The following is a 144,179-nucleotide window of genomic DNA, read 5'->3' on the forward strand; positions in this document are numbered from 1 at the left end:
CTGAAACCACCCTTTAAGATTCCTTATCAAAACATTACCAGAGACAATTGGGTGTATCAGGCCATTAAACACTACACAACAACCACATTTCAGGTTTTGTTTGTTTTGCAATCAGACTTTTTGTGATATGCCCTAAGAGAAAACTGTGAATAATGAGCTGGGAAGACATACGTGTACAACTAATCCCACCAAGAATCCATGGCTTCATGAGCTCAGAGTCCCAGCCAGCAGCTGACTCTTGAAGTTACTCAGCTCATCTTAACTAGTACTTGGAAGAAATGCTCTTTAAGACAACCATTGCCTTGGCAATTTCAAATCTGCAACATTACAAGAAATATCATTATATACAGAGCCAACAACATCCTATGCATTAAATGCTTGGAAACATGGAATAAAGAGACTGTATACAGGAGTGTTATTAGTATTCACTCATCCTGTAACAGCTTATGAAAAAAAGAAATCTGAGAAAACTGAACTTGAAATTTTTTAATGCTGGTTAAACAGTCAAGGCCTGCCCCTCCTTCTCCCTCCCCTGCTTCCAAAAGAAATAGGACAACAGAATGAACCAAATTGCAGCAAGGTTTTTTTCATGAGGACCATCTTGATTAGAATGATTTGCAAATAACTGCTGAGAAATGGAAACTCGCTGCCTGACTAGTAACAGAGGAGCAGAGATACAAAAGATAATTATCATATTCTGTTTTTAGCCAGAAAATGAAAAATGTATTTCTATCTCCTTTGCAGACAAGCAGCCTAGTGTGAAACGTTAACAAAAGGAAAGCTATTACAGAAGAGTGCTAGAGAGTGACAGAAAGAAACAGGAATCTGGTTGAACCTAGGATCAATGGTTGTTTCAGAACATTTTTGTCAGTTGTTCTTAATCAAAAAAGAAATGTAATGAAAATTTTCCTAAAATCTCTTTGGTTCTGAAATGATGCATGAGAAAAGTCAGGGATGGGGGACTGGGAAGAGCTTCTCCAGAAGCCTTGTTTTAATCATCTCTTTTTTCTGCGAGAAGAGTCATCATCTTTCAGCATCTATAGCCCCAAAGCTTTTCTAGCACCATGAAAATATATGATACAATTAGACAGAAGGAAAAATGCATTTATACTGAAGAATAACTAGAGTCTTGTACATAATGAAGTCCTTGATTTGGTTTGGGTTATGCTGAAAAGGCCTACTTTGAGGCACAGAATTCTTGCAGCCTCAGGTTTGTCTAGATGAAAGGAACATTTTCTGGCAGCTATGTGAGCAAATGAGTACCTAGCAATCCACCCTAATTTAGGTTATGTAAAACTTAGTGGGTGTAAGTGTGCCTTCCAAAGGCAATGCCTGGTTTGCACTCCTGATGATTGGCCTGGCTGCCAGCACTCTTCTCCCTCCCATGCACCTGTTCTGGTAAAGCTCTGTTGAAGAAAAATTACTTCATGTCACAGAGTGTGACAACATATAAATGCTGCGCAATGATCTAAGGTGCCTCAAGCAACCATGGCATTCATTCAGCTGTAGTCAAAATGTAGACATTTCAGGCACTTTTTCTGGTGTCATTAACACCAAAATTGTGTTTGCAAATATGGGGCAGTGTTTGATGTAGAAAATAATATGAACACAGAATTTTGAAACAGATGGGAGACTAGTAAGGGCCATGTTACACAGAGCAACCATTGTGCTGGAGGTGCCTAAGCAGGCTCTAAGAGAACAGGCTGGGCTGTTCGGGGAAGAGCAGTGGCATGCACAGACACCCAAACAAGCCCTGACGAGCCCAGCCCCAGAAACAGCAGCAGTGTAGATGTGAAACCTGAGCTGTGCGTTGGGGAGCACAAGGGTAGGGCTGCTCTTTAGGGGACACTGAGCCAGGGGCTGAGGGTGACAGGCAGGCAAAGGGAACAACTTACCAACAAGGGGCATGTCCCATAATACCCAAAAAACACATGCAAGGCAGGTCAACAGATCACCAGCCAAGGCTGAGCTCAAGCAGGAAAGCCAAGCCCATAGGTCAGGATCAACAACCAGATGCAGGTGCAGCTGCAACATAGCTCAGGCAAGGAGCAAGCACAAGAAACACAGTTTAAATGAAACCCCTAAAGGATGGTGGCGGTGTGGGAGCACCTGGCTTCTTCCAGCTTTCTGTAGGATGGTTGCAAGGTCAGCAAGCATTGAGGCCCTAAGGTGCTGGAGGCCTGAAGTGCCTCTAAGACAGATGTCTGCATTATCTAACTAAGCAGCCAAATCTCCAGGAGAGAGGAGAATGCAATGAGGGCACTGACCGTATCCCACCTGACTTGGCTAAGAAGTGGTATGCTCTGCCATTTTGACATACCAGGCTGTTTTATTACAGTGGAACTGTAGTGGGCTTGAAGCAAAAACAAACAAACAAACAAACAAACAAACAAACAAACAAACAGAAAACCCAAAAAACAAAACCCCCAAAAAACTGGATTCAGTTCCTTGCTCCACTGAATGATGGTGTAAGATCCCAAAGGAGAAAAAAAATGAGCTGTGCTGTCTTCTTTGCCATGCAGAGACTACCACCCTTCATTCAGAATCCTACTAGCTGTAGTTTTGTGACTTAGTCCTAAACAAGACAATTCCTATCATATTATTATGTTTGAAAAAAAATCCCAAGGATATTGATTGACTGGTATACTACAGTCCTTGCTGCTCAGGATTGCTGGCAGTGCCTCCACTCTAGCATGTGTGAAGCAAGAGCTGGTGGGTGCTGGGTACCTGCAGAGGAGGTACCTGGCAAGGACACAACATGTTTTAGTGGGACTGAGGGAGTTACTTTTGGGAGGGAGAAATAGCTGTGAGTAAAGGACAAGGTTCCAGTGGCTGCATTTCCCACTTTACATTGTTTCAGCAGAGCATTGCCTGATGTACCAAGTACATGTTACAGACCTTCTGGAACAATCTTTCAGAAAACCAGTAAGACAGTTTGACACGACTTAGAACATCTGGACTGCACTGGATGCCAGCAACCAGTGAGAAATTGAAGTATTTCGTGCAAGTCATCGCACTTTTTTGTGACTCAATTCTCACTTGCAACAAGAGAATTTCTGCCTCTATGAAAGTGCTTTGATCTTCCCACGATAGGCACTGTATCATTTCTCAGATTCTGTATTAAATAATGATCTCTGGAAATAGACAACAGGGCAAGAAGAAGTACATCAAGCAGTCAAAACCATGGGGACTCCCGGCTACCTACCACAATTACTTGTACTAGATGGAAGAAAACCAAACCAGAACTGGTGACCACAACACACTACAGCTGGTCCTCTATCCATGCAATGCTGTTCACTGCAAAGGTTTCAGAGATCCTGTCCTTTTTCTTGTTGTACATGTCAGTGTTAATTCTTTCCATATTTCAGGCTAATCTCTCTCTGGACTACTGCATCCATGCAATTCACTAGCATGCTTACACTGCACCGCTTGCTGCCTTTGTCATGCACCTTTAGAAGCCTTGACAATGAATTAATTTTTTTCCTTCTTCACTGCTTTTTCTTTTCTTCAAAGGCATCACTGCTGGGGATTTTTATCTGTAGAAGTGATATGGAGAAAATGTTGATTATTTCAACTTTCATTTTCCTGGAGTGGTTCATTTGCTATTTCTGCTGAGGCATTCAGTCTATGGATTTGCAGGTGGCTTTAAAAAAGTAATTCTCTGAATCAGAAACTACTGTTCATACAGAAGACAGTATGTGATGACAATTTCTGGTATTCAGAGAATAGGAGACCTAATTTTACACATTCTTAAGGATGATCAGCTACAGCATAGTTGGAGTATCAAGTATCTGGGACTAGCTCTGGGCTCTATTACTTCTTTTTCATACTTGTGGAGGGAAAAGCCCCAAGCTTTTACAAAGTCAGGAACTTGGTAAGTGGTATTACTTCTCTTCAACTTCCAGTCCAAAGCCTTTTACTGAGAATTTGTGTAAGTCCATTACTAAGTGCACTTAGATGAGAACTAGAGTCACTGTTCTCAAAAAGCATGACTAGTAAATAGGTAACAAGCAACTCTATGCTTTTCTAACTATAAAGAAGCAACTGTTTCACTGTACAAGGGAGCTGAATGGAAATGAACAACCACTGTAGACAGTATCGTACTTCCAGGGGAAGTCTCGTTTTAGGTGGTTCTGAACTGGCACTCCACCAACTGTGGTTTTGTTTTCAATGTCAAAAAATGTAACAACATAGATGTAGGCATAGATTATTATTTTTATTGCTCTTGTTAAAAAGTCAGTGTATGAACTATGGCACTATGCCGTAAAAACGCAACATTACTGAGTGATCTAACAATATGAGGTCCATTATAACAAGATTTTGGACATGAAGCGTAAGCTTCACTGTGGATTTCCAAACAAAAAAAAACAAGCTTAAGAGGTAAATGGATTAATAGTAACTGATGAATGTGGAATTTCAATACTAAGTGAATACAGAGTGGACTTGCAAAAACCAAACATATAAAAATCATGTCCTGGATGAAACCCCACTGTAATAAAACATGGTGCCTATTAACTCAGTGCTTAGGGGACTGAAAAAAAACTATGGCAATATTCCTAATTCTGAAGTAAACCCAAACGACAGCATATCCATGGGGTATTATTGCACTGTGTTGCTTCAACTGACTTGCAAAATATTTTTGCATTGAGACTTACTTTTTTAGATATGCAATCTTATTTGAAAGATGCATTGCAAAAAGAATGGTGGTGTCCTAATTAGAACTTCTATACCCTTTATGAAACGGTTTAAGCTTATCTGGCACACCATGAAGCTCTTGAAATGACTCCACTTCTTCAGAAAAGGTCTTTACATTTCTCAGAGGATGGGTGGACACAGAGTAGCAAATAAAGGGGAAAAATGACAGTGGACATTAGTTTCCCAGTAAAAAGATGTCTTATATCACACAGCAGACCAGAAATAAATAAGATGAAATTTGAGGAGTCTGAACATAAGTCTTTGAATCACAGAGTCACAGGCTTCACCAAATTAATGTCAGTATATTTTGTTAAGAATAATGCAGTTACTATATACAGTATGTTTAGCAGATAATGCTAACAAACAATACACTAAATTAATGGTAGTTAAACAAGAAATATACTAAACCAACATATTTGATAAAAAAGGAAGGCAACCCCCAGTTATGCATAGTTACATATGATAATGTCCAGCTCCCTGGAGTCCAATGGATTGACACTCTCAAGCATCAGGAAGCCGTTTTCTGAGGTGTAAACAACATAATTAACAGAATCCAGCCAAACTATAGGGGAATTACACTGTCAAAAATCTCAAGTCCAACCACTAATCACCTCTAAATGTTACCAATGCATAGCTGCAATGGGGCAGTCATCCATTCAAAGGTTTTACACTGACATTTTTCTTCAAAAGACCTTCTAAAGAATGTGCTCTTTAACGTGGTGGTGATCCAGACACAAAAATGTGACAAACCCAAAGCACTTAGGTTTAGAAGCACTTATTGAAGAATCCATACTGTATTTACAGTGTATTGTGTATGACTGCACACACTAGTAAGCTTCTCCTGTTTACTATTTCTTATGTGGTATCTTACTCTTCATAGTATTTCTACATACTAAGAAGAGAAGAGTTTTTTCCCCAAGAAACCAGCTTTTCTGATATGGAAAGCCACCATGCCCTTATCCTGCTTTGCCACAGTAAGGTGTGTACAATGAACATGACAACATCAAATTCCCATGGATGACAAAATGACTCAGTTCTTCCCTTTGTTTCTTGCTCAGCTTCTCTGCTCCCTTACAACTGTGCAGTCATCCTCCAGTTCTTGTCCAGTAAGTAGAGGCTTCCCATCTATATCACCCATCTTTTTTTGCATCTCTTCCACAGTTTTCAGTAGAGCTGCTCGCTCCTGCTCAAGAGTGAGAATGGACTGCTTCAGTTTGCCTTCATTGGTCAATAAAAGCTCTACTGTAGCTTCAAGGTTTTGGATTTTTCCATTAGCCACCTATTAAAGTAAAAAGATAGCAGGGGAGAAAGGATGGGAAGGGAAAAAAGGTAAATTCATTAATGACTGAAACCATCTTTAAACTATTTTTTGAGATACATGAATACATATAAAATACTTTAGAAATTATGAAAAATTTATCTGACAATATAATGCAAAGTAATGAAATTAGAAAGTTACTGAATCTGCAAATTTTATACTACAGAACAGCAGGTTAAGATAAGCTTCTGTATGGGTCAATTGGGAGATATTTTTGGCCAGTCACACTTGTTGCTTTGCAAAACAAAGACAACTCAACATATTAGTTGCATCCTTATTTCATCTCAACATTGAGTCCAACAAATACCAGGTTTGAAGGAAAAGGAGAAGAAGAGGATTTAGAGCAATATGCAAATGGAAAACACATTGTGAAAAATTTCAAAAATTCTCCCTCAAAAGGCTGCATATACTGGCATTCTACTTCATGGTAAAACAAAGTATTAGATTGTTCAAACTCATTTGAGACCTGTAGGTACTTTGACAACATCAGGTGTCTGTTTGGGAGTTTGAGCACTGGGTAACATCAGGAGACATGAGTATAGGGTGGTCTTTGCCTTCAGGAAAGTGTTTGCCTTTTTGATGAGCCCACTACCCATCATGTAATTATGATGGGTTAAAAAGTTCAGCCTTTGGGGACAAAATATCGACCCACATTATCTGGTGATGCACTTTCCTCCTATCAGCAATGTGTCACCTTCCACCCTATAAAATAAAGTCTGATGAAGTCCACCTCCAAGACAAAGGGATTGCTCCAACACTACAATGTTGGATAGTTAAGTTCCCTGCTGTGATACTAGTTGCTGACTTGCCAGCACTCAAGCAGAGATGAACTTAACAAACTGCTTAAGGCTGTCAAGGCTGTAGGGACAGGAGTGGGTGGAAGATCACAGAATCACAGAGTGGATAGGGTTGGAAGGGATCACTGGATGTCATCTAGTTGCAACCTCCCTGCTCAACCATGGTGCCCTAGAGCATGTCACTCAGGACTGTGTCCTGACTGCTTTTGATTATCTCCAGTGAGGGAAGACTCTACAGCCTCTCCGGGCCATCTGTGCCAGTGCTCAGTCAAGCACATTGTAAAGTTTTTTGTGTTCAGGTGGAACTTCCTATGCATCAGTTTCTGCTTGTTCCCTCTTTTCCTACTGCTCTGCACCTCCAAGTGCACCCCACTTCACACCTTCTCTTCATATACTGATGACCTGCTCCAGGAGCTTCACCTCTCGTCTCAGGAGCCCAGAGCTGGACACAGCACTCCAGATGTGGCCTCACCAGGGCTGAGCAGAGGGGCAGGATCACCTCCCTCAACCTGCTGGCAATGTTCTCCCTAATGCCCCCAGGATCCCATTGGATTTCTTGGCCACAGGGACACATTGCTGGCCCATGGACAGCTTGTTATCCACCAGGAGCCCCAGGTCCTCCTCCACAGAGCTGCTCCCCAGCAGGTCAGCCCAGCCTGTGCTGGTGCCCGGGGTTATCCCTCTCCAGCTGCAGGACCCTGCACTTGCCCTTGCTGAATTTCAAACACTTCTTTTCTGCCAGTCTCTCCAGTCTGTCAAGGCCCTTCTGAAGGGCTCACAGCACTCTGGGGTATTGGCTGCTCCTCCCAGCTTTTGTGTCAGCAGTGAACAGAAGGCACCTGCCCCTTCATCCAAGTCACTGATGAGTAAGATAAATAATACTGGGCCCAGTGTTGAACCTTGTGCAACACTGCTAGTCACAGGCCTCCAATTACTGATCAGAACCCTTTGAGACCTGTAATTCAGCCAGTTTTCAATCCACCACACAGCCCACTGTCCAGTCCACACTACCCGAGCTTAAGATCCTTGATACAGGTATTTACAGGACATTAAATCTTGAATATCATCCCAGAAATCCATCTTCCTCTTATTATAGTCAGCAATTTCCTCATCCATTTTCCAAAAGCTTTATGAAAATATCTTGCAGAGGAGTGCCACTCCTTCTGACTTCTCTAAGGCTAAACCTAGAACCTAAAACAGGATCAGAATGTACAGCTGAAGCAAATTTTTTTAGGAGGTGCAATCTAAATCTGCATGATTAACTAGCTTTAGGCAGGATTAAGAACCAATGTCTGAGAAAACTAAATTTCCCTCCCCAATTATCTTACAATGTTTATGTCTTCAACAATAATCAAGAAGTTTGAAATGTCTGCTTCTTACATTTGAAGTCCCTTTCTCCATCAAATTAAATGCACAGTCAAAAGTTTTATAGCAAACATCCTGTTATAAAGCATCCAGAAAGCTGACTTGTTGCTCAGATAAGCAAAGAATAACCCCTTACACAGAACAGATGCATGACCTCTGAAAAAACTGCAGACTGAACAGGCATTTAGAAATTATTTCACATAATGTTCAAACAATCTGGATAACAATTTAAAAAATTGTAATAGAAAGTACGTCCTTATAGACAACATATCTTTCTCTAATGTATCCTTAAATTGTCACATAGCAATTAGTTTACCCATTTTTGACAGAGTAGTATCCCTGCTGTAATAAAGCAGTGACTGAAAATGTAAAATGAAGTTGAAAAAGCATTTTATTTTTAGTTATCTTCTACAGATATGATTTTAATTACAAGAGAAGAGGCCATGTGTTGAATCAGCTCTTCACTAACTAGAGGTATATGCTCTAACCACCCTCTCTTAGAATTTCTTCTGCATGTAAACTTTGAGGGCTAAACTAAATACAGCTTTTAAGTGGCTACATTTTAAATTCACTAGACCAAACATCAATCCCTCCTGTGATGTGATGTAGGACAGTCTCTTCTGAAAAGGTATACAAATTAAAAAATTAGAATGCTAATCATAAATTGTACCTGCAGTTCTTCCAGGAGATCAAAGTTTTGTTTGCGCAAGCTACTGTTTGCCTTTTCTAATTTATCCAGTCTCTGATTGTCATTTAAAGATGAATCTATAAGCTCATCTTGAAGCACATGATATTCAACCTCATAAGCTTGCAACTGTTTGGCAATGTCCATTTCAAACACCTGTGGGATATAAAAATATTTATTAGATGCTGTGCAGATCAAAAATGTTTCTCTTTCAAGGCTTAAAAATCTATTGATCTAGATTTAGATATTTAATCAATGCATACAAAAAAGGACTTATATTTTGGCATTCACATTTCCTATTGAGGAAATGGCAAGCCTGAGGCACTAGAGTGAAATACATTGGCATTGGATCTACTTAAAAACTTTGCTACTGATTTGCAGCCTGACTTCAGTAGCAAAGCAAAGGATGTGGACTGTGTAGGGTATTCCTCTTTTCAAACTTAATATATCTCAGTTTGGCATAAACCCTTCTAGTCATAATCAGAATTAGTTGTCAGTTCAGAAAAAGTGTGGTCCAAATTTACCTACTACATGTACAAATGTAAGGCTAAGAAAAATAAAAGCACTAAATGGAAAACTGCAAACTTGGCTATCTTTATTTATGATTCTAAAGTATTTTTACAGATGGAAAGAAAATGAAATAATCTATCCTTACACTAACACACTTAACAAAACCATTATGCAACATCAAAATAGATTTCTATTATTGTTAACTACAAATCACTGAGGCAAATGCTCAGTCTTGTCCATGAACATTAAGAAAACCTTTTATTTTAAAAGCAGATAAATAAATTGAGATGAGAGTCACCCAAAGGAAAAAAACTACTATTTTCTTTTCCTTTTTCTAGGTTTTGGTAGCCATCAGCCTTCAAATTATTCATAATTATTACTCCAATCTCCTCTGCAATCAGGGAAGAAGGTAGTAAATTAAAAGGACAAGTGTGCCAATCACAGCACACAGAAGAAATAAAAGTTGATTTAAAAATGCATTTGAAAAATAGCCTAAGAAAGGAAGTTCCTGGGTCATTCTTTATTTTTAAACCTCTTGTACTTTATTCATTTAGAAAATGAGTCGAATGTCAAATCCCATCTTAAATACCTGTTAAAAATAACAGGAACATTTGTCGATTTTATCTGCTCTATCTACAAGACTTCAACTGTTGGTTAAAGAAAACATCAGTTTATGAAATGTTTCTGTCAGATGTCCAAAAAAAAAAATCATCTCATAGTTAAATAGCAGCAGAAACTTATATACTGAGCATCTAAGCACAGAAGGCTAAAATACAATTTTAATTCAAGTTTGATTACATGTAGGGAATTTTCATTTTCTGTGAATCTGAGCATCTCTAGAGAAGACACTGCTGAAATTTCAATAAAATAAGAAGTGCAATTCAGGAGGGTAGAATGTTAGTTCCTCTCATAACCTCTGCCACTTCTAGCCTCTGTGCTCCTGAGGAGGGAGGGAAATCCCTGGTGTCATAACCAGAGTATCAAATCTGAAAGAAGGGAAACATGAGGCAATAAAAAGTTTGATTTGAAACCTAGCCAACTGAGGGCATGTTAAGGCACAAAACCAAAGGCCATGCTGCAGCAGAAGGATGATGGGGATTAACCCAGGAGCTGTGTGTGGACTGTGGGCTGGTCAAACAGCTGCTCTCTTCAAAGGCAGCCCTGATCAAAAGTGGAGGAACTGCTCGTCCTTCTACCCACTTCTACCTACCCACTTCAAATTTAGAGCAGTCAGGGCTGCCTAAACAAAGCATCCCTCCCTCCTTCCACTAAAGCACATGGTTTTGTGCAGCTCACCTAAGCACTGCAAGTCTTTCAGCCTGGTAGGTAACACACAACCCCCTTTGTGCCTTGCAAATTCCTTGCTTTCCTTCCCCTTGCACAGACTTGCTAGTTCTCATCTCCTTCCTCTGATAAGCACTAGGAGCCATTTTTCTGACCCTAATGTGGGCTGTGTCCCCCAGAAGCTTCGCTGCCAGGGCTTAGAGGGAGCCCCTGGCCAGTCCTCTGTAGAGCACTGTGCTGCTGCTGCAGCTTTCTGTATCAACCCATGGGCTTTGATCCCTGGCAGCCCTTGGAGGATTGTCAGCATCTGCAGTTCTGCACAGCACAGTACTGCTCCCATGTTCTGGACCACAAAAGGCCTTCAGAAAAACGAGCTAAAGCCCATCTTCTATTTGCCTGCTGCAGTTTAGATGTCAAGTGTAAAAACATTTAGGGTCTTTAAACAGGCAAGCCTTAACTGAGATAATCTCCGATTTTTTTTTATTCTGTAAGTATCATCTGGAGTATTCTATCTTAGCAATATTGCATCCTTTTCCTTGTCTGCTGTTTAAAAGAACTGTATCAAGGATTCCAAGTTTTGCTGTCTAGAGTCACTACTCACTTCATGAGTCTGCCCTGCCCCATGTACAGCTGACAGAATTACAAAGGTGCTGTGGTTACATACTGGGTCAGTACCATAAAAGCCAGTAGAGACAGTCAATGTAGGGAGGCTTCTAATTTCATTAAGTAAGGTTAACTTTGTAACTCTTGTAAGTCAATTTTTCCTTCTGATGTGAGTCTTGGAAGGCAAGATTCATTGTGAAAAAGAATTAATTTTGACTAAAGGCTTCATAAAGTGACAATAACTACAATACCACACAAAGCTACTAAGTAATCTTAGTTTACAAGTCATCTGCTTCCAAAAGTTTTTAATATCTTCCAAATTACAAGAGAGTTCTCAGCTTGAAGTAGCTGTTCTGGTTTTCCTGTCAAGAACTTAACAGGAGCATTTCTTTGCATACCTCTCATGTGTTCAGTTTATTTCATACCTGACTAATGGTCTTTTCCATCTGTACCAAACCCAAGTTGGGGAGAGTGTTTTTAATAAAATCAACAATAGTTTCTAGATGCTCATGCTGCAGAATTAAGGGCTTGTGGCTTCCCAAAAGGCTTAAAGCCACTTTAAATATAGCCTCTGATCCTTGAAGAAAGAGCATATCTGTGAAAACAAGGAAAACCAGGTTATATAAAGCAAGCACATCTTTTGACAAGAATATCAAAACAATAAATTGTCCAAAGTCAGCAACTTCTGGTAGGAGTGACCTGGAGGTGACACTGTGCTGGACATGTGTTTTTGGCTACAGCTTTAGAAGTTTTATAGGATCAAGATTATTAAGATTATTACTGTGAATAACACACTTGACTAACACAATCACTTACTGATTTGTTTAGTGAGTTTTCACAAAAAAAAGGCAATTCAAGTTTAAGCTAAGTCTACAATAAACTAGGTAGTCAAGTTTATCAATGTTGCCATTTTTTATGCACATAATAGTTTAGTGGGCTGATTTCATGTTTGCAGGAATATAAATTTGAATAGAACTCTAATCTCAATGCCCTTTAAAAATCATAGTACAACAGGAAAAAACCCTATACCTGAAGACACAACTGAAGATCTGAAATTCTGTTTTTCTCTCATGTGGTGCAAAAAGCCACAAAACCACAATACAACATTGAGCAAATGAGCCTACATGCACACTTTCCAGTAGCCTCAAGTTTCAGGTGCATGTGTTTAATTTTAGTATGTGTCTCAACCACTTCTGTTAATATGCTAATAATGATATTAATAAGTACGCTGAAATCTTAGTCATACAGTTTAAGTGTAAATATTGCAGGTGACCCTGCAATGACAGCAGCTGGCATACCAAGCACAGTGAAACCACAGTACACAGTGACCTTTCAATGTAATGTCCTTTCATGTCTTTTCTTTTACAAAGTGCCTATGTATTTATAGAGTAAAGAAATATAAGTCTGCAGTAAAGGTATCAAACAAGAAACCCAGTTTGTAGAAACAGCACTGCCCTGCATTTGACTTTCCTGCTACTGTAACTCAAGAATCTGCTCCTGGCTTCATTGAAGGACTTGCCTTGCTACAGGCAGAAGCATCTAACAAATGAAACAATACTGATGGAGGTGATAAACGAATAGAAGATACTGTGGCATTTTTATCTACTTCCTAAATATAAATCTACTGTGAAAGGGCTTCTCTAGGGCTTCTCTCTTGCTCTTTCCCTGCATTGTATTTGAAACTGTGAATGCAGCCACAATCAACCACATACAAAGTAGCACAGTGGCAGAAAAAAAAAAATAAAATAAAAAGAAGAGTAAAGCAAAGAGAGAGAAAAAAGAGAAAAAACCCTCTATGCTGTAAGAGAAACAACTACTAGCACAACTACAATTATCCGTGATGTAAAGAAGAACCTATGAAAGCACTGGCTAACGGCCTTTCTTAGAAAAAACAAACTCTATTTCCAAATTTGTATCATAATGAAATTCCCCTCTTTCACTCTTTAGCTTGCAATGTTGAAGCCATATAACTCATTTCACTCTCTCTCTCCAAGAAAGAAAAGCACAAGTAAAAGGTAGCCACAAATCTCACACTTTCTTGCCGTTTGTCCTAAAAGGGGTGCAACATTTTTCAGCTGTGTTGAGCTGAATGTGAACTGCAGTGGCAGAAATGATTAAAAAGTGATAACAGAGCAGGCATCTACCTCAATTCTCTATTGAAACTCAAAACTATGGGAAAAATCATTCATAGGGAAAGCTCTATATTAGGACAGGAAATACTGAAGAACAGCTAGAAATACAAAGTGAAAAAAGCAGAGCTAAAAAGAATGTGTTTTTATGATTCAGCACCTGCCCCATAACGACATGCAGATTAACTCAAGGTGACCTAAAAGTTGTTAATGAATGTCTGTATGACTAAGCTGGTAATACACAGCTGAAATCCCTTTCTCATTTAAAACAGCAAGCACTTAACAAAGACCTGTTTGTTATCCATTCCCCATGCTTCATATTAAGTGGGCTCCCAGCCAACAACAATACAGTGAAGGTACCCAAATTAATGTCAGCGTGACTGGCAGCCTACAGGATTAAAAATAAATATAAAGTTTTATCTACAATCTTGAAACAAAATAAACATTATTCTATCAAATCTCCTTTAATAACAAGTAAGCAGGGGTACTAAAGAACATATCTTAACACTGTACTTTCATCAGCTCCTGCTCAGAAGTGTTGAAAGTTTGGACAGATAAATAAAAACTTAGAAGGATTTTCACTATTTGATTCATAAAACAGTCTAAACCACTTCTTTTACATATTGCCTGTTAGATGCCTGCAAAAAGCACACTCTATGGAAATACAAAGGAATGGTCTGTAACAATTGTATCATTAAATAGGAGTGAGCTATTTTCAAATACTAGGTTAGAAAATTGAAGTGCAATCTCAGACTGTCAGTAACCTATAAATCAGTTACAGTAATTTCACGATTACAAGCCGCACTGACTATAAGCCGCATCTCCACGTGTTGGCAACATTTCGTTCTTTGTCCATAAATAAGCCGCACCCAATTATAAGCCGCTCTGTCGTTTGCAGCAAGGACCTGTGTGCAACAAAGTTGCCAAATAGTAACAGAATCGCCGGATGGCGGGGTTTACTGGCTTGGCTCGGGCCATGAGGGCTGGGGGCTGCCGATGGGGCCAGGTGGCCCAGCTCGGCGCTGCCACTCGGCGGGGCTGCTCGGGGCCAGCCGCCACTGCCGCTGGGCTTGTTCGCCTCAGCCTGGTGCTGCGCCGCGGTGGCAGGGGGGCACGGAGCCTGCCGGCACCTGCAGCGGTAGTGGGAGGCGGGGATGGAGCCCACTGGCACCCACGGCAGCGGCAGGTGGGGACGGAGCCCCCTGCCTCCCCCCGAGCCGCGGGGCCAGCAGGAGGGAGCCCCCGCCTCTCCCCTACGCGCTACCTGCACAGAGCCCGGCTCCACCTGCTGTACAACAGAGTAACCAATTTGTAACAACCACGTAAAGACGGGTTTTACTGGCAGGTTGCTCGACTCGGCACCTCAGTTTGCACTTCCGGGGTTGGAAATGTCAGAAAATTATTCACATATAAGCCACTCCTGAGTGTAAGCCGCATTTCCGGTGTGGGAGCAAAATTTTAGTCAAAACGGTGCGGCTTGTAATTGTGAAATTACTGTACTTCAGCATCAACATTCTTTCCTCCCAAGGGTTCTAACAAGTGAGCAATGAAAATCTATGTATATATGCTCCACGAAAGTGTGTGAAGACATAAGTAAAAAATGATTGAATTTTAACTCGTCATGCTGCTAATGACAGCCACTGGCAGAATGACAGCTCTACCCATTTTTGTTTAAAGTTGTGTTTCAGAGTCTTTAGTATGGATAAGGATGAGATTTTACTTTCTAATGTAAGAGAATGTCCAATGTTCCTAACCTACATAGCTTCAGTAAATACTGTTTTGAGGAAATTACTAAATACAAAGGAAATACTGGGTTGAAGGAAAATACTAAATACAAAACTGCATGTGCTGGTCACATTGAACTTTCTCTCTAAAAACATCAGAGGTTTTAAAGAGGCAATAGTTTCTGTCATACATGCTTTTATCTTCTTGACCTAAAATCAGGTATGTGAAGATCATGCATCTGAGCCTTCTATTCTAATGCAAAGTCTTTGTTTTCTAAAGCCCTACAATCCTTCAATGACAGAGAAAATACTAATCTGTATATGAAGGCAGAAATCCAAATATACTGGATATACAAGGCACTTTTATAATCTCACTGCAGTCAATTGCCCCATTCAAATGCTTCTACCATGTACAAGACTATGAAAGATTAACAAAAAGATGAGCAGATTATAAACTGGGTATATGACACTTGCATCCAGCACTTCATTTGATTCCTACAGATTATTACTGTTAGCTACATACTTGTTGACGTACATTAACCTGCTTTCAACTCTTCCAGGAGAAAAACACGCTGTTTTCCCTGGAATTTGGATGCTAATCATGGGACATATAGTTCTACCCTATGCACCATCCTTTTCTAGCACTTTTCCTAGCACTACTTTTAGTATGCCCTTAAACAGAAACCAGAAGAATTGTTGCTGATTCTTCTTGAGCTCTATATTACTATTTGTGGTAGACAGAACCATATTGTTTTCAAGTCAGGCAAGTGTCAATATTAATCTTAAATGAGACTGACTAAGGAAAATCAAACTAGCTTCTCACTATAAGAGGAGAACTTGGAAGAAAGTTCCAATTCACCCCACTCATTATGGACAACCTGGTAGGCCAAAATGAATTTTTAAATTAATTGAATTCACTGAATTACTTTATTAATTAAATTCATTAATTAATTGAATTTTAATAATTGTTTGGTTTTTGTTGAAAAACAAATAACTGAAAAGGAAACAAAGCATCTTTTCAAACACCAAACAATCGAAATACACATCCAGAAGACAGCACCAAGGTAAATTCTTAATTGGAATTTAATTTAAAAAGAGAGCTTCTGCAGATTCTAAAAATAGGCAACAGAAGTGACTTTAGAAACTAAGCCCCAGATGATTCCAAACATTTTTGGAACTAAAATTGTCAGGATTTAAACCAGAAACATTAGTTTAAATGTCTTGTATTTCTGCAGAGTAAATCAATTATTACACTGCAAGGGCCATCGTTGTGTGTATTTTCAAACATGACCCTGAAGCTAATTTTCTGCTGACACTGCTGATGGACATATTTCTCAGATGATGCCTTTGTTTCTTTTCAGCTTGAAATTAAATGATTGTTGGTGTTGAAGCGTCATTGTCAAGATACAATGGCTGCCTTCATTGCATCAAATTTTACATCTTCTCTAGAAGTGGTAACAAGGCAGGAAAAGGTAACAATGAGGATGAAAAGACATTAGGGACTGTAGTTTACTTTCCTCCTCTCTCTTCCAGTTTTATTGATATACTGCACACTCTATAGGATGACCTCTATTGTTTTTCTTCTGTTCACAGTAAGAAAAGTATTTCTCCTGAGTGTCTGAAACAGGTTGGATAGTAATGCTGTTGTTCCTAATAATGAAATTCCAAATGTAAGACTTCAGAAAGAACAGAGAGAAGTTTTATAAAGAATTACCAAACACTCTGGATACGAATCCAAGGGGAAACTGGGAGGCAAACATGGTGAGAAACCAAGGAGCAGCATAGAGGCTGGGGCCAATCTCATGCTCCTCTAGGTGGTTATAGAGATCTCGATGGTAGTCATGAAGAAGTCGAGACAATTGGTACATCTGGATCTGCACAGAATAAGAACAAGTGAGTAAAGATCAATTAGTTTTAACATTCATAATAGCGAAGTCCATGCTTCATACTTATCAGAAACAGAGAAATGGCAATAGATGTTTGGATGAAATTGTGTGGAAACAAAAAATACTTGGAAGCCACCTAAAAGACACAGGATGGGTCACCTGTGAGCCTACTACAGGTTCATTTACAGGGCCATTTGACATTTGAACACAACAGAAGTCTTCTACGGCTTCAACAGTTTCTCCAGAAGTATTTTGATTTGAAAATCATGCATTTAAGATGATGCATTCTTTTCCTAGATTATCCTTCCCTATTTTTAAGAACTCAATCTAAGTTCAGGTTTTGACAGTGCTAGCTGTATTGCATTATTATTATTATTTAAGATTAGCATCCTTTACTTTAAAAAAAATGAAATCATACCTGTAAAATTGTCATGTCAGGACGATATTGTTTTCTCAGGCCCATGTCAAACATAAGAAACTTCAGCATTTTAAAAGCATCTTCTTCACTCATATGGAGTAATAAAACACCTGCTACAAAACTAAGGCCCTGGCAATATCCTACTTCCTGGTCCAGAAGTGAATAAGCTTTTAAAATATTGTAGAGTGACAGCTGCCCAGCTCCCAGCTGTGCTGAGAAGTATGGATGTGTTGGAAATGTGCGCCCTGTGAAAAGAGCTGAAGTTAGCGACTTCAATTAAAAAATAAACAACAAAACCCCCAAAACCTTGTCATGTAGTCAAACTAAACAGCCTTTCAAAAATGTAGATTCTTTTAAGAAGCAGATTTTTAACCAACCCACAGGAAGACCATAAGAAAGTTAATACAGAACAATTAACTCTTATACTGTACCACTGTTTTGTTACAATCGCTGCAAAGTTAATTTAGAAACTGTCAGGGGGTGGGGAAAACATGTTGTTTGGAACAGCTGAATACCTAATTCTTAAGACTGGCCCCTGCAAAGCTTATTAAAGGATAATAAACTATTATAAGGACTATTATAAGTTGTCCTAATAAGGACAACTATTAGGCACAGACTTGGAACATCTGTTCTACGTGAGCTAAGGCCCCTTCTGTTTTCTTTTCTCTTTTGTCTTTCAATGTAAATGTGTCTCATGTCACAACCCTCCTTGCCTTGGTCCCCTCCAGTCTCCATTTGCCTTTTTCTTTTTTCCTGCAGCCTATACAATAAAAAAGAATGTGTAGCCATATATAAGCTATGATATATGCTATACACATGTTATGTAAGAGCACAGCTAATGGAGGCAGCCAACAGATACAGCAGTTTGTGCAGCCATTTCTGGGCTTTGTTTCCTTGAGCTTTGAGCATACAGAGACTATGTCCAGGATCAGCAGAGGACTCCTGGAAATGTGAGGGTATTTCTGCTGGCTGGTAAGATTGATGCTGCAAAAGCTGATGCTAACCAACCCTTGTCAGTGGCCCTTGATGACAGGACGCCTGAAACCTTTGTTCCAGCTTATCTTTTATAAGGGAGGGTAACTAATGACCTGGGCAATGAGGCAGAGCACACCCTCAGCAAGCTTGAAGGTAATACAAAACTAGGAGGAGTGACAGCTACAACTATTACCATACAGAGGGATCTCAACAGGCTAGCCAAATGAGCTGCCAGGAACTTTATAAAGTTCAACAAAGTTAAGTGGAAAATTCTTGCAGTTGGAGGGAACAAACCCATGCACCAGTATTTGCCACCCATCTGGAAAAGGACCTGAAAAGGACCTGACTGTTCTGGTGGTCAGTAGGTTGAACATGAGCCAGCAATTTGCCCTTGCAGCAAAGAAGGCAGCTGGAATCCTGGGCTGCATTAGGAGTGCCACCGGCAGCTGGAGGCAGCTGGTCCTTTCCCTCTACTCAGCACTGGTTAGGCCATATCTGGAGTGCCCAATTCTCTGTTCCCACTACAAAAGAGGTATGGCCTTACTGGAGAGAGTCAGTCCAGCAAAGGGCCACTAGGATCACAGAGGGACTGGAGCATCTCTTCTATGACGAGAGGGTGAAAGAACTGCGACTGTTCAGCCCAGAGGAGAAAAGGCTCAGGAGGATGTTACCAGTGTGCACAAATACCCAGTGAAAGGGAATGAATAATGAACCAGGCTCTTCCCAGTAGTGCTCACTGACAGAACAAGAGGCAATGGGCACACACTGAAAAATGGGAAATTCCACCATTTTTTTTTAAACTGTGTAATATAATTGAATAGACACTGGCACAAGCTGACCAAGGAGGTGAAGTCTGCATCTATGGACATATTCAAAGCCTGAGGAAACATGATCCTAGGCAGCCTAGGCACAGCTTGCTTTGAGCAAGGGGGATTTTGACTAGATGATCTCAAGAGCTCCTTTCCAATCTCAACCACTCTGTGTTCTGTGAACAAAAACATTAAAGACTTTAACCTTTACATATTTTTTTAAAAAATTTCCAAAGGCAAATTTTTCAGTTTTAGGAAAACCCCTCTCCCTATCAAACTTCCTCTGTGAAATACCTCAACAGAGGAGAAATTTGAATACCTCTTTCGTTCTAGTATTAAATGGAGCTTGTTTTCTGGTTGCCCACTTGTTAAATACCACCCCACCCTTTAGGTCCTGGAATGCTGCTGCACTGCCAGATAATATCAGAATTCCTGTTTCAAGACAAAGCCCATGGCAGAGTCCTTCTGCCATCTGGTAGCTGCTCTAGCCTGTCACTTGGGACATGGCATTCAGTTCTGAGTAGGTCTCCCTGGCCAGGGTGTCAGAGTCGAATGTTACAGAATAAATATTTCTAGCTTTCAAAGCAGAAAGAGCTTACATTCTTCTGCTTGAAGGAGAAGTTACTATAGCACAGTCTAAGGCAGACCTGCACTGCCTCACTCAGGCAGCAAAGCTCATTTCACGTAAGTCATGAAAGAGTTACAAGCTTAGCAAGAATAAAAATGCTAAGAAGTTCTAAAAACCAGTAAATGGAAGAGAAGAACTGCTAAACTCACAAGCCGATGTGCTTCTGAGTGCTCTGATGTGGCTCAACTAAGAATTTTAGCCTTTATTTTGGAGCAAAGATATCTGGCCCTGCCAAAAAGAGACTAACTGAACTGTGACACCTCTAGAGCCTCAGAATGTGAAATAAGTACCTACTACTTTATTTTTTAAAATGTAATAAAACAAAACCTAATTTTCCTCTGAGTTCAGCAAACACCCAGTGACAGAGTTTCCTACACTGATAGCACTGTGACACATAAACTGAGTAAGTAAAGCAGCTACTCTACCTTAGCTCAGCAGCCACATGCTTACTCCTGGCCACAGGAAGCATTGTTTACATCTGAGGATGCATTAATTCAACTAAGTGCAAACAATACTATTACAGCTTTGGCTCATACTGTTTTAACAAGACCTATTTAGCCTAATTTGGGCAAGATTTGTAAGTACTACAAGCACTACGTTGCAAGAACATAGTTTTTTTTTCTTCCAAGGTGAAATGCATGCTCTCAGAATGAATCTTAAAGATTTAAGAGAATATGCTTCTGACAGCCTGAAGGAACACAAGTCAGAATATGCAAATCCCTTCTAGCTGCCTATCCAGTTATGCTGTCTGTTACCAAGCAGCACAATTCTATTTCAATGTGAATCACTAGGAAATCTTCAGCTTCCTAACTGACCTTAAGGTTATGACAGGGCCCAATCTCTCTTTCAGCTAGTGGGATGGCAAATAGCACCCTGGCAGAAACAACACTTTGCATGAAAACCACCATGACGACACCAGTTTGCCAACATATGCAGTCATTTGTTTCTACAAGAAGAGCACATGGCTAAGATGAGAAAGTATTTGTGTACAGAACCAGGTAGAAAATATGAATAGCTTGCCAAGCCAGTAAGCCCCAGTCTGCTATGTGAGACACCAAGCTGAGACTGACTGTGCTCCCTACTGTCCAGGAGTCATCCCAGCACCATCCCTCTGCTAAGCTGTTCAATTAACTAACCCAGCACAAAACTGTTTACCTCTTACTGACCCATTTCAGTATCCCACCCTTCACTGCCAGGGCTATCAACACCAGGTATGCTGGACCAATAGGTATCTGCTAGTAAATGATCTCTGGCTGCAAGTAAATGTCTCTCTCAAACACAAAGGATTGTTGTCTGGCCATGCTCATTCCAGGGGAATTCCTAGAGCCGTTGTACAAAGTCTGAAGGGAGACAATTTACACACACTGCCTATTCCCAGCCAGCATTAAAGCTCCTTGGACTATTACTTTCCCAGTGCTAAGTCCAAACCAGACAGGTCTGCCAAGTAGGGAAAAGTGAAGGTGACATCCACCACCACCCTTTCCCACCTCTGATTGTGCCACCTTACACAGAAACACACCTGTTCCTTCACATTCCTATGTATTTTCTATGCATTGCTTTGGTATTTTGATTCACTTTACCAAGTGTTGCAAAAAAGGAGAAAATAGGCTCTTTATCATCTAAAGTGTAGGTCTATTAAACTATTTAAACCTGACAAATCTTCTCAGTTTAGTACCCAATGAAGACAGACAGCACACTGAGTTTTTAATAAAATAATAAATGGGTGCTCCCAGACAGCTCTATAGGTAACCCTTCCTCATCAGGATACAGGTAATAGGTAATATGGGTAATCCTTCCTCATCAGGCAAGAAAGAGGATCATTTGCAGTGAAAAACGCATAAATACTTTTGAGTAGTTATAAAGAGCAGAATTATGAAGGGACAATTCCATACTACTGCCTTACAGAAAAGATGCAAGAAAAAATAATGGGTACTAATCATTCACATCAGTCCAAGTACAACTTTTCCCATAAATTTTTATCAATCTTTTACATGATATTTGGTTACTTGCAGTGCATAATTTCCTTTGATGGAGTTTTTCATTGCAAATTCCCTTAATCAAATGCAGTAATAATGGTCTTCTTAAACTGACCCACACAGCTCCTCAGAACCAAGACCACATCTTGCTAATTGCCACTTTACACACAGAGAACTGAAAGGAAAAGGCAAGTTTGAGAAATCACAAAAACATAACCTATAGCTGAAATGTGACATGACTCAAATGGCAGATAAAATCAAATATAGTACCCATATAATTTGAAGAATAATCTCTAAAGCGCGTTTAACAAAGAAAACACACACCCTTAGCTGCACAAACACAGTGTCAGTACTATGCTCTGGAAGACATTGATTTTTTACCTTTATTAGGGAAAAGCATAATGAATACTGAGTTTAATGTGGATTATCCCACACACAAGAGCTGTGATCCTCTTGGAAAAGTATCAGCTCCTGGTTTCTCACACCAGATTAAAACCAATTCTTACCAACAACACATTATTAAATAGAGAAAGTAATTTTGCGTATTTCCTTCTTTAAGTATCTTACAGAGATTGAAAACTCCTTGTTTTAATTTCAGACCACTACTGTACTTACCTAGGTCAATAAGAATTGCATGCTGTTGGGAAGTTAGTTGTTTTAGGAGTTCTTTATAAGGTGTGTCCTTTGGTTGTTGTTTATTTGGAAACTGATGTTTAAGATGGTATTGCTCAGCTAGAAACTTCCAGATCTCCCCACGGTGGTGACGTGGTACTCCTGAGCAGAGAAAGCAATTAAACCAGAATTTGTACTCCCACTGAGGGTTCTGCTACAGTTGAGCTAACAGGATTGAGGAACTGAAGATGCCACACAGATGCTACACAGGCAGACAGATCCCTACTGGCTACCTCCAGTGGACCATAGAAGTAGATGAAACTACAGTGCTTTTACTTCCTGAACCAGTAAGAGACATCAGCACCTTTAAGCGACTTAAAGCAGAAACAAATACTATGAAGTGCCTAAAGTTAATGTTTACATCCAGTCTGACAAGCACTAGAAGAGGCATCAAGAATTGCTATACTTGTTCCCGAAGAGTTATATGCTTATCTCCCATTTTCCCATGTAAAGTACACAATAAAGCACTGCAATAGAACTAATTCACACTTTTCACTAATATAGCATGGACTCTGATGTCATGAGTACATTTTAGGAAGGTGGGATACACACATACCAAAAATATAAGTAGGTACAAATGAGACATGATCTAGAGACTACAACACAAGGCAGATAATCAGGTAGCAAGTATTGTATTTCTAGTTTTGCTATCAGCTTGCTTAATGACTGGTACACATAAAAATGTTTTAAAGTTTGAATTTATTTCTCTTCAGAAAGGGCAGATACTACTTAACATTTCACATAAGTAATGACAGCCTTCATTTTTAAACTGTATGTAAAACTCTCAGAGTAAAATCAATTCACCACAAGACTATCACTCACTAGTAAACACAAGAAATCAATGCACTTTCCCTTGGGGAAGTGTTCTGCCTAATCTATAGTGCAGTGGAACCAGATATCACAGTTTGAAATAATTTACAGTTTGAAGTTTTTAGAACTGAGTTTTTTTGGTATATATGTAACATATGGAGGACAGTAACAATAGGAGAAATCAAGAATTATTCAAGCATACAAGTTACATAGAAAGATAACAAAACATATTAGGATTTGATATTGTTAGAAATCTATATTTACCCAGTCATTTTAAACGGGCAATTTGGTTTAACTTGTTTGTATAATTGCACATAGTCAGGTGCAATATTTAAAATCTTAAACTTCTGACAGTGGTTAAATCTTGATACTTCCTTTACATGTTGGAAAGCTTTGTAAAGAACTTTCAAAAGTTCCTTGGAGTAGCCATCTTCACTGGTCCATCTAGCACTAAGACCTTTGGGAACAACCATGGTAAATATAACATTGAGTAATAGCTCAGTTTCTTAGAACATTTAAAAAACATCCCTGGGTTATATTACTTTTGCTGCAGTGGAGATAGGGGTGGTTTCTCAGCCCTGAAGTTGTGAGGAAGACTATACGTAGCTGTTTGCAGGGACAAAGTGAACTCAGAGAAAAGGCAGTTCTGCAGAGATACTCATGTCTACTGTTTGTGCACAGACATAGCACACAGGCTGGAACAGAGAATTTCCAGAAAACAGTGCAGAGGTCTTCTTCAGTTATTCCCAGTCAATTATTGCCATCATGCAGGCCTTTTTTCTTCAATTGCAACTTCCAATTTATAAAATCAGATTGTAAAAATTGTAATACATTGAGGTACATCTCTGGTAAGTGCAGATTTTATTCAAAAATGTATGCTGTAGCTCCAGCGATACAACTGCAGCTACCACTGAAAGGGACTTGCATTTGCATAACCACGATGGTACCAAAGCTGGTACTTGTTCAGTCAGCAGCCTGATGAACAGCACTAGAGAGTATATGGTTATAAGGAGTGGTTAAGTGGCCACACTATTCCTTTTCAGATACAATTTACATGCATTTCAACAACTCAAAAACAAACTGTTTACCTTGTCCAACAGCAGAGTGTATTTTTTCCACATCAAATTTAATCTTTGACCTTCCAGGTGTACTCAACATTTTTTCCCAAATCAAAGTTACATCTTTTAAGCATGGTGTGATTTCTTCGTAGTCAAGTTTCAGGCGTCTGTTCTGCAAATTGTTTTCAGATGCTAAAAAGTGATATAAAGAACATAGCAGTTAATATTGTTTACTATTTGTAAAATGGATTAATTTAACTTACAACTCTCTCGTTCTATCCACCTGAAACATTTCATATCTAAGATTTCATGATTCTGCGGTGGACCTGTTTGTTTGATTTTTTGAAGATATTGTATGCAATATTACAGTAATTTCACGAATACAAGCCGCACCAATTTGACTAAGATTTTGCTCCTAAACCAGAAATGCGGCTAATAATCAGGAGCGGCTAATACAACCTCAGAAGTGCCTGCCAGAGTGCTGAGCCGAGCAGCTGCAAAGTCGGCATTTTGCGATTGTTACAAATCGCTACTTTGTTGCACCGCGGGTGGAGCCTGGCTCCGTGTAGGCAGAACGGGGGGCGGGGAGAGAGGCGGGAGAGCTCTCTTTCCTCCTCTGCCACAGCCCAGGGGAGAGACGGGGGGGCCCGGCGCCGCCATTGCCGCGGCCCGGGGAGGAGAGGGGGGACCCGGGCCGCCCCTACCGCGGCCGGGGGAGGGGGGGGGGGGGACCCGGGCCGCCCCTACCGCGGCCCGGGGAGGAGAGGGGGGACCCGGGCCGCCCCTACCGCGGCCCGGGGAGGGGGGGGAAGCCGGCGCCGCCATTGCTGCGGCCCGGGGAGGGGGGGGGGAAGCCGGCGCCGCCATTGCTGCGGTCCGGGGAGGGGGGGGGAAGCCGGCGCCGCCATTGCTGCGGTCCGGGGAGGGGGGGGGAAGCCGGCGCCGCCATTGCTGCGGTCCGGGGAGGGGGGGGGAAGCCCACGCCGCCATTGCTGCGGCCCAGGGAGGGGGGGGGAAGCGCGCGCCGCCATTGCTGTGGCCCGGGGAGCCGACGGGAGCCCCGCGCAGCCATTGCCGCGGCTCGGGGAGCCGACGGGGTGCTTTGTCCCCGCCCGCCGCCGCCGCGGCAGGAGCGGGGAAACTCCGTCCCTGCCCGCCGCCGCTGCCGTAGGAGCAGGGGAAGCTCCGTCCCTGCCTGCCACCGCGGGGCAGCGCCGACCCGGGGTGACCGAGCCCAGGGGCAGCGGCGGCCGGCCCCGAGCTGCAGCACCGTGCTGGACCACCTGGCCCCGTCAGCGGCCCCTAGCGGGCCGAGCCTGCACAGCCTTAGCTCAGCCAGTAAACCCCGCCCTCCCGCCGTTCTGTTAATAATTGCACGCGGGTCCTCGCTGCGAACGACAGAGCGGCTTATATTCGTGTGCGGCTTATCTATGGACAAAAACCAAAATATTTGCCAACACCCAGAGATGCGGCTTATAGTCAGTGCGGCTTGTATTCGTGAATTTACTGTAATTTTGTTTGGCCAGTTAAATTGAATTACCTACTCCTAATCAACTCCTAAATATGAAGAAACATGAGAGATGATGACTACTGAAATAAACATAAGATTTTCATAACAGGAATTTTCATTTTCCCAGCTCTTCAGTGCAGAAGACTTTCAGCAAATAAAAACACAAACGAAATTTAGTCATCTATTTGTTATGCATACATTCCTGTAATAGTAATGACAAAGTAAAAACAAAGCTGGGAAAGCATAAAAAAACTGTAGCAGAAATTAAAATGATTCTGTAGCTGAGTGTAATTCCACAGTTTAGAAGTAAAGTGAGAATTTCAAAGGGAGTTTTGGTAAAGCTTTCAATTTTTTTTTCCTGTGGGGGCTTTTTAGTACTATAATGTGCCTGGAAAACAGGATTTATTAATGTTAATCATGTAAACTAAATAATAAAGCATGTTTTATGACAGTGGATGGATTTGTGCAGGTAATAAGACTGAAAAAACAGAAGAAGAGAAAAAGAGGCATAGTTCATATGAGATACAATATGTCAATTGTCTATTCCTGAAAGGATGAAATGATCCAAGAAAATGCTATAAGGAAACCAAGATGAAGCTACAAAGACAGCACTAAGGAGAGACAAACAGTGGGAAATTTATGGAGAAATTAATAAAATGGGTTTCAATCTTTTAATTAGGTTGTAATGTGGCAGAGTACTCAATGCACCTAGTTCCAGCACAAGAGCAGCTCTCTACTTGCAAAAAAATGAGCAGAACAAAAGTTCAAAATACATAAAAGTCTGGAAAGGTTCTTTAGTATTAAACAAAAATTAAAAGGTAATTCTCATACAAATAACATGATTTGAAACTATGTTTATGAAATAGTGTATCATGAAGTGACCATGTTTTTTAATTAATTTGCCCCGATGTATTTACAGTACTTGGTTGTGATGATGCAATACTGTAATAGTAACAGAATACTCTTATTTTAAGGACGTTCTGCAATATGTCATTAAGCTTGCTGCTATTTTTGAGGATTTCACAGCATGAACTCATAGAATCACTCCTATCCATTTCAGTCTTGAGACAATCTATGTAAAAATGTTATGATATTATCTTTTGGTAATTTAACTCTCCATTATTTGTATTTTCAACTCCTTTATATAAATTTAATAAACAGATAAAGATTGCCCGACATTCACATTGCATAATGACACTATCAACATACTAAACTCAACTAGTTCTGAGAGCTGTATCTGCAATTAAGGTTCTTTTGAATATTAAACTCTGAGAGTCACAAAGAGTTATCTTGTCCTGCACTCCCACTGACAACACAAGCTTCTAGATTTTAAGAACTGGAAAGAAAAGAACTGATAAATCTGGGGACATGTACCTGTAGTTGCTTTCACATGTGAATGACTTTATTCAATGAGGTAATTAATGTGAGTTGTGAGGTTACCTACATGTTTGCAAGATTTGGACCTCAGAATATTTAATTTTTAATTCAGTGATTAGCTACAGATACATGAAATACATGCACTCATAGTTTTGTTATAGCTGTGAGTTCACACTGAAAGTACTTCAGTCTGTCTAAACTATTTGTTCACATTTTCTTCAGGTCCAAACCAACACATTTATAAATCAGAATATTAAAAACCTTAAAACACAGATGGTACTGTATGAATAGAACTAAAAGTTAATGCTTCATCTTCTGCAAATAAATGTTTTCAGGTGCTTGCCAACTTTTCAGACTTTTTTGCTTTATTAAATCTTCTTATGCTATATGCAAAAATGTGACATGTGAGGACTGAGGTGAGAATATGCCTTTATCAATAAGTTTATTAAGATACTGACACTACCCAATTCCCAATATTACACTTAAGCACTCCTAGTAAAGATGCTTTGCTCACTGCAGCCCAGTCACCTACTGTTTTCAACTATTGCCTCACCATCTGAGCTCTTTATGCAGTAGCTACCTAGGACAACTTCCTCACTCCACAGGGCAGACAGCACAGCTGGGCCTTTAGTTCTGTCAACATCTACCTCATTAATTCACTAACTAGCTTTTCAGACACGCTCATCTTAATGTATGTTTGATGGTTTTGCAATTTTTTCTTTTGGGCAGACAAAATGGGAGCATTTAGTTAAACTTGCTAAAATGTGTATGGATATTAACGGCCTGCACTTGGCAAAAATTTGACTTCAGGCTGTAGATTCAGATAATTTGAATACAAGAGAAATGTTCTAAAAAATCAGGAGTATAAATACAGAAAACAGAGAAAATGTATTTCTAAATGCCATTAAAAAGTTACAGGAGCTCTGTACAACAGCACTGCTCTACACTTGAAGAGACTGTATAAATAATTTCTCTAAATACCTCTTCTTCAGATCGTCTCAGCCTCTGGCCAAGGACACTGAATATCTGGTATCCACTGCCATATTTTATTTTACTGAATTAGCTAATACATTGCTGGGAACACGCATGTCACCTGTGGGATTCTTAGGAAACTCGGGTGTCAGGTGTTCTGCAGATAGGATTGAAACAGGAGAGTTGGGAGCAAACAGCCTACAAGTGGGCCAAGTGCTTTGGCAGGCCATATCCAATATCCAAGAGGTGTTTTGTCTTTTCAGCCACGTCTTAACCTGAGTTTAAAGAAAGATTTCATGTTTGGTGTACTGAACTTTTCATACAGTTGGGCCCTTTCTCTACACACTTCTTGCAAGTCAAACCTTCCTCAAGTTTAGATAATAAAAATAAATATTGCCATTTTCATGCCAGGTACCTCCCCTTTTGAGGGTTCAGGTGCTTACTCCCTTCCTGAACGTCTAAAATCACTCAGATAAAAATTTCTGTCCTCATCATTCATATCTTCAAAGGAGCAGCTCTCAAAGGCAATCACTTGTGAGTCTGCATACAGCTGTTCTCTATGTGTAAAAATTGCCACCAAAATAGATTTATTGCAGCTAAGTCATTCACAGAAAAATTTTGGTCAAGAACAATTTCAAATTACAGTTTCTCAAGTTCCTTCTCACCACCCATTGGACTGATGTAAGTCACTACCACTCTACAGAAACACTGCCTGCACAGTGTGGGTACTACTGCAGGAACCCATAGCTTCAAGTCCACAACAACCTATTTAAGAACTTCCTTTGAGCTCAAGACTGGCTAAAAACAATGATGCAATGACCAATACTTAGACAAGGACCTGTGGATGCAAATGTAGAAATAATTCAGTTCATGATACTGATCATGCTGAATTCCTTGTAAGAGCTCCTAGACACCAGCCTAAAAAACCCCAGCCATAGGAGAGTGTCCCTTCAGATCAAGCAAACAAATAATAAGGTAAAGTATAAAAAAATTATCATCCACTGTCACCTACACTAATCAGTGCCGAGGGAGAGGTTGCTAATCTGATTTACCTGTGTGTTCCTAGAATGTTTCATTAAGGTTTGGTGCAGTCCTCTACCAAGGCCACAGAGAAAACCAAAAAGTGAATTTGTATTGCAGTAGGGTGTAGTACTCAAGAAATTCACCAACCTTGTAACTTCTGGTTTTCTTTCTCCATTCTGAGGAGCAGTATCTGCTGGATAATGGCTTTCTTCCACAATTCACGAAGCTCATGGGGTGTCCGTTTCCTTTCCTCTTTCACTGGCCCAAAGGGGCCATCTTCACACACTGGCTCCAATGGGGATCTGGGTGGAAGATCTCCCAGTTCACAGTAATCTTTAAAAAAGAGAAGCTGTTTGTTAACTACTTGGATGTGAAGAACAGGTGAATGAAGGGACACAATTTGAAAGATTGGACATATATAGATACACACATCTACATATATACACTCTAACTCATGTATCCATCTATATCTAGATAGATAGATAGACAGAGAGATAGATAATAGGTAGCAATACCAAGCAAGGTTTTCCAAATGATGGTTTCAAGCAGACTTAAAAGCTGCTTCAGAATAAGAATCATACAGGCTAAAGCTTAGAATATTTTTTTCTATAACCTGTTAAAAACATTGCACCACACACCAAGACCACATCTTGCTAATTACAACCTTACACACAGAGAACTGAAAGGAAAAGGCAAGTTTGAGAAATCACAAAAACATAACCTACAACTGAAATGTGGCATGACTCAAATAGCAGACAAAATCAAATATAGCACCCATATAATTTGAAGAATAATCTCTAAAGCATGTTTAACAAAGAAAACACACGCCCTTAGCTGCACAAACACACCACCACCTAAGGCCATACAATGGGATGATTACCAGTTCTTAAAGTAAATAGGTGGAGAGAGAGACAGGCACTTAAGACATGCTTGTCTCCACTTTTCATTTTTAACCATATCAGAACCTTCTGCAGTTTTTATTTTGTCTTCAGCTGGCCTACCACAAAATATATAATTTTGTCAAGCATGCAAGGCAATTCAAAGGCTGAAAACATTACAAAAGAAAGTGAACATTAAATAAATCTCAGGCAAATTGAAATATCATTTTTTTTAGGGAAAGGGTATATAACAGTTTTAAATCAAGTAATCAATGTAAGAAGCACAAGCTGTTATACTTTATTTTCTTAATACCTGCTGTAGTATCAGTTAATTTTATTGTTTTATACAGCTTCTCTGGAGGCTCAGTCTTTGACACAACCTGTATCTAGAAGAAAAATGACTTAATTCACCAACTTTAAAACGAATGGTCAAAACAACCCATCTCTGCCTACCAAATCTCAAATGGAAGGCCATCCCAACAGCACTTCTTGACCCAAGCAGAATGGCAATGAAATGGCTCCCTGAGCTATACATGCAGGACAGTGCTTTAAAGTTATTGCAACAAAATCCATTCACACACTCGCCAGTCAATGAGAAGTACATCTGTGTGTGCCTTTTTGACCTGCTCCTGCAGAAGCAGCATTCCTGAAGCAATTGTTCTGATGGCAGCTTAGTGGTCCACTTCTTTATCATTGCCTAGCATGGTGGTAAAGACTTTGAATTAAACACACATCTCATCTCATCTCATCTCATCTCATCTCATCTCATCATCTCATCTCACCTCATCTCTTCAAAATGAACAAAATAGGAAGGCTTTCCCCCCTTTCCCCGCTTTAAGTTCTGCTCAGACTGTCACTCTGACTCATGCAGTTCATATGCAACTATTCTTTCCTTGTTTGTTTGAAGCCACTCACACAACTGAGCTCAGATGACTAAGATTGGAAATGTTCACAGCTGTTCACTTCTGCTTTTCTAAGTCTTGCCATCGTCAAACTTCTCCTCTCGAAGAGTCAGAGAGAAACAGAGTGGCTCCAAATACCACTCGTTTCTTTATACAATATTTATTTGCTTGTCACCACAAAGTCTAGGGCTAAAATATACATATTAAAAAGAGTACAACATTTTCAGCTAGCAGAACAATTTACAGTAATTTCACGACTATAAGGCGCACCGGGTTATAAGGCACACTTCCGGGTGTCGGCAAATTTCTAAACTTTTGCCCATATATAAAGGCGCACTGGACTATAAGGGGCACTTTTTTTTTTGCAGCAAGGATCCGCCCCCAGCTCCCCCCGCGTGGTTGCTGGCCGCGGTCCCGCCTCCACCCGGTTGCCACGGCACCACAGCCCTGCAGGTACCCAGAAGCCCCGGCCCTGCCTCCACCCGGCAGCCGCGGCAGCCCCGGCTCCACCTTCACCTGGCAGCCCTGGCCCCGCAGGCATCCGGTAGCCCCGCCTGCCCTCTTCCACCCTGCAGCCGCGGCCCTGTTAGCTCCCACCACAGCTCGCAGCTTGCACTTCCGGGTTGGCAAATTTCCGAATTTTGTCCATATATAAGGCGCACCGGACTATAAGGCACACTTCCGGGTTTGGGCCAAAATTTTAGTCAAAAGGGTGTAAACCTTTACAGCCTTGCACTCTGGATATAGATGTGGATACCCACACTTCTGGTATCTACAGCATTTCAAAGAACAATGAACATCATGAGAATGAGAATTAGGCAAAGGTCAAATATTTGACACTTTAATGGCAATCACCATTTTTTGCAAAGCAAAAAAAAAGAAAACTGATGGGTGCAGTCAGAAATACAGATGGTTATGAGAAGCATCAACAGAATGAAGAGACTGCATTATATTCATTAAAAGATCCATGAAACATTAATCCCTTTTCTTTTCTGGTAAATGGTAAGACTTCAATGGGCTAAGATGATAAGAAATATAGGCAAATGTCAGCACATAGAGAAGATACTCAATAATTTTCATCTTGTATTGAGCATGAAAGGAAAATTATTTTTATTTGATTGCTGGTTTTGATGCAATTGTCGGTTTTAATGCACATGCACTACGTCAACGATGTTGTGTAGATTTTTATGTAGAATTTCTAAATATAGTGGCTTTGATCCCAATTTTCCTTAGTACATATTAAGAAATATTTAAAAGGAAATGCTCTTAAGGATAATGCTGGTAGAATTCACTTCATTTGCTTGAATAAAATAATAAAGAAATAAAAAGACAATCTTCAAGAGAAGTGGTTAATTTCTTCTAAGGCTGCATACAATAATGACACCATAAGAAAGAGGAATCAACAGAAGTGGTCACATACACCAATGCAAAATAGTAAAAGTGATCCAGACAGGAAACCCCTTATCTACTGTACACTGTCTGCAGTCTATTAATATCTTACATTCAGGTTCCATTCTCATAGCATCCAATATGGAATGTAGGCAGATCTTAGGGGAAACAAGTCTCCTCTACACATCCTCCCAATGGTTTACATGTCTCTCAGAATCAGATGTGTATTCTGATTTTATGTATGCATATATGCACTAATATGACAGAAAATAATAGACTATGTCCAGATACAGTTTATGGCCACCTAGTTGCTAAAAGAGCCCTAGACCCAAAAAAACCCAGGCTGCCAAAATACATCCAAGAAAATGGATTAAACACATTGCATTCCTAAAGCAAAAATGAACACGTTCAACATCTAGACTTTTCCTGTTTTTGATGTACACATCCCGCTTTCTCAGGACAAATTTTAGGGACTGGTCTTCAAGCACCAACTTCACAAAATTTATCAGAGACATTACCCACTTGTTGCTCTCCAGTGATCAAACTGTGGCAACATCTGAACTGCTGCAAAGCGTTAATTACTGAAGACCGTGGTCCTGCTTCCATTTAGGCTGAAAATCTCTCATCTGTTATTGACTAATCTGATAAAACCAGTATTCATTAAAAGAAATAATGCTTAAGGCTATAAAAGAAACCCAAAAGGTTACAAAATTCTGTAAGCTGAACAATTATGATTATCAACCCTACCTCTAATGCTTCTGTGAAGAATCCTAGGATTGATTTTGCCTTCCAAACTGCAGCTGCTTTTCAATTTTCTCTTCTGCTTCTCATCACTTGAGGACATTTAACAGAAAGTCTAAAGTCTACTCTGATAAAGTGCAACACATTCAAAAACTGCCTTCCTTCTCGTCTGCATGCTGGCATGAGGCAAGATTTACAGAACGCAAAATGAACCTGTTTAACTGCTCAGGTAGCCTATCAGAAGTTTGCAGAGTTGCATCAGCTGTTAGAGGAGGGAGGAAGGTGGAAAGTGAAGGTATTCCTTCAAAGCAAAATAAAAAACTCAGGTATTAGTCAGCACTAACCCATGTCCATGAACATACAAGGTGATAGAGAGACATACCACCCAGGTTCCAAGATCCAGAATAGACAAGAGCAGAAATACTGAGTACTGCATTGTTACGCACCAGGGATCTGGAGGATAGCAGAGAAAGATCAACAATAGAGCGATCCAAGTGCATGTAACTGGGAGCTCACATTCCGCTGAACCAAACTGCCATGGAGAGCCTTCAGAACTTTTATGAGATTAGTAGGTGCACTTGAACAGGATCTGAATGCTTCAGCACACACTGAAAGACTGCTTCCCTGTTCATCTGCCAACTTAGTCAGCTTTTGTTGACTCCTATTCCACGTTTGACCTGACCCTAACTCCTTGCAAATATATTGCTTCCTTTGCTTCCATATAAAAGTCTACCTTATACATGTTACTCCTACAAACCTATCCCACTTCTATTCTCTAATTTGGCAAGGATTTAGCAAGTTGACTCAATAACTATTAGTATATTTGATCAATGGTAATTTTGTGGTAATTTTCCATTTGAGATTCATACTTCGCCTACCCTTCAGAACTATTCTTCTGCACAATGGAATTTTACAAGTGTGTGGGTCAAACCCAAGGATTCCCTGAGAAACTGCACTTCACTGGGAAAACCACCGTCTTTCCTAGGTCTGTGAGAACTTCCTCAAGGTACTGAATTGCAGATGACACTCCACATGAACCAAATGGAAATGTTGCTCAAATATTCTAGAGTATCCACATGTACCTCAAAAGCACTCCTCTTATGCTTCCACCACTTATAATACCCAACAAAGGACAAGGCCAGCAGTAACAATGGACTGAGATGGAATTTGTACAGCTCATCTATTCATTTATTCTCAGCTGTTGGCTTCACATGGCAGTGCTTCAACCCTAAGGTGCAGAGTATCCCTACACCGCAAAAGGATCAACAAATACATTACAAAAAACTCTTACATGACACAAAAAACAAAGTACAAAAGATTAAGAAGGAAGGATCAGGGACCACACTAAACAAAGTCTGTACATGGAAAGATAGTGAATGACCTCAGACAATACCTGATCAGAAATCATATGAACAGGGATATTTCATTTGTAAATCACTAAGAAAAAAATAGTTTATCAAACATTTTCCTAATCAATCCACCTTAGTATTAAACAAGGTTTAAGTGACAAACCAACCTAAAAACCTAAATTTAAAAAACATTCTTTCTGAAGCACTTAGTCTAACCAACCTGATTTTCCATTCAGGTAGTACATCTTCTTTCACACAAGGTACAGAAAAAAAGAGGAATGCAAACTTCTATAACCAATATAACATTCCTATTATTTTACCCAGCTGCCTGATATTTAACTTCAGAACCAGATGTGGCAAAATGACCAGATGCCTTCTGTAATCAGAAAGCTTCAGATACAGAATCACATTCTTCTAATCAGACATACAAAGCAATGGCTGAATCAGGAATTCTTGAAAAATTGTGTATTTCAACACTCCAGATTAAAATCAGCTCTGAAAGATGCTTTGGACTTTGCTTTTATTTTAAAGCCAAGACTTCCTAAAAGGTACTCACTACCTCCAAATTAATCTAATTTGCTAATATTATCAGTCTCTGAGAAAGGAATGCCCTGACATTTTAATGGCCACAGAGGCCATCAAATGTTAATCGTGTACAGTAATTTCACGATTACAAGCCACACCGTTTTGACTAAAATTTTGCTCCCACCCCGGAAATGCGGCTTACACTCAGAAGCTGCTAATATGTGAATAATTTTCTGACATTTCCAACCTTGGAAGTGCAAACCGAGGTTCCGAGTCGAGCACCTGCCTGTAAAACCCGGCTTTACGCGATTGTTACAAATTGGTTACTCGAGGTGGGGAGCTCCCTCCTTCAGGCAGCACAGCTGGGGGCAGAGACGGGGAGCTCCCTCCTGCTAGCCCTGCGGCTCAAGGGGAGGTAGGGGGCTCCCGTCCCCGCCTGCCGCCACCGCCGTGGGTGCCAGCAGGCTCCATCCCCTCCTGCCGCCGCCATCGTGGGTGCTGGGGGGCTCCGTGCCCCCCTGCCACCGCGGCGCAGTGCCAGGCTGGGGCGAGCGAGCCCAGTGGCAGCGGTGGCTGGCCCCGAGCAGCCCCGCCGAGTGGCAGTGCCGAGCTGGGCCACCTGGCCCCGTCGGCAGCCCCGAGCCCTCACGGCCCGAGCCGAGCCAGTAAACCCGGCCATGCAGCGATTCTGTTAGTATTTGGCAACTTTGTTGCATGCGGGTCCTCGCTGTGAACGACAGAGCGGCTTATAATTGGGTGCGGCTTGTGTATGGACAAAGAACGAAATGTTTGCCAACACCCGGAGATGCGGCTTATAGTCAGTGTGGCTTGTAATCGTGAAATTACTGTACTTAGTGGTCGTAGCCAAACTTCTGTGTGGCAAATGAAGATTGAGCACATATTTGCTCTGAAAGAAGTAGAACTGAGTAATCAATTATAATCAACTGGCTTTCATTAATAATAACTGTGTTGCTAAAAGAGTATTGGCAAACATATTACAAATAATTTACACCCCATAAACACTCTAAGCACAGATTGCTAAAGCAACAGTTAATAGCATTTGCAATGCTACTACAAAATAATTTTTTTTTAAATTGCTTAAATAATCAAGAGATATAGCCCACTCCTATAGATAGGTAGGTGTTAACTACAGCTGGTTTCCAGAATAACAGCTCTTCAAACTTTTCTTCAGCACTTAGGATATAACAGTTTTGGATTTGCTACCTCTATCTGACAGAGGCTGAAACCAAATTAATTTTAATTAATTAATAAAGTTCATTTTCCTGTACAGAGATACTTGTTCTTTCTAAACCATTTTTTATTGCAACTCAAGCTCTAAAATAAAATGTAGTTGATTTTTTTATCTGAATTTATTCACTGAATACTGCTAAATGATACAAGCATCTCATTGTTCTAAATTTCAACTCCTTTCACTGTTAACAGGTAACTTCATCACACATTGCCCACGTTAAAACAAATCACCCATTCTTCAACCTAAAACTGACACAGTTGTTACAAAAATCTTGTTGTCTACTTCCAACACACCTCCCCCAGAAAGAAAGCTTCAACAATCACCACTACTTTCCCACCACTTCTTTCAAAACCTATTCACACCCCCCTTAAATCCAGCAATTGACCTGACTGTGCTGGGAGTTTCTGACAATCTGCAAAACAATTCTTCTACTATGATTAATTCTGAACAGTCAAAATGTGAAAACTGTAGTGAAAATCGTCCACTGCACAGAGATTTGTAGATGCTGAATAAATGTAAGTTAGTATCTTGCTGCAGTGCAAGGTAAACTTTCATCATCAATCTACACAGGTTTAAGGATGTCCTGCTCCTGATCAGAGTAAGGGCACTCACCCTCACCTTCCAGACACCTGTCCCTGCCTGCTCTATTGCTTGTGTAATACTGTGAATGGGACTAGAAAACTGCCTCAACTGAAAATTAGGGCTTTTGAGTGTGTCCATATTTCATCTGGTTTAAAACAATCACTGAGTTGTTGCTCTCTTCACCTTTTTATAGAGAACTAAAGAGTCCTAGACCACTCACATAGCCAAAAAAATGTGGCTCTTGAGTGATGTTACAGAAATATAGACGTCTGCCTGCAAGTAGGGTGGGGAGGTATAAAGGTAAAAATTAAATAACTGAGGAAACACATTTATCACTTAGAATGTTTAAGACAGTGAGTAGGAGAGACAGAGCTTGAGAAAAAGAATAACAAAAACATTCTTTCAAAATAAATATAGCATTGCAAGAGATCAAACTGTGATCCATTTTGTAAGGAGACCCTGCTTCCATTTTTCTGTCTCTCCACTTTGCAGGATTCAACACCCATTACAGTCCCACAAATGAACAACAAAAGCAAAACTCCGTGGATGAGACACTGCATCTGAAGGTGCCAGAGAGAGAAACGCTGCCCCCTGGTGCTCCCCACCACACACAGTATCACAACCAATTCAGGAGAAGCAGATAACAGGAGGAGTTGAGGCTGGGGAATTCAAACTGCAGTTCCATTTGCTACAGTGGAACTAGCATAACTGAACACTTCATCCTCCAACTACCAGCTGTAAAGTATTAGAAGTCTTTACAGATCATTTCACCCATGTAGAAAATCCTTTCTAGGTCTTCAAACTGGAGATCAGCCTTATCTTCAGCCTCACCAGGGATCACCTGGCTGTCCTGTCAGGCAGCAAATTGCACAATAGTTCTCTGATGCGCTTAAATGTAAAGTTATGTACAGAAGCAGGAAAAAATACTGGGGGAAGGGGAAAGTGGAAGCACTGACAAACAGGAAGTGGCTGGAAAAGGGCATGTACATGGGGCTTTGTTCCCACAACAACCGAAAGGAATGGTTCCTCTACAAGGCTTTGTGTTGTCTCAGAGCGCTTGCCTTTCTGACCATGGCAAGGCAGGAATCTCAACCAGCAAGAAAAAATGGCTTTCCAGCATATTTATTTGCAGTATTTTTCATCTACTGATTTAGGACTGAATACCCTCCTTTGTGTATAGTAAATCCTTTCAAGTAATGGTTTCTGCAGAACAAACTGCATTCTCCCTGGTAATTCATGATGCAATCCCCAAAGCACAGCCAGCAACCATTTTGCTCCACCTGAGCTACAGAAAATGAAGTTTTTGCTCAAACTATTTATGAGCACTTCCCAGAGAATTAAAGGATTCAGAGTGCAGGAAGTGGGATTCAGAAGTGTGACTCAGCGCTGTTTAAGCTGTTCAAGCTTCAAGTGGAAACTCAGGATATCAGACTTCTATCAAGTTCTGTACCTCGAAAGAGTAAGATCAAAATTTCAGCAAAAGCTATGTACCAGTTGTCTGGGGTTTCTTTTTTTTTTTTTAAACTTTTAGTAAATACACCTTCATATTGTGCTGTGTTAACCACACAGAGAACAGCAATGAACATGATGCATCTTGAGATTCAGCTCATGACTTGCCTATACAAACGTACCCACAAATGTCAGAGCGTTAAGTTTTTCTCTGAGTATAAAGCTTAAAGCTGTTTCTACTCTCATGACAACTTGTACATTCTTATGTGCAATTTACTCATTAAACCCAGAGAAACCACAGCCAGAGCAGTTTCATTTTGCTGATAATGCCTGCACACATGTGGTCAAAGCAATGCAGAGTTCAGGCGCCCTGGTGGATTTTTACCTTTAATACAAAGTTTAGTAAAGCAGCATAGGCTAAACTTGAAAAACTGTTATCATTTCTGATAACAGAGGTCTGGGTATCTTGGCTGACTGACTTACTAACTTTTAAACACACCCCATTCCCAGCTTTTTTCCTTACTTCTCTCCTGCAGATCACCCTGTAGAGTAGGGTGCTGACCATGGCAGCCAAAGGGAGAAACTTCAGTGGATGTTTCTAGATGTTTATAGATGCAGTGGAGTCTGTGTCTACAAAGGGAAACCCATAAATCACAGATGTTCCCTTATTTTCCTCCCTTCATGCTTGCTTTTGCAGAACACGACAAAGCATGTTAGCTTTAAAACCTTCTTTGCCCTCTGACCAATTTGGCTAAAATTTATGTTTTGGTGATACATCAGCTGTTAGTACAAATAAAAGGAAATCAGTCTAAAAAGAGAGAGAAAGACTTAAAAAAAGACAGAATATGAAAGAAAAACAAGATGATGTATGACAAGTAGTCACATTTACTTTGGAACTAGAGGGGTTTGTTAGTTAACTGTGGTGGTAAGTCCAGTGTAAGACCAGTTGTTCAGCAGCTCTCTTTAAGGCTACAGAGACTGGATAACAAGTGAGTATCCTCCAAGCCAGAAATGTTCCAGGAGATGCATAAAAGTCCAAATAGAAAAAAACAGTATTTACTTTAAATAATTTTAAAAAGTTGCTGACTCTGAGTTTTCTTCTGTTCATAAACTGAGTATGTACAGTGAAACAAAGAAGAAAATGAATGAAGAAAAAAGGCCAAATATTTTAAATTGCTGCTCCTATTAATAGCACATCCTGTTTTCCATTTTGGCTGCACTTGTTTCCCAAACTATTCTGCTTACCCAGCTGTAGGTTGTTAAGATTGTATCTTCAGCTATTATGTCTCAGAGGAAATGCTTGGGTAGGCAATTTAGGTGGATTTTATTTTCCTATTTAATATGGGAAAGTTTTGTGGCTTTTGAAAACAAGTAAGACTATTTCCAGTCACAATGAGATGCATCAAATCTGTAAAAATAGAAGTTTCATATAAAAGTCCTTCACATGCCTTTAAGTATAGCAGAGCCCTTGACATGTATCTTCACACAACATGCTCCTGAGATAACTTCACTTTGAAGTACACTACATTTGAGAGGAATCTGTGCCATATGCAGCTTACCTTACTGTCAGACAAATTACATTGCAAGCAGTGCATTAATGATAGAAACACTTCTGTTATGTGCCTACTCCAGCGTCTCACTTTAAAATGCAAGAAAAACATCTCAGTGACATTAGGACGGTTACTTTTTACTACATTTATTATAAGGTACTGTTCCTTTCTGTCTCCTTATACTTTTTCTCATTTCTCATACAATGGCCTTAGAGGTAAGTCAGAAGTTATAGCTTCCAAAGCTCATGCTGTGAAATTCAAATTTTAGTGAGCCAGAGGATTTTCTCAGGCATTCTTGGCCCAGCATGTCCTTGTACTAGCAGGCTTACATAAAATGAATGCACAAAATGATGCACATGCATATTTACGCACAGGGTTTTCTTCTAGTCTCTGATTCTTCAGCTCTACAAATTTCACAAAGTAATTATGGGAACAGTGGATAATTATGACTCAAATGGCAAATGTCACAGACTGGAGCAGAATACAGGAGGACAAAGTATGCACTACAGAACTCAGCTGAGATCATAACAGAAATGTAATTCCTGCTGGTACACCTGGATTTTCCTAGTCTTTAGTTCTATACTCCAATAAGGAAAGATGAAATAGAAGCATCCTCTTTTTTTCAGCGCAATACTTGGTGATGCATTTTTCCCCCAAAACTCATTAAAACAGTACACATAATTTCTTTGGCTAGTTAACATGAGACAATAGGAACAATTAACATATGAAGTTGTAAAGTAAAAACTCAACAGCTAATGAAAAGTAGATAGTAAACTGCAATGACACAGAACACCAGGCAAATCTATGCCCTTGGTAGACACAATGATTCACACTTCACACACAAAATACAGGAATAAGCTCACAGAGGCAAATAAACCCAGACATTACCATCATATCTGCTGGGAGAATCACATGCTTTCTGAGGGGTGGCCACTCGCAGGAATATCTGCTGCCTCCAGGAATGCCTTCGAGTCCTGACAGGGCTATCCACATCAAGGGCCTGTTGGCCGTGCTTGGAGTCGTAGTCACTAAAACGGCAGAACACAGAACAGTTTGTGAGCAGGTCACCTGGGTCTGCCACAAACTGTGACACAGCCTGCAGCGAACACATGGCCACTGCCTTGGGAGTGCAGTGTGCAGGGCACATGCTGGGGCAAGCTCTCAGTGTTAGGAAGGTGAAACTTGCTTTGTGGCAGAGGCTTGCACATAGCTGCAAACAGCACTGAGGTTCACAAACAGGGGCTGGCAGCTCTGTACAGTATACTCTTTACAGTTTTAATTAATTTTCAGTTTTATTTGCAGCAGTGTATTAATAAGAAGACATTAAAGATACATACACAATAATGTAGCTTTACCATTACGCTATTTACATGACATCCACAAAACTTAGCAATTATTCACAGCAGACACAAAGACTTGCTGATGCCTTTTATCAGTACTCATCAAGGAGTTTTACAAACACCAACTAAACTTCCAACTTTCTGTGCACTGGGTATGTAATATACTCCCTCCCAACACAGACTGAGAGAAAACTTTTAACCTTTCTGTCAGCAAGACTACCTCTGAAATATGTAACAAACATGGGAACAGAATCCAAAAAACTTGGGTATTACTCCTTTGATGTCATCCACACATGCCATAGAGGCTTTTCTTCAGAACATAAAATGAAATAGTAACAATGCTGTTTTCCTATTAAAAATCCCACTAATAACTTCAATCTGTTAGAACTCTAAACTATTCACTGTTTAAATGTTCTAAACTTTATTCCAGCCATTAGCTAGATGGCTACAAAAATCTTTGCAGAAGCTGAAAAGGATAAAAGAAATTCAGATAGCTCTGGCAACAACAGGGAGAAGCATTTTACAGGTCATTCTCTCCTTCCAGTTTGAAGACAGGGACACTGCTTAGGATAAATCATATATTCTCTTAACTGAAAACTCTCCTATGTCAGGAATAATCACAGAAGTACAGTAATTTCAAGATTATAAGCCGCACCATTTTGATTAAAATTTTGGTCCCAACCCGGAAGTGCGGCTTACACTCAGAAGCGGCTAATATGTGAACAAAGTTCAGAAATTTCCCAACCCAGAAGTGTGAGCCATGGTGCCAAGCCGAGCACCTGCCAGTAAAATCTGCAACCGCGCGACTGTTACAAATTGGTTACTCTGTTGCATGGAGTGGGGAGCAGGCTCCTGCTGGCACCGCGGGGCAGCGTCGGGCCAGGGCAAGTGAGCCCGGTGGCGGTGGCAGCGGCGGCAGCGGCGGCCAGCCAGGCAGCTCTGCCGAGCGGCGGCAACAGCGTGGCTCCGCCGAGTGGCGGCGGCAGCACTGGCAGCACAGCTCCGCTGAGTGGTGGCGGTGGTGGCAGCGCCGCCCGGCCGGCCCTGAGAGGCCCTGCCAAGCAGCAGCGTCGAGCCAAGCCCACCCAGCCCTGAGCCAAGCCAGTAAACCCCACGATCCTGCGATTCTGTTACTAACTGGCAACTTTGTGAAAGTTGCACGCGGATCCTCACTGCGAACAAAAGTGCGACTTATAATCAGGTGCGGTTTATATATGGAGGAAGAACGAAACGTTGCTGACACCCAGAAGTGCGGCTTACAATCAGGTGTGGCTTATAATAGTGAAATTACTAGACATAGATGGAAGTTGCATGACCATTGCAACATCAAAAATGGCTAAGATCTGCAATCCTAAGGGGAGAGTAATGTGGGATAGCTTCATCCTTTCGACAGCAATTACATGCAGAATACACGCAGGTGAATTGTTGCACATATCAGGTTTTGCAAGTGCAAGAAGCATTTAAAATATTTCAGACAAAGAAATCTTTGAAAATACAGTTTTACCTTCAGGCTTTAAGAGAGAACCCTACCTTGTTGTGCTCCTAAAGTCAGAAGTGTTATTTTCATCTACAGGAGCCAGAAATTTTAAGAAATTTGGCACAGAAGAGGAAGAATGAAGCTTTTTCCTTAAGGCAGTACGGTAGGAGATGCTGAGCGTGCAGTTGGGAAAAGTATAGTTTAGAACAAAGAAGTATAAATCCACAGAATAAAAATAATACACATTCCTAAGTTTCAAACAAAAGGCAGCTAAATCCTGAAGGTCTGAATATCAAGGAAACCAAAGTCAAAACCAAAACTGCTAACAAAGTCCTAGTTTGAGATACATACTTGTTTGGGCAAACTAAAATGTTCCAATGTACATAAATGTACTTCCAGTAAAGTTATTATTCTTTGCTATATCCCAAGATTTTTAGTGCATGTTTCAAATAAATGTCTTTAATCTAATAAGATCCAATGCCAACTTCATCACATTTTCTTAAATATCAGTTTCAACAACTGACTAAATTTGGAGGAAAAGGTTAGGAAAAGTTGACACTGATAATCACTGGCAAATGAAAAATAAGACTTTGGCAAAAACTATTTTGTAAAGCATTAACAGGGTTTTATTCAGACAAACTTGGAACTTTTAAGTTAAAAGCTAAGCCTTCTGACTGATCATTCAGGTTCTATTTATGCAACAGACAGGAGTACTAATCAAATTTCATCAACAGTCTTCTGGTCAACACAATTATTTTAAAATAAATTCTTTAATTTAAAAGGATTATTTATCTTTTAAAATAACAAATCTGAAAGATACTCAGAAGAAGGTTAATAGAACAAAGTAAGAACAAGTCAGATAATGAAAGGTTTTTGCATGGAGTGAAAATATAGAAAACTTCTTGGCTGATGATACTAGAGACCTTTTCTCAGACACAAAATCACATGAGTAGGAGAATTTACTCCTGAAAAAGTACATTTAAGAAAGAATTGTTTCTGATAAACCATAATGTTCTATCTGGATGTCATTTAGTAATGTTTCCTGAAGATATGAATGGAAGTGGGGAGGGGAGGACACGGGGTGGAATACTCTGGGATAATCACTAGCATTAAGTGAAGCAGGTTCTTTAGTAGCTGGCACTAAGATAAAGAAGATATGGCTGTAGCATGGTGTGTCCTGCAAACAGGGTTCACTTACAAATACACTGTAAATCCATTACAATTACAGGGTAATTCCACTTACAGATTTGGGAAGTTTGACTGTATTGATTTAAACTCACTAACCCATTTGACATCCCTATCAATTTCCATTTTCAGTCTTGTTACTTAGATGTTCAATATGGCATATCCTTAAGAAACACGGAAAGGAAAGGTGTAGTTGCAAGTGTGTGTACAGAATCATTACCAAATCACATGGAAATTTTTGCTTTGAGAATTTAGCCTTCAGGATTCAAGTAAGTCTTACTAAATTAAAGAATGAACAGGATTCTGCAGACTCATTTCCTGCCCTGAGCTATGTCATACTTCTGAGGTAAAGCTGAATTAAGAGATGCTAGTTAGTACTCAGCAAATATAATTGAAGAAACTAGTAAAACAGCATCCTCAGTTGAATATTTTCTCAGGTTTAGGAAATCAGCACTTTAGGGAAACTTTCACACAAGAGAACAAAAACAAAAAATAAACAGCAGCAGCAATAAAAATTGCTTGCCAATGGCCATTGACTGTTGAGAGTGCTTCTGAGGACATTTGGTCTCATTAGCCTTTTGAGTTAAAATAAGCAGTTTTAGCTCAAGGGGTTAAGAAGGAGTTTCACAGTTTATGATTTTTAGGGGGCCACTTAGTTTCAGGTTCTCAGGGAAACAAAGTGTTCTTCAATGCTCTCTTTCTATATTTTGATTCTAAGAAAGCATGGAGAAGTATAATTTCATACTGCTGCAAGTAACCAAGACAAACGATGGGTTGATGGGTTGGGGTTTTTGTTTGTTTGTTCTTGGGTTTTTGTTTTATTAGGAGTGGGTATGGTGGTGGGCTTGTATGTGGTGGGCTTTTTCCTTATCAGCTCTCCATATTGCTGCTGTTTCTTGCCCCATGTATTTAACTTGGTCACCTGCCTTTAATGTCAGGCACAAAAGAATAGTATGTTTGTGTTACCATGAACAAAGGACAGAACCAAATCCTCAGGAAGGACAAAGTGAGCTTTCAGGTTCTTGGCAACTTATCCCTCACACAATTTAAGGAGTGCTGCTGTCTGCTGCATAACAACAAATTGCTTTGGAACAACTGTCTCAAAAGAAAGAGCCAGTGTCTGAAAAAATCTGATTGATTAAAACAATATATTATGTAAGTACCAGCTCTACATTCAGTAGCGGAGCAGTTAAAGAGCTCCCTCTCCCATAAATATCTACCTCCTCTGGTCTATACTAAATAATTTTAATTATTTTTGCTATAGAGTTTCATATTTATGACATAACCCTACCCCAAACTATTTACAGGTACTAGCTCACCTTTTTTGTGCAAAATGCCCACTTGGTTCTCCACTTGAATTATGCCTTAGATATTTTAAAAAGTTGGGTGAAGAAGCCGAGGGATTAAGACGCGCTAGAGTAGGAGAACGTGCAAGTTGACCAGAAGAACTTTTAGATTTGCCGACAGATTCGTTCACACCATATAGTGCGGATTCCAACCAGAGCGATGGAGTTGAGGTAGCACAGAGAACAAAACAGAAAGAAAGGAAAAGAGGGGAAAAAAAAAAATGAAATCCCTTTTCTAATCTTTGAAAGGGAGCTGGCATATGTAAATGAGACATCTCCTACATTTTTCACAGTTAATGCAGTAACTGTAAGAACATGAACTTTCTTTAACCCAATCAGTCAAGTCCCAAATTCACGTTTATAGGCTTCAGCAAGGCATTTCAGAATATGATTAATTATAACTCACCAAAAATTGGCATCAACACCCCCATTTCTTTTTCCTTATATGTGCTTCCCCTTGATTTCTATGATAAAGTCAGGTATATGATCAAGGGCTCCAATGGATGAGAAGTGAAATGCTATAGGACGAACTAAATTTAGTTCTACTTTGAAAACCATTTTTGAATGAGGTATGCTGTTCAAGAACACTTCTAAAACAGGATTTGTTGAAAGTCTGTAACTCACATGGTTTTTGAGAACTTTAAAGTATACTCATCACGTAAGTTTTCCATTTCCTCTGTACATTTGCTATATAATGGAAGCAATAGGGATTACTTTTGGATTACTTTTGGATTTGAGTGATGAAGCAAGCACACTCAGGTCCTACTAAAAATTACATGGACAAACCCTAACATAAATCACTAAGGAAATAAAAAAATATACTTAATTTCTAGCTGCATTCCTATAGTAAGATAATAACTGATTGAACAATCAGCTACAAGTTCCAGGGCAGCTCTTGTGAAGATAACAGACTATCAACAAGTCCTAAACTGCACTAAAAAAACATTCTACAGTACTTCAGAATTAAAAAGGTTCAAAAAAGGGACAAAAAGAGAACCCGGGTTATGCTTCCTTTCAAATACTGTAATTCTCCTTTTTTTCAGTGTCATCATCCATTTCAGGCATGTTCATTTACTGCCCTGCCTCCTGCAGGAAATGAATGGGCTGAAACACACAGATATTTCCTATTAATTTATGTAAATGAGCAGTTTGGGCAGTAAAACAGAAGCCTGTGGGTCAAAGTGTTTCAACAGTAATTGGAAAAAGCAGATAGAAGGAAGGGAGAGACTACCACAAAGTTAGGAGGGGACTAGAGATGCAGAGGCAGGCCTTTGAAGGAGGACAGCTTGAAGAATATTTATATTAAAGCAAATAGTAGTTTGTTTTTGTGAATAAAATCTAGATAGGCTCATTGAAAAGCTAGACGGGAGCCCCACCTCTACCAATAACTAGGCACCTTAAGACACTTTTGGGTGCTATTCCAAAGGTACATATGAAATCACCAACTAGTAAGGTTTTCAGGATCACAGAGGCTACTGAATTTTTCTCTGTAAATTGAAAACAACAAGTAGCATTTATTTATATCTCTCACAGATTAAAACAACAAAAATGTTTGTTTGGAAAAATATAAACGAATTGAGCAGTTTTGTGACACATACTGTAGAGCTACACATCTCATGTCTTCTATCTCCTGTGAAGCACACAGTGTTAAAGGTGTTTTTAAAAAGAATACCTACAAACCTCCAAGGAGTGACACACTGCTGCAACACATCCCTTATCCATTCAGAGAACATACCTGGTACGCAATTATCATCCCCAAATATGCCCTCAACAAACAAAATCACAGCCTGCTTTTAATAAGGCTTACTTTCTTTTGTGAGGAGTCTCTGTGCTCACTGAGTGATACCTCATAAGTTTTCTCTGAGGAACAGATGGTGATGTTTCAACGGGTCCCAGAGATTCCTGGCTCTCCGTCGGTAAATGACTCAGTGTGTTCGCTCTCCTCCGAAAGCTCTGCTGGGGTAACGCAACAGACTGCTCCAAAGAGGAAACCTCTGTGTCACTGCAGACATCATCCACTGATCCACTGGTCTTGACAGCATTTTCTGCAGGAAGCACAGGAAGTCTGTCTTTCTCCTTTTCACACAATGGTGGCTCCTAGCAGTGCAAGAAATGAGGATATCAATACATGGGCTTAGAATCCATCTTTGAGATTGCAGTATCATGTCGTTATTCACATCCCACAGACATCTGCTTCAAACACACACATTTTTATCAAGCTAGGTCAAATCCTTGTTATTCATCACTTAGGCCAACAAAGCAGTCTTTATTTTGCAGAGAAAATTTTGAGTAATTTTGAGAGTAATTGTATTTTACAGTATGTTGAATACAACTCAGAAGAAATAGGGGCAGGACAAAAGGGTGAGGTTTGGCTAACACTTAAAAAGGGTGGCATTGCAGAATGCTGTATCTTTAGCAACCCATCTAACCATATAATATTCCTCTTGTCTACCTGCAGACTCACATCAAGAACTTAAGCCTATGACTAGATGCCTGTTTCAATCCCAAGCCATGAATTTTCTTTATTCCTCACCTTGTATGTCTCCTGCAGAATCAGTGATTCTTTCAAAAACATAAGCAGAAAGAGCAGACCTTTGTTTACATGCCATTAGGAGCCCTGCAGGTGAGCAGGCATTACAGCAGAATCAACAGCTGTATATCTAAGCCTGCAGAATGCTATTTTGCCTCCAGGGAAGAAGACTGGCTTCTTGCATGCTGTTTGTTTGTATTGTTTTATACAGACTAAAAGCTTTCTGACCACACAAAGAGGGAAATTACTTCTTGTTTAAGTTTTATCATTTTTATGAATACAGTCCCACATTCATGGTATGAACTTTCAGGGCTAAAACCACTCAGATAAGGATCAGCAGCAAGGTTATTATGGTATTTGTTTTGCTGCACACTCTTGTAAAATTCAGATGATATTATATAATATTTTATTTCACATATACAAAATATATGTTATATACAGTACAAAGCATTTCTAATTCAATAGCACTTCTCTGCTTTATAACACAGGGAACAGAATGAAAAGCTTGAAAGCAACTTCAAACATTTAACATCAGACCATATTTCATACTTGCTTAGCTGTTTCAGGGAATATTTTTTGAAGTGTCTAATTACGTACAATTATTCCAGGCTTTACTTACTTTATTTGTGCTGCTTAAGGTACTGGACACAGAATTGTCCAAATCCACAGAACCAGACCTGTCCAGTGGACCTCTGGCTTTATTGCCCTGTAGAAATAAAGCACATCAGCAGTTAAGATTATGATAAATAGGGCACACCAAAGAGATTCAGGTAGCACAGTTCAGAGCAGTAATTTTCACAGACAGTATCAAATTTAATTTCCTGAAATGCCTAAAAATACCCTTTTTTTCCTATGGGAAACAGAAGCTTCATTCAGAATAGTCTCTGGCAACTTGAAGGATCCTGTAGAATTAAGGAATTCTCATGGGCAATGATGTGTTTTCCATGATATGCACATAATCACCTATTTCACATGCAGTAGAACTACTATTAAAGTACCTTCTATATTAGGTATTTACAAAGATAGAGAGAAATTAAAAGGATGTCTTTTACAAAGGACTAAACCCATATAAATTTAATACACAGGAAAACATTATTTCTGGTATTACCCTTTCAGTGCCTACAATCAGAAAGAATAAATATTTCTGCAGAATCTGTGAACAATATTTTTGTGTCATTTGTTTAAGTAATGTTTTTGTGTAACCAAGAAAAATATATGATGAATTCTGATGTGCTAACATAATTATGGAACTTCTATCTTCCTAACCTTAAATCATATAATTATTTAATGTTCTGAAGTTAAAGCTCATGTTCTCTTTGAAGTTTTACTCCAGCTAAAATATAAAATGTTGTCATTATTCACAACAGTGACTATCTCTCTTTGAAGTTCAGCCAAAATCTGTGGCTTCAGAGTTAATCAAAATCAAGAGTTTCCATCAAAACAGTAATGCCAATGAAAATGCAACCAATGTACAGCTATGCTTATATGAAAGCAGCTTATGCCAGTCAGGAGAAATGAAAGAAAATTAGATCAGTACTACAGCTAATGTAACAACACTAACATTATGTTTCATATCCTGAGAATAGCTGCAGAAGGATTTTATAGGGGTGAATTCCAGAAATGCTGTCTGGGAAGTAACAAGAAGACATACGTCTCTCTGTGAACAACAGTAACAGGAAAACCATGCTTTTGTTACCATTTGCCTTAAGAGAATGGGCTGGATATGATCTCGGAAACAGGCTTTGAAAACCCAGTTTTGTCACTACCAGTCGCTTGTCTATGAACTAATAAATTGCACTAGTTATTGCTTCAATGTAACTTTTTGCTGACTACAAATGAGAATGCCCTATTTCTGTTCCTGAATATTTGTTGTTTGGCATTCTGTAACAATTCTTTTGTTTAAAGGAAGAAGGTTTGATTTTTTAAAATCCTTTGTCAAGCAAAAGTTCTTAAAAGCCTCCTCCTATTTTCCTCAGACTTTTCTCATGAGGTACAAAATGAAGTGTATTTGAACGAGAAGACACTCAATGGATTTAAATTGTTATTAAACTTGACATCTGATTTAATTTCAAACTGCAGCTGTTCACTTTCAGCAGCTAATATCAGTGATCTGTTCATGATAAACATTTTCACAGAATCACAGAATTAACTAGGTTGGAAAAGAATCACTATCACACAGAAGCTCAAGTTTTTTCCATTAATCAGTATTTCCAGACACTGTCTACAGAGAATTTTACTAGATGCCTTCATGTTTTTAGTGCCATTCTTTACATTCCTCATCTTCAAATAATCTACAGGATTTAAAAGTTCAGGCATCACGCCATCAGTTCTGTGTCACTAATAAACATCTCATTAGAAATGCTTAGTCAGCTCCTCAGTAGTTTCCTTCTCCATAAAGAGGTGAACAATTATAATTACTGTTTTAATTTTCTAAATCCAAAAGAGAAACAAACCAATTGTTGCTTTTCATAAGTCCTCACACTTGCTTCATATTAATTTTCTGAAATGCCTATATACACACATTCTTATCTAGGAATTATTTCACTTCATCCAAGACTTGGTATTCTCTCTACCAAAGCTCTGGTTTTTTGTCTTCTAAAATGTACAGTCAAATATTTTTGTCTGTATTTTGTGATTTTAATAACCTTTGGGCTACAGCCTAGAATGATAAGTAAGACTCTTCTATCAAATAAACAAAGCAATGACGTTATGTTCAAAGACGATAAACATGAAGATACTTACACGTGATAAAATACTTTCAAAAGATTCTGTAAGAGACCGTTTTGCTTTGTTCTTTAACATGTCTAATCTGAATCTTGAAGCACTGCTGGACACTTCATTTACAGCATTCTCAGCAGGAGGTTGTGAAGCCTGCAAGTGTATAAAAACAGAAATGGAAATACTCAACAGCATGGAGAAAATCTCAGTGAACAGTTTGAAGACTTCTATAACCTGAATCAATAGTTTTTCCGGGTGTCCTCAATTTGTCATGCCTTTTTCTCTAGTGATACTTGTACTGAAGTCTAACAAACTATCCTAAAATAAGGACAGAAAATCTCTTACAGGAAACATGTTGAGCGAACAAGCATGTTCAGAAGAATTGCTGTTTTAATACAGATTTACAGCTCTGTTGACAAATTTTCATTTGCACCAACGTAGAATTGTACAAATTCTAAATGTTGAAGTGTAACAGATTAGAGATTTCTCATGGATTTCCTTTTCTTCAACCAAGAAATTAATCAAAATCTCATCATTAACAGAAACTCTCAACTTTCTCCATTATAGTAAAATGGGTCTTTCTAAGGGCCAGGAAGATGTATAACAATCTAATTCTTCTATATATTTCATTAGAAGAAATATTTCCACCTTAAAGCTAACAGTCAGATGAGAGTTCTGCTTCTTAAATAAGTATTTCAGTCCATTTTTAGTGCTGGTGAACACTAATACAGCAAACATAAAAATGATACTATGATGCAGATATTACTATCCAAATCCAGTATCTGGAGTAGAAACCAGAGCTCAGTTTTCAACGCTGTTTTGGGAGATTTGTCTTGAAGGTGACAGGCACCATAGCCTTCCCTACTTGTCCCTAAATTCAGCAATCTGAATGCTTGGTCTGTGCAATTACTAGTACTGGGAAGCTGAATGACATATTATAACCATCATCAAATTGTCCTGCCTAGATGTAATTTTAAAGCATCCTATTTCCAGTATGAAAGTATTTCTCCTGTATTTTGTTTTTACCTTCTGTCCTGGTTATGCCAGGATAAGGTTAATTTTTGCAGTAGTCAGGAGGGGGCATGGCCAGAACCTGAAGGATATTTTATACCATCTGTCATTTCTGGAGATAGGGGGAAAAGGTCTCTTTTCAGAGGGAAGAGGCTCCTTCCAGTCAAATAAATGTGTCAGCAGGGAGCCTTCCAGTACTGTCTATCACTGGGGGGTGGATTCTGTGTGAATAATTTATTTTCTTGTACCCTCTGTGACTAGTATTTTTGTTATTACTGGTCATTTTCTTACCTCATTGCTGTTTCCAGTAAATTGTTCTTATCTCATGCTGTGATCTTTGCATTTTGTGCCTTCAACTGTCCTCTCCATCCCACTGCAGTAGGTGTCTGGCTTGGAGAGTCATGGTAGGGGCACTGAATGGACAGTACCATTCCTAAACCACGTCACCTTCCCTCACCTTATTCTCCAAGGGTAAATCAGATGCTGTTTGCTATTACATTCTTATGAAAGGACACTTACTTTGAAGTGTTTTTGCTGAACAAGATCCATGCACTAGTATCACATTTCATCTTTTTTCTCCCCTGATTTAAATGTATTTTTTTAAAAAGGCAATGAAAAGTATGAAAGTGAATATGCAGAACAGAAGGGAACAGGGACATTGGGGTGTCATGGGTTAATGATTGCTGAGACAAATAACAGAGTATGTGTTCAAAGGTATCTGCTATTACAAGGCCTGGAGATAAATGATCCAAGCAAATATAAAATATTATGCTGAGACAAATGATAGACTGAGGGGAAGTCAGTTCTCTTCTTAGAACACTGGCATCTTTGCAAGTGTCAGATTAACCAATTTGGTTTCAGGAACTGAGCAAACAGATGGCAGGCAGGCCAAATAAATTTTCAAATAATTCAAGACATACTAAGATCTTATCTCGCTTTGTATATCCCTATTTCCAAGCTGTTTGTGACTGACAACTATTTGACCATCAGTTAGCACTACACCAAATAAAAATATTTCATGTATGATGACAAAGGACCTTAGGCAATGTTTCTTCCTCTTATCCCACAACTGAAATGTTTTTTTCTTAAAAGCATATTTCTGGTGAGGTGCCCAAGAAAATAAATCAGAGAATGAAATATGCCATTTTCTTTCTGTTTACTCAGGGAGGTCAATAATTAGCTAGTAAGCCATAAAAGGAGAAGAGATTAACAAAGTGAAAATACAGTAAAGGAAGATTTGCTATTACTTCCCTAATTTGTTCACAGGTCTAATTGCTCTCCATATGTTCATATGCTAGTTTATATCACAAATGGCTGACAGCAATCATCACACTGGAATTACCAACCAACAGTAGAGGGACAGTCAAGACTTTTTAAGAGGGTCTAAATAATAGCAACTGAATGTTTCCAGAGAATGGATGGAATCCTTTTTTAAACAGTAACCTCCTTGAGTTGTCTCAAGGTAGCTGCTCACAAACCAAGGCATCCAAAATCCCTAATCCCTCTGGAAAAATCTGAGTGTGCTGTATAAATAGCCAGTTAAACAGCACTGATGGAACCTCATAGAGAATAAAAGGTAGCTCATCTCTTTGGACTTGGATGAGAGTCTCTGCTGCTGTTTCTGCAGCAGTCCTCCTCCTCTTAATGCCACTTCAAATGGTCGTTTGCACACAAGAAATAACTTTCAGTCTTGGGTAAATATAATTGGCTTTATCAATGATCAAATCCAATGTGCTGTCATTACACTGACTCAACACTGACAGTAAGATGACAAATGCCACAGATCAGCTGAGAGCAATCACAACTTCATTATATATTGAATATATAATTATATATCTCACATATATTGAATTTTCATTGCAGTGAGAACAAAGAAACAATATAGTAGTCTGCCTTGTTTGGACCTCTGTCTCCTAGGCCTGAAATCAGACTGTACCAGGGACCTCAAAATCAGAGATAGCTGTTTTGGCACATGACAATAGTTTATGAACCGTAAGTAAACCCAATATTCACCACTGTTTCTACATTGAAGTTTCAAATTGCAAGTGATGGAAATTTGCCTTTGGAAAGATATAAAAATCAACGGAAAATTTTTTCCTGGCTTCTCCTTACATGAACTAAAGTTGAATGATTACTTACCTGTTTTGCTTCTCCAACATGAACGTGGTCCTTCTGTTTTTCTTCATACATGTTTCTCAGAAGAGAGATAACCAGCTCATTCTCTTTTTGTTCATTTCGTGGTCTTAATTTCTGTAATTGAAAACACAAGGACAGTAATTATACATTTGTGTAACAGTTAGCAAATATTTATTCTTTTCATTTGTCACTGTAATAAATCATCAATGCAGGAACAAGTTTAGTGTGTTAATGCTACTACTCTAGTCCACCAGAGGTCACCAGTGTTCCAGGCAAAGCACCAATACAGGACAAAAACACTTGACCTCACTTCATACACGACAGAGTTTACACCTACGACAGAGGACAACTGTACAGATATCAAACTGCCACAAGAAAATAAAGGCTTTAAAAATATTTTTGCCAATTTTCTTTTCATATAAAGAAAACTGAACCACTGTAGTTCTGAGTTTGCAGCACACATAGAGTACTGTCCTAGAGATAGGATTCACTATGCTTCTAGAAATCTTTCCCATTGCACATTTAGTTTGTGGAAAATGACATGTTTTACATGTTTTTTATAAACTAGTGCAAAAAGTGAACATATTTATCTGTGCTGCATTTTATTTAGATCTGAATTACTGTAAGAGAAGATATTAATTTATTGAAGAATTTAATCCCAGAAACTTTACTTTTGAAAAACATATGCTGCCTTAAGCCTATTGATATAATGCAGAGGATACAGTATGAGTTAATGCCAAGGTAGCACATTAGATTAATAAAAGTTCCACAGGAAGACAGTGACCTAAAAATGCAAATCATGGTAACAATACATGGATCTGCAAGAATGCAACATTCCAGGCTGTTCAACTGAAAAAGTTAGCTGAGAAAGATGGGCAGGAGATTCGTACTTTACCCTTAGTTTTACCAAGTTAATCGTTTGCAGACCCTCACCAGAAGCTATTAACAGTTTCCTGTGACTACTAAAAGCTTTAGACTGTGTGCAGAACACTAAAAGGCACCAGTGCTGCTAGCTGCCTTATGCTAAGAAATTACTTAGCTCATGGAATTAGTCCTACAGAATAACTTCCAAATTTGGTATTGAGTGATAAATTCCCACATGGAAACACACAAAGAAACTGAAATGACTCAAGAGAGGAAGGAAACTTTACTTTTTTAAAAGTCTGAAATTTCTTAATCTTCAACAGTGTGTCAATCCCAGTGACATTTCCTACAAAGTACATCATCTGTTTTAAATCCAGCTATGTTTTCCTCTGTCCTAAAATAGATTAAGAAGGTAGAAAGTTTAACTTCTTTAATTTGTTTGACAAGAATTAAGACTTAGAATAAATTTTAGGCAATAAATTTTATGATCTGGGAATAATACAGCAATTTGTTTTGATTATTGCCTTCACCCACAAAAAATGTGTTCAGTTTTACTCAGTGACAGGACAACATCTTTGTGGAAAGCAAGGAGTATTAGGGGAAGAAAAATGAGTAAAATAGTAATTTTCATCAAAAGATAATTTTTAACAGCTCTAGAAAAACAACTGAAATTAAAGCACACGCTGGTTAACAGTCTATTAAGCAAAAATAATGAATTATTCACAAAAAATGAAAATAACTTCTGTGTTTTACACAGATGTTAGCAAAAAAAAAAAAACTGCATTAAAATCTTGTAGGAAACAAAACTTACCTGAACCTCTTCAAAAACAGAGGCCTGTTCCTGGTTGTTTAGTGTGGTTAGATGCTTTTGTAGTTCTAGTTTAGTCTTAGAAGGGTGCAACCCTACCAAGACGAACGAAAAAGAAAAAATTACAGGGTCAAATTTTTCAGAATTAATCAATCACATAAATATGCTTAAGCTAAAGTGTGTCAAATATATGAGTTGGCTCATTCCACAGTTTCATAAGAGGGCATTAGAAAGAACTCCAGGTTAATTTAAAGCTACCACTAAACTCATGTCTTTAAAATGAGGGACATGAACTCTGCAATGAAAGAGATTTACTGAGCACAGACCAGGATTATACTCTTAGCTGAAGATTCCATTATCACACAAGATAAAATAAACCCACAATCTACTGCATTTTAGCAGACTGTTTTGTTGGTGTTTTGTGCAGTGCCGCTTGGATTTTATTTATGGTATAAATAGAATTCCCTTTCATTTTCTCCAACTTCTATTCTGCAGGCCTTCTGAAAACAACTAAATTTATTGTTTTTTAGTGAAGGTCTTACTTTGCCTCTTGATGAAAAAAACATTTATTGAAACTCTAAAGCAGACTACCCTTTCATTCAGATTATGTTTGCTATTCTCATCCTGGATTAAATTCCTTTCCTCTATTTTCTGTGGAAAAACAGCACACCATCAACAGTACTGTGCACTTCAGTTTCTGATCATGGAATACCTCCTTCAGAAGCAGGTAAGATTAACAAGAAGGCATGATTGAAGGCATTAAGGAACATTTGCCTTTAAGAAACTTCCCAAAAATCACAGCTAGCTGAAAACCAAAATAGAGTGAAAGTAGTTTTGGAAGTTCTCCAGTCTCATCAAATTAACACTGGGCAGGTTTTAGTCCAACAAGCCACTGTCACGTGATCTGACAAGCTGCTGTTGCTCTTTATTCACCCCAAACATCACTTCAATGAACAAAATCTAACTGTGAAATTTGCTGAAATGTAAAGAGGTTTTTTATGTCTTGAACTTCTGTTCTGGGCAACAACTACAATTCTAATTTCTGCATTTTCATGAAGGAGCATAGATCAAAATCACAAACACACATATCAAAAGCATACTGTTCAGTTCCTGCTTACTGATAGCATAATGCCAGTTTCTGAGTGGATTCAATAGGATAGCAGGTCATAGCTATTGCTGCATCTATCCTTCAGAGGTTCCTTATCTACAGTCTTCTGCATTTACAGGGCTAATTGAGCCAAACAAGCTGCAACTCACTAATGTTTACATTTGTAAATAGTTTTCAAAAGTTCAACTAAAACACAATAAAGGAGCTTAACTCTTGTTAGAAATTTCTGATTACTTTACAGAAAACCTGACACTACAGTCCTCTACATAAAAGTACTGGCTTTCAACTTTCCACCCAAGTCCCAAGCTCTTTTTAAGCTCTAATTTCCTTAGAATTTCACATACTGTCCCACAATGAAACTACCAGAAAAAATATTCAACCAGAAAATTCCTTAAACCTCACCTTCTATCTTTTCACAGAGTTTATGCAGACTTTGCATAGGACACCCTTCACAGAGCTGGGGCTGTGCCTTGGAAGTTTGTTGCACAGCAGCCACAGTGAAAGCCTGTTTCAGTGTCATCATGATTTCATCAACCTGAAAAGAATGCCATGCAAAAGAACAGAATTTCACTCTTCCACTGTTTTCCTTAACACAAACACAACAGACTTTTAGAATGATATTGCCTCTTGCTTGAGAATGTGCTTACGATTAAAAAGACAAGCTGTTCCTATGTTGATTCTGTGCACAAACACACAAGCATGATAAAACTCATCACGAACTCATGTCTCTTCCAGACCACCCAATTTTATTGCTGTGGTCTAATGAAAGATCCCACCCTCTATCTCAAAATACTTTCTTGTCTATGATAAAAAAGCTTACTGCAGTTGTGATACACTGGCCTTACTTAGAGCACAGGAGTGTAGTCCTGATTTTCAGAACAGGTGCCCTAAGAGAAAACTCTCCCCAAAAAAGAGGCATAAGGTCTAGTTAAGTTTGTGAAATGAAAGGAAGATTTTGTGGATTTTAAAGAGGATTTTAACTTCTGCCCTCAAAACAAATTAAAAGGTATCTTGCAGACTGCTATATTAGTCAAGTTTTTAAAATACTTGTATTTCTGAGTGGAGAAGGATTTGAAGACATTAAGCAAAATAAAGAGCATGGAGCAATGGAAGACTTTTAGGGCCTAATATTCTATTTGGTTATTCTTTCACTTACCAGTGCTTCATCTGTACACTGAAACACATAGCAAACAAAGTGGAAGCCTCCATTTCCTGAAGACTCTCTGCAGATGAACCCAAAGTGATCCACATGTCTAATTCCCTAGCAAAGAAACAACAACAATGAAACACTCATATCTACTTTCAATGTTTTGTACCTGTATTTCTTCCAGGAAGAAAAGAGCACAATAACATTACGTATAGGTCACTTATCTCTGTTACAGCTACATTGAAGACATCTGGCCATTACAATTCTGTCCCATTACAGAATGTTCATGAATCTTTTGAATTTCAATTAAGTCAGACATTGTTTGTTTTTTTGTTTTGTTTTTAATGGATGAAGTACAAAAGATCCATATAGCAAACCCAGAGATTAATAAATTCTGTTCTAAATGTATTTTACTCTGGAAGTTCAGAATATGTGCCTGTATGTTAAGTGATGAAAGCTATTGTCATCAAATTAAAAACCAAAGTAATTTATGGAAAACAAAACACACAAAACAAACAAAAAAAACCCCCAGGCAGAAGGACAGAGAAGCAAACTCTGTGGCACAAGGACATGGATTAGTAGTGAATGAGGAGGCTCTGGCACATGCCTGCCTTCATACATTGCATATACTACCTCTGCATGGCAGAGCACTGTCCTTGTTTAAATACATGCAATTTATATCCTTGAAAAGAACATACCTTTAACCATTTTTCAGATAACTCTTACATATAATTTTTTTCCTTTCATTCTCACTTCTTGAAAAATGTGGCTCAGAGATCCCAAGATTTGCACAACTGTGAATCATGCTCACTTGCAATCTCAAACAAGAGTACAGTAATTTCACGTTACAAGCTGCACCTGATTATAAGCCACACGTCTGGGTTTGGACCAAAATTTTACTCAAAACGGTGCAGCTTATAATCGTGAAATTACTGTATGTTCCTGACCAGTTTGCTCCTTCTAGCTAATATTATGTATCTACTGCACACAGAAGTGAGTCTTTACTCAAAAATCACAATGCAAAGCATGAAAGAAGAATGATGGTCTTATAAAATTACTTATTAATCAGCAGCTTTTCAACAGCAATCACTGAAACTATTGAGAGAATCCATGTGGAGCGCAAGGGGAGAGGATTACATGAACATTCACAAGTAGAGAATATTTAAACAATAAAAAAAAAGAGAAAGAGAATACACTACAATCTTACCTGAGAACAAAAGGATATTTCTTTAAAGCTTTTCTCAATTGCAACTTTTTTTGTGTCAGGACTGATAAGGTAAACTTCAGACTGGCCAATCTAAAAAGAGCAAAATAAATTGCAAGGGGCTAACAAGTACATTACACTTCTTTTTGTCCCACTATAAAAATGCTCCCCGAATACAAATCTCAATTTTTTTTCCTACCTATATATTTATACCAGTTAGCATATTACTATCAAAGAACACTGAAACAACACTAACTTGGCATTGAGAGCTCTGCACATTATGGTACTGAGGTTTAACAAGGCAAGAAATTGAAAATGTTTGAACAGATGAGAGCAATGTTGTATCACAACTAACCCACTTCCCACTGAGAGAAATATACTCATGTCCCTTTTCCTTTTATCTGCAGTCTTGGAATGCACCACAGTCACAGAAGCTACTTAATGAGATTACCCTAAAATTTAAATCCAAGTGTATGCCTCTTCCTATATTCTACCTAATAAATTTTAGGAGTTTTATTTATTTATGGCACACATAACATTTAATTTAAAGCACTTAACTCAAAACCTATACAAATGAATTTACTGAAGTATATTTTCTAATCTAATTTAATCTGTAGGCCATTTGTTCAGTCAAAAGACAATGCTAAGTATTGATGGGCAAAGGGCATTTTTAAGGTGAAACTGTTGTTTTCATTTTTTCAGCTTCCAGCAACATCTTTGTTGCCAGAAAAAGACAGTAACAGAAAAATTTAAATTCCTTATATTTTCTAGCACATCAGAGACTGCCAAAAACAAGTCTTGTATCAGATTTTATTAAGGCAGGTTGAATTTGGATCCACCTGACTTAAGAGAAACCTGCTTCAATCACTACCAAATCCCAAAAGATGCACATAAAAACATCAGCAGCACTAATATAACCATACTTTCTTAAGAAAGGGGGAAGGGACAAATCCTGTGTTTGAATAGATCAAGTCAGATGTGCCACCTCTGTATGTCTAAAAATGGTCCTGTGCATTCACCTTCCACCTCTTCTTTCACTTCAACTAGTCACAATGGCTTTCCCCAGATGCCTGCTGGTTTCCTTGTATTGTCCCTGCGGCTGATCTTGCCTCTGTTCGTGGGGCTGTTCCTTCCAACACCTACTCAGCAGCCTCCTGATTGCTGCTGTCTTCCCCACCCTGCAGCAAGAGGCTCCTTCTTATTGCTCAGCCCCATATCATTCTTCCACATTTGGCCCCTAGGCAGTAGTGATCATTTGAAGTCAAATGAACAAGGGGAAAAACCCAAACCAGTGAACCTCTTCTCACTCACCCCCAATATACAGTCAGAGGAAAAACCTAAAAATACTCCCTACTCCCCGCCAAACCCTAAGAAATTGGCTAGGAAAGCAGTTCTTCAGGAAGATACATGAAAATCAGGACTGTTTGAATCAACTGAGGAGAGCTGGCAGACAACTAATCTGAATATTTTTCACACCTCATGCATCAACCAATCTTTACTTCAGTCCTGGGGAAAATCTAAGCAACTGAGAATATACCAACCATTTTTTTTCCTCTGGATATTAAGTTACTTGTAAGCATTTCATATGTAGCCACACACAAACTGATGAAACCTGAGCATGCCATCTGCATTCCCTGATTCAGAACCTGCTAAACACAGGGGACAGGTAACCAACAAACTCAGCTCTGCCATGAGCTGCTGCCTGTGGATACTGAAGGCACAAACTAGAGTTACTTCACTTCCCTATATTCAGCTGAATTTAGACTGGTTGAATACAAAAAGAATACAGCTGCGCATATTAAACAATATTTTCCCAGGCAAAAAGCAACCCAAGACACAAAGCCAGATCAGCAAAGCCTCACAATTCAGAAATGTGCCTGCCAGCAGGTGACTGACACTATATTCAGGCTGAAGCTGCAGGTGTCTTTGAGAACTGTTGCGTCTACTTAATATAAATTAAAAATACACTCACTGGACCTACCCAGCCCAACTATAATCTCCCTATTTCCACAATATGTGCCATGAATCAATAATGGAGTCATGATTTATTTAAAATTAGGCATTACTATTGCAAAGGGTACCTCTATTTTCTATGTGAAATACATGCTCAAGAGAACAACGTGAACATGGCTTTCTTTCTAGGGAAGAAATATCTCTCCATCTTCTTGCACTCCCTGATGCCAGCCTGCCACAATCAAACAGAAGCTTTAATTCAGGTATAGCTGACTGCAACATCCTCTGCATGCTACTTTTTAAAGATATAAAACAGTGGCAATCCTTCTTAAGGATTCTCTTTCCCTGCTTTAAAAAAACTGCTATAATGGCACACACTCCATTACTGGCCTTAAGAACAGCCAGCTCCAAAAGCAGCTGACAGATCCAAGATGACCTTAGGAGAGTCAGTCTTTGCAGTATCAGCTCCAGGTTTATATTATGCTCAGAAGACACAAGTTAAGTATAATATGTTACATAGCTTATCTATCATGAGGATTTTAAGAGGAGCAAATACCACATTCCATACTTGCTTCTCAGTTCTTGGAAAATAGTTTTGCTGCTCATCTATCAAGGCAAGGGCATTGCTTGCCACACCAAAGCAAGGCAGGAGTGGAGTAGTGTAGGAAGCTATTACACTTCTACTCCATCATTACACAGACATGTTGGCAGCAGAAGCAATCAATTACGGTGCTTATCATGGCAAAAAGTCTACTAGCTCTCAGTCATGGTTTGGTCCTTCTGCTCTAGCTACAGGTAATTTATTTCTGCTGCTACTAGCTAGTCTAAGTGTACATACCATCCGGCAATTGCACAACTACCGACTAGCTTGCAGTAACTTTCTAAAAACTTTCTTTAGAAACCCAAGGTTTCAGGTAGTATTGTTTTAAACTATTTAATATAAACTTATTTAGAATATGTAAACCAATTTGCACTAACAAGTAACAGTCTCCAGAGAAAAAGGCAAGTTTAAGTTAAGCTTTGGTAATTGCAATTAAGTTATCAAAGAAGTAACTGCCATCTGTCAGAACATCTGCTTTGGTGTCTGCCACTCCAAACTCCAAGATGTGAAAACGCCACCAGAAGCCACAAATCTTGCTTTACCGTAAACAACATAGTCCGGTTTTCTGCAATGTCAGTTGGCTGCACAACACTGTGTCCATAGATGAGTTGACTTTTTAGGTTCAGTGAAATTGCATCTTCTTCAAAAGACCTGACAAAGCTGTTACTCCTAAGGCTTCCCTCTTGGAAATCCTTCTTAAAAGCAAAGGAACGAAGTCCAGGTTGAGAAAAAGATTTCCTAATTGGCCTTTTTTCCTCCTCTTCATTGACCGAGGGCTGGAATACAGACCGCAATTTGCTGCCGAAAGAGAAGCCTCCAAAGTTGTTGGCAGTTTCATGCTGTTGCGATGATGAGTTGAAATCTGGATTTTTTGTACAACTTGCATGGTTAAATTTCTCAATGCATTCATCTATGAGTGCTGGAGGTGCATTTTTATGTGCTACTGTTACCCGTCCACAGAACAGCACCTCAAACTTTTTGGCAAAAGGGTCTTCGACATCTGAGAGATTATTCTGAAACTCTTCTTGACGGGCAATTTTTCCAGCTTGCCGAATAGAGCTTATAATCTCAGGCACCTACAGGAGGGGAAAAAAATACACATTAGCATCGGGTACTTTATGTCAAACAAATTGCAAAATTAAGAGACTCCCTGTTGTGATTTTCCTGGAAGGATACTTTGATTTAATTTCAAAAACAAAAGACCACTTGAAGTGATCTTGTATTATTCAACAGACACATTATAGCAGTTAAACAACATTGAGAAGAGGAATTTCTCATTTGTCTCCTTGCCAGGAGCTCACCACCATCAACACTTTGTCATGAACAATGTGCTTTGTCCCTTGTAATGCTCTTCGTCTTCAGTAAAACTTTTGCCTCTGAAGCAACCAGTATAATGTGACAAATTCCAACTCAAAATGAAAGACAGAAGTACTTCAGAAAGCATACAAGAAGCCAAGGACTAATTAATTGGTAAAGTTATTTAATCTCCGTTATTTTTCACTCCCTTCTCTTACTCAAACACTCATGTCATGTAGGTAAATGATTCTCTTGCAAATTTGCTTTGCCCTTCATAATAGCATATTACATTGTTATGGCAGTTTGGTGGGCATTAAAAAATGAAAATAGCTGTATTTTTTAATAACTATATTCATTATTTTAGATGTTCATTTTTATTCTACTATCCTAGATGACACTCTTCATTAATACTACCTCACATACAGTATGATTTGCAGGGCATCTGTGAGACAACAGTCTGCTACAGATCACAGATGCTGTAATTAGAACCCAAACTGCCATGTGACACATTTTGAGCGACAGTAAACGGTCCCAGTGGCTGATATGGTTAGACAGTAGTGATATGCATATGCCCTCTGCTAAGCTGCTGTGAGGCCAATGCTTGGTTACATCACACTGCTTGGACTGACCCAGGAGATTAAGGTTCTTCTGCAGTCTGTGCTGCTCCTACTGCATGAAAAATGTGAGGCCACCACTTATGATTACAATTGCTAATTCTGCCAGCTTTTTTTACCAAAGTTACCTGAAAAAAAATCCATGCAAAGTGTGCTAATTTCCTGACAAAACAAATTTCCCCTGTCAATCAACAACTGGAACTCACTTTACTTACAAGTATTTGGTTGCAGATAGTACAGAAAGAATTCCGGGAGCAGCAGACTAAAATAGCAGCCCAGAAGAACCACCTCCCCTATGAGAAAAGGCATCCCTAAACCTAGAGAATATTTTGGAGACCTGGCCTCTAGATTTTTTCAGACATTTTTATGGTTATTTATTGCTTAATCATAACGCAGTAATGCGCATAAACCAACTGAGGAAACAGCAAAGAACTTTGAGGGAAAAACAAATTTGAACAGTGAAAATTGAATGAATATTCTGGGTGCTCATAAAGACCTCAATAGGATTCCTTTCATAGACAAGGAAACAAAGATGAAGATATGGATAGGTAGGTAGGGAGGTAGGTAGGTAGATAGATACAGATAGAGAGATATTCACACACATATAGCTAGTGGATTTAAAACAGTAAGTAACACATTACAAAACAGGAACTCAGGAAGCATTACTTCACCCTTTGGTGCAAAGCATGAGTCACCAGCTAATCATTCAGCAAAGACAATAGGGAAGAATGGGCAAGAAAACCAGGGTCAAGAATTTGTAAGTCCATTCTCTGATATGTCACAAACCAGTCAGAAAGCCTTGGGCTTAGTTTTGTGCCTAATTTCTTAATCATACACAAGAAGATTAAGGGTATAACAAATCTTTAGTACCTCAAACAATACACATTTGCTCTACAGTGAGCTTAAGGTCTACCTCAGTTTTATTTACTCAACACTCCTTCGAAGAAACAATTTTGAGTGGCATAACATATAAGAACTAGAGTAAAACACAAAGCTTCATTCTACCCACATTTGAAGCTGCAATTGCTTTAGCAATTTTTAATAAACATGTTTTACTCTTGTGGGAGTGTCTGTACTCACAAGCCATAGGCAATTTTACTACTGAGCTGCACAGGATACATGCAGAGACCAGAAAATCCACCTCCAGTTTTCTTAGGCTGCAGAGGCATCAGCAAAGGACTGAGGCATTTTCTGAACTCTGCTTGCTTTGGTAAAGCCAGGAACATCAGCTCTCACCCATACAAAGAGAGCCACTATCTCAACCCCAGCTAAGCTCCCCCAGCAACACACACAGTCAATAACTATAAGGATAATTTCCAGTAGTGCAGGTGCTGCAAGGGTTACAGCTGAGCTAAAGCCATTAGGGATCCAGCACATACATGCAGTTACATGAATTTAACTTCTTCAATGTTTTTTGTTATCAAATACCTTGGACATTGACAAAACAGCTATTCAACAGTGGGTATACTTTATATACAGACAGTGGTTAGGAAAAGACACTACATCACACAGAAGGACTTTGCAGTAGTTAATAAACTTTGTGTCTGATGAGACCCAGCAGGCCTGTTGATGAAAAATCAAGGGGAGTATTTATTTATTTATTTTCACACATGCTAGGGCTTGAATCACGTCATTGATAAGTAACAGCTGGCTTCCGTGCTACACTTGCTAAAAAACACAGACTCTTCTGTTCCCACTTACAGATCTAAAAAAATTCCACCCTGCTAATAAAATTTTATTACTTATGATTAGGCAATTGATGCAGCAGCAGCAGCAAATCACCACTTCACTTTCCTGTGATGCTTACATACGTTAAACATTTATCTATTTTTATTAGTAAAGACAAGATCTATGATGAATGAAAAAAAACAACTTATTTCCCTGGAACTGCTCTTTGCCTGATCAAGATTTGTGCTCTTTTTATCTACCTGTACCACTCCAGACTTTTTATGTAAGTATGGAAAATCCACTTGCTGTCTGTATCCCTTGACACTAGTGCTGCAAGTAAACAGATGTGGACATTGAATAAACAAACATGAAGTAAACAGTAATTAAAAATAAATATAATTATTTCAGGTTATAGGCTCTATCTTGGCAAATGTTTTTCAACCACAGATGAAACACTTCCAGATTAAGCAGCATATTAAGCAGCATGCCACTGGGTGATTGGTAACCACATCTCTTGCAAACCTCCAAAAATTAATTAGGATGTAAAGAGAATCAGATTTTATGGCTCTTCAGTTTGTATCACAATGCAGTATAGACGAAGTTGCTCCTGAAGTTAATGTTATATGTCTTTTAAAAGTTGTGGGCTCTTCATGAACATAAGAATTTTTTTTTTTTAATTGCGAAAGTGGCCACAAGCTGGTAGAGGTTGCTCAAGAGTCTCCATCCTTGTGGATATACAAACTATGACTGGACATGGGCTGAGCAGCCTACTCTAGGTGACCCTGCTTTGAGCAGGGGGCTGAACTAGAAGACCTCCTGACAGGCCACCCTATGTCACCTTACCAGCTGCTTTTATACATACCTATTGGTAATTGTACCTACTAATATGAACTTGCTAGGAATTGGTGGAAGATTGCTGCACACAGATTTCTTCATCCCATGCAAATCCTCTTTTTTAGTATACTTCTTAGGTGTTTTCTGACTTGTTTTTTAATATAAATATACAATTAGTGGATAAAGATTCTTTCTGTAATCAGAAAAAACACTGCTACTGACCTAAAATTATTTCCCTAAAACCACAAAACTATGTGCAGACCATCAGTGTAAGCAACACTGAACCTTTACCAAACACAGAACATTATCTTCTTAATTACTTCAGGCCAAACAAGCCTGCTAAACAAAGACACAACTGAAACGTTCTAGGGAAAAGGTTTTGTGTTTAGAGTGTCTGAATTACATACAGAAAAAGATCACGTATCTATAACCATTAAAAACAACACTGGACTTGTGGGTTTTTTTAAAGTGTACAACATTACTTCTGCTATAATGAGAATGTTTACTTTGCAGAGACAAAGCAGGGAACTGAAATGCTGAGTATTCTTGGGAGACTTGGCTTGTGGGTATTCAACCAAAATACAAACCATCACCTAGGACTTCATAGCGCATGTTACTCAGTTACAAGACAAATAGCCTACAGCTTCTATACCATGCATCAAATCATGCAAGAGGCAGTAATTTTTAAGAATGCTGCATGTGGAGAACAAAGAACAGCTCTTTCCCCTCACATAAATTGCAGTTGCATTTTAATCCCTTGAAACTAGCAGTCACCCTGTAAGTTTACATACAAGCATGTAAGAGGTCAAGGTATTTATCCTGTCAATAGATTTAAGAAAGAGTTAGAAACTATTTAAATAAAAAGAGTCCAGTAACAGCTGAATGCAACAGCCGACTTTTGGTAAGTAATACTGGACTAAAAAAAAAAAGATTCCTTGTCTCTTTTATACATAGTAGCTAAGAAAGCAAAATGGGCCACAGGAAAAGAACTGCTAACACATCAGCTGGGAGGACAAGGTGAAAAAAGAAAAAAGTGGGATAATTTATTATTCTATTATGCAACGTTTATAACTGCAGTACAAATCTACCTGTTTATACCTACCAGTCTCTGAATAAGACTTCAGGTCAGTGAAGGGCACAAGCACTGCCTTAACGATTTCAAGGACATAGGGGGTTTTGTTTAACCTAAGACAGACCTGTGCTGACAGGAACTAGTCTTACGCAACAGACTCCAGAAACTGCTGGAGACTGAAAAACATTAGGGTCAGATTCTTAGGATGAACCTCAGAAGGTCTCACACCACCCCCAGTTAGAAAAAAGACTTGAAATCTTTCAAAAACTCTTGAAACAAGTAGATGTTTTGATTGAATTTTGCTAGCCTACTCAAGCAAGAGAGGACATCTGAATTATTTTTAAGTGCTTTTACTTCCTTTTTTTCCCCCCGATCAATAGAGCAGGCTCAACAAAATATGTCAAGAAATCTAATATGCTTTTAGTATATTTTCCTCTTTATTTTAGTAGAGAGTACTGCTACTGATAAGATAGAGTACACAGCTATTTAACCATGGGAGAAGCTATCTAATTGTATCAGGACAGATAGCAATATTTTTGTTACCTGTAAGTTATTTACAATCAAGGAATATCTTGTAAAAGTAGTAGACTGAAGAAATTAAAATAATTTTTTAAAACATATACAACACATATAAAAAGTAATACAGCACAATATTTACTTCCATTTTTACCAACACTGCATAAAAGTTTTTATTTCAGCACTCTGATGTGTAACAAAGAACAGTTGGTCTGTTTTCAGCACACTGGTGGCAAAATAGCTGTCCAGAAATCAACACAGATCAGCATTTCCTGTCCTTACCACTCCTTAACCCATAGTAGCGGTCAACTGACTTCTCAAACACATTCCTCCACTCATAGGATTTAGAGTTTGGCATTTTAAACCAAAAGCATTTTAATTAATACATTTTACAGATACTTTCCTTCTTTTAAATTGAGATACTGCATAATTTTTCCTTCCAAAATCACAGTAACTTGGAAGTGACCTCTGATGGTGCTGTCTCCCACATAAAGCAAGGCAAACTTCCAAGTCAGATACAACTTCAAACTTTGATGAGGTGCTGGGGGCCACATCCAGCTAAGTTCCAAGTAAGAACACCAAGACAGAATTTCCTTACTCTCTGGCATTAGCAGAAATTCAAGGTAGAAAAGAGTTATAAACTTTTGCAGTTAGCTTCTATTTTAGTGAAAGGCCTTTTATATTCAGGTCTCAAGTGTCTTCACAGGGTTTTTTTTTTCCTTCTGTTATCTTGATTAGAGACTGATCTACAGACTCCTACACCTCCCTGACTTTTTCCAGTCATTACTTTCAATTCTTGTTTTAAAACCTTTTTACCCATTGACCCTTAATAAACAGATTTGATTTGACTTTTATTCCTCCCACAAAGTCAATCAAACCCAGATTTAATTCAGGGAACAACAAAGTTTACAGCTCTTCCAGTCCCTGGCTGACCACCATCCTTGCAAGCTCCTGTCAGTTTTTCTGTGCATAGTGAATGCACTGCAGGTAGAACTAAAGCAGCAATCTTACCAACAGCTCACTAAGTACTTAAGATTGGCAGGTGCACAGAGAGACAAGCCACCTTTACTCCATGACTTCTCTTGTCACACAAAATTTTGCTGCTGTATCCTCACTGCTCATAAAAAACTACAAACTGTGCCACTCTTAGCAGCTTCACCAGCCACACACATTGGTCTAGCACATTTCTCTCTCCAGTACATAACATATACCGGGCGTCTCACTTAACCAGGCAACTCATGAATGTCTTTTGAAAAGGAGAACAAGCTGGAGCACAACCAGAGGGCTGGGAGGGGTAGCAGCCAGCAGAAGGAACCACAGTGCAGGTGTGCTGCTTAGAAGGGGCTGTGAAACCTACAAAAGCAAGACAGAGGTGTTGCTTCAGCCTAATAAGGGAGAGTTCAACAGCTGAATATCACCATGGGCCCACGAAAGGAAGAACAGTTGTACACATGTTTATTTGTGGGCATGGTTTTCTTAGTAAGATTTGAATGGCCATCATACAGAGAAAGGGATAAGTGAGGGTGATAAGGCTAAGACTTAAATTTTGCAGGGATGTATGTAAGAAGCTGATGAACCTGCACTAAAATTCAAAGGATATTCTGTGTGGGGCAGAAGAGATTTATCTGTTTAAATCTAGTTCTTTTTGATCTGGATGAATGGGTGAATGCCCCTAGCACTGTCTGAGATGACTGACACAGTAAGCACCAAGAGCAGAGCTCCATGTAGCCAGCACATACTCTTAACAGTTTACACATTATCATAAAAAGCCGTAAAGGGGACTAGACTTCCCACACACATCAAGTGCTACCTCCAGAAGATTGTGAAAGTACTGCAGACTGATGTCATGAGTACTGTATGCCACTTTCACAGTATCGCATTCCTTTTAATATTACAGGCAAATCTTAGCTCGAGAACATTCCTCGTGATTCCTCAGCCAGACAGAAAAGAGTACACTTTCTGCAAAATCCTGCTGAGTTCGAGAGCACTCCATGTAATTTAAAGAGGCAGAAAAAGGTTTTCTCTCCTTTTGAAAAAATACCCCAAACCAGTCTTTGCAGAATCTGTTCACAGAGTGCTGCAAACAAGCTCAGAAATAGAATTTAAGTGTACTTTGTATTTTAATGAAGTTGGACTGCTCTGTTTTGTGATGGTGCTTTCTCCCCAAGAGAGATGCATCATGTTGCTGATACACTTAAAAGGTTTCTTACACATGCTTTTAAGACATATGTTATTTGAAGCCTGAAATACAAAAAAAGCTGGCTACTCTCCACAAATAAACTGCCATGTCCTAGATTGCTTACTTTTGGACCCTTCCCCATGAAAATGCATGACTCAAAAGCAAACTGCAGTTGGCAAAGTCTCCATGTGCATTTAGAATACCTCCAAATGCAACAGCACCTGGCTGGTTCTGAAGCGGGTATTCCTACAAATTGTGCTTTTGGGAAGAATATAGGTATACTCTGGTGGGCTTATTACATGGTGTTCACTACTTCGTATTTTCCCAGTCTTTTCCATCCTTACAATAAAAAACATTTCATCCTGCACAGCATTATCAGCTCCTCCATTCAGTACCATAAACTCATACGAAACATTTGCAGAATAAATCAAAAGATATTTCAAATAAGGCATTAACATCTTCAGATGTATTTTCTCCATATTTTGTTTCAAAGGTTTCTTTTCACACAATTTCACAAATGAAAACAGCATTTCAAGACATAGTAGTTGCTGGTCATACCTACAGAGTTCCTGGCTCACATTTTACAAGGTGAGTACTGAACACTGAGGCAATACCTGTTGTAAAGAAGTAACTAGAAATATCTGTGCTCATTCATTATCAATAGAGATTAAATCCTTTTTTTTTTGGAGAGGTGCAAGATGGAACTGCAAGCAGCTCCCTTCACAGGGTTGAGACAGGCTTGGGACTTTGCTGGAGGCTATGGGATGGGAAACAGAAGGAAGCCTATTCTTACACACTATAAATGGAAAAAAGACAGCAATGACATTTTAAAGGACAAGAGTTCTTTTCTGTTTTGATTTCTTTTTTGAGGCGGGGCAGAGAATTTGTCTTTTATTGTTATTTGTGTATTTTACTGTTGCCTTTTATTGAAAGGCAATAACAGGACTTAAAATAGGAAATTAGGTAGTACTCTTTTTTTTAAAAATTATTAATCAGATTAAATTTCATTTGTACAATAGGGTACAGGCTCTCTTCTTGTCTCCTTTGCTCTTGGGCTTCTGATACTTATCAAAATTTGTACAACTGGCAAAATAGGGATTAGCAAAACAGACAGAAGTGAATATAATTTCTTCACAAATTAAAAACAAGCCTGAAATTCTGTCCTTTTTATCAATATTCAACTCCAAACAAGAAAGGAAGAAAACTCCATGTGTAGCCTCATAACAACTAAGGTTATTTCTGATATAACCTTCTTGACAGCTGACCCTAATGTGTGTCAAAATTCCCCCCCCCCTCAAAATTTATTTTGATGTTTTCACAGAGGAAAGTGGGAGGAAATCAACCTATGAACATTTTTGGTTGATAATGTGTAAATTTTATTTGCAGCAGAGTAGAATGCCGTCTCTAACAACAGAGCTGACAGACTTCCAAAGGAAACAGACAGCCACACAGCTCTTCTTCCTAGGGCTGCTAGTCGGAGGCACAGGGACAGATGATGTTTTCAATTGGAAGAATCTTACTTGAACATTAAACTTACAAAGGCCCCAGGGGAACCAGAGTGAAGAAGCTGATCAGCTTTTTCCAGCATTCTGCCTGACTGGTACAAAATCCTGGTGAACTGATCTGTTTGTGGATGAGCACATTTGCTGCTTTGTCACATGGTAACAGATTTCAGCTGCCTCAGGTCAACTCACAAGAGAACAGGATGGGAAAGTAATGACTAAACATCCCATGAAAATCACAGCAACTTTCACTTAAAAGAGCAGTTAGTTCACCAGTTTTCATCCTTCTCTGCTGTAAAACAGAAGGAAAAAATGCTGATGGAATTAAAACAATCTAAAATAAATATTTTTTGTGTGATTCCACATTTCATAAACAAAACCACATCAGCTGTATGAATTGTGTTTGCATATAAAAAATATATATAGTCCAAAAGGTCAGCCTTCAATGACTGTATGTCAAGCAGAAATGTTACTTTCACAGAATGATAAACTCTGTAGGTTGTATATTCCAATGGGACATACCCAAATCTGAAATTCCACAACATATTACTGGTTCAGATTCTGGGCAAGTAACACCAGTTTTAAAGACAGGTCCCTTATGTATAATAGGCTAAAACTCCAAAGCACTTCTACATATTTCCTTTTCCATGACTTGCATTTGAGGAGATTACAAGCTATAAAAAACTCCACAGAAACAAAACCAGCATGAAACATTTAGTGCCAACCATCCAAATTTCCATGACAACAGCTTCAGAAAGCTCACTTCACTGGAACGACAGCAGCAGACTGTTCAGTAAATATAGGCAACTGTTAAGATCTGGTAAAAGTTAGATATTTAGCTACATAGCTCCTTGACATACAGTAATTTCACGACTATAAGGCACACCCTTTTGACTAAATTTTTCCCCTGAACCTGGAAGTGCGCCTTATAGTCCGGTGCGCTTTATATGATGGACAAAGTTGCGAAATTCGCAAACCCAGAAGTGTGAGCCACAATGGGGGGAAGGTGCCGCGGGAGCACCGAGTCACAAGGGGGAGCGGGAGTGGGTAGCCACAGCTGGCAGGAGTTGTGCGGGGAGGGAGGGAGTTGCCCCGGCCCTGGCTCTGGCACGAGGAGGGCACCTGGGGCTGCGTTTAAAGGCTACACCAGTCTGTGAAAGATGGTTGCAAACTGCCAGTAATTCATTACTTTGTTGCACGCAGCTCAGCTCCTCGCCGCAAAAAAAAAGAGCAAGCCGTGAGCCCAGCTGCAAGGAGGGGCAGGAGCGGCCAGCCCCTGGCCAGCGGCGGCCGCACAGGCTGAGAGACACCGCCCAGTCCCCACTTCCAGCCCCCGCCAGCCGCACGGGCTAAGAGGCACCGCCCAGCCCCTGGTCCCAGCCCCTGCCAGCCACGGGGGCTGAGAGGCACCGCCCAGCCCCTGGGCAGCAGCAGCCACACAGGGAGAGAGGGGGCAGGCAGCCCCCGGCCAGCGGCAGCCACACAGGGAGAGAGGGGGTGGGCAGCGCCGCGCCGCCCCAAGCCGCAGACGGCCCCGAGCCGCCCTGAACCGCAGCAACCCCGAGGTGTGAGCCGTGGCCACCCTGAACCACAGCAGCCGTGAGCCCCGCCTCACCAGCCGGGGGCGGGCGGGAGTGCTGGGCCCCGCGCATGGGGAGGGCGCTTGGAGCTGCATTTAAAGGCTACACCAATCTGTTAAAATGTTTCCAATTTGAGCACATGCCAGTAAACTCCACGATCGATTCTGTTACTAGTTACTTTGTTGCACGCGGTGCGGATCTTTGTGGTAAAAAAAAAAGTGCGCCTTATAGTCCGGTGCGCCTTACATGATCTACAAAGTTGCGAAATTTGCCGACTCCCCGGGGGTGCGCCTTATAGTCCGGTGCACCTTATGGTCATGAAATTACTGTAAACACAGAAATCTTCCAAAATGGCTCACTGAAAAAGAAAGGAGCTGTTTAGTTTAGCTCAGCTTTGCCATTTGCAGTAGCAGGGAGTGTGCCTGCATAACTATGCATAAGCAGCCTCTTTTCCCCAAACCTGCAACTTCACAGAATATCTATACCTGAAAATCCTGTTTGGTAGCTGCATATCAAAGGTGTCCCCTGGAAGAAAAAACATGCTTTTGATCATAGTCATGGTGCTGCAAAGGCATAAAGAGAAACATTCACATGTCCAAAGCTAGCAACTTTTGAGTTGGAAAGAAGCTTCCAGACACTCCAGAATAATACTTGGTTTGGTTTTAAAATGTGACCAACATGTGTGCTTACATACACAATGCCCCGAGAATGGAAGACAACAAACATTTTTAGACTCTCTTCACAGTTCTTCAGTTAGTAACATACATAATTCTTGGGCACAGAAACTCCAGATAACCTTTTCAAGCTTGATATTTTCACGAAGCATGAGTCAAAAGGTCAACATCCCAATAAAACAAAAATTCCCTGATGGGGCCCTATTCCCTCTATCAGGGCCATCCACAGTGTGTCCACACAGCCAAAGCCAAAGCTGTTTGTCTAGTTTCTCTAACTGAACTCTCAAGTATAATCTGGTATGACTACTTCACTATTTTATTTTGAACCAGGAATGTGTCTGAGAGTGGATTCTCCCATTCCACTTCTTGTGTGACAGACTACATTATGGGGGTGTCTCAAAACACCAGAACTGTCACCCATTTAAAAAGAACTAAATCTTCATTCTGTGATACATTTCACTGCCAACAGGCATTTGGTTCACAGCACCAAATTAGGGTCACTTAAAAGTCACTTCCCAGAGTGAGGTATTGAACCTATCCTCAGCACCAGTGACCCTCTTGAACAACATGTTGCTGCATGGCATTTAGATGCAACTTACAGGGGATTTCATCCAGGCTAAGAACTGCAGCTTTCGTGCACCTGGCCAGCTGATCCAGGAATACTGGGCTGGTCTTTTGGGAAACTGAAAGGGAAAAGAGGGAGCAGAAACCCTGATGTTATGCTCTAGTCCTTGAAACAGGGTAAGGGTGCCTGAATCTCCCTCTTGCTTCTTGGTAAGAAAACCATGTAATCTTTCCAGAAAGATTTTACTTCAAAAAAGGGATACTAAGCAAGTGTGCAGATGATATAAAATAGGGAGGAGCTGTGACTGTCTCAAAGGCAGGGAGGCCCTGCAGAGTAACCTTGATAAACTTGCAGACTGGGCAATCACCAAACTTAGAAGTTCAACAGGGGGAAGTGTCAGATTCTGCACCTGGGATGGGGCAGATGTACAAATAGACTGGGGAATGAGATCTTGAAAAGTAGTGCCATGGCAAGGGACCTGGGGGTCATTGGCAAGTTGAACATGAGTCAGCAGTGTTCTAGCTAACAGGAGGGCTGAGCGTGTCCTGGGGTGCATCAGGCACAGCATCATCAGCCAGGCAAGGGAGGGGATTGTCCTGCTCTGCTCTGAGGTGGCCTCACCTGACATGCTGTGTGCAGTTTTGGGTGTCACCGCAGAAAAAGGATAAAAAGCTGTTAAAATGTGCCTAAAGGAGAGAAATGAGGATGGTGAAGGGCCTTGAGGGGAAGCTGTATGAGGAGTGGCTGAGGACACTTGGTCAATACAGGCTCAAGAAGAGGAGACTGAAATAAGATCTCATTGCAGTCTACATCTTCCTCATGAGGGGAAGAGGAGGGGCAAATACCGATCTCTTCTCTTTGGTGACCAGTGATAGGACATGCAAGAATGGTCTGAAGTTGTGTCAGGGAGGTTTAGGCTGGATATTAAAAAATGGTTCCTCATCCAGAGGGTGGTTGGGCATTGAACAGGCTCCCCAGGGAAGTGGTCACAGTACCAAGCCTGACAGAGCTCAGTAAGTGTTTGAACAATGCATGTGGTGTGACTCTTGGGGGTGTCTTGTGCAAGGCCAGAAAGCTGGGCTTCATCCTAGTGGGTCCCTTCCAACACAGCTTATTCTGTGATTCTGTGAAAACACTCCTGTTTCATGTTTAATAATTCTATGTTTATGCATTAATGCATCTCATGATTTGTTACTGTAACTTGGTTAAAAAGCAAGAATAACTGAAAGACATTCAAATACAATCCAGTAGAGTTAACTCAGTGATAAAACCAATACACAGCAGCTAAAGTCATTCCCCTGCCTCAGCTTCTGCTCTTTGAGTTCTGACTACTTTTCCGAGCTCTGCTGCCTCACCTCTCCATACAAATTAATAAGCATTAGTCTCTTGACATATTTGGTCTATCTTAACTGATACGTAAAATACTACCAAAACAGAGGTTGAGAATGTTTTTCCTCTGAGTCACTGCCATCCATAAGTATTTCAGCTTGAACAGTAGATCTGTAAAGGTTTCTAATTAAAAAAAAAAAAGCCAAAAAAAAAAGCCAAGCTGTAATTCTATTAATTGAATAATAATTGAATAGTTCCATTGAGGATTTACTTGTTAAGTCATTAGACAACCTCTGTATACCATACATAACCTCAGTTCCTTTAAATTTAAAATAAAATGGTTCACAAGATTTCTTCTTAAAGTATTTAAAGCTTTTATTAGATGGCACAGGAAAGAGGTTCCAACAACCCCTTAAAGCAGAGGTTTCTCAGAAATGCTGCAGCTTCTACATTCAGGACAATGTAAAGAGGTTCTAAAGAGGTTCTTTACCTGACTTTTCCCTAAGGATATTTCTATTTATGTGACCCAGAGTGGAACTGCTGCTTTGGTGTTCTCCAGTACACATAAAAGACTGCTTCATTACAGTAGCCTTTCAAAAAAAGGCTATGATGAGAAACAGTATTTTAAATCATCAAATGTAAGACAAATGAAGTCAAACTGCAGTGCTGCAGACATACGTATATATGGTAAAAAATCCAAACAAACCCGTAGTTGTATTATCCATCTTTGATACAACCTGGGATTTTCCCTGATCCTGCAGGATTTACTAGCAGTTTTGCTACTGGTTGGCTCAGAACATGTTAACCACATGAAGACAGCTAGCACCAACTTCCAGAGTGTCTTTCAGCAAAGAAAAGCAAACAGTGTTTGACTAGAGGCTAAAAGTTCTGTTTTGAATTGCAGAGGACAGAACCTGTATAAAAGAGCAAGCTCAGCTACCTTGTCAGGCTTGGCTTGTTAAGTCTGAAGGTCAACATGAACCTGAAAAAAGATACTCATGAGAAATTAATTCAGAAAGGCATAAATGATTCAAGACAAAAACCTTACTAAACTGCAATCTACATGGCCAGAAATTTCTCTGTGGAAAGCTCTGCTCCTTACTAAGCACCCCTAATGTACCCAACAAATGCAGAGGACACTGCCCTACTACACCCGCACAGCCAAATAAAAGCCATGTGAGCAACTATATTCCAGCCCTCTCCCATCAAATGGGGAACTTCTAAGCAGAGCAGGTGCAATTAGAGCCTGGCATGCAGAAAAAGAAATGGAAGGATGAAGAATAAAAGCAAATAGTTCCAAAGGGAACTTAACTGCTGAGTAACTGAGGGGTTTCACCACGGGACTGACTTCATTTCAAATGCTGAGCGCATATTCCTCAGTCATCACCCAGGCCCCCGCGGGGGAAGGTAGGGAGTGACTGGCATACAGAAAACAGTGCATTTGAACTGCCTGGTATTTTGTGATAATTTACATTTATCTGAAAGCTGTCGATTGGCAACATTATTTTACCCCAACATAAACTGACCTGGAGAATCACACTGAGCAGAAATGTAGTGTTCTCTCACAAGGGCATTGTGCAAGCTTGGGCACCAAAACACAGCTCTGGCAGAAATTTGCACTTTCTCTTTGCTACATTGCTGGCATCCAGCCTGGGAGACAAGTGAGGGTCTGTCCTTTCAGCCCTACCCACAGCATCAATGGCTTCAAGGAGATTCTTCCACAAGCAAAACCATGGCTTTTGAGCCTTCCCTCTTCAGCAATTCCCAATTCTTCCCTGGCACTAGTTCTCTATTAAACACTTGATTCTTGATACAGTATGAAAGCATTCCAATTCCTTTACAATAAGGGTTATCATAAATGCACTAGCACAAACAAGAGTTGCACCCCACAGAATACCACCACTACTTACTCACCTACCCAAATAATTTATCATAAATAAGATTGGCTTACAAGTAAGACAGGTTTAACAAACGTCTAAGTTGTTTGGCTTTAGACAGTTTATAAATGCCTGGTTATGAGGGCTCCTGAAGAGACCAAAACTTGATTTGTTTGGCTAAAATGTAAGTCATTCACTGAGGGATTAAAGATGTTCAAAGGTGCTCAACTTTGCTGCAAGCTGTGGGGAATAAAAGAAAGAGGCATGTCAGTTAAACTGGAGCAAAACATCCTCATAAATGAGTGCAATATACCTTAGAACAGACCAGCAAAAAAGCCAAAAATCATCCTTCCAGAATACTTAAAAAGGAGAAAAAAATGCAGAAGGGCATTTCTTGGCCATCCTGATTTTCAGTCTCTCATTCTTCTTCATTCCTTTGCAGAAGGCAAATTAATTTCATTTGTAGCTTCTGACCTAAACTAAGATTGCTACTCCCATGCGTGCTCCTCCAGAGATCTACTAGGCACTCTATTATATAGAAAATAGTAGGAATGATAGCAAAACGGCAGTAAGATCAATTCTAACAGAGCCTATAAAGCTATAGTGGGATTACAAGAAATATAAGTGACATTTCCAATGTTATTGTGATTACTTCTTCAGTAATGTTTCATGGCACAAATCAAGTAACCATGTCTTGCTGCACTGAATAGGATAGAAACTCTCTTTGCTGATGGCTTCCAAGCATCCCAAATTGAGGAAAGCTCTTAGGCCCTTCTGACTCAGAAATCCTTGAAAAAAGCCCAAACCAAAATAAAACTTACTTCTTGTTTTGCTGTTGGGAATTTCAGAGCATCTATTGTGAATACACCCTAAAATCTGATTTTCATAGAAGAAGCAATCCAAACAATTGGCTTTCTCAACTCAAGGTCCAAGATCAACCAATCCGGCAGGGGACAGCTACACTGTAAATCCACCGTTTTCTTCCAGTGCTGGAAGTGGAGGTTCCTCAGGCTTCAGCAACACACTCTACCTCTCTCAGCTCCCTTCAGAAGGGAGTATTCTTTTCCCACCTGCTGTCCTGCAGGTTGGAGGCAGCTGCTCAATCCTGCAGTGGATTGATCCCTACTAGCAAAATCATTATAGAAGAAACCTTGAATCAAATTGTGTAACTTTGCTTTGCAGTTTATCTTATTTTCTTTACTGGTTCCCTGTTGGTTTATAATCCCTCAGACAAAATAAATTGAAGTTAACACAGCTATTAAATTATATACAGCACCTTTTTTTTCTAACTAGAAAGACAAACTTTATAAATTAGCTGAGAATCTGAGGACACATTTACTCAAAACTCTATACAATTTCTTGCACTAAGAAGTGTTGCTATTACTTCAGCAACCAATTCTCTAATTCTGGTTGCTGTAAAGCTGCTTCTGAGTACCAGCTTGCATTATAAAATTAAGCAATTTGTAAAGAACTAAGATGAATCTTTTTAAGCTAAAGCCACATTAAATATTATAGGAACAGAAATAAAATTACTTTTAATACTTGTCACTGTATTATTATCTCCTACTAATGAATTAATAATGTGCCAGTTCACCACTAAAACTCTGCATGTCTGTCTTTTTTTGAGACGAAAGCTTTGACATTTTTCAACCCCACAATGATTACTTTTAGAAACAGCTACTTCAGTGATCTACACTGAATATGAAAAGTCTTGGTCTATCTACAAAAGCAACTGTATTTTCTACTCAGAACAGTGCAAACATAGTTTACACCTTCAAGAGACTGTGCTTTTAGGTGCTTAGTCAAAGGTTTCCCTTAAATCAGTTGTCTAACTTCATATCACATCATGCAGGAAAAACAGGTATGACTATTCTTTTTTATTTAAATAATTTTAGGAGACTAAAACAAGTCAGTACTTTAGAATTCATTATCCACAGAGCCATCATTCAGGGGTTTAGACAGCATCCATATGGCCAATGGGGGCAATATCAATCCACATCCAACTCAAGCAGGGCTTTATCCTCCAGCCCAGGATGGGCCCCATGGCTGAGACTGGCGGCACTGCAGAACTCAGCCCTGAGGATCCTGTGTGTAGGTAAGAGACAAGCTGGGTAAAACTGCATGTAAAAATGTGTAAACAAGATAAATCAAAAGGTAATGTTTATACAAACACCAAGAAAATCAATTTCATAGCACATGGGAATAAACTCCTTCACATGTAACTATCTGCAGGCCTGGTGACTTGCCTGGTGATCCTAAACATGCTCATTCATTTTTAAGTAATATATACAAGGGCATGGCTTTCCTTCGAGGGGGGCAGTTTCCTCCTCCCCCACCCCACCCCTGTTCTGGAATGGGCCACCATCTCAAAAACTGGAAAGGCTTGCATTTATGTTGGAAGCCCACAGCAAGAGCTCCTATATTTTTACTGATCAGATTTTGGCAGGCAGGAAAGCTTTCTCTATTAACAAGCCTCATTTTATATTTCTAAGTACACTGCCTTGCTTCCCGCTCCCAAATTCATGCTGACAATTAATGGCCATCAAAAGAATAAAACTAAGTAGTTGTGAGGAACCAGCATTGAAATAATTAGTTTTGAAAGCCCAGAAAGCACTCCTAAAAGCAGTTAGAAGTGTGTTTGTGCAAGAGCTTGTTTCTCTAAAAACAGAGTGACCTTCGTGTGCTACAAGTTCTGACCTCCTCCAACACCAGCTCCTCTCCCACCAGCTGCCTTGCCCAGCTGACAAGTGAACAACGAGGGAAGGAAATGAGCCATCCTTTGGGGGCATCCCTGAAGTACGTACTCAATGGCATCACTCATCTTTGACAGTAGCCACCTGTACAGGAGACCGGCACATTTTTATAAGAGTCAGGACAGGCATCAGCTGCTATCATTCCTTCAGATAACACCGCAAATCGGGTCTTATGTTAGGCATGGGACAGAGCCTGAGGAGTGACAGGAGAGGTAACTACACGTGCTCCACCCAACAGGTCTTCACCTAAAGAAAAAAAGGCAAGTGGAAAGGGAGAAGGATACATTTCGATTTTTCAGGATGTGCCTAAAAGTCAGCAGTTTCCTTTCAAAACAGAATAGAGCAAATTCTTCTATCCGAGAATCAGAACAAAGGCAACAGTCACATATCAAACACTTCCCTCCTAGTGTCTTCCGAGAGTAGGTATTTCACCTGTTAAATATTCAGGAACAGAGATGCAGAAGTAATTAAGCAACTGACCATTTACACTGACAACAGCGAAGGGAGAATCAAGCTTTATGTGATCTGCCTATCAGCCTACACAGTCTGTTGAATTTCAAGATACAGTTTTTTTCCCCAGCTACTTTATTCAAGGAACCCACAGTACTTGACTGCCATACAGCCGTTTCACTCACTTGTCCCCTTCTACATGTTAAACCGTGCCTTGAGACGGAATGTCATTTGCAGCTCACTTTAAATTCAGAATGACTGTTACTCGAGAATTTTTTTAAACATCAACACAAACTATATTCTAGAGATCGTTAAAAAACTATATTCTAGAGATCTTTTAAAGCATCTTTACTGCTTTGCATCCATACATAATTTCAGTTACAGTGAAAAATCCTGCCGAAGCCCTAGACACAGATGAAGAAGCCAGCAGGACACATGCATTGTCACAGTTAAATACGTAAGCGTCCCACTAAAATCCAACTTTATTGTTCCTCATAAACTCAGAGCATGACAAAAACCATAGAAAAAAGACTCCAAAACAAACAGTGGGAGCGCTGTTACACATTCCCCAGAGTGCAAAAGTAGCGTTAGACTTCCACAGGCACAAAGATCAGGCCTATTGAACAGCTTTAATTACAGCTCTCTCCTTTTGCAGATCCGCAGCAACGTAGAACAAGCGGCCAGATCTGAGCTCTGCCTTTAGCCCCTAAACCCAAGCCATGTCTGACAGCAGGTTGACTTTACTGGTCACTTTGAGTGCTCCTCGTTTTTCCTGCTGAACAATACAGCAGGGCTCTGCTCCCTTCGCAGAGATGACTGACTTGCCTTGGAATTACACGCGAACATCTGCAAGCCCTAAGGCTGGACTTTACTTCCCGAGCGCGGCGGGCGCCGCGCCTCCTACCTTGGCCACCCAGCTGAACAATGGTGACATCCTAGGAGCTCCGGCGCGGCGATCCCCGGCTCCGGCCGCTCCTCTCCGCCTCTCCCGCTCGCCGCTGCCACCGCCTCATGCGCCGGGAGGGGAGGGGACCGGCCCCGAAGCGTCCCCGCCGCCGAGCGCCGGCCGGCAGCACAGCGAGCTCTGCGCGCCGGGGACACTGCCCAGCCGCGGGCTGCGGGGCGGGAAGCGAAGGGAAAGGAAGGGCCGCGGCCGCGTCCCGCCCCCGCCGCGCTCCGCCTCCGGCGGGGCTCCCCGCGCCCGGGCTGCGGCCGCCCGATCCCGGCGGGCTCGGGAAGGGAGCGGGCTCGGGAAGGGAGCGGGCTCGGCAGCGCAGCGGGCTCGGCAAGGGAGCGGGCTCGGCAGCGCAGCGGGCTCGCCCTCCGGCAGCGCGCCCGGCAACGCAGGCAACCGCCGGCCGCCGCCTCGCGCTGCCCGGCCACGTAATTCAGCGCTGACGACGGGATCCGTAACGAAAACTTTCTGGCATCGAAGCCATTCCTAACATTAAAGGATCGAGCGAAAAATCATGTTTGAAACCACTGTGAAATGTTACACTTCCAGTCTGTCCCGCCATTCGTGTTAGCTAATGGCATTTGACATCACACACTAGCAGCTCAACTTCAGAAATCAGACTGTAGTGGAAGGCCAGACAGTAGTGGACATGTTTCCGGCAGGTCCAGGGATGTTACTTGCCACTCAGCCAGGAATGCTCATTCCTGTCGTTGCTCCGGCTGAGCTGGCTGTGAACACCCTCCTCCCCTACTCAGTGGCCGTAGGGCTGCCTGAAACAACTAATTTTCCCGAGTTTGGAGGAAGGGCACAGAACCAGGAAAGGAAAAAAGCCGTGGAGTTCACAGGAAATAATCCACTGGGCTCCAAACAAAAAGCCCTTTATTTTCTACCACCTCACAGAAACAACGTGAAGAACTAGATTTGCACATTCGTAACAGGAAAGCATAGGGGTCTGCTATGCACTTCTCAATAAAATTCAACTGCTCAAAGTTAGATAATGAAGTGCTAAATTCAGCTCTTCATTTTGCCCAAAGACACTTTCACTGAGACAGCTACTCCACTGTGAGAGTGCCCTGCACATGCTTGCACTTGCCCACTTATGGCCAATGGAACGAACTCTGCATTAGAGCTGACACTGCTCCAGTTGTTTGAGTTATTAAATGAAAACAGGAGGGAAAGAGTGACATCCACGGGCCGGGGAGAAGCAGAGCCAATCTCACAGTTCACTGAGGCAGAAAAGGCGTAGTTTTGGCACCTGCCCCAGACTGCAGGACCCTGCAGCCCTGGGTTTGGTTCATGCAAAGCAAACAAGACAGCGAGCACCCAGAGAGCTCTATCACCTCCTAACGTGGTGCTGATGAGGGTTCCAGCACTGCGGTATGTGTGTAATGGGCCAGAGAGGGATGAGGGCGTGACACAAAAGGTTATCTCAGGCTGTACCTAAGTTAGTTTCTGAAATGAAAACCTTAATAAATATATTTCACATCTTCATAAAAGGAGATTAGAGTTCAATTTTCTAATAGTTCTACAGATTACAGATAATTCACACGGATAGCCAATGGCTCTCTCTGTCATTTTGATAGTGGCCATGCACATTTTGATTTTACCGATGTTCTCAGCCATAAGCCCAATAAATGACTGAATATAACTGATACCCATTCTGGTACCAGTCTCTAAAGGCATACTTGATAGAGGGGGAAATTTTCAGTGCTGCTACTGTTCATGATACACAGAGCACATCCATGAAAAAATAACATCTGTTCTCTGGGTGTTAAACTCAGAACCTGACAAGAACTCTAGAAATATTACCATCTGAAGTATAGAACTAGGTCTGCTCTTATTTCATAAAGTAACTGAGGGCACAAGCAAGGCAGAATGCTCCTTAATATGTGCTGCTCATAATTGTACAGCATAACCACTATATTTGATGGTAGCATGAGAGTCTCAAGAGCCTCTTTTCTCTAATGCTAAGTGTGAACAGTATTACCACTAAATAATAATTTCTTCCCCTTTCTCTGAGGAGATCCTGCCAGCTTGGGAGTTTTTCCAGCTTCCCTTTCCTGACTGACACCTTTACACAATTTTAAACTAACAATACACACATCTGCCCCCGAGTCCACATTAAACACTGATGTCAGTCAGGATATCTGGCTTCTCACCCTGTCTGCAACTGGCTCAAACAGCCATCTCCAGTGTGTCACTTCTTAACTTTGAAACCTGTTGCATGTAGTTGTTATAGTGATTTTTGTATGATTTTAAACACACTCTGAAAACTTCTACATGCTTCTATAGGACTGGGAAGAATGGTCTTGTGGTGAAGATACTGAATTAGGAGATAGAGTAACAATGAATGAATTCCAGCTTCTGCTGTCAATATGGCTTTCAGGCGTGCTACATAACTCTCTCTGCTTTAGTTCATCTGTTAAACAAAGATGACAGATGCTGGCCTTGAAGGAAGGAGAAGTGGGCACACTTTGGCATTTGGGAAACAGCTGGAAGTGAGGCTTAAGTGCTCAGCTATAAAAACATTTAGTAATGCATGAAATTCTTCAGTGTAAATAAAAAGGTCACTGTGTTGCTTACCTTCCAAAAAAGATGCATTTAGTAATGCAGTGGGAACAATAACTACATTCATTTTTCAGGATGTTCATATTTCTAAAAAGAGAACCTCTGTATTTTAGTATTTTAAGTCTGGCTTATGCAGATAACTGTCTCTCCAAAAATACCACATACCCATTTTGGAGAAATGGAAAAATTCAGGGTCAGGGAATAACATCTGTATTACATAAATAGTAAGTAGCACTTGACACCATCTTATCCAAGTGTATGATCTCTTAAAAATCAAAACAAACCCCTCAGTCCTGTAAGCTTTTCCATGTTATCATGGAAAGTACTAGCAAGATATTTGTGGTTGTTTTTAAAATAGCAACAATTAAAACACTTCAAAGCTACAACTTAAAGTTTACATCATCAGAAAGGTGATCTTTCTGTTTTACAGATGTCCTACATAAATTTGTGCATACACAAGTACTCCCATTATTTTTCACTATTAAAAGATCCATTTGGAGAATGAAAGAGATATAAAAAGAAACTGGAGACATAAGGAAATACGCAGAAGAAAGGAGGGTGCAGTTGACTTTTCAACTCAAAGGAGGACTATTTCTGTTTCATTTTCCTCTGATTTAAGTTTCTCTAAGTTTTGTGGCCATAAATATTTTTGTGAGTCTTCACAGTGTGTTACCACTGAATGATGTCTCACAAGAACCTGCATTAAGGGTATAGCCAGCCACAACTGTGATACCTGAGAACTGGCATCTCCTGTTGCTCTTGTGTTACCACTAGTGGTGATTTTAAAGCAGATGCCATTTCCATTTAAAGTTTTTTTCTTCTGAATTGCATTTAAACATATTTTGGCAGTTATTCTTCTCATGAATTATCCCCTCTGTCCACATTCATTTGCAACTTGCACTTATCTCCTTCCTTCCTGTACAGAAGATGGTATGGATAAATTCAGGTGAAAAAAAGACAAGAAAAAAATATGCGTGCCATTAATTATCACTTTCCAATATTTGGTCTTTGTTTAAAAACACCCACAAATTTTATCCTTTATCACTTATTTCTCACTGTTCTGTTCCTGAGTGTTGTCCCATCCTTTCCTGTTTGTCCTGAAACAGTCTTGGGGTGACCAAAACAAAGCTCTCTAAAGAGACACTGAACTTTGATGGCAACTTCACACAATGCAAGATGCAAAAATTGATTTACCTGAATCTATCAACACAAAAGAGTAATGAATAATCTGGATTTCATCCTATGCAAAGACTCAATCAACCCTATCTCAGTGGCTTCTGAATAAATACTGTGGTGAAGAAAAGAGTAAGCTTTAGAGTTACTAGAAGAGTTTAGAAGAGTTACTTCTTTTGGCTAAATTATAAGGAAACTTTTTTTGCAATACAAAACAAAATATTAATCATAAGACCAAATTACTTCACCAAACCAGATCTGCACCAGCCCCCTGATGAAAAACAGCAGCATGACCCAACACCTAACCACAGGCTGGTTGTGGCTGTGCCTTTGAATTAAAGAGCATAGGAGCCCAGTGCCCATGCTAAAGATTTCACCAAAGCACCTGTGATGACTTCCTTAGTGGTTTCTAGGTACTCAGTGGAAACCGAAATCACACAGATTTGGATAATCTTCTTAGTACTCTGAGTGAAATTTTCTGGCTATTTGCTAACCAGCAGCAAATATGAAAAATGCTGACACTGGGCCAGTGCCCAGAGATAATTTGCAATTCACTCCCTGTGTGGCAGACAGAAGAGAACAGTTCCTCCCCAGACTGCTGGGCACCGATTCAGCAGCAGAGTCCTTTCCAACCTCTCCTGTAAGTATAGCTTACCTGAAGTTGTCTTTTCCACCACAAAATTTGTAATTCCTGAAATGCTTTGATTCAAGTGATACTAGGATTTCTCACTTGGGAATGAAAACCTGTGTTGTTGGGCTGTCTGTCCTGCTCCCTACCAGCACTATCCCTTCTCTCTCCAACATGTCAGAGCGTAAGAGAGCTACCATTTGCTGAGGCCCAATTGCACCTCAGCAAGAGGACTGAGGGAAAGCAAGATCTGTGAATGGAAAGGTAATTCTGTCTGTGGGAGAGAAGTGTAAGAGCACATGGGCCATGTTGCTCACTCAGCAGACAGTGGAATTAAAGTCTTCCTTGGGCAAGTAATATCCTAGAGGCAGGGTTACATCAACTGGAGTGAGGTCATGAGACCATCAGAGGATAAAACACCTCATAAAATTGAAGCAGCTTTCCTGATTGGCTACCATTATCTTCAGATTTTTCCTCATGGGTCTGTTTTGGAGTATTCAGGTATTCTTTTTTTCATTTGAAAAGTTACATCTAGGGAAAACTGTTTGTGCTTTTCTTATGCCTGTTAGAAGGCAGCTGTGGGTGACAGCGATGCTGGGATGATCAGTCAGTTACCTTGAACAGAATGGATCATTTCTTAGTATTTGCTCCAGAAAGTTCAGAGAGGAAGGGTTTTGGTGAAATCCTTAGTCAAATGAGGAATTGGAGAAAAGACTACTCACAGCATGTGGAAGCCATCATCCTGTAAAAGTAACCAAAGCTATACATAATCAGCATAAAAGTAAAACAATCTAGCTTTAGGTGCCCATTCATAAACATTAGGTCATCTGATGCAAAGAGCATCTGGACAGAAATCATTGTGCCATTTTGAACACTTCCAAAAACATTGATGAGCAAACTTGGGAAAGCTTTATGCTGGATTTTTTGTCTTCCCACAGACAGCAAAATAAAGCTTAAAGCTGTCAAGAACTTTGCCATGGGTTCTGACTAATTCCACTCAAGCATAATCATATGTCTGCATTTGACCAAGATGAAATGCACACTGCTGATTGATCTAATTGTAATCAAGTGATCAGATCTTTATAAATGAGTGAAAAAACATGCTTGAATCTACAGGTAAGTCCAAGCACGACTTATGAAGATCTCTTGTGAGGAGATCTCTTTGATCTGAACAGTTGGATGCAAAAACCCACAAGGACCATGCGGCAAATTAGCAACGGGGGAAACTCGGCACAGCAGGGAATTGCAACAGACATCAGAGGTTCAATGCATTTATTCTGCTTAGTAATGAGGGTTTTCTGGAAGCTGTGAAATGAGCAGGAAGAGCAGAAAACAGGCAGAGCAAACTAGGAAACTGCAGAAGCAAATCACAGAACTCAAAATAAATGGGCATGCTCCCAGTGTGCAATGACAAACACACAGGTCAATCCATTGAGATCATCAGCTAAGACTTGACTGTAGCTGAAGCATCTGAAACCTCCTATTTTTCCTCCTTCTAGGACAGTAGCTTTTGCTCATCTCAGTGTCACCAAACTGAGGGATAACTTAGCTGAGCTCTCCAGAATGCTGAGGTGGCTTTGGGGAGAGAGCAGCAGACACCACAGGGATGACACACACCTGCACAGACACCCTGACACAACTGAATAATCTATAAAATATTAATTATGCAAGACTGCTTATTTTAAAAATCTCCCAACACTGAGATGCAAAACATGTGAAAATCAAATTGCCATTAATGTCCCCTGGCACTAGATACATAGCTCTGAAAGGACTATGCACCCTTTTCCATCAGCTTCTTGCTGCTTTCTTGTGACAAGCACCCACAGATCCCAGGAGGAAAAAAAACAACAAACACTTCTTAAAGTTTAAAAAGAATTTCCAAAATGCAATTAGCTAAAAGTTATACTTCAAGTGCTTGTTGATCTTGAATCTTATATGATTAACTCAAATCAGATGGGAAAAAAATACCATTCATTTGATGATAGGTGTCATTTCCTTTGTAAAGAAGCATTACATCCATCACAGTGGAAAAAATCCCCTAAACTACTAAGCACTTCTACTTACAATAAGATAAGTTTTAGAGTAAAAAAAGTAAAATATTGAGGAACACCTATAAATAGAACATGACATCTCTCATCTGACTGGTTCAAAAAAATCAAAACATAATTACAATTTTATAAATTCTCCATATGCTATGCGAGACAGATATATTATGAAAGCCTACTTCCATTACATGGGACTTCATGTTAGTTCAGTTAGTCCTTATTTACTGTAGCCTACTAGAACACTCAAGTAATGAATAATATAAAATAAGCAATCATATATGCAACATTTTACAGAGTTATAGCCTAGCTCTTAACTCACGTAATTAATTATAGACACAAAAATAGTCACACTGTCCTAGGCATATTATTTTGTATACTTCAGTTGCAACATGGAGAGCCATGAAAAATAGCCAGTCTTCTCAGTTCTCCATAATTTACTTAGTAACTTAATAAATCTATTTCTAACAGCATTGATTTCTCATTATTTAACTCAGCCACAATCCCCATAGACAGTACACAGATTCTAATGGGCTTATGTTGTAGTTCACATATTCTAAAGCAACCCCTATTTCAGTAAACTGAAAAAACTCCAACAGTTAAAATAAAACTTTAAGTGTTAACTATTCTATCCCCAAACCAAAATATTCTTCATTCTGCTGGGAACTGCTTACCAATAAGAACTATCAGTTCAGGTTTATCTCTCAGTAGGTGTAAGGTCCAGAACTTACCTACAGTCAAAGGAGCTATACTGCAGTTTGCATAGATGAGAATCTGAGTATAAAAGCTATTTATTTGAGAATTGTCCCCACTAAAATCACAGACCAAGTTGTAACTATATCCTTATGCATCTTAAGCATAGATAACAAAAAGAGGAAGCAAATACCATATTGTCCTGTTCTTTTCCAGAATCAAGCTGAAGAAATTTTAATGTCTGTAAGGTTGCCCTCATATCACAAGCCTCCCTGCTAAGGTGCTCTTGGGACAAAACCCTGGTGGGAGAACTGCAGCAGCCAGCTGAGAACTACTGCAGCCCCTTGCAGTTGATCAAGAAGTACACTCAGCTGCATGCCCAGTCCTTGCTCTACACCACTTCTCATCACCAGCCTTCAATTTTATTACAAGCTGCAGCACAGTCCTTCCCTAGATATTTCCAGCATAATGTGAAATTAAGAATACCACTGGAACCTACCAACATAATAATTTGCATGTACAGTAATTTTGTATGGAGCATATAAATCTTCCTTTTCATTAAATTATCTGTGGTTTTTATTTAGCTAGGTTGTGCTGTTGATTTTTATTCCTTTTCAGCTGTCTTGAAAGTGGAAAACTTTATCAGCAATGTTCCCTTGCACGTATTTTTAACTTACTGTTTCTAATCTCTCCCCTTCCCATGCTATTCTGCAGGCTTATTAACCCATCGAGAGTATCTTTGCCAGTGATGTGGACCTCTTTTGCTTTTGCATTTTTGTCTTTCAATTACAGCGAAAGCTACAAAATGGCAATAAACCATCTTTCAAACCAAGATGCAAACACTGTCTCTACCAATCTGAAAAATCACTCTCCCCATTATTCAGTTGGCTTTCCATACAGAAATTTACAATTACAGGTTTCATTACAAACAACATTCCACATTTAGTTACTCTAAGACAATTCTGTTTTAACTCCTAAAAAACACACTGGAAAACATTTGTTAAATATAACACACAATAGAGAGGCAGGATTTGTCCTTATGACTCTTTTGTGGTTTTGTAAAGCTGCATCACTTCAAAGGACTCAGGATATACTACTGTAAGTCACCACTGCACATTTCACCCACATGTGCTGACTGTGCTTCCGCTCCTCTGCCAGAACAATGGAAGCCTTTGCATGCTGAGTCAGCCATCCAAAAAACCATGGATCCACACAGACTGAATGCAGTCCCTCACCACAGGTTCTGTTAACCATCTTATCACCAAGAAGGGGAGATAGCTGCATCATTTCAGGTAAGACTCATGCAGTGGGTAAAATTTGGAAATGTGTATATATTTTCAGGAATAAAGTCTAAAATATTAGTTTACCTGCAGTACACTACTGAAATGCATAAATAAATGCATAACTAATCATGGGTCAGTTCTGCCATTTCCTCCTTTCTGGGTATTCTTAGTACCAATAGGGACCTCTGGGATTACAAGAGAAACTTACACAAAGCTGGATGGATGGGCTAGACAGCTGAATTCTTCACTGCAGTGATCTGGTAAGTTCAGATCCCACTGCAACTTGTAAGTCTGAGCTCATGTATTTGAATAATCTGCAAGTCTCAACTCATATATTTGAATGTGTTCACAGGTGCAAAGAATCAAACGGATAAGTGAACCTCAGAACATCATGTGAGCAGCTCTATTAGAATCATAGAATCAGTTTAGGGTGGAAAACACCTGTAAGATCATCAAGTCTAACCACAACCTAGCATTACTATATTCAGCACTAAATTGTGTCCACAAGTGCCACATGGACACATTTTTTGAATGCTTCCAGGGATGGTGATTTTACCACTTCCCTGAGCAGCCTGATCCAATGCCTGAGAACCTATCACTAAGGAAATTTTTCTGATATCCAGTTTAAACCTTCCCTGGTGCAACTGAAGCCACTTCTCCCCCTGTCACCTACTACCTGAGAAAAGTGGCCAACCCCCACCTCATTATAACCTCCTTTCAGCTTGTTGCAGTGATCTGGTCTCCCCTGAGCCTTCTCCAGGCCAAACACCCCCAGCTCCCTCTGCTGCTCCTCATAAGCTTTGTGCTCAGACCTTTCACCAGCTCCACTGCTTTTCTCTGGCCCAGCCCCTCAATGTCCTTCCTGGTGTGAGGGGCCCAGAACTGGACACAGGACTCAAGGTGTGGCCTCACCATTGCTGAGCCCCAGTCCTGCTGGCCACACCATTTCTGACACAGGCCAGGATGCCACTGGCCTTCTTGGCCACCTGGGCACACCCTGGCTCACGTTCACCCAGCTGTGGCCACATTCCAGCCACTTTAGCCCCCATCCATAGCACTGCCTGAGGTTGTTGTGATGCAGGTGCAGGATCCAGCACCTTGCCATGTTGAATCTCTTGCAACTGGCCTTGGCCTATTTATTCACCCTGCCCAGATCCCTCTGCAGAGCATTTATGCGCTACAGCAGATCAACATTCCGACCCAATTTGGTGTCATCTGAGAATTTACTGAGGGTGCCCTTGATCCCCTGGTCCAGATCATTGATAAAGATATTAAACAGAACATTTCGTCCAAGGTATATTAAATTTTCAAGTGTCCCGTTACTTTCAGTTATAATTTATGAGTGGAATGTAGGCCAGTTTTAATCAATCTTCCCAGCTTTTTCTCTTAGCACACGAAAAGCCGTAATATACAGTAAAACAAGAACTCAGTAAGAATGAAGTATGACTTTCTCTAACTGTAGATCCAGAGTGCTTTGATTTTACTCACAACTCTAGTTGAAACAAAAACCCAGAAATCTAATTTAGCTGATGTTTCAAGCTGGCATCAGGACTTTCTGAGCAGGTTGACATGCCTGTGAAAACGTGTGTACCTAAAGCCAGGTCACTGAGGGTTATCTGGGTTATCTGGCTAAAGAAAATTTGTCACATATCTAGATTTTATATGGCTTGTTGGAAGTACATTGTCACAAAAATGTGAAGGGGTTTATCCTGAGATCCTGACAGTTTCTGTTCTGCAACTTTAACAAGAAAAATAATCAGATCTATGTTTTGTTTGAGGTACCTAGGAACTTTTCTGACTCTTCCAAATCTAGCATACATATGGATAGTCTAGTAAACACAAAAACTGAAAGAGAAGGAAAAAAAAGACAACTCCATTCTAAAGAAAAACTTGAAGCATGCCTTCTGCAGTACATGAACTCCCTGCAGAAAGCCCACTGAAAACCTCCCAGTAAAGAGGAAGCCTGCATACAGGCAATGCATGCACTTTGAGATTTAAAAGCTATTCATCTGAGAATTGCCCCCACTTAAATCACAGACCAAGTTGCTACTATATCCTTACATATCTTAAGGATGTATCTGGTTCAGTACACAATTAATAATGTACGTGTAAAGAATATCCAGAAGTCCTGCAAGTTTCTAGAAAATAAACTTTTGTCCTTACACACATAAAAACTTACTATAATAAGTTCCTAACATGACTGAGAGACAATGTTTTCACATTTATCAGATATTCTGCTGAGGGGAGCTAAAACACCCCAGAACAGTGGCTGATGTCAAACACTAAACAATGTTAAGTACACATTGTTTCGTGAAATTTAACACACAAGAATAAACGCCAGGAACAGCAGTATTTCTGTTCTATAGACTTTACGTAGTGCTACTTCTTGTTACACAGTAAATTACAAACTGATTCCAATACCTTAAGAAGCATTGCAAAAGTATTGAAAAAACACCCCAATGAAAAACAAACAAACAAAAAAAACTACTAGGAGACCCCAAACAGAACTTCAGTAGGACAATTTGGGGAAAAAAAAGTAAAATGGAAATTACACTACTGAAACTTTCTTACTGAAAACCCACCAGCATCTCTCAACTAATTTCAACCAGTTTTAGATTAAGCCTTCGGTATTTCCAGGGTAAGGCAAGCAATTCTCCTGCTGGTGGAAAGCTGAAAGAGAAGAGGTGAAAACTCACAGCAATAGCAGTATCTTACATTTGCTCTGGACAGCCACTAAGTGGCACTTAAACACCTCATCTTAAACCCAGATGAATCTGCGAACTTGTGAAGGGATTAAGGGGACAAAAGGAGTTAGCACTCTGGGGAGTAAACCCTTTCAAGAACATTGAAGTCCTCTTCCTGCAATTAGGAAAGTTTCCTAATGGCCTGGCGAGGAATGCTACTGTCAGGAATGCTGTACAGTGCTCCACAGCAGCAGAGATACTGCAGAGAGATCTGCAGAAGCAACTGCTCTCTTTCTGAAATCCCAGTCCTGATTCGGGAATCAGAGTTCAAGTGTGTCATCACCCACTATTGTGTCACTTTGAAATATGCCTTTAACTGGGAAAACTGAAGTTCCTCACTGCTGCTGGACAGCTGGTCAAATAAAGGTAATCCTTACATGGTAACACAACTTCTAGAAATGCCTCTGAATTCAGCTTCAGTGAGACACCTCTGAAGGTACTAATTTGTACTTGATGCACATTAGAACACGATTTTCATAGTCTGTAGTGAATTAAAAGTGATGAACAGGGCTTTGCTCTCCTTCAGACTTCAGCAAATTATTGCTTCATAGACATATGGCATGCTTCTATTTGAAATTTTAAATAAGGAAAGAAACTTAATTTTTCTAATAGTGGTGGTGAATCAATCATGTTAATCATCCTGAATATATTCTTGTATTTGAATTCTAATTTTTCTTGTCTGGTTTTAAAAGTACTTCTGTTTCATTAAAAACCTTTCTAAATTAATTAATTAATTTCAGGTATTGGAAACCTTTTCTTCCTATGTTTACAATGTAATTGTCATTGAAAAAAAAATCTAAGGATAAACCCAAGCAGAACAATATATTATGTACTATAATGCTCACCAAGCAAGTATCTACAAGCATGTTTAAATCATTGTTGCAAGTATATCTGTTGCCTTCAAAGGAACTAGCCTGGAGTTAAAGTGCATATAGATTTTCAGTCTCAAACACTCAGAAATAAGATTTATGTATAACTTGCTTTGTGAGTCTCAAAAAAACATTTCAGTTTCTCCACTTCAATTAGCCACAGGTTTAGATGCAAATACACCACCAGATATTCACTGCAAGCTCTACTTTACACCTTCATGCTGAACATGTGGCCTCCAAAAATCTAAAATGAGGAGTTAACTTCCTGTGCAAGTTCTTTACAATATAAGTAGAAGCATAGCATATAATCAACAAAGTAACACAACAAACCCCATCATGATTACTAAAAAAACAATTTTGAAGCACATTCTGCCTGTGTGAAGCTAGTTTTGTGGAGTTCTTTTAAAGGCTGAAACAAGAAGCTTGCAAATGTAAAGTGTTCAATCAGTTATGCAGAAGGACCAAACTTAACCCAATGCAAGAGGAATCACCATCAGTGAAGCTGTTTTTATGATTAGCTATTGCTAATCAATAATCTCAATTACTGTCCCTCTGGGAAAAGCGGGGGGAGGGTGGGAAAGAAAGAGAAGTCCACATCAACCAGCAGTTTCATACAAAGGACAAACCAAGTATAAACTGGCATTATCCACTCAATCCTTGTATCAGATCCTCGATGATCAACCTTTAGGGCAAACACACATATCCATTTAAGCCTGTATTTGTCCAGTTACACAAATCATTCTTTAGGAAAGTATTTCCCACAGCCCTTCCCATAACTTGACGTCCACAGAGAGGGTAAAAAAAACAGAAATACAGAACAACTGTGTCTACACCAGGCAAAGGAAAGCACAGATTTTACGACAATGATTTTCTACCATTATTCACTTTGACATACAACAGGATGGGAGATTGTGCTGCTAAAGTAAATACAGTGGTTATATATGCCTCCTCTGCTTTCGTTTTCTGCTCCACTACAGCCAAAGAGCCCCCATCTGATGACCTTGGGGGCACAGCATAAATGTCAGCCCAGGAAAAGCAAAACTCTAAATGAAAAGCCAATTGCATGGAAACCTAAGGAGCTATTTCAGGAAGGTGATTTATTCAGTATCATAATTTATGAATTGACATATTCATATTTTAATGTGGATGATTTGCATTTGTGTTTTAGAGCCATTTAAAAATCTGAAAAGAAAAAATACAACTGCCTGAACATGAATGTCCATGTTTAAGTAGCTTCAAGTGAGCTAAAGCCCAAGCTTCCTACTGAAACTTGAAAAGCACAGAAAAGGAGGTTTTGGTTTTACTAGTCTTGAAGAAGCTTGATATCTTAAGTGATATCAGTCAGTTATGAGCCAGAACTACTCTTGAGTCTGTCTGTAGAGACTGTACTAACCTACATGACAGATATATCCTTTGTTTATTCAAGCATTTGACAAAAACTATCTTCTCACTTTTGCTAACTAAATCACACTGTCCTCAATATGCTATTGTACTGTATGCCACAAAAGTCAACACTGTTTTAGCTAAGACCGACTTTTAAAATAAAAACTGTTACTTTCTAAGCAGTTTTTCCCCCCACCTCTAATAAACACTTTCTGGTTTTAAATTGCATACAACTATCATTGCACCAAGTATCCACAAAATTAACGTAAGAACTTCACAACTGTGCATACTTCGTATTACTTAAGAGTGTTAAGCAATTAAACAAAAAATAAAAACCATCTATTGAATCTAGATTAGACTTTCTGACTTGAGTTTGGTGATCAATAAGGCAGCATTCAAACTTCCAAAATTCTTCTAGTCTTAAATCAACTTCAGCAAGCCTCAGCAGTGGGTAACTCAGAAAATATGTTGGAGTTCCTTCATCATTAAGTATTTCTTTGTACAGTAGTGTGCACACAGTTTATATTCAATACTGCTATACATCAAACAGTATTTTCTGAACTCTTAATTCCGTATACACAACTTATATTTCCACACTCCTCCTATTTCTCACTCAGAACTTTTCCATGGACGCAAGTCTTTCAGTTTGGTTTGGGTTTTTTTATTTGCCCAGCACGGGTTGCTCGCGTTTGTTTGAAGCTGTAGGACTGATGAGGCTGCAAGGCAATGAGGAAACCCATTCACTTTGTTTGTGTCTTACATCCTCCACCCTCCCAGAAATCAGACTTGTTGCTACACATTTTGTTATTGTTACAGTAGTGAACCTCAGGACTTATCAACATGATTAGTGCTCAGGTAATATGTGGATAGACAGCTCCCCACTTGAAGACCTCTCACCCAGTGATGTTCATGTCTTTTTAGAGCAAGGCTACTTTGGACTCACTGGACAGCTGTGCAGTGATTTCTTGCACACATTACCAGCAGGGCAGATTTCAATGTCAGGGATACTTTCACAGAATATCCTGAGCTGGGAGGGACCCACAAGGACCACCAAGTGCAACTTGTCAGTGAATGGTCCATATGGGGATTGAATCCACAACCTTGGTGCTATGAGCACCATGCTCCAAACAAGGTGGTTCTGTGTACAGAGGCCAAGGAAGCCCGCAAGTGTCCCTGTGCACCTCCATCCTCACAGTCCTACTTTTAAGATCTATGTCATCCTACAAAGCAAGAACAACAGGACTGCAACAATTGAGCCTGCACCACGGCCTAATCCCTTTGGAGTACTCCTGGTGTGACACTCTATTTCCCCCACTTGCTTAAGAAAGCACCAGAAAAATCTTGTCCCAAATTATTTTATGTTCACTTTAGTTTCCAAATTTATGTCAAATTGAAATTTGACAAAAAAATCTATGGTGATCTAGCAAGATGCACCAAATTAGTTTCAGAGCAGAAAGAAATTAGTTTCTTTTGCCTTATCCCCTAAAGCAGCTCAACATAGGGCTAGACAAGTATCAGTGCTAGCACAAGGGAAAACACCAATATAGATGGATCAGAAGAGAAAAGAATAACAGAACTGCCTCTTTTGACAGAGGACAGCCATACAATCTCTTCAGTGTACCATCATAGATTACACTTGAACTAAAACCCAAGGGCAGTTTAAGACTGAATGAATTGGGGATCTTGAGGCTAGGCCTTCTCTCTGCTCTAGGTGGTGATGCCCTGACTCACAAAGATGCATATGAAAGTGTTCTGTGATCATGTCAGGATGCTGATTTCATTGAAAATAGGTCACTTTTCCTTTGGAACACACAAATTGCTCTGAAACACCTCACTGAGTGATACTACAGTATAAAGAATAGGGGGAGAATTGGCAGTGGGAATATAGCAAACAAAGGAATACAAGGCCACGGAAAGCTGACCTCAAACTCGGTTAGGATGTTAAGAGCGAGCTTCACTTTGGAGGTATGCAAAGAAGCTCTTCTATGTGTGAACTGGAGCTTCTCAAGAGAACTCTTCTACAGCTCTGGAGAATGCTTAGATATTCATGGCTCCAGTTACCTGTGCTGGACATCACAGGCCACAAGGAAGCCAAAAAGTATGGTTAGTAATCAGATGAGAAGCCATCGCAAATCCACTAATTATGTTTTTGCCTCAGTTCTACTGTTTTGTATTTCTGCTACAATCCCCAATAGGAGAAGTGAGGAACAGTTAATAGCCTTGAACAATAAATAGCCTTGACATGAACTCTGACCCTAAAATACAGCGCATGTAACATCACAAGTAACACACAGCTACTTTCAGTATTATTTAAGTTAAAAAATACATTAACAATGTCATCTGATACAGTTTACTATACAGTTAACTATTACACTAGGATAAGTAATCACAAGAATATATAATTTTTATGTTGCTGATGCCGTAAGACAGGGAATAGGCAACTCTTTTTACAAACCTTGTGATTAATTTCATCTTCCTTGATCAGACATTATCTCTGACTGTAAGTCAGATAGCAGCACTGGTATTACACAAATTACTTCCTCCATGTGGCAATCACACAAGGTTTAGGGAAATCCCACAATATTTTTTTATAAAATGAGAGCAAACACACAAGCACTTAACTGATGCAGCACAAAGTCACTCTAAGATTTGACAAGAGCCCCATAGAGACTTAGAATAAAGTTGCTGGGGCAGGGTCACTGACCACTAAAGATCCCCGACAGAAGATTCACATACATTAATTGTTTGAACAGATCCCAGGATAGAACTGGTGTCATCATACTCATGCTCAAGAAGCCTGTAAAGCTTAATTAATTGTGAGAGTACTGAAAGCACAGCTGGTTGTTTGCATTATACAGGATATTCTGTTAGGATTTACACAGCTAAACTTTGACCTACTTTATAAAATGGACTGTGTATGTGCACAGCACAAATATGTACTTGATTTTTCATTTGTTCTGCTGCATTTTTTTCCTTCTGTATTTTACATTTTCTTCAGTTCATGTTTTGAAGACAGGAGAGATGTCCTAAATCAAAAAGCAGTTCGCAATTACACTGAATCAATCAAAAACCCCAAAGGTGCATATAGAGGCAGAAAACAGTCAAATTAAGTTCTCACTTGCACTGACATTATTGCATTTACTTAATTTTGTTTCAGTGTTTTAATGTTTTTTGCAAAAGAAGAACCATGTTTTAATCTCCCTAGACTCATCACACAGTAAAATACAAAAGAAAATTATCACCTCTATCTTTAAAATTATCTTCCCTGAATTCTTTTAAGAAAGGGAAATGGTGCTATTAAAAATGAGATACTTTGTGAGGCTATACCTTGGAGTCTAATGCAAAAACAAGTTGTGTAAGAGTCGACAGTCATGCAGCCAAGCCTCACAACAACTGCTTAGGAGTTCACTGGGCCCCTGCCATTCCTTTTATAGATGAATAATGTGAAGTTCAGCTCTGTGCAGCCTCACAGAGAGCTAAGTGTTGATTATGTGAAACTAGCTTCTTCAGCACATAATCAGATCATAAACAACATGTAACAGAGTGCAGGATTCCAGGTAAGACAGCGTGATCTACTTAAGGGCATAAGCTATTTTAACCCATAAAAGTAGGTGAAGGTTGTTTAAAATCATAGTAACTGTTAAAGCAATAGGTGGACAAAAAACATGAAGACCTCTGACAACAGAAGACATCACAATTGTAATCAAAAAGCTCAACAGGCCAAGTGCTACAATTCAAGAAGTGCCTGAGATGGGTTCTAGATGTGTTTGCCTTGGGGCAGATTTGGCACAGGTGAAGTCAATCACAGGCTCAGATTTCGAGCAGGTGTCCCAGTCTGCTGCAACCATACAGACACTGCAGCTCTCATGGTAACACTCCTGCAGCTGCCTGACCAAAAGCTGTCCCTGACTGAGGACACTACAGAGAGAAGATTCAGAAGCACCACACAGACTTGTGAATGTCTTGTGCAGCTGTGATCCTGTTTAAATCACAGGCAGTATTTTCCTATTAAGCAGGAAAGTTCTACCCAGTGTTTTGCCATCATAGTATTAACTGCTCTGGTAAACACAAGCATATATTACAGGCTGCTATGACAACTTGTGTTCAAAGTCTTGGGGACAAATTAAACCTAACCCACACAAACAAAAACACCAGTACAAAATGCAACCCTTTAAAAATCTGAACTGAACTTTTTACCTTTCTTCATATTCCAGTTTTGCATTGGTAATGTCACAGAAATATTTTCCTTGTGAGACAAGGCTCAAGTTTCTAGGCTTTCCCTCAAATTCTCTAGACCTCCAGTTTACATCACAGAATAAGAAAAAGGGGAAACTTTCAAGCATTCTGAGCTTCACTAAAAAATAAAATAACCAATAAATGACAGTGCTGTCTGCTGACTTCTACTCTGCATAAAGGATTTTATTTTACCCTGTGATCAGAAATAATAGGTAGATGATGCACTCCACAGACAGCTCAGAGTAGCCTCACATTAGCATACCCTGGTCCTGATGAGGGACTTCAACCACTCAAATATCTGCTGTAGGAAAACCACAGCAGGGCAAAGTCAATTCAGCCAGTTTCCAGGGAGCCTTGACAAGAACTTGCCAACCCAAGACAGAGACATGATTAGGAAAGCCGAAGTCCACCTGGAATTGAATCCAGCAATGGCTGTCAAGGCAACAAAAAAGTTTTTACAGCCATATAGGTAACAGAAGGCAGGCTTGGGAAAATGTGAGCCTGCTGCTGAATGGAGCACAGGACATGGAAAAAGGCTGAGATACTGAATGTCCTCTTTGACTCAGATCTCTGTGAAACCATTAAATTTAGAACTGTTAGTCTTCATTTACAATAAATATAAAAGTATAATAAAGGACAGCACAACCTTAACTTGCCTTAAATCTATACTAGCTCAGGGCATGAGTAAGATAAACTAGTGACCCATGTTCCATTTGCCAGCCAAACATCCATCAAGTAAGATTAAACATACCTAAGTAAAACAAATCATTCAATACACCAAAGAAAGACCAACATAATAACCTCTGGAATTACTTTTCCAAGCTGAAAATAAGAACAGAAATTACTCATCCTCCATGATGTTTTGGCTCCTTTGCATTTGCTGGAGGGGGATATCCTGCTACAGTATGCCATTAACCTCACATTATTTATCTCTTTCATTTCTTGGACTGAATTATGTGCTAAGGCAGGGCATCATACAGAAGGAAAGCTGGGGAGAATCAGCTCAGGAAGGAAACAGCACACTTCACCTGCAGTTCCAAACAGTTTAGAACTAGCACATCTCAAATGCAGGAGTAAAATACCAATCATTTTTTTAAGCGTATAGTTTTCAATAACAACAGTGATATCAATAGCATCACACTTCTGTAGTACATAAGCAAGTATATAAGAGGCCACTGGGGACATACAGAGGGTGGAGCATGAATGGTTTCATTTCCACTGCCCTCCTACAGTAGCCAAGCATTCTCACCAAGGTGTTCAGCAAGGCCGTGTTCTTATGCTCAAGGGACTACTCTGCAAACAGATTTAGTGGAGATTTCATTTTCCTCCAGCTTCCCCCACCATTACTCACCTGACCTCTAAGTAGCCTTCATAAGCTCCCTGTAGGCAATATAAATGAATCCAGTTCCATTCCTGAGCACCTACAAAGAATATGCATGAATGCTTCAGCCCCACCCTCAGGCAGAAATTATGAGGTCTCAATTATGAGGCCACATCAGAACCTCTGCAAAATGAGGTTGCAAGGATAAGAAACTCCACTATCTGTAACTAGTGGAAACTTAGAGAGGTTATACATGAAGGAAGGAACACTCTAGATCCCATGTCTGACAAATCTACTTGGAAAGAAGACTCTGATCGATAAGAGAAGCTCTCTCCAGGCAGAGTAAACCCATCCTTTAAGTACAAAGCAGAGTGGAATAATCTCCATATTCACATGCTTTTGTCAAGTAGTGTCATGTCATGCTTCCCTACTTACTGCTATCCAGAAGGGAAAGTGAGCACACATTGCTATGAGGGTACAATGCAAACAATTATAGAAGATCCTACAGAGGGAAGACAAAAGACCACAATGGGGCACTACCTTTTCTTTCACTGCCAAAGAGCAGCATAACAAGGAATTCCTTTCAAAGAATCCTGACATTACTTAGTGTTAATTACCTGTCTATTTATTTCTTCTCTAAAGTGGATATGTTGGAAATGCAGCAACAAGGAACCCAAGAGCCTTGTACTCATATGCAGGAAAAACATACACCACCATCAACTCTAGAGCTGACCTAATACTACCCAGCAACATTAACAAAACTCTCATATTAAACAGTAAAATAATTCCTCACTAATCAGATACACATATGTTCTTTGCTCAATTTGTGTTTATAAAGGAGGAAACTACACTTAATGGACTGCAGTCTATCTGCAATGCTGATGCTAAAAGCCTGACCATTCCTGGATTTCTGCATCTTCTACCATCTAGAGTGGTATGCCTCTGCATGACTTTCAAGTTTCTTGTCCTCCACTTAAAGGCTTTAAGTGCTTAGCCTTCTACTCAACTGCTTCTTTGTCTTAACATCCTAATCTTCCTACTGTGCTTCTCCCACAGACATACTTCTGCCCCCTTTTATTCTACTTATCTTAAGGTGAGAATATACACAGAACTTATTTGCAAAGCCACAAAGTACCTTCTACTTCAAATCCTCAATCAGACCTGACTTAATCCAAAAACTCTCTGTCAAATATAGGCCCTACTAACAGATTTATATATTCAAACACAAAGAACTGTGGCTCTTGCAGTTTATAATATTACTGTAATTAGTAATTATCAGATGTCTAGATGTCCAAGATTGTCGGCTAAAGATTGTTATGAACATGTAAATTCTATGACTAAAAGTATTTGGACTGCTGTGATTCTTTACAGACCTGAAGCAAAAAAAGAGTCCTCAAAGCAAGAGTGCCAGCACAGGAGTCTGCTGAGTTGCACAGGCTGCAAAGTCCAGTTTCTAAAGTTTATTTCTTCTGAAATTAAAAAAAAACTGTAGTAACAATTCTAAATTCTTCATCCCAACTCGTTGGCTTTTAACAAACAGTTCCTTCAGTTTGTAACAAAGGCACATGTGCGCTCCCTATCCTTTCAAGTTTGGCATCTGCAAAACAGGTAACATCAGTTCACTCCCCCTGATAAATACACAAATATCGATTAGCTAAAAGGCATTATGTGACCATATTCAGGGCAAAGTAACAACACACTACAAAGCACAAAGAACTTACTTAAAATGTGGAAATTGCACAAAACTTAAGTAAATGAGGCATGGCTTCACTTTAGATGGGAAGAACACCTGGCATTTCCATTACCCTTTTGTTAAAGCATATATCCACAAATGCTGATTAGATGTCCACCTAGATGGTAAAGAAATCAAGAGAAACAACCATTGCATGCAAGGCAAGTTAAGAGACCAGGTGGAAGGTAGTTTTTGAAAGGATAGCTGTGCTAAAACGGGCATCCAAAAATTTTGAGTGTTGTCTCCAGAACCATACAGACACAGCCGTTAATTTAACCAGAGACTTAATTTTTTCTTGAGCATTTCCTTGTGCAGAAATTTGATCAAACATGGAGAAAAAGTATTTTAATCTTTTGTTGCAAAAGAAAATGCCTAAGAAAATGTACTGGAGATGATTAGTGCTGTGTTCTCACCAGAATCGTGGAAAATCACAAGCACAAGTAAGTGCATAAGCAAACTGAAACGCATTCACCAGTTGCTATCCAGTGCTACATTTTGAAATGTCTATTCCTTATTTCTGCTCTTACATACATAAACTTGGTATTCTACACTTAACTTGACAGGATTTCTCTCTTGAATGCTTACAATTTACAACATATTTGCCTTTTAATTTACTGGAACTGCCGTTTTAACTGGGGGGATTTAACTAAAGCTGTTTCCATATGTTTTGAGCTGTAAGCTTGAGACCACAGATTTGGAATTGTACAATGTTTTGCTATTGAGCAGGTTGGCATAAATCCCATGTGTGGTATATATTCACATAATACCTCCAGAGTTCTTCAACAGGACACCACTTATGAGTCAAGTGAGCATGCTGTTTTCCAACATTATGGAGACTAGAATCAACATTCAAGAGGAGAAGGATACATCAGCATTTTGTCCCCAATAGTTCACAATAACTTTGTGTTAAATCCTACTCATTTTACTCATTCATGAGAGTCAGTGTCTCACACTACTCTCAAACAGAAGAAATTGATAATTTTAATGCTTCTACTTTTTCAGAAAAGACACAATTGCTTAGGAACTGGTTAGGAAATGCAGACTAAGCCAAATCATACCCACTGCCAGACATGCATACCCAATTCCTGTCTCACACCACGCAGCAGTAAGCCTGCATGTCATGGAGGCGCAGAGACGGTGCCTTTCTCCCACTCCCTAAACCTGCCTGCCAGGCTTTGTGAATTACAGCTAGGTAAAAGTCTTCACAGGTCCTGCTGTTAGAGATAGGATACGTATGGAGGTTCCACAGTACCTCTCCTCTTTCTGAGAAAGGAGGTATCTCTGTTTCCCAGTCACATAAGTCTCAACTCAGAAAAACAGAAACTTGAGAGGTCTGAGTGCAGGATTAGATAAAGTTCACAGTGACTCGAGAGTGAATACTAGCCCTAGTGACATCAACAGAAAAGCTCTCACTGACTCAAGGGCCAAGATTTCAGCCCATATCCCAAACTAAAGTGTTTTTAAGCTGATGAAATTCAGGCCCTGATCCTGTAAGAGATGTATACACCTTTCATTTCACACACTGAGCAGCTCAAATTCCACCAAGCAATTAACATAAAGTAAGTCAGTAAGTTTTAATGATATCTCAGTCACTAATTGTAAGTAGAACCTTAAGGTCTTAGAGTGTAGTGAAAGGATTCAAACACCACAAAGCAACAACAGGGATGCTTGCTTTAGTTCTTTTCTTTTTACTTACTTTTGTCTGATCATCAGCTTTAAATACATAGCAGATACTTTGCTGATTTGCTGCTTCATCCTTTATCAGACAAGCAAAGTAGCTTGGATCGTGGCTGTTGTGAATCAGTTGTGGACCTGCTGTGGCTTGTACTCAAACAAACTTGAACAAATTAAAGGATCCCACTGCTGGGTTTTCCCCATCTCTGGCTCACATCGCAAAACTGGCTGGCGAAACACAAAGTCGGATTTGGCTGACGCTGGGTTCTTCTTTGGAAGACTTTGCACTGAGCAACTGGATCTCGGCCACAATCCAAGGCAGCATTGACATAGTGGTTAGGGAATGCACTGGGAGAGAACCCACGAGCTGGAGACTGAAACTTGCTGAGAAATCACTAGGTGTTTGACATTTTTTAACTTTGAAAGGTTATTGGCTCCATTGTACAGTCTTTGAGGGAACCTGGACTAATTCACCGATACTTCAGTTCCATGGAATGACATTATCTGGATGCTGATGGCTCCTTCTATTGAGGAACAGAACAGTTCTGAAAGGAAAAGAAAGAGTTATGTAGGTGTTGGAACTCTATAAAAAACCAACTCTCAGTAATACAAATAATTAATAGCTTAACATCAAAAGAGAGCTACCATGGCCCATCCAGCAAGTTCCCCCTCTTTACACTGGGCCTTACTATTTTAGGTGCTACAACATAATTGTAATAAATACATTGCTTGGAAAAGAGTCAATCCTGATTAAAAATTTGCTTTAGGACCTTAGCCCAACTATCTAATAAGTAACTAAATTACAATGAACATTCTTTTCAGCCTGTGTTTGTTTCATGGGCAGGCATATGTAGATCACACTGCCTATTTCAATCCTGTTATCAACAGAAAGAACTCAGCGAGCTATTCTGACCTTCATGATAGTTGAAGTCACTGCCTGCTAAGACACCTACACATTTAGGCGGAAAAAAAAGTCAGCTTCATAACTGTCCATAGGTGGATGACTTTGAATTTGGCTACTAACATGGAGTTGTTTCCTTAGGTGTCATTTTGCCCAGTGATTATTGGTTGTAACCAAACAGATTTTTTCAATAAATAAAATAGAGCTCACTGTCATCTAAAAATGCTAGCAGCAGTCAACCGAGTGATCGCTGAAAAAACCTGTCCAGTCACAAGCAACAATCCTTCCAGCATTCTGGGAAGAACCAGATGACGAACACAATTCATGGTTGCATTTTAACACTGGTCAGCCAGACAGGACTGCTTAATGTTAGCCAGACTGACACTGTGTCATTTTCATTTCTTAAAATATCAAATGGAGTATACCAAGTTCCACACAACCCTCCTATAACCTTGCTATATCCAGCATCTACTACTACTACTGTTATTACGTATTTGTCCTTTCAGTAATGAAATCCAATAATTGCATTTATTTATAAATTCCATTTCACAGAATGCAGTGCAGGAAAACACATAGATTGGCATTTGTTCCACTACCCTGTTTTAACTCCTCTTTAACTGACCCTGATTTCAGCTGTTACGTTATATTGTGTGAGACTGACACGAGGCTGACAGGCCTGTAATTGCCTGTGTTTAAATACCAGGACACTAGTTTACCATCAGTCTTACTAGAGTTTCCCATAATAAGACCTACTAAAAACATGGCATTAAGCTGTAGCAGGGGTGGTTCAGGTTGGATATCTTGAAGAATTTCTTCACTGAAAGGGTGGTAAGGATTGGAAAAGGCCTGCCCAGGGATGTGGTGGAAGAACACGAAACAAGAAACAATTGGATGTGGTACTTAGCGCTGTGATCTAATTCACACGGCAGTGTTCAGTTAAATGCTGGACACGATGATCTTGGAGATCTTTCCCAACACCAATAATTCTGTGATTCTAATGGGATAGCAGCTTCAGGAAGCATTTTTACAACCTTATCAACACAGACTGCTAAATACAGTTACCATTACAATTTTCCATCAGCCAAGAATCAAAATGGTCTCTATCTTTCACAAACTATTACGAATTATTTCTCCTTAACTGCAACAATGAAAAAACAGTACAGCAACTGCAGGAGAAGATTTGATTCATTCATAACTACCACAGTGTGTAGTCTTAAACTACATAAAAATCGAGGTTTTAGCTTTTAGTGTTCTTGCCACTTAGTGGCATAGATAATAACTGCAGGATAAGAAAGCCTAAGAAAACTTAATTCTTAGTGAAAAGAGGAGAACTGAGCTACCACATAGACAATTACCCACATATTTTTTGTGGCCAATTTCTTGTTTGTGTTTTCTGAGACCCCTTCTTCAAAAAAAGTAATTAAAGGCATATAAAAATACAACAGTCACCCCTTTCAATCAACTTTTCAATTTTCTTGTTGATAACCACCATCTACCAAGCTCTTTTACCCCAGATCTAGGAGGTAACACAGTTCTCAAAGAGAAATTAATGACACAATATAATACACTATTTTTGCAGGCTAACTCTAAGGATATAAAAAAATAAGTATATAAAAAATCCAAGGTTTATACTCTGTCATACCTTAAACAAATATTGTACTCCCAGAATGCATTTAATATAAATGTGAAAACTTCTTGGCATTTCATCTCTCTTTTTAAGAAATAAACACCTTGCAAACGTCAACAGCATAAATACTCCAATGTCTGCATTTGTTATTTCCAAAGAAAAACACTTACTACTAATCAAAACTATTAAGTAGAAGTCAAAACGCTAGGTTTTTTCTTAATGTTAGGAGAGGCTGAAAGTGCACTTTCTCAGAGCACAAATTTAGCAGCATTAGAAGTTCTCCTTATCTAACCTGTATCGTTTCGCACATTACTGTTCTGCATGTTCCATTTCCCTTTCCCAGCCATTCTTTCTTTGTACTCCCCTCCTGTCACTTACTCTAAACAAACCCCACCAGAAATTATGCCAATTTCCTGCTGCTTGTGTTAATGTCCTTCAAGTTTACACCAAGGACTAGGTTTTAACTTCAAGACCATGAAGTACTTATGTACACGCTTAATTTAGACCTAAAAATAGATTTGTTCTTCTCAACAGGCCTATTCCCAGCCATAAAATCAAGCAGCCATTACGACCAAAGAATAGACATGCTCTCAGCTCATCCATGTCTGCCCTGACCCCACTGCTTGGAATTTTAGCATCTTTACCCATCTCTGGTTGCCAGCTTTCAGTTCATTCCCTCTGAAATTTGGCTCTGCAGGTGCCATAGGAGTTTACCATACATAGTACAGTAAGCTCCTCTTCCTCCCAAGTGTCTGACTAACTCCTGCTTATTAAATGTCTATTTCACCTCTAACCAAGAGGGAATAGAAAAGATAAAGAATGAAGCTGTCCAATACTTTCTCTCTACCTCAACTTTGATGTTCCTTTAGCAGCTGTAAGCACCATTCAGCTTCATTACTCTGGGCTTTGCTTTGCACACTGGATGTCTCCAGCTGTTCTCCAGTGCTCACAGACGTAACTGGGACAGTTCCTCTTTCCCCTCTCCACCAGCATCTTTTGAAGGGTGTTGGTTGCCCCTGCACTCAAAACTCAGAACAGCTTAAGCAGCACTCCTCAGCTGACAGCTTGGCTGCTGAGAAAGACAGTTTATAGAGAATATGAACCTTATTGTTCCTACTGCTTAGTCTGCTTTGATTCAGCTGTATTTGCTCCATGAGCATAAAAACAGCCAGTCAAACTGTAACGCACAAGATATTTACACAAATCACATTAACAGATCTATCCCTGCCTTCTATACTGGGGAACACCAGACTGATTCATGAATGTGCAAGATACACATGGGAACATATGTGTGCCCTGTATCCTCAACTTCTCTTTTGCTCTGATACACCCAGCCAGTTCTCACAAGCGAGGAGCAGGCTTAGAAAGCATGCAACACTACACTGATGGTCCTGTTCTAGCAAATGTGTTTTTTAAAACCCTAACCTAATAAAAAAAATATATATATATTAGACTCTTGCTCTCCAAATTCAAGTTACATTCTCATCGTGTTATGCCACCAAATTAAAATGGACCCCTTCAGAGAGAAGTCAGGGTGATGGCAAGACAGCATGAAAGGGAGAGCTACACAAGTGATTATTTCTGCCATTCTGGACCCCATGTGAAGGTACATGTCTAAGCAGCATTGCATCACGCAAGACAGCATTCTTCAAAACTCACGTTCTCGCATGAGAGCAAAGCACAAGTGCAAGGCATTGGCTCCAGGTGCCAGTTGGTTAGATGGGGTCAGGTAAGCTCTTGTAAGGTTATTGTGTAAGTAACCTGGGAAATTGAGGCACTGAAAATCAGGTTTTTGCACCTGGGGGAACACCAGGAGATCTGGGATAGACTCAAACTAACACAGAAAAAAGGCAAAGAGAAGAGAGAGAATGTTCTAAACCAAAAGAAAACACACAACCTCCCCACTCCCCATCACAAAAAAAAGGCAAAAACTTTGACAGTGGTGAAGTGCTATCCTTCTTTTGTCCTTTCTTTTTAACTGGACTAAATTCAATACAGACATGCAGTGAGAAGTGACTTAAGCAACCCTTCACTCTCCTCCAGTTCCTTGCCTGTTTTGGTTGCAGTTGGAGCGCTGGGACTCACAGCAGAACTGACGAGCTTAGAAGATATGTCAAGCAAGGAAGCAGTCAGAGCTTTTACACAGCTGTGAGTAAATGAGGGGTTTGACCTGGGAGTTAACAGAACGATGCCATCTTCCTTGACCTTTGCAGTTCTGAGAGACATCTGTGCAGTTACTCCACATCAGGCTCAGGACAGCAGCTTTAGTTTATGTAAGTTTCTGTAAGTCAGTTTTTCTCCCCTTCAAGAAGCTAAGCAAAAAATGCAACCATACAGCAAGGTCTTAGGAAAAACAACTGGTCTTAAATAGCAAAAATTTGTTCAGCTCTTCTCAGCGTGGCATTAGCACTGAACCCTGCTGACAAATGGAACCAGAGGCACTGGTACTGACTGCACTTCACCACTGATTATTTTAGCAGAAATATCATACTACTTAAGGATTATGAGGAGCCCTGGCCTGCAGCCAGAACTCTGGAACACTAGCCAGAACAAAATGCCACTTGTCTCCCTCTCTTTCTGATCCCTATCTGAAATGTACACTGTCTTTGCTCAAGCTGAACAGATTTCTCTATCTCTGGCAGGATATATAGAAAAACACAAATAAGAATTATATTAAGTATGTAATGACATGGTCATTCAAGAAGTTTTTTTGTTTTATTCAAATGGGCACTTAGAAACACAACACGCCCCTCTTGTTGCAAGTATATTCTTTTTATCTCATAGCTACTTATTATCTGCTGTTTCCTTCCAAAGCTATGGTTTGCTGTGGACAACAGCATGCACAAATTCAGAAACCAATTTGCCTCAGAAATTAGTTTTAATTTCCATTATTTTTTCATTAGATGCTGATTTTGAAAAGATTTAATGCTTAAATGCTGTCACCTGAATAACATTTCACTGTATACTCTGGTACTGGTTCCAGTAATAAACACACCTAAAATATTTACCAGTACAGCCAACATTTATATCACTCCTCAAATTTAAAAATAGGCTACTAATTTAAAAAATGCAACAAAATGCTCGTTTGTTCTTGATTAAAACCAAACATTTATGATGCACTATCAAATGAAGAAAATAGATAGCTGACTATTCCTGGCCTTAACACCTGCTATTTCCTTAATCAAGTCCATGGAAATTAATATGCTGATGATAGAGAAGTCCTCTGACTCAGCCTCATACAGATCCGAACAAAATATTGAGCTGTTCTACAACCGTAGAACATTCCTGTTTATTCAACTGCATATCCACAGCCAAAATGCCTGCACTCAACTTTGCAGTTAACCAAATTAAAGTGAAAAAAGTGTAAAGTCACCCACATATCACTGAATGTGTTTCACTTTCCTTCCATCCTGTCGTGTCTCACCTGCAAACATTTCTACTTTAGTGTATTACCTATGATTTTCAGCATTCCTATATAACAACCTGAGACAAATTTCTATTTCAGCAGTTACAAGTGCTAAAAGTATAGTCATATGCATCAGCTCAGAGGTATTCGCTATTCAGAAAATGTGTAATTTATTAATTTTGACCCACGATGTTCCATTCAATCTCTGGGCTTAACGCAGACACAAATCCCACCATCTGCACTACTAAAGGTTCCTAGAGCAGATCTGCCATGTTAGCCTGTCTCCCAAATAAAACACAGCACACAAAGGCCTCAATCTTTTCAAAGTGCGCTATAAATAACCACATTCGTTTCATACCTCTCGTGAACGCAGTTTCAAGAGATCATTCCCTTGTTGACTTAGTTGGCGAATTTAAAGGGCCATAAGAGCACCGCGCCGCCGTGGGCGGATGGAAAGTTGTACTGGCCGTGCCGCGGAGGAAAGGTCCGTGCTCCCCCAGGAAAGAGCCGCCTTTGCTCTCAGACGGAGCGGGGTCTGGGAGGAGTTATACCCACCGATTTGCCATAGATGGGCGAGGAAACGGCAGACAAGAGAGAAGAAGTACTAAAGGCACCTCAGGTCACTGACAGATTAAATTCAAGCGGATCGTTTGGTTATTCTGACGAGGAGTCAGCTCTCCCAGGACCCCGCCAGTCAAGAACAGCGGCACCGGCGCGCCCGTCCCCGCTGCTCTCCCGCCCGGCCGCCCCGTCCCGCAGCAACGCGGCTCGCACAGCCACAGCCGCGGCTTCGCCGGGAGCCGCGCCAGGAGCGACGGCGCGACCGAGCCCGGCAGCGCAGCCCGCCCTTCCCGCCCGGCGCCGCGGGCTGCGCCCCCCTCACGGCGCGGCTGCAGCCACGGGCCGGCCCGCGCCGGGTGCCGCACTCCCCGCCACAACTCTTCACTTCCTCTGCGCCAAGAGCTGCTCTTCCTCCTTCCCCCCACCCTCCCGAAACGCTGCTCGGCCCCGCCCGGGCTGGCCCTCAGCGGGGGCACGGCGGGCCCCACCGCCGCCCCCTGACAGGCCTGGGGCGGGGGCTGCCCGGGCGCCGCTTACCGCCTCAGGATGTGCTCACCTCAGGGAGTGCCCTCGGCGGGCAGCGGCCGCGGGCTGCCAGGCGAGGCGGGCACCCCCCGCGCGGGGAGGCGGGCGGGGCTGGTAAAGGGCGCCGGGCCGGGCCGGGCCGGGCCAGGGGCTGCCCGCCCCGCCGGCCCCTGTACTGCCCCTGCACTGCTCCTGCACTGCTCCTGTACTGCCCCTGCACTGCTCCTGTACTGCTCCTGCACTGCCTCGCCGCCCCTTGCACTGCCCCTGCCCGGCCCGCCGCCCCCTGCACTCTCCTGTACTGCTCCTGCACTGCCCCGCCGCCCCCTGCCCACCCCTGCACTGCTGCTGTACTGCCCCTGCACTGCCCCTGCCCACCCCTCCACTGCCCCTGCACTACCCCTGCCCACCCCTCCACTGCCCCTGCACTACCCCTGCCCACCCCTGCACTGCCCCTGCCCGCTGCCGCCTGCAGTGCCCGGCGCCTCTGGCCGCTGCCCGCTCCGCCCCTACCTGCCGGCGGGCCGGGACGAGGAGGGGCCCGCCCCGCACACCCGGCCGGGCCGCTCGCAAGCAGCAACAGGCGGCGGGTCCCGGCACGGACACCTGGCAGATAGCGGGCAGCCCGCGACAGGCGGACGCCCATGTCGCGACAACGGGCAGCTGAAGCCTCCTCCCCTCGCACTTAAGTTCTTCTCGAAGAGCATTTCGGCGATGCTGCCCCGCGTGTCCGGCACAGCCTCTGATCTCTCGCCGAAAGCGCGTCGTTGTCGCCTTGTGAGCCTGTGCGGATGGCGGGGTCAGCTGAAGCGGCGAGCGAAGTTTGCCCTCAGAACGGGAACCAGCGGTCGAGTCCGCGCTCGGCTGTGGGCCCAGCCCTGGCCGCAGGGCAGCCTTTTGAGAGCTCACCTGAGTCACCTCGACGGCTTCCCCAAAGAAACCACGCTTGCATATGCATGTAAGCATTGTAAGAGTAGGTATTAGTTGGTCTTCCAGTTGCCAGAAAGGATAAGGCATGAATGGATCCGGAGACTTAATTATACTTCTCTGCAAGTGATGATTGAGGCACCCTACATCCCCGTTGTGCAAACCACTTTTGCACTCAATTAATTTCAAGGCAATAAGACCACTGATTTACTTACTTTTAAGCCTGTGCACATATGTAGAATCAGAGCTTTCTAATGGAAATCTGCTCTGTTGCTGTGAGGGAAACAGTCAAACTGTTAAATGCAAGCACAATGTCGCCCCAGATTATGAAAAACAAGTCAGATTTTGGTATCCAAGTATATCCACTACTTGCAAAGCGTAGGTACACACGTGGATACAAAGTGCATTGTGTCTCCACGACCTTTGACATGTAGGTGTACTTCTGCAGGATCGCTGGTAAGTGAATTGAGGTATGTAAGTGGCAGTTCACCCAGAGAGTTTATTCCCAGTCTCTGCTCAGGTCATGGTTTGCTGCTTCCACTTCAACATGGGAATAGATATGAGTGCCTCTTGTTTTTTCAGTGACATCTTTATGGTCCATGGAAAGAGGAATGCCATCTCCTTTCAGTCAGTGCCAGTTTCAGTTTTTAAAATCATCACAGCTAAGGACAATGCTCTTATTCCAGTTATCACCCAATATCAGTACCTGAGTCAAGTATGACCTTTGTTCATTTTAAGCCTGACTGAGCATTATATGCCTCTGGTAACCATGCTCTAGCAGAGGGTGAGCTGCAATTTCCACCCAGGCAGCTCTGGCACTTCAGCGAGGCTCATGCATTCCCAAACTACCAACTGATGATCTTAGGAAGACTTTTTTTTACTGCTTCACTGTTCACACTTTCAAAAAATGTAATAAAATGGATAAGGATCCTACAATACTATTTCTTGCTTCTTGGAAAATCCTTGAACAACAACAGAAGTCAATACTAGAGCATCACAATTAGACATAATTTCTTCTTTCTCCTCTTTGATACTGGGAAAGAAATCAGCCTCAGAATGTTCAGCCTGTCTGCAATGAAAGTTGCCTAATTATCACCTTTCTGGCTACATTGGACAGCATTCCCTCTCTGCTTCCTGATGAAACTGTTACTTAAGTAGGAAAAAAAAGCCCAAAATGAGGGTTTTATGTTCCAGAGCCCCAAAATTAAACACTTTTATGTATTCCAGGGACTCAGATTCCAGTATTCATGTGAAAGCTATGAGCACCAGACTGTCCCGGTTTAAAGAGACAGTATTGCCAGGAAAAGGAAATTCAGGAAGTCTCAGGCAAAAAAGGTATAGGTTGGGAATAACGGTTCTTTTACTGATATATTTATAAGACAAACAAAAACAGCATCAGTTATATGAAAGAAAAAAAACAGTGACAGAACAGAACGGAATTCAGTCCCAGTCCCTTTTTCAGTCACCGATGGCTCTCCGATGGAGCAGGGCAGGCGGCCTCTCAGTCGCAGCTGCTGCAGGAGCAGGGAAGCGAGGTGGCGGCACCGCCCCAGGTGGAAGAAAGGGTGAGGAAGGAACTCTGCTCACCGTGGGCGTCCCAGTTCCCAGTTGTTCAGAGGAAGCAGGAAGCTTTAGCAGTCCGAATCCAAGAAGCCTGATCCCAACCACGGAGAAAGGAACCTCTCACCTCCAGTTCGGCCGGCGAGCTGTAAGAGTTCTCCTACCCCGAGTATCCTCTTACTTGCCGAAAACAAAAGCAGGACTCCACCTTTCCCTAATGGAGCCATCAGGCTGCTTCAGCTATTCCTTTGTCTTCAGATCTTAACGGCTAATAGGAGAGCCATCCCGGCTAGCTTAACATAATAATGGGAAAAATTTCTAAACCTCGTCAACCCACAACACAGACTTACCAATAATTTTCTATTTTCTGAAATAGTAGATGTCTGTTCTTTTTTCCTTCACAGGTTAGATTTTCTTCACAGTAGCCCATTAACTAAAACATATACCACTACATTAACTTCCTCAGACTTTTTTTTTCTCTTTGTCCAGTCACGTTCTCAAAAAAATGCAAGGAAAACCCTACCACTGCCTTTTGTACAGAACCTGAATATACAGGCTTGTATGAGGCACTCTGTGAGAACATGTGGGTAATAAAGCTTCTTTTGTAGGTTAAGGACAAGAAATATTTACTCACTTGGTCCCATTTGGGGTAGGATTGCAGATCCATATAAATTTAGGCTGAATATGCCAGGCCATGAGTGAGGGCAGAACTTGGTGCTGTACCCTTTGAAGTACCATGAGGAAAAGGGGAAGTTTCTACCCAAGATACTTTCAGAGTTCAAGTTACTCCATAGTTGGGCAGCAGCTGAGCAATAATGTTTTTAGATTGTGAATTTGAATGCAGGCACCTATATTGTGTTTCAGTTGCCTTGTAAGTTTCTGTGCTTTTCCCTCTATGCTACCCATAATGATGATTTTCTATTTTTATTATATTAAACAGTGTTTTCTTGTGACTTCTGTCATGTAAATTTGTTCAGTACATTATTAAGGGATGGTATTAACTGTTTTGCAGTGCTTTGACTAAGTGAGCCCTGGATGAAGTACTACATTCTTATCCAGTTGTATCTCCAGATGCTATTTATAGTCTCAATTCATAAGCAAAATTTACATAACTGTTATTATAGCACATTTACCTATGCATATGCTGTAGGAATACATGCCAGGGACATTAATTTGTGATTATCTTTGTAGACAAGAGGCTTTCTATTATCACTGATGAGTAGTCAAGGAGTTGATCTACTGTTACAGATCCTGCCTGCTGCTGTCTGTATTTTTGAGCATTTCAGATGTCATGATTAATCCCCTCTTGCTTTCATTCCCAAATATATGTTTGAAAATGACTTACTAGTGTTTATGGGAGTATTTTAAGCTTTTCCTTTTGTTTGGAAGCTGCTGTTTCTATGCAATCATCTATATTACAGTTTATTTAGGCAAGTGTTAGGATATAATTGGAGAGCTTAATAGTCTCATCCCATTATTCACAATGTTCTGATGGTGCATGACCTCATTTCAGTTACCTGGCAATTTCTATAAAGAAATACAGCAGAGTAGTGTTGGCTTCTACTTGGAAGTTGATCAGAAATACTAACCTTGATGAATGTGTATCTTATATAGTACAAAAATGTACCGGGAAGGAAAGCAATTCAGCTTAATTACCTTTAATTAGTTTTGTACTTAGAGACAGAAAACTGTTTTATTGATGATTATTTTTATTTACAATTAATTAGATATACATATGGCACCCAGATGCTTTAATTGTCAGAATCCTAAAAATCCTCAAACTTGTTAATATTTGTGCTGGTGGTTAACAACTGTCAATTTAATATAATTATAATATTGCTATTCACAGTGATTGTTATCAAGGACATAAGATTTTCCTGTTGGTGGTGCATGAAAATAAAACCCATGACCACTGGAATTTTAAAAAGGATTACCAAAGAGAAAAACTTTATTTACAGAAACTTCGTAGGTGAATCCATTACGTATCTAAGCACACACTTGTAGAATATGAAAATTGCTTATATAATAAATCTTCTTTTAAAATTAATTCCAGTTATCCTTGTATGATTTGTTGCACATAGCAAAATTATTAAATAAATCCTTCTGCAGCTCAGTACTTGAGTATCATAACAATACTTTTACATAATATGCTGTAGACTAAGTTCATAGCCTGTAAGGAAGATGAAATGTATTTACAGTAATTTCACGAATACAAGCTGCACCTTTTTGACTAAAATTTTGCTCCCATACTGGAAATGCGGCTTACACTCAGGAGCGGCTAACATGTGAATAATTTTCTGTCATTTACAACCCTGGAAGTGCCAGCCAAGGTGCCGAACCGAGCACCTGCCAGTAATACCCAGGATTTCGCGATTGTTACAAATTGGTTACCGTGTTGTGTGGTGGGTGGGGCCAGCTCAGTGCCGGCAGCGCGGGGCGGGGGAGGGAGGCAGAAGAGCTCCCTCCTTCAGGCAGGGGAGAGGCAGGGGGACTCTGTGCTGACATCCCCACGGCCTGTGGGGTAAGCTGGGGGCTCCTGCCCCCGCCTGCTTTGGCAGGAGCGGGCAGGCTCCGCCCCCACCCACCACCGCGGGTGCCGGCGGACTCCATCCCTGCCTGCCACCACGGGGCAGCGCCGGGCCAGGGTGAGCAAGTCCAGTGGCAGCGGCAGCCGGCCCCGAGCATGCCCCGCCCGAGCGGCAGCACCGGGCTGGGCCACCTGGCCCCGTCAGCAGCCCCGAGCGGGCCGAGCCTGCACAGCCTGAGCTGAGCCAGTAAACCCCGCCCTGCCGCGATTCTGTTACTATTTGGCAACTTTGTTGCACACGGGGTCCTCACTGCGAACGGACAGAGCGGCTTATAATCGGGTGCGGCTTATTTATGGACAGAGAACGAAATGTTTGCCAACACCTGGAGATGTGGCTTATAGTCCGTGCAGCTTGTAATCGTGAAATTACTGTACTTCCAGCCAAATTGTTTCAATCCATCCCTGAATTTCAATTTATTCAGTACAGTAATTTCACGATTATAAGCCGCACTGAGTATAAGCCGCACTTTCGAGTGCCAGCAACTTTTCATTCTTTGTCCATACTTAAGCCGCACCTGATTATAAGCCGCACGTTACAATACAGAGTGTGATAAAAGGTATCTATTCTATCACCATCTGTTGAGGGTGGGGACAGTGATCCTTATCTCAACGGCAGATATTCTGCTAATGGGCCATCCATTGAAACCAGGCAGGGCATTGTTCTTTATCTTTTCACAACCCATCCTTCCTCCAGAGAGTAATTTTCTGCTAATGGCCATTGAGTCCCACTGTGTGACTGATAAAATTACTGCATCCCATTGGAAGTTGCTCCAGTCAGGGGGAAGAGCCCAACATTTCTTAGCAAGATAAAAACAGAGGTTTTGGGACACTAAGGGAGCCCCTTTCTCCACTGGACTCCAGAGGAAAACCAGATTTCTCCACATCACCACTGGACCTCCAGAGGGAAACTGCACCTTCTACAGGAGCACTGCTTCAACTGAATCACATCTGTCACTGCAAGAGGATGCAGCCACCATTTAATGGGACTGCTACCAACACCCTGCCTGACGGGGTGTCAGGTTGTACTCTGACTTTGTCAGGGTTTGGGGTTTGTTTCTTTGTAGTACTGTATTTCTATTTTAATTTCCCTAGAAAAGAACTGTTATTCCTAATTCCCATATTTTTGCCTGAAAGCCCCTTGATTTCAAAATTATAATAATTTGGAGGGAGGGGGTTTACATTCTCCATTTCAAAGAGAAGCTCCTGCCTTTCTTAGCAGACACCTGTCCTCCAAACTAAAACAGCAACTTTTCATTCTTTGCCCATATATAAGCTGCATCTGATTATAAGCCGCACTTGCAGGTTCAGACCAAATTTTTGGTCAAATTGGTGCGGCTTATAATCATGAAATTACTATAACTTTTATGATACTGGGACTTGTAAAAAAACTAATAACCTTCAAGTGAAGTCCTTTGGGCTACTCCTAAAGCATTACTGTTTTGGGGTTTTATTTTGGCAGTTTTGAATACTATGTTAAGTCTTCTCAGTCTTTCCTTCTAGCCCCATAGGCCTGGTCCCCTATAGGATCAATGTTTACAACTGCCACTGGAATGATGTTTTCATTTGTTATAAAAAACAGGCTCATTTTTACATCTTTTTGGTAACAGAAGGATATGTCTTTCTCTAGAAATAGCCAAGAATTCCCTTACACCTGAGTTCAGGTACAAGGTACCTTATACCTGGGCTGCAAGCACCATTATTCCAATCATGGCAATTCATAATTCTGGATAAAATAATAGCGCACCTGCTCCCAGTTCAAGGCTGCTTTTTCACAAATTACATTTGTCTATGTTTTAATATCTATCTTGGGACTATTAATATCTAAGTAGCTTCATAATCTTACACAACACTTTAGTGGAAGAATTAGACCGGCTCTGAAGAAACTGTAGCTTAACACCCCTTCTGACCTGCAATACTAACTTCTCTCTTTGCTATAATCCTGCAGCCTTTGTTTTGATTCTTTATTTCAGTTCTAGATCCTCTTTCTCTGACGCAAGACAAGGTTAGTAAAGACTTTAGCAATAACAAATTTTCTGTTGTAATTTTGTAGTTTTTTTGCAATTGCTCAAGCCACTTGATAAACTATTGTGGGTTTGGCTATTTTTTCTGTCACACCCCAACCCCCAGAAGTTGTGAACTTCCTGAATAGAGAAAAGAATGGAGCAAGTAAATTCCTCGACCTTAGGAAGACAGAATGATAAAGATCAGCGTATGTCTATAGTGTTTCTGAGGATGCTCTAAAGCCATCCTAAGGATGTTTCAGTATACATGAGTGCATTGCAGGTCTCACTTCCAGACTTCTAACATTAGCAAAATCCAAATCCAGGTTTGGCATACAAAGGCACATGGAAAATATATGGGGATGGTAAGATAAATACATTTAAAAATTCAGGACCTGTAATCCTCTGTCTTCATTCCCCATGAAGTCAGTAAAGCATCCTTTACCATATTCTGTACCAAAAGAAATGTGACCCCTCCCAATGAAAATTAAAGTCAAAAGAATGATGGAATGGTTTTGGTCTGAAGATTTCCTTTAAAAATTGTCTACTTCAACTTCCTACATGAAGCAGTGACACCTTCCACCAGATCAGATTGCTCAAAACTGCATGCAGCCTGGCCTTGAACACTTTCAGGCTTCCAACAGCTCTGCTGGGCAACTTCTTCCTATGTGTCATCCCCCTCACTTTAAAAAAAAAAAAAAAAATCTTTCCTTATATCCAATTAAATCTATCCTCTTTCACTTTAAGACTGTTCCCCTTGTCCTGTCACTACAGTCCCTGGTAAAAGTGTGTTTCTTATAAGCCCCCTTTATATATTGAAAGATCTCATAGCCTCTTCTGCAGGTGGAACAGCCCCAGCTCTCTCAGCCTTTTTTCCCAGCACAGGTATTCTGTTTTCATGACCTTCCTCTGAACCTACTCTAAGAGGTTCATGTCATTCTTGTGCTGGCATGCAGTACTCCAGGTGGGGTTTCACAAGAGCAGAGTGGAGGGAGAAAATCACCTCCCCTGTCAAAGCCCAAGGCTGCAGGCTTGTACAGACCCACAAAGCTTCTCCAGCCCTAGGTGTAGCTCATCAATGCCCAGATTGAAGGCACTGCCCCAGCCCGCCTCCTGAAGAACATTCCTTTGTGCCTTCAAGCAAGGAGGAAGCCAGTAAGAAGCAGATCCTGTGTGGTGGGATAGTGCTTTTTATCATGCCAATGTCTGCCCCCCTTACACAAGTGGCTCAGGCATGAAACCTCCCCTCTGGAAAAGTACTGGGACATTCACATGGAGGCTTGAAGGTATTAATTCCTTCTGGTGGGGCATAATTCACTCAACTACACTGACTTGAAAGACAGCTGTCATGTCTTAGAAGGTGTCATAAACCACCAAAGAGCCCTGAAGCATCCCCAGACTCATTTCTGAGGCCTCTCACCACAGGACTCCACATTATCTGCAGTGGTACATCAGACTGTGTAAAACTTTTTCTCCTTCCACTCCCTCAGGGCTGCCTCCTTGTACCCTGTACAACTGCTGCAATCTTCAAGTTGCACTGAAAATAACAAGCACAGAGGACTTGATTTCTGGGAGGATAATCAAGCTCAGAAGTTCTGCGTTTATAAGAAGTATGTAGCTATGGTTGTGACTATCACTGCTATACTACTATCCAAAGCAAGTACTGAAAATGCAGAGAAGCACCGTATTAAAGTCAACTAACACCCTCCAAAAAACTCTCTCAGGCTTTGCAAGCACGGACAAGAACATGCAATGAAATGGAAACTTCTGCTCTAAATTAAGCATGCAGAATTATGCACCAAGTCATGGCAGCAAACAGTGTGAGAGGTTCCAAAACTGGGTTATGCATTGAACTAATTATGTTTAGTTCAGTGAAGCAACAAAAAGGTGTTGTCTGTAGATATATTATCTTAATATTTCATGGCATTCAAAGACAGTTTAGTACACTTTGTATCTCCAGTCTGGAATATGATATATAGTCCCACAGCAAATAGATATTCAACAAGTTTGCAGTGAGTTTCTTGTTTATTTGGGCCAAAATCCCTAAGAAAGATCACTACTTCTGAATCATCTGTCCCAAGTTCGTCAAAGTCTCACTTTAAATACTTCCTGTTAACAGAAGAACTTGCTTTGCAAATCTAAACCTAGACAAAGTTGCATAGTGTTATCAGATTATATGCACAAAAAAGAAATAAGTCACCACAAAACAGGCTGTTTTTCAGATATCAGAATATTACTTATATTTAATTAAAACATGTTTTGATTGAAATACATTTGTAGTCAACTTTTAGTTCATAAAGCCTTTCATTCAACTGATTGGGTTTTTTTGGTCCATTAAAGGTAAAGGTACTTTCCTTCCAAAATAAGATACTAGAGCCAAGAGTACTCAAAAAAACTCTTAAAATCAGAAGTCTTTGTAGTCAGAGTTCTCAGATGTTTGGTCCTAAAAAACTTTGACTTCTTAAATAATGCACTTCTAATGCTGCAAAAGCCAATCAAGGTAGTAATTTTGCTATTTTACTCAGTCTTTCGTTGAAGTTTGTTTTTTTCTGGTTGAAAGAAGTGTTTTTCAAGAGCGTTGACCAATTCATCTAGCTCTTTCTTCAGCTGTTCAACATCACTGGAAAACAAAAATCACACAAACACAAACAGTGAAACAACAGAAAAGCCAAAATATGTATTTTTAGTACGAGGAATTTTAAAATCTGTTACATTGCTTTAGACAAACATTATCTATTAATGATAGAAGTGTATATATTTGATTTCTTATGGCAATACACTGATGTTCACTTTCAACTGATATGCATGAAGACTATGAAGAACCATAACCTCACAATGTAATCTTTAGTAGAATGGCCAATTTGAGTTTAGAAGATCTTCTATTACTAAATGTAAGTGATTAGAAGTGTACAGTAATTTCATGACTATAAGGCGCACCCTTTTGACTAAAAGTTTCCCCGGAACCCGGAAGTGCGCCTTATAGTCTGGTGCGCCTTATCTGATGGACAAAGTTAAAAAAATTTGCCAGGTGGAGGCAGGGCGGAGTGGCGGTGGGCACGCCCCGGCCCCGTGGAGGCGGAGCTGCCCCTCCAGAGGCACGCCCTGGCCCCATGCAGGCAGAGCCGCCCCTCCAGAGGCATGCCCCGGCTCCGTGGAGGCGGCACGGCCCCGTGGAGGCAGTACGGAGGGGTGGCGGCCATACCCTGGCCCCACCAGATACAGGTGGGCCTGGGGGCCTGCGGTACTGCCCCTGCCGGGTGGAGGCGGACCCGGGGGCCCATGGCTGCCAGGTTGAGGCGGGGCCTTGGCCAGAAACCATGCGGGGGGAGCTGGAAGCGGAGCCTCGCTGCAAAAAAAAAGTGCACTCTATAGTCCGGTGCACCTTATCTGATCTACAAAGTTGCGAATTTTGCCAACTCCCGGGGGGTGCGCCTTACAGTCCGGTGCGCCTTATGGTCGTGAAATTACTGTAATTTTTATACTTGTAACAGTATTCTTAGATGACTTTTCATCTGTAAAAAAGTCATTTTATAATAGTGACTTCGAGTTAAAAATTATATATCTTTAAGACTGTATGATTTCCAAGGCTACCAGTTAAGAATATAATCACCAAACATAAATGGATTCAAAACATATTAGAACACTTCATATTTGATTAAATAATTTAAAAGCAACTATGTATGTAAAAAAGGGGTGAAAATATTTGCATTTATTTAAGGCAGAATGTTTTTCTGATATTGTTTCCACTGAATGCAAAACTGAGTTCAAAGAAATTTCAGTGACAAGAATGTGTCAACAAACTTTGCAGAGTTGAAGCTTTATACAAACACATTTACTAAAAATTACTTTAGTAATATAATTTTATCGTGAAGAGCTCTTATTTCACTAAAACAATATGAAAAAGATTCTTATTACACCAAATGTCCTGCTATAAGTGACAGTACCTGTTTCCAGGGGGGGCACAAAGTTCAGAATAGTATTTGATCTTTGGTTCTGTCCCACTGGTTCTCATTGTCGCCACTCCTCCATTAGCAAAAGTGAATGTTATCATTTGGCTGCTTTTACTAGTAGGAAGTATCTAGAAATATTAAGAATATATTTTTTAAACTTGGAAAGAGACTATATATAAACCCATGACTTGATGTTAGATAATATGACAAAAGCATTAGCTAAAATGATAGTTTAGTTCGGTTTTTTCCAACATTGTGGTCTTGAGACCACGAGGACAACCTTGCCCTCAGTCTGGAATCTGGTAGAACTGCATCACTGCTAGGTAGCTCATTTCAAATCTAGACAATTCTTTTACTGCTAATAGGAGTTGAGCTGTCATGGCATTTCCCAGGAGGAAAAGAAATGGAGACTGTGGAAAAATATAGCCACATCTTAATAGACGGTTTAACTTGCACTCAGAAGAAAACAATGCAGATTGCTGTAGCAAGGCAGCAAGATCCTCCTACCACCCTTCACAAACTGTGATCTTGGACAGAAAAATACACCACAAAACCTAACAAAAAACCCAACAACCCCTTGGCTTCACTTCCTCTCACCAAGACATAACAATCCTCACCAATCTAACTTATTATATGACTCAGTATGTAAATATGTTTAGTGTTTTTCCACAGAATGTTTTAGGTATGTGTGTATATATCACATATGATTTACATGTAATTTAGAAAAATACTTACAGCCTTTTGATCTGGCTGGCTGCTGTCATACCCAGTAGTTAGATCCCTTATTCCAGAAACTTTAAATCTACCACAAGATTTTGGGTATGTGTTTTTTCCATCAAAATTTCTAAGGTTGTCAAAAAGCTGTTGAATAACTTTAGGATCATGGCAGATGAAATATGAAGCTTTGGTAATATGGAAGCCATATCTGTGAAGACACAATATTAGTGAATCCAAGAAGCAATGTTCTAAGAGCTGTACACCAGACACATTATATAACCTTCCAAAAAGCAACACTCTGTGCTCATGCTCACCCAACTGTTCACACCCTTAAAATTTTGAAAAGGTCTAAACAGTTTAATTATCCCATTTTACATACGTCAAAGAAACTTCTGTGCAGATGCCTTTTATTTTTAATGATGAAAACTGAGAAAGTTTACAGCAAAACCAGAAGAAAAAAAGTTACCATTATTGCCTTAAAGAGCTGTAACCACAATAGGAAGGGAAGAGATTACATCTAATAGCTTCAAGTGGATTCCAGCTGACCTTTTCTAAGTAAAACAAATTCTAGACTGGTTTTTCCAATCACACTTCATTAAAGTGTTTCTACTCTCCCATTAAAAGTGTTTTTATGCAAGCAAACTATTCTAAATGTTGTCTCTACCTCACCTGCTGCTGCCAGGTAATGTGATGCATCAAAGACAAATGACCTGGTAACATTGACTTTTCAAAATGGCATGTTGTTGAAAACCATACGAGCCTGGACTCAGCTCTTTTCAAACGAGCTCTTTCTACAGATCAAGACTTATATCCTTGATGGCCGTGAAAATCTGAGGGCCAGAATCTTCATTAGTTCTAGGATGCTCATGCTAGAAATCTGAATGCCTTCTTAAATATGGTCATGTTTATGTCCTAAATGGACATCTTAAAGGTTAATAGTAGTTAAATTAGTATTTAGAATTCAGTAAGGGAATTAACAAAACCTATCCTGTATCCAAAAGAAGAGCCTACTAGGACTATGTCCTTTCCCTGATCTGCATTTACTTCGAGTCAGATTCCCCTTCTACGTTTCCAAAGTACAAAATAGTTTCTTCTGCTTCAGCTGTAACTCACAAGGCAAATCTTAGCAAAAAGTAAAATAGTAAGATGTAGAAAACTGCAACTCTATATTAGCCAAAACCAAAACAATGTACAAAACAATCCCCCAAAACAAAACAAGAACCCTCTTTCCAGCTCATTATCAGACAACAATTAATAGGGGAGATTTGTATCCTTCCCTTTATCTGTAGCTTTGCCACAAAGAGTGACTATGTGCAGTGACATCTCACAGGTTGCTTTTATGCTAAAGAAGCTCTGAATCCTCTTCAGTGGCTTTGTAAACATCAACACTGTGGCACAGCTCAATTCCACTCAAATACTGTGAGGTGAACCTGAAGTAGTGTTTACTGTATTAGTATTTAAAAAAATAATTTAAAAACCTCAAGTCAGAGGTTGACTGTTCAATTCTTGAATATGCACTTCCAGCTAGTAGCATTTAAGGAAATTCTCACATCAGATGCTGTATTTGCCAATCTAGGTATGAACTCCTCCTTCCTGCTTTTATATCAGACCATTTATCTACGTAGTGTAAGCAAGTCTTTGCCACTTGATTCCTTCCTAAAGAGACAGTGAAACAAGCATGGCTAGTGCTGCACACAAATGAAAACTCAGGATTGACAAAACAAGCAGCACGAAGGCTGGAGTTTTCCATGAGCCTCTTTGCAGGTTCCACACTCCCTTGTCACTGTCTACAAGACACGAAGAGCTGGACAGTATCAAATAGCTGTGCTGCTCCCTGCTTTAAACCAAGTAACCCAAAACCTCCACAAAAACCACTCCTTGCCCCATGAAATCCAATATTTATCTTTGCTATTGATTTACTTGAGCCCATTAAAAAAGAACAAAAGAAAAAGTAATGCCTCATATTAAAAGCTCTCAGAGGAATACCTGGCTGTATATAGCCAAGAGTAATGACCAGTCACAGCACTTCTGCATGATCAGCTCAAATCTCATTAATCAGGAGCAGAAAGGGAAAAGAACAACCAAAACTCAACAACAATAATATATCAAAAAAAGGACAGACCAATACAATAAAAAGCCTATCTTTAGAGCCAACTAGAATGAATTTAATCATAAGTAGCTCTGCAATGACAGAAGCAAATTGGCTTCCATGCATAACATAAATAAACCAGAGCTTCTCAGACCCATTCTGCCATCAGTATTTTTGTGTATTTGGCTCATTTAAGCAGCAAGAAGCACTATAATCTCTACAGCTCAGCAATAAATCTGGCCAAAAAACCTGCCCAATCTTCTGTCAAAAGACCCAAGTGCAGAACTTCCCAAAAGGAAAAAAAAAGCCTTTCAGACAAGTGAAGAAAAACACCACAGCAATCTCATTAACTAACAGGGAATTAGTAAGGTAGTTATTATTATATTTAAAATACCTTAAAGTAACACAAAATGAAGTCATAAATATATTCATGTCCACAAGGCAGGAACACTTTCTGGAAGATTACTGTTAGCACAGAATTGTCTTAATAGTAAAACAATCCACATTTTATTTCTTTATAAAATATAGGTTGCAATTGAGATCCTATTAACCCCAGCATGTGAAATTGAGAAAATCTGAAAAACAAAAAATTAAAATTGTACTCACTCATCATAGACAGCTTTCAGCTGCTGAGACAAAGACAAATTCCTGGTTGCCAAAAAGCTGGCCATCTCCGCAGTTATAACAGCAGCACTGACACCATCTTTGTCCAGAACAGCAGGACAGCACATATACCCTAAACAAGGAACATTAGATATAATTTGATACATTTTTAACAGGAAATAGGATGGGAAGGGAAGGTTAGCCAACATCTTTGGAAGGAGAAATTCAGATTACCAGAGTACAGACATTTTAGAGTCAAACCAAAAGTAGGAAAAAAGGTATCTTCTAATCAGTGGTAATTTTAATAAGCAAGGTATTTAATGGAATTTCAAAACAGAGATTTGTATCATATCTGTGCTACATGCTCTCAGGTCCTTAAGGAGCTTTCTAGAAAGGGAAATGCACACTGCAGGAACAATCCAAGTATAGCATTGTCTCAAATGTGATTACCTTATACAGTAGTGCCAGGTAACACTGATAATTATCTGTGAAATTAGTCCCATTTTCTCTGGTTTTCAGGTACTGAGATACTTAAATAGCATTACAGCTTTACAATTTCCTCTTCATGAATTCTTAACTTTCATTTGTATCTTTCAACCATGGCTTTCCAGTTTGCAAATATAATTTGGAGTAGTTTTTACTTTATTTTATTCACATTTACACTGAGCTTAAGCCTGACAGGTAAAAATCTCAACTTCCAGTCTGAAAAACATGTTTGTTTCTTCTTTTAAAAATAGTTTATGCAGAATTTGTCGTCCAGTTTGCCACTGCAGATACATATTCCCAGCTCAGAAACTTCATGCTAAGCAAAGATACAGAGTTTTAACCTCTACTACCAATTAGCCAAATTGATAGTTATCTGTTATTCACTGGAAATACACACATTGTATTGAGGTTTTGCTTTTTTTTTTTTTTCATTTTACATTATTACTGAGACACAGTGCACTGTCATAGGTTGCCCAGAGAAATTGTAGAATATCCTTCCCTGGAGATATTCAAGAGCCACCTGGCCCAATCCTGTGTAATGCGCCCTAGGATGCCCTGCTAGAGGAAGAAGGTTGGACCAAATGAGCTCCAGCAGTCCCTTCCAACCTTACCCATTCTGTGATTCTCTGCAATTCCATCACTTTTTGCAGTAGTTCTATTTCCACTGTTTTGCAAGATATGAAAACATAACATTCTGTCTCATACCTATAGCCTCTTCAAATGCAAAAAGAACAGCTTTCCCCTGGTCCATGAGCTGTTTGGCACGGTTGCCCATCCACTTGAAACCTGTCAGTGTTTCCTACAGCAGTGAGGAGAAATCAAAGGCATTCAAAAGAAAAGTAATGTTATACAAGCATATGACACTTTGTAGGAAACGTTAAAAAAGAACATTGAATAATGTGTAATATGCTGCTTACCTCAAAGTGAAAACCTTCCTTTAGTGCAATTGCTCTCAGGATTTTGGAAGAAACAGTACTGGATAACATGTAGACATCTTTAATGGCACGAGTATCTCTACTGTTATTTTTCCAGCAAGTGAAGATCCACCAGCCTAAAAGAGCTCCTAGTTCATTTCCAGAAAACACTTTCCATTCACCACTAGAGGCAAAAAAATATTAGAAAGTACATGAAATGAAAGGATAATACAGTGGGGGAAAAAATCTATTGGTTCTTCCATAAATGAATATTAACAAATAAACCACTGCCTTGGAATTGCAAGTAACAATGACAGGGTATCGTGTGCATAATGAACAAACACAAACATTCCTCCCCCAAAGCATTCTGAAATTGTCACCTTTCTTCTCTGTCATGCACATAAACTTCTGCAGTTTCCCAAAGATGAAACAGTGATGTTTCCAACATATTTGAATTAAAACAAAAATGTTCAGCATATGAATTATAAACACAGTGATTAAGACAGGCACAGAGACACAAAAATATAGTTGTCAAGTAATCAGTACTTTTAGTCGACCTAGTGACAAATACTTTTAATTTAATCACAAATACATCAATTAGTCATTGGGAAGATTAGAAAAAAAATCTTAAATGGGTTTAAAAGATTAATACTGATGTGTTGCTAGAACAGGGAAAAAATGAAGAAAGACAAATGTCAGAATTGTCAAAAAAAACCCTCCCAGTCACAAAAGGGGACAGAGACACTTCCAAACTGACAAAACCAAGACCTACAGGAACAGTACCTGTTGTGAAAGAGAAGCAGACTCAGTCTCCTGCATTTATTGATGCCAACAGGCACAAAGCAATGCACAGCGGTAACTTAGTTTAAGAGTGTTGAGAGAGTGTGCTCTAGCAGGAGGTTCTGTCAAAGAAGAAGTACAGATACTGTAGAAGCCTATATTAATATTGGATTAGTGTATGAAAAGCTACAGAAGAAGTCTGAGAAGACACAGGACTGGAAGTTAGGAGACAGCTAAGACTGGCTAAACAACGAGTATAGAGGTAGCAGAATGAGAGCACCACACTCTCACTGGTAATGGATACAATAAATATTTATTGTAATGATACCCCTCTTCAAGTTTCTGGTAGCTCAAAGTTTTCTGACAAAAAGCATGAGTGATTTTGCATTCTTGTTTTAACCCATCATAATTAGCATAATCTGAAACTTTTTATACCTTTTCCTCAAAGCTGAATTGCCAACTCAGGCCGGCACAGACCAAAACCACTGAAATATGAACCAACTAACACCGTCCAAGACACAGTAGAGTGTCCACACAAGACCCTTCTTCAAAGGCAGAGAAACCTCCTTAGCTCATGCTGTGAGGCTAATGAGTTCAAACGCACCCCCAAACCCCAAAGAAAATATTGCCACTTTCAAAGCAACTATAGCTTTTTTGCTTATCTGCTGAGCAAAACAGGTATTTGCACTGTCTGCTTTTACTGGACTTCAGAAATTTGTCTAATTAATACAGATTCAACTACCTAATTTATCCACAACCACTGAGGACATCTAGCAGATGCCCATATCATCCCTTGAGTACCAAAGACTGTTGTCATAATTTTACATCCCTCTTCTGGCTCTCATGCACAGGGAATTCATAGATGCTGGCCCAGTAGCAGATTTTTTTTTCTGCTCTCTCTAAGCTGAAAACCTGGAAGCTTTTTTTTACTAAGGATCTACGGTTTATAACTGCTCAGATTAGTTTCTGCTTTATCAAGATAGATAAAGGAGAAACACCACTATTTGTAGATATGACACCAAGTGCTTGAACTTCAGAGCTTTCTTTTACTCATTTGATAAAACCTCAATACAGAAATGCAAATAACTGTAGAAGCACAGGACATCAGAGGGCATGAAATAAGGGGACAGTCATATTTAGTCAGAACTACAGGTTACATTTCACAAATACGAACAATTTATTATAAGCTCTTGACTGAGCAAGTTTACCTTTTGTGATCCCTTTCTTTGACTGGGTATGCAAAGATAAATTAATGCAAATACAGGTGGTTCTTGAGGGGAGAGTATGAATGACAACACCGAGAAGTACTAAACTGTGAAAAACCTTAAGGTGAAATGCAAATACGTAACATTATGTAGAGAAGTGGGAAACTGAGCAAGAGAAGCACAAATCATCTAATGATCAGTAAAATGTTTGGTTCAATAAGATTTGAGAAAGAAGAGACTCATACTAAAGAGCATTATCTGGGAACTATACAGATTCTCCTGAATCCAAGTTACTGTTTAATAAACCTAGAATGAAAAAATGTTTATTAGTCTTACATGAGAAAAATCTAACTGAAAACCTGCCTTTGAAAAGGTATAGCACAATAACAATTCACATGCATCTGTGCATGCCTAAACTACAGCGAGTGTCAACTATTTAGTCAGGTTTCTGTACACTAATACTGATCATGATTTCAAATCTTTTCATATGCCCTTACTGTGGTCTGCTTCATACAGTCTTCTTATATTTCTGTGTGTTTTCAATCCAGAAAATTATTACTGTGACTATTCTTCCTCTGCAATACAAGTAGCAAGAATTCTCCAAATGAGTCTAACTTAGGGAATAAAAAATGTCAACGGTTTGCATTACTTATTACCATACCTCTCTTGTTTCTCTGCCACTGCCAGTCGATCAGCATCAGGATCATTTGCTAAAATGATTCTTGCCCCATCTTTTTCAGCCAAAGCAAAAGACAACGTCTGGAAAAGTGGCAAGCAGGACCAGATGAGCATTAATATTCCCAAATAATACTTTCACTTTCTTTATAGGTTTTAAGTAATTTTCCCAATTTATTTAATCTCAAACACACAAAATCATTATGTGTCTCTCAAAAAACCCAAAAACTTGTAGCCTGGCAGCAGAAGAACGTAATCAGGACATTTAACTTTACCTACATCATTCCACTTCTGTAGTCTAACTAAAAAGCTGTGTAGATTTAATGGGATCCTTCAATAATAAAGTGTAACAGAAATAGTAGCAGAAACTCTAACCACCTGTCAGGACTTCTCCTGCCCCCTTCTGGTGTTGTCAGAACAAAAGAGTAGAAGCCTTCTAAAAATAACTGAGAAGATTTTTATTATTTTATTTTTTAAAATTAACTATCACTTTCTCCCATGTGCAGATCCTGTCCATTCTGTTTGAGAGCACAGAACAAAGTAGTCAAAAGTTATAGCTGATTGCTACCTGGTTCAAAGAGGGTTATGTCAATGAAAAGATACCGCCTAACTCTCCACTAAATGTAAGGATATGAAACAGATTAAAAATAGACCTTCTACCAATATCTACAGCTGTGACTTCTGGCAAAAAGAAAAACACTGAAAGACATCACAACTATTAAAAAAAAAGCCAAACCTATTTACCAGAACACCTTTGCCTTCTTCAGGGTTTGGATACTTCACTGTGGGAAAGTCTGGATCAGGATCTTTCTGCTCCGGAACAGCAAAAGGAGGGCTAAGGTCAAATGCCTTGAATGCCAGCTGCACAAATTTATGTCCTACGCCATGCACAGAAGTATGAACAAATTTCAGGTTTGTTTCCTTGTTTATGTTCCTGAAAGAAAACAGGTTAACAGTAAACTTGGACATGGAAGACTGTTCTGCAGAAAACTGACTATGTTTGGAAATAGATACAACTCAGTATTCTATATCACTGCTAAAATTATGAATTAAAGGAGGTCAGGTTTTAAAAGCAATTATTTGAAAACTGGCTTAGCCTAATTTTTCAACAATATGAGTCACTCTTGGCATCCAATATCCTGGTATGTGCAAATCACTGGAGTAAGAAAGACAGTACACTATACACATCCCAAAGAAGGTGAACGAAAAACAAATATAACTGACTAAAGAGACTCTTCATCCCCAACTCTAGCATTTAAACCACCCCCAAAGACTGTGAACACAGTGAGTCAACAGCAGCCTGCCCCATTTGAGCACACTCATTTTTAAGTAAAAAGCATTGGGCATACCTAAAATCATGCAAACTCCTAAGGAGACATTTAATTCCAATTGTGAAAAAGCAGTGAAATAGCCCCAGTTTTCTAGTAACTCCTGACTGTTTTTAGCAAGAGTAAAAACATGGTTATTGGTGGTTAAAATTTCTGCATAAAATAAGCAGATCAAAAAGGTTGATACTCATCTACTACATACATCAATTCTAACTGTTAATCACTAAGAGAAACAGGCACTTCATTTTGCTGAGTGAAGATTTTACTGAGCAAGTGATAGGAGTAGGCTGTTGTAAGGCACCCAAGGCTACCAGGAGCACAAGCAAGGCTAGAATGACAGAGCAAGACCTTCTTCATCCAGAACTGGCTTAACAGCCTGGCTCACCATCTCTCTTAGAGTCTTGTTTAAGACTGGTGGGCTGTCCATGCCAGCTCACCTCCAGCAGCCATGAAAATACAGGGAGACATCATCAGAAATTTGCTCACTTTGCGGGGTTAGACTTCTGCCAGGACAGCTTTATGAACTGGCTTACCACACCACCACACAACTTCCAGTGCTACCACAAAAGATGACAAAAAACACAGGCAGAACCGGGTCATGGCAGGATTGTGGCCACCCTCACTTCCATCAATTTAAACTGTCCTGCTAACATGCTAGATGGAATATCCTGTATTCTTTAAGGAATTAACATGAGTCACCTGTAAAAGCACTGTTTCTGTATGTCTTTGAAATACTCCTTATTGACCATGGCATATGGATCATGAAGTAGTGGGCTGCTGTCAATCAGTTTGTCATCCCAAGCCTGAGGCCACGGCTCTTGGTTCTCCTCAATAGCCTGAGAAATTCCTTTGTCATGAGGGGAAATGATCTGAGCACCGTTTTCCCAGTAAACCTAAATAAAAAATAGCTAAGTGAGTATTTGATCATCAATCTTAGAAGATAGTTTTGTCATGCTTTTTGTTGGTTAAGGTGCAGTACATTCACTAGAGTATTACAGTAAATTAGGCTTAGGTATACCCAAAGTATTCTGTTCATATTCTCAGTGTTTCTTCTCACATCCCATTTTTATTATATTAAAAAAGGCAGTTTAATTTTATCAAAAGATATCAAGATTCATAATTAAACACAAAACAAGGCCCAGTCATTTACTGAGAAAACTTCCATTTTTGTATTTTGGAAACAGTCTGTATATGACTGCCCAGATACTGAATGACTGATGCACAGGCAACTCAGATGTATTTTTTTCAGTGGATAGTATATTACAATGGCACCCTGCTTTCTAGAGCAAATATTTTAATTATTAGTTTAACATGATAGTAGCTTTAAATGCATAGAAGAGATAAGAGAGATAGAGAGACAAGCAATTACAGTAGTTTCACGAATACAAGCCGCACGGATTATAAGCCGCACCCCCGGTGCCTCGACAATGTTGCTGTCTTTGTCAATAGATAAGCCGCACCCGGAATATTAGCCGCACTTTCGTTCGTCGCGAGAATCCGTGCGCAGCTTTCACAAATTGGCCCATTAGTAACAGGATCGCGGCATAGCGGGCTTTACTGGCTCGGGGCGGGGCCAGGCAGGCTCGGCCCGCTCATGGTTGCTGACGGGGCCGGCCGGGTGGTGCTGCAGCCGCCGCCGGGCTCACTGGCCCCCCTCTCCCGTCAGCACCGCCCCGCCGCTGCGTTAACGTAGTCGCCCTGCCGGCGGGTCAGGCACTGCCGCCGCTGGCAGGCATGCCGGCCGCGTCGCCGCTGCGTTAACGTAGTCGCCCTGCCGGCGGGCCAGGCACTGCCGCCGCTGGCAGGCATGCCGGCCGCGTCGCCGCTGCGTTAACGTAGTCGCTCTGCCGGAGGGCCAGCCACTGCCGCCGCTGGCAGGCATGCCGGCCGCATCGCCGCTGCGTTAACGTAGTTGCCCTGCTGGCGGGCCAGGCACTGCCGCCGCTGGCAGGCATGCCGGCCGTGTCGCCGCTGTGTTAACGTAGTCGCCCTGCCAGCGGGCCAGGCACTGCCGCCGCTGGCAGGCATGCCGGCCGCCTTGCCGCTGCGTTCACGTACTCGCCCTGCCGGCGGGCCAGCCGCTGCCGCCGCCGCCGGGCTCGCCGGCCATCCCCTCCCATCTGCACCGCCGCCGCGTTTCCTCGCCCTGACCGGCACTGCAGGCCCCCGCACCGCCGGGCTCCCCCACGCTGCTGGCCCTGATTCTGCTGGGCTTCCCCCGCTGCCAGGCAGCCCCACCCGCCGGCCTTCCTGCTTCTGCCATGCTCCCCTGCACTGCTAGCCCCAGTTCTCCCGGGCTCCCCCGCCCTGCTGGCCCGGGCTCTGCCGCCCCCCCTGCCCCGCCCTGCTGGCTCAGGCTCAGCCGCCCGCCCCCCACACTGCTGGCCCCGCCTCTGCCAGGCTTTCCCACCTCAGCCGGGGCCGGCCGGGCTCCAGCTTGGCTTGGGGCTGCCGCGGGCTCTCACTTCCGTGTTGGCAGCTTTTAGAATTTTGTTAATGTATTAGCCGCCCCGGAATATTGGCCGCACTTCCGGGTTTCCACCAAAATTTTGGTCAAATTGGTGCGGCTTGTATTCGTGAAATTACTGTAATTTAGTCAACACCATGGTAGGAACTATACACAATTGCATTAGTTTCTCTACATGAAAAAAAAAACAAAGCCAGAAAATAGATCACTTAGAATACCTTATAACCATTGTCTTGTTTGGGATTATGGGAAGCAGTAACCATAATTCCAGCACAAAGCTTCAGATGAGTTACTGTATATGGCTGTAACAAGAGAAAGTTACTTGAAGTAGAGTGTGCAACATATTATATATTATTTCTTCTCATGCATATATAAAACTTTCATAGTGCTGAACCAAAAGAAAATCAAGATGTGATTCCTACCCACTGACTTCCTAAAGGAGAAGCTAAACAGTACTTGCTCCATGTGGCACAACTTCAGCCCTCATTTTTGCCTGTGCATTTTTCCATTTCTATGTTATTAAAGTTGTTCCAGATGCTTTGTGAATCTCTAGCGTAGTGTATTTCCAGAAGGAAGCCAGATGCACGTGTTGCCTACTGTAGAATGCCTTGAGGTACCCGAGGCATTAGAGGGTGCCAAGTCTGCTGGGGTAATGACAGAAGTCAGCATGGGGCAGAGAACTGCAGCTCAAGGAGCCTTATCCACAGTGTCTTTTGGGAGCAGCCTGGGGAGCAACTACTCCACCAGGGTTCAGAAGATAATTGTTTTGGAGAGAGCTCTTATAAATTAGCTCAAAACAGATGGACTGAATTAAAGCATTGTTCATGAACATAGGTCTAGTCTGTGTTTACTCCCAGCTCTTTATTTAACAATGAAATGCAATCAATTGCAGTTCTTGCAATTCCACTTGAAGCTCACTATTAAGAATTTAACCCTAAATCTACAAAAAAATGTATCAGTATAAGAATGCTATGTAGAAAGTCTGTGTTCCGTTTGCAATGCTCACTGGAGCAACTGGCATGGGGAAAAATTACTGCTTTTAGCACAAGGGCCAAGAGCAGGGCTTTTTTGTATTGCTCTGGAGACACCTGGTGTTCTGACGGGGGCATTGTGGACACAATCCAACAACCCTTCTGGCAAAACTTCACTGCACAATAGCAAACTTGTTATTTTGGATTCAATATCTGCCTTGCCCCTTCTCCCCTTAAAAAAAAAAAAAAAGGTAAAAATCCAGCCAAATGTGAGTATATGTTTCAGACTTCAGACTCCACAGAAATCTGCTGACATTCCACATTCTCCCTTCTCTTGCTATGGATGTTGTAAATTATATATAGATAAATAAGGACAAGACTCTCCGCAGGAAGAGCTTAAAAAGTAAGAACTGTGTAGTTATCCTTAATTTAAGTAACGCAAGGTATCTGACATAATTTGTGTATATTTAAAGCAGATAAAGTACATAGAAAGACATAAAAGAAAAACCTACCACAAAGGGAGTTGGTATTATATCAGAGAATAGATAAACTGGAACTCCCTGACTGATGAAGGTGTTGGCAGCAAGTCTTGCAAACCTAAACAGACAGAAAACATACCTAGTGAAATAGTAATTTTCTTACCAGTTAGCTTACTAGAATTCACAGCTTTCCCTCCTACCCTAATGCAATTACAAAATCCCAGCAACAAACACCAACACTTATCAATATATCTCAATTATTATACAGATCCAATTAAAATGTGTTCCCTCATTACAGTAATTTCACGACTATAAGGCGCACCCTTTTGACTAAATTTTTCCCCCGAACCCGGAAGTGCGCCTTATAGTCCGGTGCGCCTTATCTGATGGACAAAGTTGCGAAATTTGCCAAACCGGAAGTGTTAGCTGCAATGGGGGGGTGGTGCCACGGGAGTGCCGAGTCGCGAGGCGGGGGCGGGAGCGGGCGGCCACGGCCGGCAGGAGCCGCACGGGGAGGGAGGGAGCCAGCGCCGGCCCTGGCGGAACAAGAAGCCGGGCGGCGCCACGCCGGGCGCGGGGGGAACGAGAAGCCAGGCGGCGCCGGCCCGGGCGTGGGGGAAAGGAGAAGCCAGGTGGCCCTGGTCCAGGTGCGGAGGGAACAAGAAATGCGGGCCCGCAACAGCCCCGAGCAGAGCCCGCCCGGCGGCGGCATCGGAGCAGTGGCGGCGAAGCCCCTGCGGCTGCCGAATAGCAGCGCCGGCCGAGTCCCTGCAGCCCCCGAAAAGCTGTGGCAGCAGAGCCCCTGCGGCTGCTGAAAAGTGGTGGCAGCAAAGCAGCGGCAGCGGAGCCCCTGCGGCTGCCGAAAAGCGGCGGCGGCAAAGCAGCGGCAGCGGAGCCCCTGCGGCTGCCGAAAAGCAGCGGCGGCAAAGCAGCGGAGCCCCTGCAGCCACCAAAAAGCGGTGGCGGCCGAGCCCTTGAGGCCACCGAATCGCGGCAGCAGCCGAGCCCCGAAAAGTGGCAACAAGTGGCGCAGCCCCGGGGAAGCAGAGAGAAGCGGTGTGGCCGGCGGCGGCGGCCGCGGGGAAGCCAGGACACAGCGCGGCCATGCAGTGGAAGCTGTGAACCATGCCAGCTGGTGCCAGGGGCGGGCGGAGTGCCGGGGCCCGCTGCACGGGGAGGGTGCCTGGGGTTGCGTTTAAAGGCTACACCGATCTTTGAAAAATGTTTGCAAATTGAGCACCTGCCGGTAATTTGTTACTTTGTTGCACGCTGCACGGCTCCTCGCTGCAAAAAAAAAAGTGCGCCTTATAGTCCGGTGCGCCTTATCTGATCTACAAAGTTGTGAAATGTGCCGGCTACCGGGGGGAGGTGCGCCTTACAGTCCGGGGCACCTTATGGTCGTGAAATTACAGTAGTTTCACAAATACAAGCCGCACGGAGTATAAGCCGCACTTCCGGTGCGTCGACAATGTTGATGTCTTTGTCAATAAATAAGCCGCACCCCGAATATTAGCTGCACTTTTGTTCGTAGCGAGAATCCGTGTGCAACTTTCACAAATTTGCCAATTAGTAACAGGATCGTGGCATAGCGGGGTTTACTGGCTCGGGGCGGGGCCAGGCAGGCTCAGCCCGCTCGTGGTTGCCAACGGGGCCGGGTGGCCCAGTTCAGCACTACAGCTCGGCGGGGCCACTCGGGGCTGGCCGGGCAGTGCCACCGCTGTCGCCGCCGTTGGGCTCGCTGGCCCCCCGCTCTCGTCTGCACCGCAGCCGCCGCGTTTGCTTGCCCTGCGGGCCATGCTGCTGCTGCCGGGCTCGCTGGCTCCCCTGCTGCTGCGTTTGCTTGCCCTGAGGGCGGTGCTGCCACCGCTGGGCTCGCTGGCCCCCCGCTCCCATCTGCACCGCCGCTGCCGCGTTTGCTCGCCCTGGTCGGTACTGCAGGCCCCCGCACCGCTGGGCTCCCCCACGCTGCTGGCCCCGGTTCTCCTGGGCTCCAGTGGACTGCTAGCCCCGCTTCTGCTGGGCTTCTCCCTGCCACCGGGCAGCCCCGCCCGCCGGGCTTCCTGCTTCTGCTATCCTCCCCTGCACTGCTAGCCCCGCTTCTGGTGGGCTCCTCCACCCTGCTGGCCCGGGCTCTGCCATCCGCCCCCCGCACTGCTGGCCCCGCCTCTGCCAGGCTTTCCCACCTCTGCTGGGGCCGGCCGGGCTCCAGCTTGGCTTGGGGCTGCTGCGGGCTCTCACTTCCGTGTTGGCAGCTTTTAGAATATTGTTCATATATTAGCCGGCCCCGAGTATTAGCCGCACTTCCAGATTTCCACCAAAATTTTGGTCAAATTGCTGCGGCTTATATTCGTGAAATTACTGTACTGTATTCCCAATAGGCAAAGCACAACTCTAAGAACTGCTTTGGCATTACCAGCATGTAAGAATACTGTAAATCCCACACATTAATTCACTTCACTGAAAGAAAATACAGTTGAAGTTGATATAAATACTAAATACAAAACCTAAGAAGTACCTTTTACTGCTACCTCCACTGGAAAGATGAGCACGAGCATCAAACCCAATCACAACTCCTCTCTTTTTCAGGTCACTGAAGTTCTTCTCAAGGTATCTGCAAAACCCCTAAAGACAACAACAAATCCACCTCATTAACCCAATCTTGATGTTTATCATCACGTTATGATAACTACTAAGATGCTGATGTCTTAAGAAGCTGAGCACACACAGCATCTCACTGAACTGTTCTGGGACTCAGCCTGTCCAGGACCAATAAATACCAAGAAATATCAGAAACTTTCAAATGAATACTGCAAACCTGGACAGCATTTAAGCACTTTTTAAAATATCAGCATCAATTCCAAAAAGGAACAGGTAACACAATTAGTCCAAATTGCAGGTTTTGAGAAATGATTCAGCTGTCTTAGGTCTCACATGAGGAAGAGATCAGCTGGCCAGCATTCCAGGTTTTTAACCAAATCTCACCCTTAACAATGACATCTCTTTAGCACGATACATCACCACTCCAGACTGCAGGTACACAGGGTTGTAGGTTTTTTCCTAAGTAGACCTACTTTAGGATCCATGTATATATACAGACCTTCACTGCCTTTATGTAAATCCATGTCCAGCACACACAAAGCTTAGCTAAACGTTGGCTGCCTTTGGGATATTTTGTAGTTGTTACAACAGCACTAACTGTTACACTTGAGCTTAATTGCAGCTGTATAAATTAAATTGCAAATCAAATACAGAAAGTAACTTCTTTTAAAGATTTAACAACTTCTCTCTGCTTGTTTTCAGAGATCAGCACTTTGTTAATAATTATAATTTAAATTGCTTCTGAAAACTGGAAGAGACAACTTGTACTCCATAGACTACTCATTTGCTTGCCATAAATGAAGCTTTTCCATTCATATACACAACCAGTTATGTGAGATAAAGTGCTGAACACAATACCTGGGTTGTCTGGATGATAGTCAAGTCATTCATGTGGGAAATCCCTGCTCCCATGGCAGCTCTGAGCCCTGCTGTGCCAAACTCCATCCGTGAGCCAAAGTATTTCTGCAGTTCTCCAGCATTTCCTTCCGCAAGCAATTGTTTCACTATTGCGTAAGTTTTAGGATTCTGTTGATACAAAATTCAGAAATTCTAAATTAAGTTTTGTTTGTTTTAACAGAACTGACTTTCTGTCCCAATCTCTGGGTTTCAGTAACAAAACGTGGCACAGAACTTCAAGAACACCAGAATTCCTGCTGTCTTCTTAATTTTAAATCAGTACAACCTCAAGTATTACTTACAGTAATTTCATGACTATAAGGCGCACCCTTTTGACTAAATTTTTCCCCCAAACCCAGAAGGGCACCTTATAGTCCGCTGCGCCTTATATAATGGACAAAGTTGCAACATTTGCCAAACCGGAAGTGCGAGCCGCAGTGGGGGGCGGTGCCACGGGAGCGCTGAGTTGTGACGGGGGGGCGGGAGCGGGCGGCCATGGCCGGCAGGAGCTGCAAGGGGAGGGAGGGAGCTGCCACCGGCCCCGGTCCGGGTGCAGGTGGAACAAGGAGCCGGGCGGCACTATGCCAGGCGCGGGGGTGGGGGGAATGAGAAGCTGGGCGGTGCCAGCCCTGGCCTGGGGGAAACGAGAAGTGTGAGCCCGCAACAGCCCCGAGCAGAGCCCGCCTGGCGGTGGCATCGGAACAGAGGCGGCGCAGCCCGGGCGGCCGCAGGAAAGAGGCGCTGGCAGCAAAGCCCCTGCGACCACCGAAAAGCAGCGCAGGCCGAGCCCCCACGGTCGCTGAAAAGCAGCGCTGGCCAAGCCCCTGCGGCCGTGGAGAAGCGGGGAGAAGCAGCGTGGCCACCACCGCGGGAAAGCGGTGAGAAGCGGCGTTGTGACCGCGAGCTGCGGGGAAGCAGCGACTAGCACCGCCCCCGCCAGCTGCGGGGAAGCCGGGACGCAGCACGGCCGTGTGGTGGGAGCCGGGAGCTGTGCCAGCCGGTGCCGGGGGCGGGCGGAGTGCCGAGGCCCGCTGCACGGGGAGGGCGCCTGGGGCTGCGTTTAAAGGCTCCACCAATCTTTGAAATATGTTTGCAAATTGAGCACCTGCCAGTAATTTGTTACTTTGTTGTGTGCCGCACGGTTCCTCGCCGCAAAAAAAAAGTGTGCCTTATAATGTGGTGCACCTTATGGTCGTGAAATTACTGTATTTTAGATTTATCTCCTTAAGTGAATATGCTACCTGAACAGCAACGTGTGTGTATATATATATGTATCTATATCTCGCACAATTTGTGATGTTAAAAGATTCCCAAGATGTCTACTTTAATGTTTTCTATTTTTAAAAACAAAACAAACAAAAAGTAGCACTTTGACAGTTCAGAGAATTTTTCCTCATAACAACACAAGAACTACACGAAACATTGAAGAAAGTTAGTTAAGCTAATTATTAAGAAACTTTCGTTATTTCTACAGCACTCTATGTAGAGTTTAAAACAAATTAAATCATAACCTTTTCCCAAGACTGGCTAGCATGAGAGGTAGTAGCAAAACTAAACAGACTGGGCAGAAGACAATTTCCAACACACTTGCAGGTAACACTTGTAAAAATAAGCGCAACCCCAGGATTAAAGCCTAGAAGCTACAGCCAAATTCTTAAATAAAATTACTCAAGAGCGGCATCAAAAAGGCCATGTCAGACCACTTGAGAACAGTGAGGAGTTTGTAACTTTCACTGCTTTTCTTGGTATATTGCTTTGACAAATTCTCTATTGTTAATTACTCTTTTTGTTTCCAGACTTAGGGAATTAGCAAAGTCCTGGATGCCTCAGCTTCTCAACAGAATAACATGAGACTTGTGAAGTTCAGTATTTGGTTCCTTGAGAACTGAGGAGCCAAGAGGACAGATGGCAGGTGGTAGGCTCCTGACAACAGGATCATCTGGAGAGGCAGCAGGTTACTAACTGCATGAGTACTTCACCTTACTCTGGAGTACAAAGTTTATCATTTCCAAAGGGACACAAACTTTGATTTCTAGGTAATTAAATTAACTCATAAAAGTCACAGACTTCACTATCTCCTGGATGACCTAGGTATGCTTACAGAAAGGGAAAGCATATCATTCTAGGCAAAAGAACAAAAATTAAATGTAAAACCATATCTCTTCTGCAGCTTCCGAAAACGCTGCAGAACATACAGAGTAGCAGGTATGTAAGTTTGCGTACAAAGGTATAAACATTCTGCACATCAAACTGAGACCAGAGTCAGGATTTCCTAACCACTGACCTGTGCATCCACTGCCACAGGACAAACAACATAGTTTAAATACATACCGAAAAAGCTAAAGAGCCTTTGGTGCTAATGAGCAAACTGCATCATGGAGAATAATTTAAATAATTAAAAAAAAGAAATCCGGTTTCTTGAGTGCAATAAACAATTAGGTACCCCAGAATTACTGATTTCCAGTGCAAAAATTACCAGTTTACCAGTCCAAGAATGTTGTAACTGACACTCCCTCATAGGCAGCTGGACACAATTATCTATTATTATTGAGTAATTACATTCTGTAAGAATAAACATAAGTCTGTGCTGTTATAGAATATGTAGGGCAGCATAACTGAGTTTAGGCTGTTTACAAGTTGACGTCAAGTTTTTGCTTTAACATCAGGCTTATGTCTCAAAGGTAAAGCCTGAGTGACACCATTTGCATCCAGTTTTGTACACTGCCTAGTCACCTTTTAACTCCTCTGTGTGAGCTTTGTGCACATGAGTCATCTCAATACTGAAATGGGCATGTTTTTAGGTAGATACTACACACATTTCTACAGGTGTTTGACAGACCAGAAGCTGTACAATAATTCCACGACTATAAGGCACACCCTTTTGACTAAAATTTTCCCCCGAACACGGAAGTGCGCTTTATAGTCCGGTATGCCTTATATGATGGACAAAGTTGCGAAATTTTCCAACGCGGAAGTGGGAGCTGCGAGCGGGGGTGGCACCGCGGGAGCGTCGAGCCACGTGGGGGTCAGGGAGCCGCCAGCCCCAGCCCAACAGGAGCAGGGTGGGGAGACAGGGGTGGGGCGAGGAGGCAGGGGAGGTCGGGGAGGCAGGAAGACAGCGGCCCCAGCCCAGCAGGACCGGGGAGGGTAGACAGGGAGCTGGTGGCCCCAGCCCAGCAGGAGCAGGGCGGGGGGCAGGAAGACAGCAGCCCCGGCCCAGCAGGAGCGGGGGTGGCGAGGCAGGGGCAGCGCGTGGGGAGGGAGGCGGGTGGCCCCGGCCGTCGCACAGGGAATGAGGGAGGGAGGGAGCCAGTGGCCACCCCAAGCCAACTCAGAAGTGCGAGTTGCAGCTGCTCCACAGCGGCCCTGAGCCGCCCCGGACTGCGGGCAGCCCCTGTTTACTAATTCGTTACTTTGTTGCGCGCGACGCAGCTCCTCACTGCAAAAAAAAGTGCGCCTTATAGTCTGGTGCACCTTATATGATCTACAAAGTCGCGAAATCTGCCGACTCCTGGGGGGTGTGCCTTATAGTCCCGTGCGCCTTATGGCCGTGAAATTACTGTAATGCCAATGCAGAAGCACATCAGGAGCATCCTGCAGCTCTAACAGCAAAGGAGCTTTTGTTTGCTGTTAGAGGAATTTCCCAGGTTTGGAATCTACTGTGAAACCAGCTTTTAAGTCTGGTAAAATGCACATGTCTAGGTGCTGCCCAAGTTCTAGGGAGTTTCAGCCCATATAGTTTTTCTAAGAAAACTTGGTTGCATTAATTTAGTTGGTCCCCACTGTCTGCCTCCACCCTACATCAAATAATGGTAAAAGCCATGCCAAGTCTGTTCAATATGGTAGAAAGATTTTTCCAGTAGTACTGTTTATAATTGTTTATGGTTATATTCTCCTAAGAATCTGCCTCTTTTTCTGTGTGTGTGTGAAGAATGTTATGATGCCATTGTACACAGCTAAGTAAAAAAAACCTAATCTTGGTTTCAGCTTTTTCTTCTGCTTAAACAAACTCTTCACAGCATCGCTACCAAAGAAGGATATGGTATCAGAAGGATGAAGTGCTGGATTTTCCTTTCTTATTGATTCTCTCAGGTTACACTTTTTCTGCTCTCAAATTAAACCAGATGTGAGTAGGGGAGTACCATTTTCTGTAAATACAGTAGCAGGTGATTTAATACCAAGTTAATATCCACTAGTGCAATTAGCTTGAACATCACCTGGGTAACACTCGAGTTATTTACTTAATCGACACTACATGAAGGCTTAAGGAGTTATCATCAGTAGGGGAGTCCCCACAGGGTTTTAGAGGAGACGAAAAACTTCTGACTTAATAGATTTTGTTTTTACTAAAACCAGAACCTTCCATTCATAATTCTATGACTGATAATAGAAAGAATGAAAAATATGGTATTACTGTAATGAACAGTGATTAAAACAGCTTAGTAACAAGCACAGTAATTGTCACGTAGGTAGAAACTTCCAGTTAGGTCAGCAGGGCCACCATCAGCCATAAAGGCTTGCTCTTGCAGACAATAATTTTCTAAGAAACATGGGGCTTATCATCATTAAATATTAACCTATCTCTGCATGTCAAAAAGGAAATTTTTTTTATATCAGAGTAAACGGACAAGGGTTATACCTGATTCTTCTGTTGCTCAATAGAAACATGCAACAGTTCCCTGTGAAATTTAAATACCTCATCATTTTTGAGCAATCAGCAATAGGTATTGCACACTAGTCAATTATTACTGAGTCAAAGATGCAAGTGTTAACAGAGGGCTAAACTTTCAAAAGTAAAGATGCTATAAGGGATACTGTATTAGATTTCCTGAGGATTTAACAAAATAATCAGAATAACCAGCTGAAAAGCAAATTATTACACAGAAGACAGGAATATAACTAATGCTGGTCAGGGAAGTTATGTAAATAAGAGGTTCTAAAACCAAACTATTTTCTCAAACTCAATTAAACTGGGACAAAAAGGCACAAAAGCTTATTGTCATTTGACCTGATGCATTAGCATTTCTGAAAAGAGGACTAGTTTGAAGGACTTAGCTCTATCATTAATAAAACCAGAACTGGGTAACTGGTCAGTTAAACAATTGACTGATCTTTAATGAAGAATCATGACAAGCTTGAAGTACTTCTAATGATGTCCTTCAGAACCTGGAAAGAATACTAAAAAAAGAATTATTATAGGTTTCCACTGATATTTTTGAAATAGCACATGCCTTACCAAACAGGTATGTGTGCTGCACAAAACTCAGAGAGCATTGTTGAGTGGCTCAGCCTGGGGAATCACTTTAGTGACTGAAAGGGGGCAATGACCAGCGTGTTCCAATACAGCCAAATGAACAAATTATATGAAGAGGACATAAAAAATTAAAACCAAATGTGCCAACAGAGGCCTGCATCTTAGTGGAATCTGCAGCACAAACCACTACATAACCACTCCCAGAACACCACTATGACAAGATGTATCTTTAGGTGTGTGGAAAACAGAAACACACAGAAGATTTTACTTCTGCGTTATAGTGTTGTTCAAAACCAAAACCAAAGATAAGTCCCAACACGAAGGGAAATAACACCTGAAAAAAACCAGGACTGACAGCCTCTGTACTTCCAAGTGGTTTTGAAGTGAGCCCACATGTCTTTTGGGATCAGTATTTTAGTAAAACAAAAATTTGAAGGTACCAGGAAGTTTTAAACACTGGTACCGCGGCAAAGTATGCTGGTCTTAACAACTTAAGTCTATCAACTGCCCTGCGAAGCGGTTCGGAAAATACAGGCCCTTTGGAAAAAGACGTTCAGTACTGCTAAAAGTCAGACCGAGAGAGTAGCCGGGGCGTTTTCTAAAGGGAAGCGGGGCTGCTGCGGCAGGTGCGGGAGCCGCAGCACCGGCCGGGGGCCCGCAGCCCCACCTGCACCAGTCCCACCTGCCCGGCCCCGCCGCGGGACGGGGGTTGGATGGAGGGGGAGGAGGGGAGAGCACCCCTTCGTCAGCGAGCTCTGAGAGCAGAGCCGAAGGAGCAAACGGGTGCTTCCACCGCACCCCAACCGGCACAATGCAACAGCCGCGCTTCCTGACCCTTCTCCAGCCCGCGCCCCCAGCGCCCCCCGCCCAGCCACCCTGGCCGGAGCCGCCGTCCCTCACCTTATCCCAGAGCAGCCACTGCTCGGCCGCGCAGCGGAGCGCGGCATCCGCCGCGGAGCCCCGCACTGCCATGCCGCTGCCCCCCAGCCGCCGCCGCTCCGCTCCCTCCCCGTCCGCTCCCTCCCTCTTCCGGAGCGCGCCCGCTCCGCCCCGCCGCCCGCCCGCCGGGCCGCCCCACCTCCGCCCCGCCCGGGCCGGGGCCGGGGGTCAGGGCCGTGCCGGGGCCACGGCCGGACAGGGTGGGCCCGCCTCCGCCCGCTCGGGGCCCTCGCTTAGAGCGGGAGGACAGTAAT

The 144,179-nt window shown here is 41.0% G+C and overlaps 2 protein-coding genes across 2 annotated transcripts; both read right to left on the reverse strand.

The window, feature by feature from the left end:
* Positions 1-4,195: 4,195 nt before the first annotated feature.
* On the reverse strand, positions 4,196-103,919 carry TBC1D1 (TBC1 domain family member 1). Its single transcript, XM_033060353.2, is given in 24 exon segments — positions 4,196-5,974; positions 8,846-9,016; positions 11,683-11,852; positions 16,825-16,984; positions 17,415-17,659; positions 22,418-22,576; positions 24,373-24,534; positions 29,372-29,557; positions 40,730-40,869; positions 42,712-42,831; positions 45,163-45,291; positions 46,997-47,286; positions 48,339-48,425; positions 50,462-50,590; positions 53,588-53,698; positions 55,260-55,351; positions 56,767-56,899; positions 57,521-57,625; positions 58,719-58,808; positions 61,812-62,345; positions 103,502-103,611; positions 103,614-103,701; positions 103,703-103,903; positions 103,905-103,919. Coding segments are annotated over 24 exon segments (3,852 nt in total). The 3' UTR covers positions 4,196-5,749.
* A 15,879-nt stretch (positions 103,920-119,798) lies between these two features.
* Positions 119,799-143,982, reverse strand: PGM2 (phosphoglucomutase 2). Its single transcript, XM_033061173.1, has 14 exons — positions 143,887-143,982; positions 137,694-137,861; positions 136,753-136,859; positions 134,271-134,355; positions 133,006-133,089; positions 131,020-131,213; positions 129,737-129,926; positions 128,979-129,076; positions 126,336-126,516; positions 126,124-126,217; positions 124,936-125,065; positions 122,259-122,448; positions 121,518-121,651; positions 119,799-120,193 (listed from the first exon to the last, which is right to left on the reverse strand). The coding sequence occupies exons 1-14, from the start codon at positions 143,956-143,958 to the stop codon at positions 120,091-120,093; spliced, it is 1,830 nt and encodes a 609-aa protein (XP_032917064.1). The 5' UTR covers positions 143,959-143,982; the 3' UTR covers positions 119,799-120,090.
* Positions 143,983-144,179: the final 197 nt, after the last annotated feature.

The sequence above is a fragment of the Catharus ustulatus genome, chromosome 5 (assembly GCF_009819885.2).
Source record: "Catharus ustulatus isolate bCatUst1 chromosome 5, bCatUst1.pri.v2, whole genome shotgun sequence".
In the NCBI taxonomy this organism is placed as follows: Eukaryota; Metazoa; Chordata; class Aves; order Passeriformes; family Turdidae; genus Catharus; species Catharus ustulatus.

What these genes read in the sequence shown, in the direction of transcription:
- PGM2 (XM_033061173.1), bottom strand. Translation starts at nt 143,958, where the DNA reads ATGGCAGTGCGGGGCTCCGCGGCGGATGCCGCGCTCCGCTGCGCGGCC. An exon ending in CTATCATCCAGACAACCCAG is followed by an intron (nt 136,860 to 137,693) that starts GTATTGTGTTCA and finishes TGTTGTCTTTAG; the next exon opens with GGGTTTTGCAGATACCTTGA. An exon ending in TAATACCAACTCCCTTTGTG is followed by an intron (nt 133,090 to 134,270) that starts GTAGGTTTTTCT and finishes CTCTTGTTACAG; the next exon opens with CCATATACAGTAACTCATCT.